Genomic DNA, 144,179 nt, shown 5'->3' on the forward strand with positions numbered 1-144,179 from the left:
AAATATTATCACTATTTTGACTGATGGGGGAGGGCATACTTTGACTTCTCCTTGTTGTATCCTAGTTGTGTCCCCCTTTTCCATAGGATGGGGGGGCACTCATGTTTGCAGTGTTCTTATATACTTTTTCTAGTCATAAATGCATTTCTATGCTTCCTGTTGAGACTGCTCACTTGCACCCTCAGGGGATAAGAAGAATTCCCCCCTTTACCCTTTATCTTTTTTTTCTCTCTTCCCCCAGTCCAGTTTCTACTCACTGATATCAAGCATACCATATTTCGATACCTAAAAGATGATACCAATTAGGCGTGCTACCCTAAAAACCCAGGGCCTATAGTATTCACTTTAAATGACATGCTGTGTACTCTGCTTAAACTCGTAATTCAAACAAAATGTCCTTTCTTTGCTCTCTCTTTTCAAAACACAAAAAGGTAAAGAGAGGGAACCTACCTGTAGAGGTTTAGTTAGTTTGGGATTCAAGTATGGATAAGAGAACCCCTATGAAAAGACCAGTTGAGCATAGCTTAACATCTCTTTCCAAAGCTTTCTGCAAGCTAGTTTTTCAATACAATTTATTTTATGTGTGTCTGTGCCTCTCGCCAATGGAGATGGACGTAACCTTCTTCTCTAGACCTCATAACTGCTCCATTACCTGTCCGCCTGCTCTGAGAATACGATCGGGTTGATTGACACCCCCTGTTAGTGGCCAATTGGCCGTGAATCTGCAGGGGGCGGCATTGCACCAGCAGTTCACAAGAACTGCTGGCGCAATGATAAATGCAGAGAGCGTATGCTGTCGGCATTTATCGATGTGCAGCAGACATGATCCGCAATATCGGATCATGTCTGCTCGCACAATGATAATTCGGCCCCATAGACTTTAGGTATATCAAATGATCCCAAGCACACCAGCAAATCTACAACAGAATGGCTGAAAAAGAAAATAATCAAGCTGTTGCAATGGCCCAGTCAAAGTCCAGACCTTAACCTGATTGAAATGCTGTGGTGGGACTTTAAGAGAGATGTGCTGAAGCAACGTTTTAAAAAAGACTGGGCAAAAATACCTCCACAATGATGTGAGAGACTGATAAAGTCATACAGAAAACGATTTCTTCAAGTTATTGCTGCTAAAGGTGGTTCTACAAGCTATTGAATCATAAGGTGTACTTAGTTTTTTACACATGACGTCTCCATTTAGGCTTTATTTTTGTTATATAAATCATGACATGGTATAATATGTCATGTTGTTGTTCATCTGAGGTTGTATTTACCTAATTTCAAGACCTGCTAAGGACCAGATGATTGTTATTATGCCCTGATACGTAAAACCATATAATTCAAAGAAGGTTTACTTTCTTTTTCACATAACTGTATATATACCGTGTATATATATATATAAATATATATATATACGTATATATATTTATATATATATAGTTCCAGGGTAAGGACCTGCACTCCTATCCTCCAGTTTGGGCAAACATCTACCAGGGTGCTAAATCAGGGATAAACACAGTCTTAATGTAAAGATAGCACTCACTGGATTTTTGTAAAACTTAGCTTTTATTACAAAATTTCCATAAAATGTCCCATGACATTTCAGTGCCTAACTGGCACCTTTTTCAAATGGATTCAACCAACATGCAGGCAGATTATGTGACCTGGCATCTGGGAGTCTGATTAAAATAATAGAAGCAGCCGTCTTATATACCCTTTCCCCAAAAGTCACCTTCAGTGTTTGATAGCCGTTTTCGGCTCCTGGCACGCGTGTGCATATAGCCACGCCCCTTCCGGGATACACCGCTTACTACCATTGGTGTGCGGCACAAGTAGCGTATCATGTCCGCTGAACATAGCGGCATCGATAAATGCCGACAGCATACGGTCAGAGCAGGCAGACAAGTTATGGAGCAGCGGTCTTTAAACTGCTGCTTCATACTTCTTCATAACTTCTGTTTCCAGCGGAGGTTGATAAATATGCCCCATATATATATATATATATATATATATATATATATATATATATATATATAATATATATAAATATATATATATATATATATATATATATATATATATATATATATATATATACATATATACATTGTAGCCCTTTCCAGTCAAATACCTTGTCATATATCATATACCTTTTAACCCTTAAAAAAAAATATTTATATTTATATTATGAATTTTTTAAATCAGAAAGTGTGTATTCGAGTGTAATAGTTTATTTTAAAGTATTTATGCGGTTTTTGGGGCAACTAGTTTTTTAAAACTCACACTTTATGCTGGGTCTTCATGCACTCTAACCTGATGAGTACAAATTTTGTTTGTGCTTGAGCGCAACTGTTTATGTTCAATTGATAATATTCCTGTAATTTAGCACAGTCATGATATTGCTTCTCGCGACCTGTGCTAACTTTAGCGTGCCACTTGTAATCTAGCACCAAATTGGTTAAAGACAAATAAACAAATTTATAAGAGGTGTTTTGAGTGCATTCTGGGGAATCTACACTGAGGAAAAAGACAAGCAGCCAATGGCAAATAGATGCATTATTCAAAATTTAAATTTTATTCAACCCTCTATAAGGCCATGTAAGCTACCATGGTTTTAGCTGTATTGCTAAAGGTGCAGCAAGAGAGACAGGTTAGCAGAGCACTGAAGGAACCTTCTGAGAGCTAAAAGTTTATTACATTCCAAACACATTTTTGCAAACATAACAGACATCTCCCCAAACAATACACTGACTTAAACCAGCAACACTTTACAATTGCACATTGCACACACATTACACAAACACTCACATTTTTTAAACACAAACACTTTTATTTACTTTTTATATATAAAGAGAATGTTTGCATGAATGGTAAAGTGATGGGAGAGGGGTTGGATGATGAGACAATGAAAGAGCACAAAAAAGGAGAGGCAAGTGAGAATTTCCGAGACCAGGATGAAATATGGTAAATATAGATAGACAGAAGATACATAGATATATAGTTATCATACATAGATAGACAGAGAGACAGACAGACAGCTAGAAGAATATAGATAGATATAGCATACATGTGGGTACATATATTTAATCATTTTTAATAACTTATGCTGTTAAATGTTATTACTAAATTATTCCTTGTTAAGTAAAACAATTCCAATTTGCTAACTCTGCAAGTGCAAGTAGCATCATTGTAAAGAAACGAAAGAAAAAAAATGATATGCACCATGATTTATTTTAAATACTGCTTTTCTCTTTCTTTAATGGAAATAGACACTTAGGGGCCAAATTATCAGCCCTTCTAAAGACCGCTGCTCTATAACTTGCCTGTCTGCTCTGAGGCTGCGGACATCAATCTGCCCGATCCTATACGATCGGGCTGATTGACACCCTCTGCTACCGGCCGATTGTCTGTGTATGTGCAGGGGGCGGCATTGCACAAGCAGTACACAAGAACTGCTTGTGCAATGATAAATGCGACAGGGTACGCTGTCGGCATTTATCAATGTGCGGCGGACATGATATGCTACATCGTATCATGTCCTTCCGCACTTTAATAAATCGGCCCCATTAACTCTGTACCTTACATAGACACTGCAAACTTTGCTTCTTTTTATTAGATTTACACCAAGAATATGGTAAATAGGAGTCTGGGTAATCAAAAACTTACATTATACATTTTTATACCAAATTATTTAATAAACAAATAAAACATTATTTTTTTTTACAAGTGGTCCATGAGTTTGAACCCAGTGCACTTGCTTTGTACTTTCTGGTCTCGATCACATACTTGGCGAAGTGCGCAAAAACCAGCATCGCCAAATTTTTCTCTAATCGAGCGATCACAAATGTGGTGCAGCAGACAAGTTACGTGCATAGATTTTACACGGCGTGCTCAGTTTTTCCTCGCATAGACTAACATTGAACTGGCGGCGTCAGTTGCCACACATAGGCAGACGCAGCAACGCTTGCGCACAGTAAAAAGCAGCGTAACTCCCTGGATGCACAATATTAACGAATGCACAATATTAACCCCTAAACCGCCAACCCCCACATCGCAATCACTAATAAAAGTAAGGTCATAATTTCTAAGCCCTTGAAGGCCGCCTCTTATCTCAGCACACAGTTTTTCACAACCAGAGGGGGTTAGTTCATGTGTTTCATATAAATAACATTGTACTTGTGCACGTGAAGTTATTTAAGAGTCAGCACTGACAGCCGGAAATCTGACAAAAGATCTGAGATAAGAAGGCAGTCAGCAGAGGCACATGGGTACATTTAACAAGCAGCAAATGCTACAGATAGCTGGAAACCTAAGTTAAGAAGCAGCGGTCGTAATGATTGACACCCCCGATTGGCTGGGAATCTGCAGGGGGCGGCATTGCACAAGCATTTTACTAGAAATGCTTGTGCAACGTTAAATGCCGACAGCGTATGCTGTTGGCATTTAGCGATATCGGGCGGACATGATCTGCTACAGCGGATCATGTCCACCGACATCATAAAAAATCGGCCTCTTAGATACAAAATAATAACAGAGGTAAAAAGTATCTTTCTATAACAGTGTTGGTTATGCAAAACTGGGGAAATTGATAATAAAAGGGATTATTTATATTTTTAAACAATAAAACATTTTGTGTTTACTATCCCTTTAATATATTTTTTAAAGTAATTATCAAAAATGTACTATTTTTCCCTGTCTGTATGTCACAATCTTCTCTGCCTGTGTCTTTGGTTAGTGTTTTTGTGTTCTAAAATGCAAATAATAGTCTATATTTATTTAAAACAACAATTACTATTCTGATTACAGTACTGTACTATCTTCCTGAGGGTTCTAGGTAGACAAAATTATTAACGATTATACAAAAACTACCTTTAGGTTAAAAGTATAAGCTGTATTATGTCAGATAAATATCGCCTAATGACATGAGATATTGTTTACACTTGGTTCCATCCCCTCTCCAAGCTCTCCCTTTGTAAAGATGCAAATATTTAAAAATCTAAACTATTCCGAAAACCAAAACTTTTCAAGTTTGGATAAAGGTTTTTTTTACATATATATATACTAAAGGATGGGGAGAGGAAAAGGTATTAGTAAATTCAAGAATTTTTATGTGGTGCAGACCCTGAAAAACACATTTTGGATTAAATAAAAGAGAGAAAGGAAGAGAATATATATATATATATATATATATATATATATATATATATATATATATATATATATATATATATCCTCTTAAATAGACAGGGATTTCAGCACTCAAGAATTATATATAAGAATAAAGGTATCACACCAAGTAGATTCAAACAATTATTAGTAATTTATTTTGGCTCTGTCCACATTAGTGCATAAATTCTGCAGACAACTCTCCCAACAGAGATGCATCCACTTATACTATATTTATTATTCCATAAATACAGTAGTAGTACATATGATGTGTGTAGTGCAATATGCAAGTAAACTAAAAAAGCATGGCCAGCTTATAACCAATAAACATGGATAAATATGCATATAATTAAATGCTAGATGCAACACCTCTACCAGAGGGTAGCCCTGTACTCCAACAGGAATCTGCTACCTTGGATTGAGGTAGGGAGACTTTCTGGAGGATCCAGCACTTTCTTTTTTCTTTACTCTTTTTTTTTTTTTTTTTTTAAAAACTCTTCCCTGTTCAAAATCTTTAATGTCCCTACTAAGTTTTGCACACTTTGTTTTAATAATATCCTTCTCTTTCCCATCCAACTCATCTCTTAAATTCTTGTAAGCTGTCTTAAAATTCTCCAAAGTTTCAAAGGCTTTAGGTTTATTGTTTATTTCTGAGATTTCTTTATTCAGTTCTTCTACAATTTCTGTCTCATAATCTGACAGAATAGCAACCAGGGTTTCTGAGCAGGAGATCAGAGCTTGTTCCCATCTTCCTCTATAGTTCTCTATATGAAAACTGAAAGTGGGGAAAAGTCTTACTCTAAGACCTCTTGGGATGATGTGTTTAGCTAGATACCGGTCATATGTGCTCTTGTTCCATATTGACCTTGTATGTTTTCTTAATAGCTCACCAAGAATTTTTAAGCCTGATTCCCAATCCTCAAAGTTATTTTTATTTATACCCTCTGACGTAAAATTGGCAAATGTTTTATCTATTTTTGCTTTCCTGTCTTTTTCCCGGTTAAGGAAGTCCTCCATCAAATTGATAGAGGCCATATGTATTTCCCACAAGAGAAGACTACCGAATAGTCAAAATATAATGTATATAAATCCCTAATATCCTTTTCGGGAAGGTGAGAAGGATGTAGGATGTAGAAAGTCTCCCTTGAAATAAGAGGAGGAAATATCGAGAATGCCCTCCTAAAAGCAGAAACAAAATGGATTTTCAGACTCCAAAGTATGAATCCATTAGGTCTTAATGAATTGATAACTTATAGTGCGTTCCTAGAATAGCAAGATGATGGAGCACTTACTTAAGACATTATACTTATACAATCTTTATGAAGGCAGAACACAATCAGTGTAGATACCCTATGCTAATTGGAGAATCTAATATTGGTAATCTATATAAAAGAGTATACGTGGGAGCACAACATGTACATATCCTTTGGGTTAAGAGGAAACTAACCCTCAAAATTAGCCATCTACTCTCCCTGTCCTATGGTCACTCGTATGTTTTGGATTACATGTTGCAACTAATCTGTAAATAATGTTTATGGGACAATGAGTGCTTGCTATAATATGGGTATTCCATGTTATCTGGATACTTTAAACAAACTAGCAACCAAAGATACATAAGGATACATTGCAAAAGCGCAAAAAGTGCACTGTTAACAAGACAGAAATATATTGTCCCTGAATCCTGGTTTCTATATACTATAATTGATATTATGGCTATTATGTATGTTACTACAATTCATGAAACATCTAATGTATGTGACTACAATTCATGAAACATTTATTGTTTGCTACAATGTGGGCAATGAGGCTCTATTAATCAGATCCCTTTGCTAGAAATACATCTGATATGGTATAGATACTAATGTGTGTTATTCCCATATTTTTTGATAAAATGTAAACAATGATTAAGTAATAAACAATCTTTATGGGATAATAAGTGACTATATGGGTATCTCAGTTATTTGAAGACTTTAAATAAACTATTGACTAAAGATATAAAATGATACATGTAAAAGTGCAATAATAGCACTATTAATAAGAGAGATAATGTGTTCTTTGATATTGGTTAATCTATACTATTTTTGATCTCTAACATATTCGATATCATGTTTATCATGTATGTATATACAATTCACGCTAAATTATTGTCTGTTATAATGTGGGCCACGAGATGCTGATATTTTTGCACAAAATACTTAACATTAAATAAGGTCTAGGCGTGAATATGTGTAATTCACATTTTTCTGACAGGATATAAACAAATAATACAGAATTTCAAACTCTTATGATTAGGGTGATATGATGTAAATATACATCTTTTAATTTACAAATGACGATACACATATGTACTAGATGGTAGGTTTCCATTCTGAGTAAATTGCCTCTTGCAATCACGATCAACCCAGCACTGTTTTTACTTCGGTAAACAATGTGCTATCTGACAGGTGGGCGTGCTAGTTACACATCATGAAAGCTCACACGCTATTGGGTTGAAGGTACACACCCTCTGCTTGTCCAATCGTGGGATAAGATATGCGATTGGCTGTAGTCTTGCTGACGTCATTTTTTATACACACATGATTGGTCTGTAGGCCTTTTTAAGGGAGCTCCGGTGGAGTATCGGGTTGCCTTTGAAAAAGCAGATGCGAAACGCGCGTTAGGCGTTAGCACTGCTTCTCTCCTTGTAATTTGTTGTTGGTTAAAAATAATAGTTGGTGACTTTCTAATTTCTAATTTATCAACCTCCTAGATATTAGCATAGAGAATACTAGCAAAGAAAATAAACACACGTAATTAAAACTGTAAATTGACAAATTGATTTACATCCTTAAATCTCAAAAATGATGTTACCTTTTCCTGAAAAATTCAACAGATATATTGTTACATGAAAAAATGCATCAGGCTTAAGAAAATGGGAACAGGGTTAGTTGAAAGAGCAACAATAAGTGCAGGTAACACTTTCAAATGCAGATAATCTGAGTCAAAACTAACAAATATTTTGATAACATGTCAGAGTTACATCTTTGTATAAAAGACAAATACTATCAAAGTGTTTAGACATACCTACATTCACTAAATAAACAGATTATATATTTTAACTCCTTACATTTGCATAATCAATAGAAGAAACATACAGGGAAAATTGCATCCTACTTAGGAATTATCTATAAATAATTTGAAATCACTAATTTTATTTATGCCCTTAGGGGCCCCTGTTTTTAAAGTATAAATCCAAAAGACCTCTTTTTTACATAAAGCTTGAAATCTGTCACCTCACCACCTCTTAATCCTATATGAACTTGTTCTATACCCTGGAAGATGAAAGCCTCACTTCCTATATTATGTGCAGCAAAATGTTTTGCCACTGGCGTTTTAGGGATATCAGCCTCCAGGGACAGAAGATGTTCCCTTATCTGTCTTTTAACATCCTTGAAGTGAGGCCAACGTACTGAAAATTTAAAATCCCATAGGTTATCAAATACACTACAAAGGTTGCTAGGCAATTTATACGTTGTCTAATACTAAACTCCTTTCTTGTATTCATAGATACAAAAGTGTCACCAATATAAGCATATTCGCAAAATTTACATGGAGACCCTCCACATCTGTAGAAACCTAGTTGTGGAGTCGGCCAATTGACACCTCTATTCAATTTGGAGTGATTGATACTAAAATCCTTACTAACTATATCCCTTATGGTCTTAGACCTACGCAAGATAAAGTTACAATTATTAGGGATCTTTTGGAGGTCCTTAACATTCTCTAAGAGAGGTAAGTGTTTCCTGATGATATTACAAATCTCATTGTACTGTTTACTATAGGTGGTTATAAAATTCACCTTTCCTTTTCTTTTATCGTCTTTGACCCTTTCAACCAGAAGTGTCTCTTTATCACAACTAGATATTTATTTAGACAAGTTCTCTAATGTCTCTTTGTCATAACCTCTATCAATGAGTTGTGTGGTCAGTGCATCAGCAAGTTGCCAGTAACTATGTAGTGTGCTACAATTGAGTCTAAGTCTTATTTATTGGCCTTTGGGTATGCCTTTTTTAGGTGATGTGGGTGTGAGGAATCTGCTCTTAGTATTGTGTTTCCTGCAATTTTTTTTACTAAAAACCTCTGTTAAGATTTTTCTATCATTATGACTAAGCAGGACAACTAAAAATGGCATATTAATTTCTGAGTGACTGTATGTAAATTTAAGATTATTGTTATTATTTAAATGTCTCAAAAAACACTCATAGAGTCCAAAATCTCTTTCCAGACAATTAACATATCGTCAATATACCGAGTATAGAATTTAATATTCTTTCTGAATTGATTACAATGCTTAAATAGAGTCAATTCCTAAAAATCTGCTAAATATAAGTTGGCATACGAGGGGGCAAATTTTGCCCCCATCGCAGTGCCCCTCAGTTGAACAAAAAAACTCACCATTAAAGATGAAATAATTATGGTTTAAAATAAAGGAAATGGACTTCAAAATAAAAAAAAAACAATGTTGGATCATAATCTGAGTATCTTTCAAGCATCCTCTTAATCGCAATGATTCCCAGGTTGTGAGGGATACATTAATGTAAAGAGACAACGTCTACTGGTACAAAAAGGTAACCTTCTTTCCATTCAAAGTTGTTAAATAAACGTAATAAGTGTTTAGTGTCTCTTAAAAAAACCTGGCAGAGACAACAGGTTGAAGTTGAGCATCAACCAATTGAGCTAATCTCTCCCCCAGTGACCCAATAGCTGATATGATTGGGTCGACCTGGGGGATTGATTAGGGATTTGTGTATTTTTTATAAAAATTTAAACAGTGGTATTCTTGAGGACTCTACAAAAAATGTATTCACTCATTTTTTTAGATAAAAATATTACTTTCCAGCCCTAAATCCAAAAAATGCCTAAGTTCATTCAAAAACTTTTTAGAAGTGTTATTTGTCAATTTTGTATATGTATCCTTGTCACTTAGCCTTTTAAGACAACTATAGCCCCACCCTTGTCAGAATCTAGCACTACCAGACCAGAGTTATTCTTTATTTTTTCCAATGCCTTCATTTCTTTTTTGTTCAAGTTATTATAGTTTCCATTTTTACTCTCACAAGTTCTTTGAGATAAACACAAGAGATCTTGTTCAAAAATAGAATGGAAAATTTAAATAGATTCATTGCGAGACTGAATGAGATAAAAAGAACAATGTCCCATCTCTTTAATACTTTGTTGTCGTGTCCCAGAGTTCTCTGTATCTCTCTGTAAGTCAGTGTTAAACAAATTAATGTCCTGTGAGGGTGAAAAATCCAGGCCCTTTGATAGAACAGACTGTTCATAATCCGTTAATATTGTGGACAATAGGTTAACAATTTTTAATTGTTGGCATTCTTTTTCTGATTTTGTTGTGGGTATTGGATCCTGTTGGCTCTCTCCCTCTTTCTCGTAATTCGCTCCCCCATTTTTTGGCCTCACTCCCAGCTCAATAACTGAACAGTCATGAGATCTAATAGGGGTTGATGTATTATTAGGGGTACTTGCAGAGACTTTTCTAGAGTCAGTATTTGATGTTGAAGCTGTGCTCTCAAAACTTGAAAAGGTGACTCTCTTAAATTTTTTATTTTTATTCTATTTATTATTTTGTCTGTTGCCTTGAACCCTTTCTGGCCGTGTTCCAGGTATAGGCTAGAGATAAATCATAGTCTTTGCAATCCCTTTCATATTTTTTATATTTATTCTGAGAGATCATTGCCAGCTGTTCGATAATATCCTCCAGTTGCTTTTGAAATATACTGAAGTTTGAATCCTCTTTAAACTCACTCAGTTGTTCATCCAGATTATTGATGTCTTTAAGTGCTGATTACCTCTGTTCCTTTTTAAATCGAATCAATTTCTCCATGAGAATAATAGAACAATCTGATAAGACCTGATTCCATTCAATCATAAATTCTGGGAATTCTTTGTGAAAAGCTGGGAACTTTTCATTATAAGTCCCCTTGGTATTTTCTGTTCCTTCACATATAATCCCAGAAATTCAACATCCCACCAGAGTTTAAGTTCTTTGACTTGTGCTTTTCCTTTGTTTGAGAACAAGGATGCCAAATCAACTTTATCTTTGACATTAACTTTAAAATCTAAGTCTGTTGCTGTGCCCTTAAATAGTTTTGTAAATCTCTCCTTTCTGTCTGTATCAAATTTTTCAGGAAAAGGTAACATTGTTTTTGAGATATAAGGATGTAAATCAATTTGTCTATTTACAGTTTTAATTATGTGTGTGTATTTTCTTTTGCCTAGATTACGAGTTTTGCGGTAACAGGGGTGCAGTGCTAACAAGCCTTTTTTTCCCACCTCTCCCTTAAGACAAAGCTGGTATTACAGGTTTTTTTAAACCTGGCATTAGCCGCAAAAAGGTGAGCGTAGAGTAAAATTTAGCTCCACATCTCACCTCAATACCAGCGTTGCTTAAGTCAGCAGTGAGCTGGCTAAACGTGCTCGTGCACGATTTCCCCATAGGAAACAATGGGGCTGAGCTGGCTGAAAAAAACCCTAACACCTGCAAAAAAGCAGCGTTCAGCTCCTAACGCAGCCCATTGTTTCATATGGGGAAATGAATTTTATGTCTGCACCTAACACCCTAACATGAACCCGAGTCTAAACACCCCTAATCTTATACTTATTAACCCCTAATCTGCCGCCACTGACATCGCCGCAACCTAAATTATATTATTAACCCCTAATCTGCCACCTTCATTATCCCTATGAAACCCTAATCTGCTGCCCCCAACATCGCCGACACCTACATTATATTTATTAAACCCTAATCTGCCCCCCCAACGTCGCCACAACTATATTAAATGTATTAACCCCTAATCTGCCACCGCAAACGTCGCCGCCACTATTATAAATTTATTAACCCCTAAACCTAAGTCTAACCCTAACCCTAACACCCCCCTAACTTAAATATAATTTAAATTAAATGAAATAAATAATCCTATTTAAAACTAAATACTTACCTATAAAATAAACCCTAAGATAGCTACAATATAACTAATAGTTACATTGTAGCTAGCTTAGGGTTTATTTTTATTTTACAGGCAACTTTGTATTTATTTTAACTAGATACAATAGTTATTAAATAGTTATTAACTATTTAATAACTACCTAGTTAAAATAAATACAAATATACCTGTAAAATAAATCCTAACCTAAGTTACAATTACACCTAACACTACACTATCATTAAATAAATTACCTAAACTACCTACAATTAATTACAATTAAATTAAATAAACTAAAATACGAAAAACAACAAACACTAAATTACAGAAAATAAAAAAATAGTTACAATTTTTTTAAACTAATTACACCTACTCTAATCCACCTAATAAAATAAAAAAGCCCCCCAAAATAATAAAATTCCCTACCCTATACTAAATTACAAATAGCCCTTAAAAGGGCCTTTTGTGGGGCATTGTCCCAAAGTAATCAGCTCTTTCACCTGTAAAAAAAAAATACAATACCCCCAACATTAAAACCCACCACCCACACACCCAACCCTACTCTAAAACCCACCCAATCCCCCCTTAATAAAACCTAACACTACCCCCTTGAAGATCTCCCTACCTTGAGACGTCTTCACCCAGCCGGGCACAAGTGGACCTCCAGAGGGGCAGAAGTCTTCATCCGATCCGGGCAGAAGAGGTTCTCCAAGCGGCAGAAGTCTTCCTCCAGGCGGCATCTTCTATCTTCATCCATCCGGAGCGGGTCAATCTTTAATCCAGCCGACGCAGAGCCATCCTCTTCAAACAAAGTCCAAGCGAAGAATGAAGGTTCCTTTAAATGACGTCATCCAAGATGGCGTCCCTAGAATTCTGATTGGCCAATCGGAATTAAGGTAGGAATAATCCTATTGGCTGATCCAATCAGCCAATAGGATTGAAGTTCAATCCTATTGGCTGATTGGATCAGCCAATAGGATTGAGCTCGCATTTTATTGGCTGTTCTAATCAGCTAATAGAATGCGAGCTCAATCCTATTGGCTGATTGGATCAGCCAATAGGATTTTTCCTACCTTAATTCTGATTGGCTGATAGAATCCTATCAGCCAATCGGAATTCAAGGGACGCCATCTTGGATGACATCATTTAAAGGAACCTTCATTCTTCGCTTGGACTTCATTTGAAGAGGATGGCTCCGTGTCGGCTGGATTGAAGATGGACCCGCTCCACTCCGGATGGATGAAGATAGAAGATGCCATCTGGATGAAGACTTCTGCTGCTTGGAGGACCGCTTCTGCCCAGATCGGATGAAGACTTCTGCCCCTCTGGAGGTCCACTTGTGCCCGGCTGGGTGAAGACGTCTCAAGATAGGGAGATCTTCAAGGAGTTAGTGTTAGGTTTTATTAAGGGGGGATTGGGTGGGTTTTAGAGTAGGGTTGGGTGTGTGGGTGGTGGGTTTTAATGTTGGGGGGTATTGTATTTTTTTTTACAGGTGAAAGAGCTGATTACTTTAGGGCAATGCTCCGCAAAAGGCCCTTTTAAGGGCTATTTGTAATTTATTATAGGGTAGGGAATTTTATTATTTGGGGGGCTTTTTTATTTTATTAGGGGGATTAGAGTAGGTGTAATTAGTTTAAAAAAATTGTAATTATTTTTTTATTTTCTGTAATTTAGTGTTTGTTGTTTTTCGTACTTTCGTTTATTTTATTAAATTGTAATTAATTGTAGGTAGTTTAGGTAATTTATTTAATGATAGTGTAGTGTTAGGTGTAATTGTAACTTAGGTTAGGTTTTATTTTACAGGTATATTTGTATTTATTTTAACTAGGTAGTTATTAAATAGTTAATAGCTATTTAATAACTATTGTACCTAGTTAAAATAAATACATAGTTGCCTGTAAAATAAATATAAACCATATACACGAGATTCAAGATCAGCGCCTCTATATATTCGATTCACTTTCTACTCACAGTCCGGTTGGGAGAGACTGTTAGAGAGCAGCGGTCATTTGAGAGGGGAGTATTGTACTCTATTCTAGTCACCCTGTACATTGTGTTGTTTAACATCTGACATATTTGTATAGTTTTAGATTATTTAAGTATTTAGTTTTAAATAGGATTAATTTATTTAATTGTAGTAATTTTATTTAGATTATTTTAAATTATATTTAAGTTAGGGGGGGGTTAGGGTTAGGTTTAGACTTAGGTTTAGGGGGTAATACCTTTAATATAGTAGCGGCGACGTTGGGGGTGGCAAATTAGGGGTTAATAAATGTAGGTAGGTGTTGGCGATGTTAGGGACGGCAGATTAGGGGTTAATAAAATGTAACTAGTGTTTGGGAGGTGGGAGTGCGGCGGTTTAGGGGTTAATATATTTATTAAAGTGGCGGCGATGTCCGGTCGGCAGATTAGGGGTTAATATATTTATTAAAGTGTTTCCGATGTGGGGGGGGGGCTCGGTTTAGGGGTTAATAGGTAGTTTATGGGTGTTAGTGTACTTTTTAGCACTTTAGTTAAGAGTTTTATGTTACAGCGTTAGCCCATAAAACTCTTAACTACTGACTTTTAAATGCGGTAGAAGTCTTGACAGGAGAGGGTGTACCGCTCACTTCTTCCAAGACTTCCAAGCATTAGGCAAATCCCATTGAAAAGATAGGATACGCAATTGACGTAAGGGGATTTGCGGTATGCTCGAGTCGCAGAAGAAAAGTGAGCGGTACACCTGTACCTGCCAGACTCGTAATACCAGCTGGCGTTAAAAAGCAGCGTTGGGACCTCTCAACGCTGCTTTTTAAGGCTAATGCAAGACTCGCAATCTAGCAGTTTGTTAGTATTTTCTATGCTAAAATCTAGGGGGTTGATAAATTAGCTAAATCTATCATGTTTGCTATTGGTTAATTTAGACACCTCCTTAGGCAATTTAAACTGTGAGTTTCACCTGTGTTTCAACTCTGATGAAGTGACGTTGAAGCAGGAAACACGTCAGCTGTTCAGGTCTGTTTTGCTGTGTCCTTTGTGCTTTTAACGTTTATACTAATAAATGGACTTTTAACCGTTCTCCTCCTTGCTTCTATTATCTGTCTGCCGTAATTGCTGATCTGCCTTTCTACATGTGTGTTTCAAGTTAAGGGTACTTTAGTGTCAGTATATAGCCGGTTATAATGCAATATATTTAATAATTATTCTTTAAAACAAACCCCCAATAAAATGCATATACAAAACAATTAAAATCAATATTTTATTCCTAAATTCTTTTTATTAGTTTAAGTTATAAACACATTGAATTACATTTATAGAAACCAGATATAAATCAAACTATACAAGCTTTAACTGTTACAATATTCTATACAAATATCATAAAAATATACCTTTACAATTTACCTTATCCTCAATGAATTGCATTAAAATACCACAATATGGACCACTAACTTTCACAGTGCCTAGTTAAACAATATAACAATATACTTTAAAAGCCAATTTCTGTGCCCAGTTATCTGAGATTAAATACATTCTTATTTATCTACAGTAAGGCAAATTCTAAAATATATTTATATAGTTGCAAAGATAAATTACTTGGCAAACAAAAGACTAGTTTTAAACTAAACAGGACTAGAAAACACAAGCTTAAAATACTAATTGTGCCCTTTTAAATTTACCAGCTGTAATCTACCTAGCTTTTGATATAAAATATTAAATATACGTAACAGTTTCTTATACTTTACCCAAATAAATCAATATTTCAGTTTCCAGGGTTCCTCTGATAAATCCAATTTCACCTCATAAATTAAAAGAGGTAATTTTTGCAAGATGGATAAAATTTAGGCCCAGATTGCTTTATATAGACTGGATCTCAAGGCAACAGTTTGTCAGTCAAAATTCAGCACAGAGTTTCTTTTTTTTTCTCTTGCCTGAGGTTATATCACGCGATATAACCCCACCCATTTTTATTCTAATCATCAGTGAAATTAGGATGATAGGCCCTTTGGAAGCTTGTCCCTGATTGGTTATTTGGGAGACGCCTCCCTGTTTGCCTACTGGGAAATTTCATTTTCAACAGCCAAATGCCTTTTGGCTGTAATACTGGATTTAGGCCATCGGGGGCAGCAAAGACAAACAATATCATTTTTAACATTGCTAACAGTAAACTATATCATGTAATATGTATATTTAGTATATTCGCTGTTATCTCATGATATTAATAAACTATGTGATCAGAATATATATCTAATTTAATACAATTGAAAATGTACAATTTGAGATCACACACCAGTATTATCAATTCTATGTTAAAGTAGAAAATATTTATATAGACTTCTTATACATTCTACTATTTTGAGATGTATTTAAAGTTATATAAATATTTAGTGTATAAACATATGATATGACTTAGGTCATCCCTTGCAGGCAATCCTGTATCAGCATATATTAGCCCCATCTGGAAGATAGAAAAAAACAAAAACATGTTATATATTTCAAAAATGGGATTATTACAATTGTAATTTAATCTATTACAAATCTGAATTGCATTTCCCATATCCATATATAGATATTTATACAGTCTGGGTATTAATTAAATTTTGAGAATTATACAGTTCATATAGATGAATTTCTAACTTCTCTTTTTAAAATCACAATTTTAATGTTTATATGCTCTCAGCACTCTAAAGGCCAGCCTTGTAAGGAAAGAGTCCAAGTGGTTATGCGGCTGTTAGACAAATTTCCATCTCTTATTCTCTCACTTTGCAGATATAGCAAAGGCTGGTGGGCCGTTTCTACAATAATTTTCTCGCCCTTTATATAGCTGCAGAAAGAGCCATATAGAAGATAAGAGTGCTTTTTCGTAATTACTAAGTTTTACTTCTACTGGGGATAGAGTTTTTCTCGCATAAGCAATGACTTTGCTTAAATTATCATGCTTTTGGTATAAAACAGCATTCTTGTTTATATTTGTGTAACCAGTTTCTAAGTGGAAAGGTTTACTACCTTCAGGGTATGCTAAGCAAGGTGCTTGAGTGAGTTTTCTCTTCAGCTCTCTGATGGCTGTCTCTTGAGTCTTACTCCAGTGCCATTTCACATCCTTCTTTAGAAGAAGTAGCAGTGGTTTAGCTAATTCTGCATAATTTTCAATAAATTTGCGAGAATAATTTGTCATACCCAGGAATGATCTCAATTCCTTTAGGTTAGTTGGGTTTTTAGAATTTATTATAGCTTCCACCTTTTTCTTCTGAGGATTTAACCCTTCAGAAGTAACTTCATGTCCTAAGAAGTTTACACGAGAGCGGCACCATTGAGCTTTTTGTAGGGATAATTTGACACCTGCCCTTTTAAGTTGGCTGAGGATGTGTTTAAGTTCTGTGATGTGTTTTTCAAAGTCTGTGCTTTTGATTAAAACATCATCAACATAAGATAAGGTCCCCCTTTCCAGTGCATCAGGCATTGCCTTATGCATGAATACAGCAAATTCATGTCCTGAATTTATGTATTCAAACGGGAGTCTTTGGAATGCATACTGGACCTTTTGGAATGAGAATGCAAGCCTATACTGGTCCTCTTCATGTACCTTTATGGTCCAATATCCCTGTGCACAATCAATGGCAGTGAATATTTTTGATCCCTGCATCTGTGCTAGGCACAGGTCAATATATGGCACAGGCCAGCCAGACATGTACACTTGTTTGTTTAGCTGTCTTAAATCAGCACACAAATGCCATTGTCCATTGGGCTTGAGAACACCTAGAATAGGATTGTTATAAGAGCTGTGCACCTGTCTGATAATACCTCTTTCTTCCAAGTTCCTTATGATTTCTGCAAGAGAATCATATGAGGCTAAAGGAAGTCTGTATTGTTTAACAAAGATAGGTGTTGCACAGTCATAAGAATAAGAATCCCTAGTAAAAATATCCTTGTACTCCTTAAGGAGTTCTCATAGCTTTTGGCATTCATCATCACTGGAACAGCCATTAGCTAAATATATTTGCTCTTTGACTATTTGCTGAAATCCTGGAAAGATTTCAGGCTGTCCTATTTCATAGACTTCTTCCAACCTACTAGTGAGATCCCCTTGATTATAATTTACATTGCCCCCATGACTTTGGGTATTGGGGTATTCTTGCTGTTTAATCGGCTGATCAAACACCAGGGTGGCTTCTTCAATTTTACAGATGCCTTCCTCTGAGCTGAAGGGATAAATAGACTGAATTGTAAATAATCCCTATGACATAGATGCAAAGGATTGTTCTATTAATTGTTCTTCAGTTAAGTATCCTTCAGGTATTAGCCCAATAACATTATTCTGGAATCCAAAAGTGTAATAACTTGATTCCAGTGCATATCCTATGGTAGTTCCCTTGGATAAGGTTATATCCTGGGGGGGGCATGTTATGCACAATAACATGTATTGGAATAGTTCCAATATTTACCATAGGAGTATGGGTCATTGTTATACCCAGATTTTGCTTTCTATGGGAGAGGCAATTTAGTGTTTCAGAAGTTTTTAATTTCTGACCTCTCTTTACCTGTAAGGATAAGAGGAATTTATCAGCCCCAGCAGGGATTACAATATCGTTAAACACCTGCATATTCACAGCATATGGTTGATTTGATTTCAGGGCCACATTTTCATCCTGAAATACTTCCAGGTCCCCCTTTAACCTGCTCAAGAGGCACGAGTTAATCAAATCTATTTGTATGACATATCTATGTAAGAGATCATTGCCAATGTATATTTGATTATGGGGAGTATTTAAAACTAAAAACAGGTTCTTTGCTGATTTATTACCTGTAAAGATAGATAATAAACATTTAGCTGTGACATTATAGCTTTCACACTTGTCATCCAGGTCGTGGACACAGTGGTCTTGGGAAGAAAGATATATAATCACTTTAGGTTCAGCTATCTGTACTAATAAGCTTTCACTTATATAGCTAGCTTCCTGTTTTAAGTTAAATTTAGCATATTTGGTTTTACCAAGGTCATGCACTTGCATAGGGATAAATAGATCATCCTTAACTCTCAATTCCTACGAGGTATTGAGTGAGGCCTCCCTCTTTAGGGATTTTACTATCCCCCTTGTGGAGAGATATGATTAATACATCGCTGTCTAAGGAAATATTTGCTATCTTTCCAGGCGAAATTTTAAAAGTATTACCATCAGAGCCACTTAAAGGAGTCTGGTCATCTATTTGTAGGATAGTGATTTCAGGTATTGAGTTATTCCTGAAATGAATCTCGACAGCATCTGGCTTCTCTTCCACCACGTGACAGTTATGTTAAGTGCGAGAAATACCGGATCGCTCATAATTAATAGGCCTTTTTCTTGTGACCAAATTACATTATTTATGCAATCAATTATGGTGCTTAACCATTTCAGGAGATCACTACCAATTATTACCCTGTTCCCCAGTTTCAATTTTAACTATGCCGTACCAAAGACTTTTAGATAGTTACCACCAACACCTATTAGAGAAACATCAAATTCTTTTATTTTAGGTTTGTGGGGTGTTAGCTCATTTAGCTGTGTGTAGTACCTGTGGGATAAAATAGTTGCCTGAGATCCAGTATCAATTAATCCCAAGATAGGGTTGGAGACTGAATTCTGGAGCTCAGCTATTACATAATATCTCCCTGCAGTTTCTACCATTTCACACATAAAATTGGCATGATTACACAATTGTGGGCTTCTCCATATGTTACCTGTATTCGCCATGTTACCTGATGCAGAAGAACTCTCATTCATACCGGTCCCCTCCTTTATAATAGGGCTAGCCAGATTCCTGTGTACTGCATCTGTGGAAATAAGGTTAAGAGAATACTGCAAGGGAAAATATTTGTTAGAGCTTTCAGGTTGAGTTTGCTCGTCATCACAGCTAAATAGTCTGTTTCTGGTCTGTAGGGAGAGAACATGATTAGTACCATTATTCTCATTTATCATTCCATTTGGTATATCTCTCCCCCCTCTCTCAGGTAATACTGCAGTATTTATGACTGTGCCTGTGGTCCACTGCTGGCCACTGGCTGTACCCCTAAAAAAGAATTATTAGGGTTCTGAGCCATCAAAACTTGACTCATATTAGTAAATAGTGTAAATAATTGACTAACTTGTGTACTGAGTTGGCCCACTTGAATGGACAAGCTATATTTACTCATGGACCAATTTTTTGATGTCCCAGGGTATTGATTCCTGGATCGTTGGGATCCCTCAGAATCATAGCTATTGTTCCTATTTTGACATGGTTGTCTTTGGGGTTCAACTTGTTCAGTGCTAATGTCTTGGAGAGCACTATTTACTTGGGGTGTCTGGTTACCCTGAGAGTATTTTCGTCACTTTTGGTAATTAAGGGGATACTGATTACCTTGTTAGTATTCATCTCTTTGGGGATAATTATTTACCTGGGTATGCCCCCCATTTTGAGTATATTCTCTCTGCACCTGTTTCCTCGGCCCACCTCCGCATAGGTTTTCTTGTTAGACTCCAAATTATGGTGGCTAGGTGACACCCTAGTTTCTGCCACAATTTTGGGGCTGGGTTTTTGTTCCCTTTGAACCCTCTGTTCACCGGACTGCTGAATAGAGTATAACTTTGTACTCTCTTTGATCAGCCAGTTCAATGAGCAGTGCTCATCAAAATCTCTAGCTAAATTAAGCTTGATGTGCGCGGGCAATGTTTCAAAAAATAAATTTACAAATTCTGAGCTTTCAAATATGGGGTAGTCTTCGGCCATGATTGTGCCACATTTTAAACCATATACAGCTATTTTCACTGTGGTTTTAGTGCAATATTTCCCAAATTCCTTTTTGCCTTGATTTTGCGTTTCATTCCAGGAAGGAATATTCATATCCTTTAGCGAAGCAAAGAATTTGTGATGTTTACCCTCAAATACCCAGAGCAGAAATTACATTTTTGACCACTCACTAGTAACATTCATTATGGATAAAGCATTCTCATAGTTCTCTAAACGGTCAATTATAGAAGTGGTTCAATTTTTGGAAAATGTTGGTACTGCATCCTTTAAGAAAGTAATTATTTTAGGGGTGTCATATACCTTATTAGACATATCTTGGGCTCTCCTAGGGACCCTATTTTTGGGGATGGAGTGCCCCCTATCTGCCCTATATTTGCTATGGGGAGACCCCCTATGTACATTAGTACTATGTGGGCTATTTGGGTAGCTAGCTCCACCCTCTTGATCACTACTAGAGATGCCCTTCCCTTCTTCATCTGAGGTATAGGAGTTCCCTGAATTTATAACATGAGGTGACTGTCTATTCGGGAAGCGTATTACTGACCCAATAGGGGTCCATTGTTTAAATTCTTCCCTAAATTTCTCCATTTTATTTCTGATGTATTCTTTAAAAGATTTAGAATTATCTGCATTATCCTCATTGCTAATAGAGGGGTTTTCATTATGACGATACAGCCTTTTTAAACCACTTAATTCTTTCTGCCTTTGTGCGAGTTCCTTATGCAAATTTTCTATCTGAGCTACTAAATTCTGGTTATATTTTTGTAAGGTGGCCATGTTTAGGGCCACCTCATCAATTTTATCCTGGATTTGTTCTGTCTCTTACTCATCTAACCTTAATGAATAATTTTCACCCCTCAGTTGCTCCAATTTTGAATTTTGTACTTCTATTTTATTGTACATTTCATCATTCAAATAGACAAGCAGGCCCTAAGTTTTGAAAATTATTTCATCGCGTTTTCCCCGCATTTGAGGTTGGCCCAATTTTGACAGCCCTTGAAATATTTCGCTTTCGCCACACCATATATTATCTGCAATATTTTTGGCCTTAGTCTTCAGCATCTTAATGTAAGCGCCTAATTCTCCCTTAATATTTAATTTATTTTTAAGGTGAGAAATGGCTTCTGTTTTAAGCGTTTCTGCCTGACTAACGGGCGATTTTGGGGAACCTATTTCAACACTATGTATAGAATTAATTGATTTACTTCTAGTAACAGACATTATATTATATTGGCTTAGTATTTGGTTAAATTAAAACGCTAATACAATTTTGAGAACAAGAAGAAAAAAAAATATTTTCAAAAATATTAATAATTTTGAAATAAGAAAAATTAATTTTTTTTTTTAAATCAATTTTTCAAAAAAATAATCGTAATATTATTATTATTTTTTTTAATAATCTCTATTTACTACAAATATATTATATCAATGTGATAAATATTAATGATATCTACTGCAGTGCCTCCAAATAATATTTCAGTATATAGCCAGGTTATAATGCAATATATTTAATAATTATTCTTTAAACCAAACCCCCAATAAAATGCATATACGAAACAAATAAGAACAATATTTTATTCCTAAATTCTTTATATTAGTTAAAGTTATAAACACATTGAATTATATTTATAGAAACCAGATATGAATCAAACTATACAAGCTTAAACTGTTACAATATTCTATACAAAGATCATAAAAATATACCTTTACAATTTACCTTATCCACAATGAAATGCATTAAAATACCACAATATGGACCTCTAACTTTCACAGTGCCTAGTTAAACAATATAACAATATACTTTAACAGCCAATTTATGTGCCAAGTTATCTGAGATTAAATAAATTCATATTTATTTACAGTAAGGCAAATTCTAAAATATATTTATATAGTTGCAAATATAAATTACTTGGCAAACAAAAGACTAGTTTTAAACTACACAGGACTATGAAACACAAGCTTAAAATACTAATTGTGCCCTTTTAAATTTACCAGCTGTAAACTAACTATAGCTTTTGATTTAAAATATTAAATATACTTAACAGTTTGTTATACTTTACACAAATAAATCAATATTTCAGCTTCCAGGGTTCCTCTGATAAATCCAATTTCACCTTATAAATTAAAAGAGGTAATTTTTGCAAGATGGATAAAATTTAGGCCCAGATTGCTTTATATAGACTGGATCCCAAGGTAACAGTTTTTCAGTCAAAATTCAGCACAGAGTTTCTTTTTTTTCTCTTGCCTGAGGTTACATCACGCGATATAATCCCACCCATTTTTATTCTAATCATCAGTGAAATTAGGATGATAGGCCCTTTGGAAGCTTGTCCCTGATTGGTTATTTGGGAGATGCCTCCCTGATTGGCTACTGGGAAATTTCATTTTCAACAGCCAAATGCCTTTTGGCTGTAATACTGGATTTAGGCCATCGGGGGCAGCAAAGACATACAGTTTCATTTTTAACATTGCTAACAGTAAACTATATCATGTAATATGTACATTTAGTATATTCACTGTTATCTAATTATATTAATAAACTATGTGATCAGCATATATATCCCATTTAATACAATTGAAACTGTACAATTTGAGATGACACACCAGTATTATCAATTCTATGTTAAAGTAGAAAATATTTATATAGACTTCTTATACATTCTACTTATAATATTTTGAGAGATGTATTTAAAGTTATATAAATATTTAGTGTATAACCATATGACTTAGGTCACCTCTTGCAGGCAAACCTGTATCAGCATATATTAGCCCCATCTGGAAGATAGAAAAACCCCCAAACATGTTATATATTTCAAAAATGGGATTATTACAATTGTAATTTAATCTATTACAAATCTGAATTACATTTCCCATATCCATATATAGATATTTATACCGTCTGAGTATCAATTAAATCTTTGAGAATTATACAGTTCATATAGATGAATTTCTATCTTCTCTTATTAAAATTTAAATTTTGATATGCTTTCAGCACTCATAGGGTTAAACATGTCTCTCTGTTTTTTTTTCTTCTGCTATTTCTTACGTGAAATGCCAGCTCATCTGGGAGATGTATATTGGGGCTTAGGATGGGACAATTTATCACCTATATGATAAGGGATATTTCCTGGGCCTTAGTGTTTGCTTATCTGATTTATTCAGACTCTTGTCTCCAAACCCCATGATGTATGCTGGCTAGGTTGATTTTCAGATCCATGTAATGATCTCATGTGGAGTGATGAGCTTCAAAGCTAAACATTTTTTTCCCTAGCTGAAGTATTGTAATCAGGAAACATGGGGGTTGGGGCTAGTCTGTTTTGAGACCAATTCACATCAAATTAGGTTTAGCTAAAAATGAAATATTTGATTATATGATACATCTGTAGTTTATTTAATGTTACTCACAGATACCCTGACATTAGAGAAGCCCTAAGCTATTCGGCCGGATATCGTATGCCATTTACACAGAGTGGCTATTAGGAGGCAGTGTGATTGGATTTCCTCTCCACATTTGTGAGTAGACTACTACTTGTTAGGAACATATATGTCTTTTTGCTCACATAATATACAATATCAGGAGAACGCCAAGTTGCTATTTACCTGGTCCTGGGAGGAGCTGATCTCGAGCCGGTGTCTGATGTGGTAAGAGCACGCACACTGCTTTACACAGAGTGTTGGGATACATTGTATAGCACCTGTAACATTGCAAATTGAGTCTATCAAGGTAGTTATTAGTCTGCTGTAAGGTGCAAATACTACATGGACTGTGATTTTTTGGAGTTTGAATCTTCCCCAAGTGTGTGTTTTACAAAGAAGAACAATAGTGTAATATGTTTTATCAAGGAAAAAAAACTTTGGGGACTTCACAATGTTATTGCTTCTTTTGAAATGTTTGAAAAGGTTGAAGTTGTCTAAAATATGTTAATTTATTTGGCAGATACTTGAATGAATCTGAAACCCAAACATGTTATTTTGTGATTCAGACAGAGCATACCTTTTAAAAAAATGTTTCCAATTTACTTCTATTATCAAATTTGCTTAGTTTCCATGGTACTCCTTGTTGAAGAATTACTTAGGTAGGTGTCTGGAGCACTACATAGCAGGAAATAGTGCTGCCATCTAGAGGTCTTGCAAATGGATAACAGTGCTCCAGAAATGGACTGGCTCTTGAGCCTATGTCCCTGCTTTTCAATAAAAGATACCAAGATGATGAAGAAAATTTGATAATAGAAGTAAATTAAAAAGTTGTTTAAAAATGCAATGCTCTATCTGAATCATGAAATATATTTTTGGGGTTTCACGTCCCTTTAAATAAGCATGCAGAGCTTGTAGAACAAATAGTTGCTACAAGGAATTTGCTTAAAGGGACACTGAACCCAATTCTTTTTCTTTCATGATTCAGATAGAGCATGGAATATTAAGCAACTTTCTAATTTACTCCAATTATCAATTTTTCTTTGTTCTCTTGCTATCTTTATTTTAAAAGCAGGAACGTAAATCTTAGTAGCCAGCCGATATTAGGTGCAGCATCATGGATAGCGCTTGCTTATTGGAGGCTTACATTTACCCACCAATAAGCAAGCATAACTCAGGTTCTCAACCAAAAATGGGCCGGTTCCTATGCATCATATTCCTGCTTTTTAAATAAAGATAGCAAGAGAACGAAGACGAGTAAATTAGAAAGTTGCTTAAAATTGCCTGCTCTATCTGAATCATGAAATAAAAAAATATGGGTTTAGTGTCCCTTTAACATTTGAATTATTTCTATTTTTCATAACTAAATATTCTTGTGCTTAAACATTGCACCAGGAAATCCATCTCTTCCAGGGCAGCACACAAGCTTCCTTTAATAGTTTGTTCATCTTTTTCCTTGTATGTTTTTTTGTCTTTGAGTTATGTTTGGCATTGTCTTTTTACTTTGTAAGAGGAATCAATCTCTTTGTGTATACAACTGGGAGACCAAAGGAAGTTCATTTTGTATTGGAGAAACAACTATTTGTCTTTTTTAAAAAACCTCATGTATGTTCAATGGTTCTTCAGCTGTCTCTTGTGTTTTCCTGATATATTGCAGCATAGTATATGTGATACAAATTGATGCATGATTTTGGGACTATGTTCTTTAATATCATCTTGGTTTCACCTATGCAAGCCTTACATTACGTTTTCCAATTGATTAACATAGCAGAGTATGAATGTTACTAGAACACCACTTTCCTTATTTTCAGTAGAAATAATTAAATAATAAACTGCAGATATGTGGCAGTGTTAGGCTTCTGAAGCTTGTCTTGCTTTTTCCACTTTTCAAGACTGAAAAATCCACAATTTCAGACTTAAAGGGACATGAAACCCACATTTTTTCTTAAATGATTCAGAAAGAGCATGTGATGTTAAACATCTTTCTATTTTATTTCTATTACCTAATTTGCTTAATTCTTTTAATATTATTTGTTGAAAAGCATATCGATAGGCTAAGTAGCTGCTTATTGGTGGCTGTACATAGATGTCTCTTGTGATTGGCTCACCCATGTGCATTGATATTTCTACAACAAAGGATATCTAAAGAATGAACCAAATTAGATAACAGAAGTAAATTGAAATGTTGTTTAAAATTGTATTCTCTACCTGAATCATGAAAGAACAATTTTGGGTTTAGTGTCCTTTTAAATTGAAGGTGAAAAAAGGCAAAATATATAATAAAATGTAACTGTTTTATTTAAGTATTTTATACTTAAAATCTCAACGTGTTTACTGTCCCTTTAACTGTTATTTGGCAACATATTAGAGAATTGTCTACATGTGCCCTTACATGAGCCACTCATTAGCATATGGTTCTGGGTAAAGTATATATATATATATATATATATATATGTATATCAAGAATAATTCTGTTTAGAAATAAACCTTCAAGTACAAAGAATATCTGTTTTTACTAGGTTTTAACAAAAACACTGATTTATTTTTGAGTGGTGGTTTCCCATTTATTTTAATAAAGATAATAATGCATTTCTAGACACAAGACATGTGTGCTTAGTAGATGAAGAGAGACATTCCTTTTTTATTTTGTTTTTAAATTTGGGTAGTATTATGATATTATGAGAACAGCCTACATTTTTGTTCCTTAGGCTTTCATCATTCCAGGCATTCCATCTACAGAAGCCTTGGAGGTAGTTTAAATTCAGCTGCCAAAATTAGTTATTTTGCATTAGAAACATGGCATGCTATGCTTCAAACCATCATTCTTCTTTTACCGTAAAAATGTGTAATTACCCAAAACTCTATTTTAGAGAAATCAGAGTCACTTCCTCAAGGTAAGGCAACTTATCAGAGACAACCGCTATAGCCATTAAAACTTTTTCAGATGTTCAGGACTTTGTAAGTTTGCAATTTCCTTTCTATCATATGCAGTTAAAATATAACTAAGTATTTCTCAGCAAAAAAAAAAAAAAATTACAGGATCAATAAAAACATTTTTTTTGTACATAGCATTCTCAGTTTATGATACAAGGTATAGAAAAGTGCAAAAATAAAATGTTATTATGTTCTCGGTTGCTGTAGGGTCAATCACAATCCCAAAGTGAAGTGATCTAATGAGTTTACCACAAAATTCATAATTGAAGGGATATGAAACCCACATTTTTTTATTTCATGATTTAGATAGTGCAGGCAATTTTAAGTAACTTTCTAATTTACTCTTATTATTAATTTTTCTTTGTTCTCTTGGTATCTTTATTTGAAAAGCAGGAATTTAAGTTTATAAGCCGGCCCATTTATGGTTAAGCACCTGGGTAGCACTTGCTGTCTGATTGGTGGCTAAATATAGCCACCAATCAGCAAGCGCTACTCAGGGGGCTGAACAAAAAATTGTCCGTCTCTTATGCATACATCCCTGATTTTTCAGATAAAGATACAAAGGGAACGAAGAAAAATTGATAATAAGAGTAAATTAGAAAATTGCTTAAAATTGCATATTCTATCTGAATCATGAAAGACAAAAAATAAGTTTAATATTCCTTTAAAGTCTATGTGGATTTTTGTAGATAAACCATTTAGTAAAGTTTTCTACAGGATTGTGATTGACTCCTATGTGTTTAACCCCTGCAAAGAGGTTAAACGCATAGTTAAAGTCAGCTCCAGAGCAGCAATGCACTATTGGGACCTACTTGAACACATCTGGTGAACCAATAACAAGAGGCATATGTGTATAGCCACCAATCACCAGCTAGCTCCCAGTAACGCATTGCAGCTTCTGAACATATCTAGCTATCAGCTAGATTACGAGTTTTTCGTTATGAGTTGTGCGGTGCTAACAAGCAGTTTTCTCTCACCGCTCACTTACATGCAGCGGTGGTATTACGGGTTTTTATCAACCCGGCGTTAAAAGGCAAGAAGTGAGCGTTGAGCAAAATTGAGCTCCTTACCGCACTTCAATACCAGCGCTGCTTAAGTCAGCAGTGAGCTTGTCATACGTTCTCGTACACGATTTCCCCATAGGAATCAATGGGGACAGCCGGCTGAGAAAAAGTCTAACACCTGCAAAAAAGCAGCGTAAAACTCAGTAATGCAGCACCATTGATTCATATGGGGAAATAAAATTTATGTTTACACCTAACACCCTAACATGAACCCTGAGTCTAAACACCCCTAATCTTACACTTATTAACCCCTAATCTGCTGCCCTTGATATCGCCGACACCTACATTATATTTCTTAACCCCTAATCTGCCGCCCCCAATGTTGCCGCAACCTACCTACACTTATTAACCCCTAATCTGCCGCCCCAACGTCGCCGCCACTATACTAAATGTATTAACACCTAAACCAAAGTCTAACCCTAACACCCCCTAAATTAAATATAATTACAATAAATATAAATAAAAATTAATATTATTACCTAAATAATTCCGATTTAAAACTAAATACTTATCTATAAAATAAACCCTAAGCTAGCTACAATATAACTAATAGTTACATTGTATCTAGCTTAGGGTTTATTTTTATTTTACAGGCAAGTTTGTATTTATTTTAACTAGGTAGAATAGTTATTAAATAGTTATTAACTATTTAATAACTACCTATCTAAAATAAATACAAAAGTACCTGTAAAATAAAACCTAACCTAAGTTACAATAACACCTAACACTACACTATAATTAAATAAATTAACTAAATTAAAAACAATTAAATAAATTAAATTAGCTAAAGTACAAAAAAAACCAAACACTAAATTACAGAAAATAATAAACAAATTACAAGATATTTAAACTAATTACACCTAATCTAACAGCCCTATCAAAATAAAACCCCCCCCCCAAAATAAAAAAAAAAGCCTAGCCTAAACTACCAATAGCCCTTAAAAGGGCCTTTTGCGGGGCATTGCCCCAAAGAAATCAGCTCTTTTACCTGTAAAAAAAAATTCAAACAACCCCCCAACAGTAAAACCCACCACCCACACATCCAACCTAAGCTCCCCATTGCTCTGAAAAGGGCATTTGGATGTGCATTGCCCTTAAGGGCAGTTAGCTCTTTTGCGGACCAAACCCTAATCTAAAAAATAAAACCCACTCAATACACCCTTAAAAAAACCTAACACTAACCCCCTGAAGATCGACTTACTGTTCTGAAGACCGGACATCCATCCACAAGGAAGCGGCAGTAGTCTTCATCCAACCGGGCCGAAGTCCTCAACGAAGCCGGGAGAAGTCTTCATCCAAGCCGGGCAAAGTGGTCCTCCAGACGGGCAGAAGTCTTCATCCAGACAGCATCTTCTATCTTCATCCATCCGACGTGGAGCGGCTCCATCTTCAAGACATCCGGCGCGGAGCATCCTCTTCAAATGACGGCTTCTTACTGAATGACGGTTTCTTTAAGTGACATCATCCAAGATGGCATCCCTTAGATTCCGATTGGCTGATAGAATTCTATCAGCCAATCGGAAATAAGGTAGAAAAATCCTATTGGCTGATTCAATCAGCCAATAGGATTAAAGTTCAATCCTATTGGCTGATCAAATCAGCCAAAAGCATTGAGCTCACATTCTATTGGCTGTTCCAATCAGCCAATAGAATGTGAGCTCAATCCTATTGGCTGATTGCATCAGCCAATAGGATTTTTTCTACCTTAATTCCGATTGGCTGATAGAATTCTATCAGCCAATCAGAATCTAAGGCACGCCATCTTGGATGACGTCACTTAATGGAACCGTCATTCAGTAAGAAGCCGTCGCTTGAAGAGGATGCTCCGCGCCGGATGTCTTGAAGATGGAGCCACTCCGGATGGATGAAGATAGAAGATGCCGTCTGGATGAAGACTTTTGCCCGTCTGGAGGACCACTTTGCCCAGCTTGGATGAAGACTTCTCCCGGCATCGTTGAGGACTTCGGCCCGGTTGGATGAAGACTTCTGCCGCTTCCTTGAGGATGGATGTCCGGTCTTCAGAACAGTAAGTCGATCTTCAGGGGGTTAGTGTTAGGTTTTTTAAGGGTGTATTTGCCCATCCAGATGCCCTTTTCAGGGCAATGGGGAGCTTAGGTTTTTTTAGATAGTATTTTATTTGGGGGGTTGGTTGTGTGGGTGGTAGGTTTTACTGTTTGGGGGGTTGTTTGTATTTCTTTTTTACAGGTAAAAGAGCTGATTTCTTTGCCCCGCAAAAGGCCCTTTTAAGGGCTATTGGTAGTTTAGTTTAGGCTAGGGTTTTTTTTTATTTTGGAGGGGGGGGCTTTTTTATTTTGATAGGGCTATTAGATTAGGTGTAATTAGTTTAAATATCTTGTAATTTGCTTATTATCTTCTGTAATTTAGTGGGGTTTTTTGTACTTTAGCTAATTTAATTTATTTAATTGTATTTAATTTAGTTAATTTATTTAATTATAGTGTAGTGTTAGGTGTTATTGTAACTTAGGTTAGGTTTTATTTTACAAGTTCTTTTGTATTTATTTTAGATAGATAGTTTTTAAATAGTTAATAACTATTTAATAACTATTCTACCTAGAATAAATACAAACTTGCCTGTAAAATAAAAATAAACCCTAAGCTAGCTACAATGTAACTATTAGTTATATTGTAGCTAGCTTAGGGTTTATTTTATAGGTAAGTATTTAGTTTTAAATAGGAATTATTTAGGTAATAATATACATTTTTATTAAGATTTATTGTAATTATATTTTAGTTAGGGGGTGTTAGGGTTAGGGTTAGACTTAGGTTTAGGGGTTAATACATTTAGTATAGTGGCGGCGACATTGGGGGCAGCAGAAGGGGTTAATAAATGTAGATAGGTGGCGGCAATGTAAGGGACGGCAGATTAGGGGTTAATAATATTTAACTAATGTTTGCAAGGCGGGAGTGCAGCGGTTTAGGGGTTAATATGTTTATTATAGTTGTGGCGATGTCCAGAGCGGCAGATTAGGGGTTAATAATTTTAATATAGTGTTTGCAATGCGAGAGGGCCTCGGTTTAGGGGTTAATAGGTAGTTTATGGGTGTTAGTGTACTTTTTAGCACTTTAGTTATGAGTTTTATGTTACGGCGTTGTACCATAAAACTCTTAACTACTGACTTTTAAATACGTTAGGACTCTTGACGGGGTAGGGTGTACCGCTCACTTTTTGGCCTCCCAGGACAGACTCGTAATACCTGCGCTATGGAAGTCCCATAGAAAAAAGACTTTATGAAGTTTACGTAAGTCGTTTTGCGTTAAGGCCAAAAAAGTGTGCGGTGACCCTAAACCTTCAAGACTCGTAATACCAGCGGGCATAAAAAAGCAGCGTTAGGACCTCTAACGCACAATCTAGCGTAATCTAGCCGTATGTCTTTTAACAAAGGATATCCAGAGAAAAAAAAGTACATTTGAGAGAACTAAATTAAAAAGTGTCTTAAAACTGCATGCTCTATTTGAACCATTAACTTTGAGTTGTATTTCCCTTTAGTAAAAAAAATAATAATACATTTAACATATTGTTCATCTTTTTATTGAATCAAGTAGATTTCACCCCCCTGATAGATGTATATAGCATTGAAATTCCTAGGGCACTTGTATGCTGGGGGGGAAATGATATGAAAAGATATATAGGAATTCTAGATTGTAAGCTCTTCAGTGGTCCTTCTCTTCCTCCACTATCTTTTGTATTGTCAGGTTTATTTGCTGTAGGTCCCAATGTTTGTATGTACAACACTGTGGAGTTCAGTGGTACTTTTCAAATAAATATTATTATTATCATTATTATTATTATTATTATTAATATAGTTAGAAATATATACACTTAGATTACAAGTTTTGTCGGTAATGGTGTGCGGTGCTAACGCGCAGTTTTCCCTCAAAGCTCACCTACAGACAACGCGGATATTACGGGTTTTTAGAAACCCGGCGTTAACCGCAGAAAAGTGAGCATAGAGCAAAATTTAGCTCCACATCTCACCTCAATTCCAGCGCTGCTTACGGTAGAGGTGAGCTGGCAAAACATGCTGGTGCACGATTTCCCCATAGGAATCAATGGGGCAGAGCCGGCTGAAAAAATAACCTAACACCTGCAAAAAAGCAGCGTAAAGCTCCTAACGCAGCCTCATTGATTCCTATGGGGAAATACTTTTAATGTCTACACCTAACACCCTGTAAGTGTAAGACCACTAATCTTACATTTATTAACCCCTAATCCACCGCCCCCGACATCGTCGACACCTGCATAATATTATTAACCACTAATCTGCCGCTCCGAACACCACCGCCACCTACATTATACTTATTAACCCCTAATCTGCTGCCCCCAACATCGCCGACACCTACATTTTATTTATTAACCCCTAATCTGCCGCCCCCAATGTTGCCGCCACCTACCTACACTTATTAACCCCTAATCTGCCGTCCCCAACGTTGCCACCACTATAATAAACATATTAACCCCTAAACCTAAGTCTAACCCTAACCCCCCTAACTAAAATATAATTTAAATAAATCTAAATAAATATTCCTATCATTAACTAAATAATTCCTATTTAAAACTAAATACTTACCTATAAAATAAACCCTAAGCTAGCTACAATATAACTAATAGTTACTTTGTAGCTAGCTTAGGGTTTATTTTAATTTTACAGGCAACTTTGTATTTATTTTAACTAGGTACAATAGTTATTAAATAGTTATTAACTATTTAATAGCTACCTAGTTAAAATAAATTCAAATTCACCTGTAAAATAAATCCTAACCTAAGTTACAATTACACCTAACACTACACTATAATTAAATGAATTACCTAAACTAAATACAATTAACTACAATTTAAATAAATTATCTAAAGTACAAAAACAAACAAACACTAAATTACAGAAAATAATAAAATAATTACAAGTTTTTTAAACTAATTACACCTAATCTAATCCCCCTAATAATATAAAAAAGCCCCCCAAAATAATAAAAAGCCCTATCCTATACTAAATTACCAATAGCCCTTAAAAGGGCCTTTTGCGGGGCATTGCCCCAAAGTAATCAGCTCTTTTACCTGTAACAAAAAGTACAATACCCCCCCAACATTAAAACCCACCACCCACACACCCAAGCTTACTCTAAAACCCACCCAATACCCCCTTAATAAAACACTAACCCCTTGAAGATCACCCTACCTTGAGAAGTCTTCACCCAATCGGGCGGAAGTCCTCAACGAAGCCGGGCGAAGTGGTCCTCCAGATGGGCAGAAGTCTTCATCGAAGCCGGGAGAGGTCCTCCAGACGGGCAGAAGTCTTCATCCAGACGGCATCTTCTATGTTCATCCATCCGGCGCGGAGCGGCTCCATCATCAAGACATCCGACGTGGAGCATTCTCTTCAAACGAAGTCCAACTGAAGAACGAAGGTTTCTTTAAATGACGTCATCCAAGATGGCTTCCCTTGAATTCCGATTGGCTGATAGAATTCTATCAGCCAATCGGAATTAAGGTAGAAAAAATCCTATTGGCTGATGCAATCAGCCAATAGGATTGAAGTTCAATCCTATTGGCTGATCCAATCAGCCAATAGGATTGAGCTGGCATTCTATTGGCTGATTGGATCAGCCAATAGAATGCAAGCTCAATCCTATTGGCTGATTGCATCAGCCAATAGGATTTTTTCTACCTTAATTCCGATTGGCCAATCAGCCAATCGGAATTGAAGGGACGCTATCTTGGATGACATCATTTAAAGGAACCTTCATTCTTCAGTTGGACTTCGTTTGAAGACGATGCTCTGCGTCGAATGTCTTGAAGATGGAGCCGCTCCGCACTGGATGGATGAACATAGAAGATGCCGTCTGGATGAAGACTTCTGCCCGTCTGGAGGACCTCTTCTTCCCGGCTTCGATGAAGACTTCTGCCCGTCTGGAGGACCACTTCGCCCCCGGCTTCGTTGAGGACTTCCGCCCGGTTGGGTGAAGACTTCTAAAGGTAGGGTGATATTCAAGGGGTTAGTGTTAGGTTTTATTAAGGGGGGATTGGGTGGGTTTTAGAGTAGGGTTGGGTGTGTGGGTGGTGGGTTTTAATGTTGGGGGGTATTGTACTTTTTTTTACAGGTAAAAGAGCCGATTACTTTGGGGCAATGCCCCGCAAAAGGCCCTTTAAAGGGCTATTTGTAATTTAGTATAGGGTAGGTAATTTTATTATTTTGGGGGCTTTTTTATTTTATTAGGGGGATTAGATTAGGTGTAGTTTAAAAATCTTGTAATTATTTTATTATTTTCTGTAATTTAGTGGGGGGTTTTTCATACTATTATTTTCTGTAATTTAGTGGGGGGTTTCGTACTTTAGAAAATTTATTTAAATTGTATTTAATTGTATTTAGTTTAGTTAATTAATTTAATTATAGTGTTAGGTGTAATTGTAACTTAGGTTAGGATTTATTTTACAGGTAAATTTGAATTTATTTTAACTAGGTAGCTATTAAATAGTTAATAACTATTTAATAACTATTGTACCTAGTTAAAATAAATACAAAGTTGCCTGTAAAATAAAAATAAACCCTAAACTAGCTACAATGTAACTTTTAGTTATATTGTAGATATTTTAGGGTTTATTTTATCGTTAAGAATTTAGTTTTAAATAGGAATTATTTAGTGAATTGTAGTAATTTTATTTAGATTTATTTTAATTATATTTAAGTTAGGGGGGGTTAGGGTTAGACTTAGATTTAGGGGTTAATACATTTAATATAGTTGCGGCAACGTTGTGGGCGGCAGATTAGGGGTTAATAAATGTAGGTAGGTGTCGGCGATGTTAGGGACGGCAGATTAGGGGTTAATACAATTTAACTAGTGTTTGGGATGTGGGAGGGCAGCGGTTTAGGGGTTAATATATTTATTATTGTGGCAGCGATGTCCGGTTCAGCAGATTAGGGGTTAAAATTTTTTATTTTAGTGTTTGCGATGTGGGAGGGCCTTTAGGGGTTAATAGGTAGTTTATGGGTGTTAGTGTACTTTTTTAGCACTTTAGTTAAGAGTTTTATACTACGGCGTTAGCCCATAAAACTCTTAACTACTGACTTTTAAATGCGGTATCAGTCTTGACAGGGGAGGCTGTACCGCTCACTTTTTGGAAGACTCGTAATACCGGCGTTATGCAAGTCCCATTGAAAATACAGGATACGCAATTGACGTAAGTGGATTTGTGGTATTTTCGAGTCTGACCAAAAAAGTGAGCGGTACACCTGTGCCTGCAAGACTCTTAATACCAGCGTTAGGAAAAAAGCAGTGTTGGGACCTCTCAACGCTGCTTTTTAAGGCTAACGCACAACTCATAATCTAGCCGATAGTTATTAAAGAGAAACACTGTGGAACTCATTCAAAGTATTATTGTCCGAGAAATTTTGAATCTTGTGATTGTCTTATTTAATATCCTATTGTGTCTGAAAATTGTCATGTCTGATAAATTCAAAATTAAATTTTCCTGATTCAGATAGGACATGCAATTTTAAACAACTTTCCCATGTACTTTTATCATCAAATTTGCTTTATTCTCTTGGTATTCTTTGTTGAAATATAAAACCTAGGTAGACTCATATGCTAATTTCTAAGCTCTTGAAGGCCTCCTCTTATCTCAGTGCATTTTATTTGCTTTTCACAGCTAGATAGTGCTAGTTCATGTGCCATATACATACCATTGTGCTAACGCCTGTATAGTTATGAATAATTCAGCACTGATAAGCTGAAATGCGAGTTTGTAAAAAGCACTGAGATAAGGGGGATGTCTGCAGAGGCTTATATACAAGGTAATCACAGAGGTAAAAAAGTGCATTAATATAATAGTGTTGGTTATGCAAAACTGGGTAATGGGTAATAAAGGGATTATCAATCTTTTAAAAAATTAAATTTAAAATATTCAAGTAGACGATATTGTGGATCATGTCCACTGCACATCGATAAATGCCGACAGCATACGCTCTCGGCATTTATCATTGCACCAGCAGTTCTTGTGAACTGCTGGTGCAATACCGCCCCTCGCAGATTCGCGGCGTCAATAAACACAATCGTATTTGATCAGGTTGATTTCTGTCAATTTCTGTCCGCTGCCACACAGCAGGCGGACAGGTTATGGAGCAGTGGTCTTTAGACCGCTGCTTCATAACTTGTGTTTCTGGCTCGCCAGAAACACGGGGCATCAAGCTCCGTACGGAGCTTGATAAATATGCCACTTGATCTATATTAGACTATTATCTAAGGTATCTACACTCTGACCTAAATCTGCACTGATTATTTTTTTTACTTTATATGCTTTTAGTCCTATAGGCTTGCACAATCAAGCATTGACTTAGCAAGGAGGTGGGAGACTAGAGGAGATTTAGACATTTTAACCACTTTAACTAAAGCTATTGGAGTTATAGTAAGTAGTATAGTATATGATTTGCTTATAATAATGATAAATATATCTACTTTCTGGATACTTTCTATACGTAGACATTTCCATCAAACTTTAGCATTGTGAAAATATTAATTACCATTTGAAATATGAGCAGCACATTTTAATTTCCGGATTCTTTTCAGATTAATACTAAAATTTCCACAATATTTTCTTTGATACTTTTCCTGCGTTTTCATCCAAACATAAAACAAAAATAAAATACAAATAAAATAAATTGGCATACAGTATATCCAAACTCCCAGATTCATATAAAGCAAGATAGTGAAATAAAACTAATAGATTGCGGTATAGGTATATACAGCTTGATACTTTAAGTAACGGCACTAAAATTAAAAAGCTCTATAGTGAGAGAAGAAAAAAGAAAAAAGAAGATAAATAAAAAAAAATGATAGCCAAGAAAAAAAAGGGAAAGAGATAGGGGAGAGAAAAAAATGCATATAGATAAAGTCAGCACAAAATTATTAAGAAATAGCTTATTTTTTAAATACAGACAAAATTGTCTTGAACCACACAAGACACAAAAGCACATGTTAGATTTATGCATTTTTATGTTAAAACTTACATTGCTTACTTATTAAAACGATTCTCTTCATTGGTTTATACTGTGGTTAAGATGAAGAAAAAAATCTAAGGGTTTTACCAAAGGAAAGTATCTGCTTCCTGCAGCATTAAACAACCCCTTTCTCAGTGTTTACTTTCTCCACACAATATTTAAAAAAAATCTTTAAAAAAAATTTAAAAGCAAAAAAGTGGATGCACATAGAAAAATAAATCAAGTTTACATGACAGTGTTATGAATTATATTGTCATCATGAAGACAAACGGTTTCTTGGAATTATTGTAAATTATAGCCAATTTATAAAAGAAGAAGTAAGGTATTATGTAGATGGTAAAGGTAAATTATCAAAAGATAAGAATTGCGCACAATCTAGTATTACAAGTGAATGGTAAAAAAACATAATTTATGTAAGAACCTACCTGATAAATTCATTTCTTTCATATTAGCAAGAGTCCATGAGCTAGTGACGTATGGGATATACATTCCTACCAGGAGGGGCAAAGTTTCCCAAACCTCAAAATGCCTATAAATACACCCCTCACCACACCCACAAATCAGTTTAACGAATAGCCAAGAAGTGGGGTGATAAGAAAAAAGTGCGAAAGCATAAAAAAATAAGGAATTGGAAATAATTGTGCTTTATACAAAAAAATCATAACCACCACAAAAAAAGGGGTGGGCCTCATGGACTCTTGCTAATATGAAAGAAATGAATTTATCAGGTAAGTTCTTACATAAATTATGTTTTCTTTCATGTAATTAGCAAGAGTCCATGAGCTAGTGACGTATGGGATAATGACTACCCAAGATGTGGATCTTTCCACGCAAGAGTCACTAGAGAGGGAGGGATAAAATAAAGACAGCCAATTCCTGCTGAAAATAATCAACACCCAAAATAAAGTTTAAATGAAAACATAAGCAGAAGATTCAAACTGAAACAGCTGCCTGAAGTACTTTTCTACCAAAAACTGCTTCAGAAGAAGAAAACACATCAAAATGGTAGAATTTAGTAAAAGTATGCAAAGAGGACCAAGTTGCTGCTTTGCAAACCTGATCAACCGAAGCCTCATTCCTAAACGCCCAGGAAGTAGAAACTGACCTAGTAGAATGAGCTGTGATCCTTTGAGGCGGAGTTTTACCCGACTCGACATAAGCATGATGAATTAAAGATTTCAACCAAGATGCCAAAGAAATGGCAGAGGCCTTCTGACCTTTCCTAGAACCGGAAAAGTTAACAAATAGACTAGAAGTCTTTCGGAAAGTCTTAGTAGCTTCAACATAATATTTCAAAGCTCTAACCACATCCAAAGAATGCAATGATTTCTCCTTAGAATTCTTAGGAGTAGGACATAATGAAGGAACCACAATCTCTCTACTAATGTTGTTGGAATTCACAACCTTAGGTAAAAATTCAAAAGAAGTTCGCAACACCGCCTTATCCTGATGAAAAATCAAAAAAGGAGACTCACAAGAAAGAGCAGATAATTCAGAAACTCTTCTGGCAGAAGAGATGGCCAAAAGGAACAAAACTTTCCAAGAAAGTAATTTAATGTCCAATGAATGCATAGGTTAAAACGGAGGAGCTTGAAGAGCCCCCAGAACCAAATTCAAACTCCAAGGAGGAGAAATTGACTTAATAACAGGTTTTATATGCACCAAAGCTTGTACAAAACAATGAATATCAGGAAGATTAGCAATCTTTCTGTGAAAAAGAACAGAAAGAGCAGAGATTTGTCCTTTCAAGGAACTTGCAGTCAAACCTTTATCCAAACCATCCTGAAGAAACTGTAAAATTCTTGGAATTCTAAAAGAATGCCAGGAAAACTGATGAGAAAGACACCAAGAAATATAAGTCTTCCAGACTCTATAATATATCTCCCTAGATACAGATTTACGAGCCTGTAACATAGTATTAATCACAGAGTCAGAGAAACCTCTTTGACTAAGAATCAAGCGTTCAATCTCCATACCTTTAAATTTAAGGATTTGAGATCCTGATGGAAAAAAGGACCTTGAGACAGAAGGTCTGGTCTTAACGGAAGAGTCCACGGTTGGCAAGAAGCCATCCGGACAAGATCCGCATACCAAAACCTGTGAGGCCATGCTGGAGCTACCAGCAGAACAAACGAGCATTCCTTCAGAATCTTGGAGATCACTCTTGGAAGAAGAACTAGAGGCGGAAAGATATAAGCAGGATGATACTTCCAAGGAAGTGAAAATGCATCCACTGCTTCCGCTTGAGGATCCCTGGATCTGGACAGATACCTGGGAAGTTTCTTGTTTAGATGAGAGGCCATCAGATCTATTTCTCATTTGAACAATCTGAAGAAATACCTCTGGGTGAAGAGACCATTCGCCCGGATGCAACGTTTGGCGACTGAGATAATCCACTTCCCAATTGTCTATACCTGGGATATGAACCGCAGAAACTAGACAGGAGCTGGATTCCGCCCAAACCAGAATTCGAGATACTTCTTTCATAGCTAGAGGACTGTGAGTCCCTCCTTGATGATTGATGTATGCTACAGTTGTGACATTGTCTGTCTGAAAACAAATGAACGATTCTCTCTTCAGAAGAGGCCAAGACTGAAGAGCTCTAAAAATTGCACGGAGTTCCAAAATATTGATCGGTAATCTCACCTCCTGAGATTCCCAAACCCCTTGTGCCGTCAGAGACCCCCACACAGCTCCCCAACCTGTAAGAATTGCATCTGTTGAAATTACAGTCCAGGTCGGAAGAACAAAAGAAACCCCCTGAATTAAACGATGGTGATCTGTCCACCACGTCAGAGAGTGTCGTACAATCGGTTTTAAAGATATTACCCTGGAAAGAAAGGGAAAGCAGAGTAGACTTAGAATACATATCAGCATTCCAAGTTTTAAGCCATAAAGCTCTTCTAGCTAAAATAGCTAGAGACATATACCTGACATCAACCCTAATGATATCAAAGATGGCATCACAAATAAAATTATTAGCATGTTGAAGAAGAATAATAATGCTATGAGAATTATGATCTGTGACTTGTTGCGCTAAAGCTTCCAACCAAAAAGTTGAAGCTGCAGCAAGAATCCGCCAAAGATATAGCAGGTCTAAGAAGATTACCTGAACACAAATAGGCTTTTCTTAGAAAGGATTCAATTTTCCTATCTAAAGGATCCTTAAAGGAAGTACCATCTGCCGTAGGAATCGTAGTACGCTTAGCAAGAGTAGAGACAGCCCCATCAACCTTAGGGATTTTGTCCCAAAACTCTAATCTGTCAGATGGCACAGGATATAATTGCTTAAAACGTTTAGAGGGAGTGAATGAATTACCCAAATTATTCCATTCCCTGGAAATTACTTCAGAAATAGCACTAGGAACAGGAAAAACTTCTGGAATAACTACAGGAGATTTAAAAACCTTATCTAAACGTTTAGATTTAGTATCAAGAGGACCAGAATCCTCAATTTCTAAAGCAATTAGAACTTCTTTAAGTAAAGAACGAATAAATTCCATTTTAAATAAATATGAAGATTTATCAGCATCAACCTCTGAGACAGAATCCTCTGAACCAGAAGAACCATTATCAGAATCAGAATGATGATGTTCATTTAAAAATTCATCTGAACAATGAGAAGTTTTAAAAGATTTTTTATGTTTACTAGAAGGAGGAATAACAGACAAAGCCTTCTTAATGGATTCAGAAACAAAATCTCTTATGTTATCAGGAACACTCTGAGTATTAGATGTTGACGGAACAGCAACAGGTAATGGAACTTTACTAAAGGAAATTTTATCTGCATTAACAAGTTTGTCATGACATTCAATACAAACAACAGCTGGAGGAACAGATACCAAAAGTTTACAGCAGATACACTTAGCTTTGGTAGCTCCAGCACCAGGCAGCGATTTTCCTGAAGTATCTTCGGACTCAGTTGCAACGTGGGACATCTTGCAATATGTAATAGAAAAAACAACATATAAAGCAAAATAGATCAAATTCCTTAAATGACAGTTTCAGGAATGGGAAAAAATGCCAGTGAACAAGCTTCTAGCAACCAGAAGCAATAAATAATGAGACTTAAATAATGTGGAGACAAAAGTGACGCCCATATTTTTTTAGCGCCAAATAAGACGCCCACATTATTTGGCGCCTAAATGCTTTTGGCGCCAAAAATGACGCCACATCCGGAACGCCGACACTTTTGACGCAAAAAAATGTCAAAAAAATTACGCAACTTCCGGCGACACGTATGACGCCAGAAACAGAAAAAAAAATTTGCGCCAAAAAAGTCCGCGCCAAGAATGACGCAATAAAATGAAGCATTTTCAGCCCCCGCGAGCCTAACAGCCCACAGGGAAAAGTCAAATTTTTAAGGTAAGAAAAAATTATTGAATCAAATGCATTATCCCAAATATGAAACTGACTGTCTGAAAATAAGGAATGTTGAACATCCTGAGTCAAGGCAAATAAATGTTTGAATACATATATTTAGAACTTTATTAAAAAAGTGCCCAACCATAGCTTAGAGTGTCACAGAAAATAAGACTTACTTACCCCAGGACACTCATCTACATGTTGTAGAAAGCCAAACCAGTACTGAAACGAAAATCAGCAGAGGTAATGGTATATATATAAGAGTATATCGTCGATCTGAAAAGGGAGGTAAGAGATGAATCTCTACGACCGATAACAGAGAACCTATGAAATAGACCCCGTAGAAGGAGATCATTGCATTCAAATAGGCAATACTCTCCTCACATCCCTCTGACATTCACTGCACGCTGAGAGGAAAACCGGGCTCCAACCTGCTGCGGAGCGCATATCAACGTAGAATCTAGCACAAACTTACTTCACCACCTCCATAGGAGGCAAAGTTTGTAAAACTGATTTGTGGGTGTGGTGAGGGGTGTATTTGTAGGCATTTTGAGGTTTGGGAAACTTTGCCCCTCCTGGTAGGAATGTATATCCCATACGTCACTAGCTCATGGACTCTTGCTAATTACATGAAAGAAATGGTTTATTAGAGAATGTTAGTGCAACCTTCATTTATTTTTAGAAAACCCTATACTATATGAATGGATAGTGCAGGGTGAATGTTGTGCTTGAGTGCAACACATTATAGTATTCAAAAAAATGTACCCACGTGGAGACCTGAAGTAAAGTGTTAAGGCTTGAATAAAAGAATAACTAAACATATGTATAATATGTTCAAATAAAGTCATTCACACACACACACATGTATATATAAATATATATAACTGAAAATTGCTCAGTGAGGATATATCATATCATTTGTTAAAAACTCACCTCCACAAATGCATTTTCAATCAAAAAAGCTCCTGAAAAAGGCTTGTTTTCAAAATGGAAACTATAAAGTCTCCCAAAACTGACATATACAATAACTTATGCACACTTCTTAAGGTTAAAGCAAATATCTATTTATGGTACGCCTCTGTTCACTCAGCAAGGAAAAAACGAATTTACATTTGTGACATTCAACCATTGTCATCACAAGACTCAACATCATCAGTATCCATATGAATACCATATGTATCTTGACAGGATGGACAGACTTCTAAAGGCACTTCAAGACAACAACATCTACAAATGGTGTGATTTTATATTTGGTATTTCCTATTTGATTGTATTGCTCACTCTCACTGGCATGATTGTCATTAACTGTACAGGCGTTATTAAAATCGGGTTTTTACTGGATATTGCATAATCGTGGCTTTCAAAGCTAACTATTGCAATCCTTTTCCATTTGCATCACTTCTAACCTATCTAAATACATCTATTAGGTTATGTAGATGGCCAGATTGTGCACTGTATTTCTAAGGCAATGTGGTGGTTTGATAACTTTCACAAGGATTGTTTTAAACAAGATTTATTTCTAGTGTTTGCTAAAAGTCCTGAGCCATTTTGGCATGAGCGGTATGCAAAATGACGACTGTAAGTTTCTATGTAAAACACTTAAAATTATATAAAATAACACAACGTAACAGCACTACTTATATGTATTAAATAGATCAATTCTTCTATATCAGGGGTGCACAAGTAAGGTATCGCCTACATACCCAAAACTCATCACATAACAAATACTCAGCACATCAAAAAGATTAAATTGAATAATATTTAATGATATCAAAATTCCAAACAGTGAATAAAGGTGGAAGGGACCCAGCCCATCCCCATTTAAACCTGCATACAGCACATACACACTCTATACAAATGCATAAATTCCCCTTAGACGTCCCTATGGGAAAGAAAAAAAGGGTCATCTCCAAACTGAGCACAGTTCATCAAAAGGAAGCACGGGGGTAAAAAGAACTTTTGTAATCCACTTGTAGTGAAACAGAACATGTGATTTTGATTGAAGTTGCAAAAAAATTATAACAATGTTCAATTCCCAGTTGCTACAGTGTCTCCTTTAATGTCATGCATTTACAACACTCCTCTCCTCCTGAACCTCACACTTCATCTGTTTAAATATACGTAACAGAGCAGTGTTAGTATGGAATATTCCCAAACCTGGGGTATGCGTTATATCCATAAAACTGTAATCTGTGTAGCAGTGTCCCAGAAGCATAACAACCTCTTTTATGACTCGTGTGGATGTGATGTATAGCTCCAATGTTCAGTGTGTCAGCTAGCATATTATACCAACCCTAAAGAGCCCAAACTTGCCATTTGAGTGATGTGGCCCCTATAGTGAGCAAGGGGGTATACAAATGATACTTGCGATTACCGTCCACTGATTAGCTGCACTGGTCAGTCCATTTCCTTAAACTGAAGATGTCACCATAGTGCTCCATGACCATATGCTCTATGAGTGTGATGCTATACATCAACAAACTACTCCACAGGTAGGTTTAGACGTCTGGATACTGAAACCTGGCACAGTAAACTTGAGATGGCTACCTCAGTAACACACTCCGATGCATGTTTTGTGGCTCCGCCCTTTTTCAAGGAGTATACTACAACTCACTGTCCACCCCTTCATATAGTGCATATGCGTGCTTTGATTGGGTGAAAAAAACACACCTCTCATACATGACAGCACTCCCCAACGCTCCTTCATCAAATTCCCAGTAAACACTGCAATTTTAACAAGGAAAGGAACCTTTCTTGTGTAGGGGGTATGCAGAACCGAAATCTGCCCTCAGGAATTCATCCCTGAAATTCCTGATTCTTTTATATGAAAAGAGTGGGGGATATTTAAATACTTCTGATATTTGGGGATCCTCTTTTAATAGGTACCAGTGCTTTTCTACCATGGATCTTAGTTTCCTACTGTGTAAGCAGTATTGAGTGACAAGGGGGACAGAAAATTTAGGGTCAGATTTCTGTCTGGGGATAACAAACTTTGTCTATCTATCTGTTGTACTCGTGCCAAATAATTTTTCACAACATTCTCGGGATAACCCCTGGCCTTAAATTTATTAGCCATCTGGTCTAGCCTGATTTGGGCTTCCATAGGGTCCAAAACAATCCTCATAGTTCTCAATAATTGGCTATAGGGTAGGCTTTTAATCATTGCTGGGGGATGAAAGCTATCAAACGTTAGTATCAGTAGCTTTACTAAATATATCACACTCTAGTCTGTCTCCTCTCTTAATGACCAAGGTGTCTAGAAAGCTAACATTTTCAGTGTTGGACTCCACTGTAAATTTCAGAAAATCAGTTTTGAGATTTAGTTTATTCACAAAGGAGTTCAAGGAATCTGAATCACCTGTCCATATGAACAATATGTCATCTATATATCAGTACCAACATAGTACATGCTCTATATACATATCCTCCATATAGACAAACTGCTCCTCAAATCATCCCATGAATAGATTTGCATATGTGGGAGTGACATTAGAGCCTATAGCTGTGTCCCAGGTCTGGACATAGAAGGTGTCCTCAAACATGAAGTAATTCTCATACAGGATGATAGGTCTCTGATCAATCCTCTTTCTGAAGGAGTATATAATCCCTCTTTATCAATGTAATGGAAGACACCCTCTATGCCCAGATTATGAGGGATACGAGAGTACAGACTGGAAATATCCATAGTAACCAATATGCTATTAGCCGGTATTTTTAAAGTTTTATTCAAGAAATCTGTTTTATCCTGAAGATATGAGGCTACACTACGAAGTAGAGGTCTAATGAGGTTATCTACAAATATTGCAATGGGTTGAAAGATGGAATATGTCCCTGCCACAATTGGCCGTCCTGGGGGATTTCTCACATTTTTATGAATTTTAGGCAAAGTGTAGAACACTGGAATTATGGGATATTGGTTAATTAAAAATGTTGCTTGTTGTGTTGTGATTATGTCTTTTTCCTTTACTAATTCTACTATTGCCATGATCTTTTTTTGTATTTTTTTGGTAGGATCTAAATGTATGACCTTATAGTTCTCTTCATCTTGCCATTGGCTTAATATTTCCATTCTGTACTTGTCCCTATCCATAATAACCATGGTACCGCCCTTATCCACTGGTTTCAAAATTATGTCTTTATCTGCCTGAACATCTCCAATACAGTAAGTGTTCTGTGACAATGTTAGGTTATGATATTGTCTATATTTACATTTTCTCCTTAATTTTTTAAAATCCCTCTTAACTGAGGTAATAAAGGCCTCCTCAGAGGAATTAGTAGGAGGTGGATGAAATGTACTATTGGGTTTAATACCTCTCAAATGCAATTGAAATGGAGAGTCTTCCATTGTGTCTTTAAATGTTTGTGATGGGTCATTTATGAAAAAACTTTTCAAACGTAATTCTCTATAAAACCTTTGCAAGTCCCATTCAATTTAAAAAAAGTTAGGTTTACTGGATGGAATGAATGATAGACCTTTCCGTAAATTCCTTAAAACATTGTTTTCAAATGTCTTACTGGAGATGTTCACAACCAGCTCTTCTTGGTGTGACTGTATAATTATCTCTTGTTTTGGCGTGTTGTCATTCGATAGTTGGAATGACCTGCCTCTCCTATGTTTACGCCCCCTCGTCTCTGCCTCTTCTTCTGAACCCTCTGGGGACTTAAAATGATATATTTTTTATTATTGAGCTTGTAATCTGAAACAAGCACTCATGACCGTGAGTTCAATGATATATGCACTGTTGTAAACGATTTTGGACTTAGCATACATGTAGGCTTGTCCACTATAAAAACCTGTTCCCGATTGCACAAAATAATTTAAGGATTGGTTAGAATGATAATAAGCAGCAAGGAAGCAGGGTTGAGATTTACATTTTTAAAAAGTTAAAATCCTGTAAAAAGTTTTTTACATAGAAACTCGCATTCACCATTTTGTGTACAGTTCACACCGAAATAGAACAGGGCCTTTAAGGAACCCATTTGAAAGTGCAAGAATCAGATGAAAGTGTGCTTTTGTGATCACAACAAATCTAAAAGTAGCCTTTTTGGGCCAAAAAACTGTGAAAATGCAGCTCCTGATAGATTGTGATCTGGGTTTTATAGTTTAATTGTGTGTGTGTGTGTGTGTGTGTGTGGGGGGGGGGGGGTGACCGTTATAATATGATAACTTCCAAAACAACATCAAAGTTTAGCAGCACTGTAATATTCATACATGATTAAGAGTGTTATACCCGAAACATTGTATATCATGTCTTTTAAGAATATTACAGTGCTGCTGAACTTTGCTGTTGTTGTAGTTGTCTATGGGGGGGCTTGGCAGTGAACCAATAACAGCATGCTTTTGGAAGGAAGGGCTAAACTTCGTTTGGTGTTTTTATATAATATGATTGTATGCTTGTATTTACATTTGTCTTAGCCTTTTTCATACCCATAAAAGGTAAACTCATGAGTGATTATCATCTAGTCCTGTTTCAACTCAATTGTCCTGAGTTTGTAGAGGTCTCAGCAAATAGCACCCATAGGGGATTCATATACAAAAAATGCATTGATATATTTGCCTCTTGTTTTCTTCATGGCATTGACCAATAAGAACACCTGGAGGAGTGGGGGGCACATAAATGCCCTTGCAATTAATTTGCAAGCTGTAAATGAGACCTTTCATTAATTTTACAATTGCAAAATGAATGCAATTATTATGCAATATTTACTAGCAGTTAATTGCACATTAAAATCTACACAGGAGGGAATCTGTGTAGAATTTTTTTTTTATTTTTTATAAATTTTCTTTTATTGAGATTCTTGAGTTAGGTACAACATAGAAAGATTCAATACATTCCAACTGCAATAAACAATCTACAGTATTCAGTATGGTGTTAACATCCGTATCGGTATTTGGTAGACAGAAATTTGAGTCCATATATGTTTGCAGATTTAAAACTGTAGAGTATAAAAAGTCTTTGTAAACATAGCGTTTGAACAATGGTTAATGAGATGATTCACAAAGGGAACCAATTGTTATAGGCAACATAAATAAAGAAATGATAACTGTTAAGATTACTGCAGCTTTAAGCTCAGCTCACCACACCCCCTGGGTGTGTCTGGGTCTCTGTGACATCATCAGAAGCCATGTTAGTTTTACTGATGGAACCTGCTAGAGAATAAGCCATGTGGCTGTAGCTGAATAAAAGTTATCTAAAGTTCCTGCTGCAGAGTCTTCATGATATGTGCAAGACACAAGGTAACAGCACACAACTGAATGTTCTAATCCTGACTACACACAGAACATAACAGCTGGCGACGAGGATCTGTGGTCTGACCCTATAATGGCACTTATTGGCACCTTACCTGTGTTTGCAGCAGACACAGACAGATAACACACATATAATGGCACTTATTGGCACCTTACCTGTGTTTGCAGCAGGCACAGACAGATGGGACACATGGGTTGAACAGTTTGAGCTATATTGTACAGCAAATAACATAGGAGCTGATAAGCAAGTGGCTGTGTTTCTGACAACTATAGGCTCAGCAGCTTACACTACATTAAGGGACATTCTCTCACCAGATAAACCTAATGCTAAACCTCTGTCTGACCTGATCTGCCTGTTATCTGACCACTACCTACCTAAGCCTCTAGAGATATCAGAACGCTTTAAGTTTTACACACGCAAGCAATTGCAGCATGAGGACATTAAAAGTTATGTGATCAGTTTAAAGAAACTAGCAAGTAGCTGCAGATTTGGTGATTATTTAAACACTGCTTTACGTGATATGTTTGTTATTGGACTCATGGACTGTACAGTACAAAAGAGACTATTAGCAGAGGATGATTTAACACTAAAGCGTGCTATAGAGATAGCTACAGTCATGGAACTTGCTACTAAAGATGCACAAATGCTCCAGGCCCCAGCACAGGCAGTTTGTGATAAGGAAATAGATGTTTTTCATACAAGTGTGCACCTAAATAAACAGTATCCAGCTAGACAAGGGTCACAGACAGCTTGTTACAGATGTGGTGACACAAATCACACAGCAAATGCCTGCAGGTTTAGGAACAGCACCTGCTATGGGTGTGGGAAGATTGGTCATACAAAGAGAGTGTGCAGAAGTTCCTTAGACAGAGATAAAAGTAAGAAAGGCAGCAAGTCACGTGCAGCTTTTCATGTGCAAGTAGATACACCACACACTGATTCAGAGGAAGACAAACCATTATACACATTACAGATCTACAGCCTTGAGAATAAAATTCCAGAACTGCAAGCAAAGGTGAATATAGATGGTAGACCTCTCATTATGGAAGTTGATACAGGAGCAGCAGTCTCTGTTATCACAGCTGCTGATTGGAACCGCCTGGGACTAAGGCAACCAATTGTTCCAACAGCTGTCACCATGCAAACATATTCAAATGAAATAATAAAGCCTATTGGGTGTGTATCACCTACAGTGACATTTAATGGTATAACTAAAAATCTACGCCTCTACATTTTACCTAAAGGAGGACCACCTTTGTTTGGTAGATCCTGGATCCAAGCATTGGGCATGCCAAAGTTACCACAACAGTTACCACTTAACAAACTGCTGGACCAAAGTGGGAATTCAAATTCTTCTTGGATTAATTCACTAAAGCACAAATATAAGACTGTATTTGATGGGAACCTAGGTTTAGTGAAAGACAAGCAGATTCAGCTTCACCTAAAAGAAAATGCTATTCCAAAATTTTGTAAACCAAGAGTTGTACCATTTGCACTTAAACCTAAAATTGAAGCAGAACTAGAAAGACTACGAAATCAGGGGATTATTGTTCCAGTGTCTAGCAGTGAATGGGCTTCCCCAATAGTTCCTGTCAGAAAAAAGAATGGGGACATTCGCATCTGTGGAGATTTCAGAGTGGGCCTTAACCCTCAATTACTTGTGGACCAGTATCCTTTACCACGGATTGAAGAATTGTTTAGTTCTCTGGCAGGGGGTGAAAAATTTACAAAAATTGACTTGCATCAAGCATACTTACAATTAGAGGTGCATCCAGACTCCAGACACCTGTTAACTATCAACACTCACAAAGGACTTTTTCAGTATACGCGGATGGTGTTTGGCATTGCCCCAGCACCTGCAGTGTGGCAACGGATAATGGATGAGATCTTGGCAGGTATTCCACATACCCACTGTATGTTAGATGACATGCTTATCACTGGTGAAAATGATGCTGCTCATAAAGCCAATGTTGAAGCTGTTTTACAACGCCTACAGGAATTCGGACTGAAAGTTAACATGGAAAAGTGTGAGTTCTTCTGCAAGAGTTTAGAATATTGTGCACATGTAGTGGACAAGACTGGTCTACACACAACTGCTGAAAAAGTGAAAGCGCTGGTTCATGCTCCCACCCCTGTTAATGTATCTCAGCTACGTTCTTATTTGGGGTTGCTCAATTACTATCACAGATTTTTACCAAATTTGGCTCATTTACTATATCCACTACACCGTCTTTTAGATAGTAAAAACCAGTGGGCCTGGACTGACTTATGTACACGAGCATTTGAACGCTCTAAGCAGCTTCTTCTGGAATCAAGACTCCTTGTCCACTATGACCTTAAGAAGCCTTTGGTACTAGCCTGTGATGCTTCACCATATGGTTTAGGCGCAGTACTTTCACACATTATGCCCGATGGGTCTGAACGTCCTGTGTCTTTTGCGTCCAGATCTTTAACTCCGTCGGAGAGAAATTATGCCCAGATTGATCGGGAAGCTTTAGCAATAATTTGGGCTGTGAAGAAATTCCACATTTATATATATGGCAGACCTTTTACTCTGATCACGGATCATAAACCACTTTTGTCCATTCTGCACCCTCAGAAGGGTATCTCCAACACAACAGCTGCTCGACTTCAGCGCTATGCACTTCAGCTGGCGGCTTACAACTACTCCATTAAATATCGATGCCACAGTGATCATACGAATGTGGATATGTTTTCTAGATTACCAATGGTACATCACATGACAACATCTTCTAAAATCATAGAAACCCCTCCACAGCCTGTAAATCTAAATTCCAAAGTGATTGCTACTTATACATGCTCTGATTCTACCTTACAGGAAATCAAGTCTTTTGTTCAACATGGGTGGCCTAAAGTGGTTCGCTCTGACCTTCAGCCATATTTTACAAGGAAGAAGGAAATTGTGCATGACTCAGGCTGTCTGTTATGGGGGTCACGAGGGATAATTCCGAACTTACTGCAAACATTAGCATTAAAGTTACTACACAGCTCACATCAGGGTGTAGTAAAAATGAAGCAAAGAGCACGAGAATATTTTTGGTGGCCTAAATTGGATACAGATATTGCTTCTTATGTAGCTGCTTGCAATGCATGTGCACAGACACAGCGGAATCCCAGCAGGGACACCTCAAAAACTTGGCCATGGCCAAATGAACCTTGGACAAGAATCCATGTTGATTTTGCGGGGCCAGTGGATGGACGAATGTATTTGGTGGCTGTGGATGCTCATTCCAAGTGGCCAGAAGTAGTTCAAATGTCAAGTACTACAACACAACAAACCATTGTCGTTCTTTCCAGTATGTTTGCAAGATTTGGACTGCCACAAACTTTAGTCTCAGACAATGGTCCACAGTTCATATCACATGAATTTGAAACCTTTCTAGATACAAATAACATCAAACACTGTAAGACAGCTCCATATTTTCCAGCCTCTAATGGACAGGCTGAAAGATTTGTACAAACTTTAAAACGCCACTTAGCTGTCTCTCAGAAATCAAAATTTAATCCAAACTCCCTTTCTAATTTTTTGTTTAACTATCGAAACACACCCCATGCCACTACTGGGCTATCACCTGCAATGTTAATGTTTGGAAGACGCCTGAGAACTCCACTGGATAAAGTTAGACCAGAACATCCCACACAAGAGTTGAACACTTCTAGCGTTTCAGAATTTGTTCTTCATGACAGAGTATGGGTTAGAAACTACCGTGGCCCAAATAAATGGATTCCAGCTGTCATAATACAAGGCATGGGCAACGTAATGTTTAAAGTTCAACTACAAGCTGGTGGTACAGTTTCCCGCCATGTAGAACAAATGAGACATAGATCTCAACCAGCTACACAAATATCAAATGATTCAGATGGTGAGGATATCTGGCATGGAGTGTGGTGCCCACCTGAGTCTTCTGAGGATGAAAATGCAATGAACACAACTGAAACAGATCAACCTCAGAATGATTCTGTCCAACAACAAAATATCACAGGTGATCAACAACCATTGGGTACTCCTCCACAGACAATTTCTCCTGAACCAAATACTCTATGGCCCTCTAGAAACAGAAGGCCACCTTCTAGATGGCAATGTGAGGATTCAGTGAGAGATTATTCAGCAAGGAATGACCTAATCCGAAGGCGGACTTATCGCAGAAAACATAACTGTGACTAAATTCTAGCCTGCGACCTAGGTCTTGTGCACATAGACTATAGAGATAAACTGTTCTAAGTTCAAGTGTATGGTTTAGTTACTTGTTGTATGTTACAATATTATCCACTGTCTGTTCTTTTTTTTTTTTATTGTTTATTTATATATATATATATATATATATATATATTTATTTATTTATTTTTGGAGAAAAAAGGGGATGTTAAGATTACTGCAGCTTTAAGCTCAGCTCACCACACATATACAGAACTATAATAACATTGTTCTAATACACAAAACAGTCTATGAATTCTTGACACCTTCATCTCAAACATTTGAGTGCACTTCGAGGAGGAGAATGATAAAGAGATGTTACTGTCCTTATCTTTTATAATAAGGTATCCCAGTTTGACCAGCATCAGCGGGTAAACACCGCTTATTAGTAGTCAAAAAGAGAGAGAAAAAAGAAAGGAGATGTCAAGGCTCTAATATAACAATGTTTCACACGCACAATAAACTATATGGGGGGGGGGGTATTAATAATAAGATATGTATATAGAAATATGAGCCCAGGCCTAAGCCTGGGTTTGGTAATGGAGATGGGAGGACGGAGCCAGCGAAAATATAATATAAGTGAATACTCGAGGGCCTCAGGGATTTAGTATATAATGATGATATTATAATGTGGCAGTTCCTATGAAACTGTGGTATAAATTAATGGGAGATGTGAAAGGTAAAATTTGCATATCTTTGTCCTATTATATCCTGAGTGCATCTGGTGCAATACATTTTTGAGGGAAATGAGGTAGGGCGAAGGTAAAGCAAGGGAGTAGTTAAATTAATTAGAAAGAATAATGGGCCCAAACAGAACTCCTATATAAACTAAGTTAAAGCTTCTAAGTGATACTGAGTTGAGATCATAAGCATATTAATACAGACATAAGTATATTGGTAAAACATCTACATTTTGGCCCATAATATGAAGCTCATTTTACAAGCTTATGGTATTTATGTTAAAACCACTATGAGTAAGGGATGTAATTTGAATCTCCCCTCAGGGATTGTTGTCCCCACTGGACACAGACAGAAAAGGGATATTGGGTATGACCCACCCTGATACACAGAGTGGGAAAGGGTGAGGGGAGATACCTTCCCTATCTTTTCTATTTTAGTAGGGTTTTTAGTCATACATAGTATAAAGATAGGGTATTGTATTTAAATTATCAGAATGATTATAAGCATATGCCTATGCATCCTATACACTACAACTTGAACAATATAGATGCTTATCAATAATATTCCCTAGCTAAGATTACTAACAATAAAACATAAGAACTACTCATGTAATGTGACAATGTAATAAGAATCAGTCGGATCCAGTTTAAGAAGCATAAAAAGTTCTATGAATGATCAGTTGGGTTAGTATCCTAAGTTTTTAAAGGAACATATGGGGATACTATAAAAAAGGAAAAAGTAATTGGATTCTATTCCATGGCTATATTATTCAATCCAATAGAATATGGGGCTCTGGCCCGGCAACTAGCATCTCCCTTAATATAGATAGATAAGCGACACCTGGAGATATATGTACGAATATCTATGATGAGAGAGAGGATGAAATAAAAATAAGGAGGCACATGGATATTTACTAATATGAAGCCTAGAATTGTTCTGTCTAGTTTTGTTAACTTGAGCACAAACAAGTAAAACATGAAAAATATACATAAGGCAAACCATGCGCACCTCTAATGTTAATTATACGTAATCTGCTATCACTAGTATATCATGTGAAGCACCTACTACAGTCAGGAAAAAAAAAACAGAGACATATCATATCTTCATAAGCATTAACAGTGAAAATATGTGACATAGAAATTGTTCTGGTGTTTGAAAAAATAGCAATGTGGTAATTGAATTGACTATTAAGCAATTGCGCACGGAGAGTGCAAACTTTCCTATAGTGGATATGAGCTTTAACCATCTGGATCTAAAGGGTCCTGTGAAACATCAGTGTGAGGTATAGCGTCTCTCCTGTAAAACTTAAACGCATCTGTAGATTTAATACCACTTCTAAGATATTAAACACTGCATAAGTTATATTGAACATAATAATAATGCCCATCAGTTTGGGCTAAATACAGGAGAATATAAATACCAGAAAATAAGATTTTACAAACATGATAGCTCCTTTGCATGTAATTTTAAGAGGTTGATGTCGTAATGTCCATATTTTCTAGAATAAAAGTGTGGGGTAGAATGTCCATAAAGAAAATAAAACCTAAGATTAATTACCAATTTTGGCCACCATATGCCGAAGGCAAAAATATTAGAGTGAGAGCCCAGCACCCCATGAACAGATAAGGGTAGCTGAAATAATAAATGTAAGGTGGCTTATAAGGCTTTTTATTTAGAAATAAAACTGTCACCCAATGCCAACGGCTGTGTGTACTCTTTGACAAGGAGCTATCATTACTGGCTTAGTCATCCTCAGGAACAATCTTCTGACGGATGTGTCTCCTACGAATCCACATACCCCTCCACTCAAGATAATATATTTAATGTGTTGCCATAAAATGGTGCATTGCCCCTTAAAATCGCTACCAATAGCCAGCGTTGAATCTCCATCTTGGGCGCACATATCTTTCACTACGCTGTACAGTGCTAGCATCGGAGGTTCGGCCTCATCTCCCCGAACGATATCCATATGCCGACTATAGGGATTTTCCCTATCGCTTGGTAAGTGAGGCACATGCTGGGTTTCTACAGCGGTCTGGTCACAGGGTACAGGTAAGTGCATACTACCCGCTGGCGTCGTAGTGAAGGTCTCCATAGCCTGATCCGAGAGATCGTGCTGCGTCATAGTAGCCCTCAGAGCTCGAGACAAATGTTCAAATGCGCTATCCAATTTGGCTTCAAGCTCCTTTAAGCAGGCCAGAATAGTTAGAGGAGCAGCCTCCTGGTATATCGCCATTTCAGTGCTGAATGATCCAAGTTCTTGCAATGAAGTGTACAGGGCCAAGTAAATGGACCCGTAATCCGGTTTATCAGAGGAAAAGGGTATCCTACTGTGGTCCAGGCCTTAGGTGGCATATCATTCTGAAGAATAAGGGATGTCTGATCCGCGAAATTGTGGCCCTTACCGCATGGCTGCACTGAGGTGTTTAGGTCCTTAGTTCTAAAGCCAAATTAACGCTGCTGCTCCGTAATCGATCTTATGTAATATTTGGGAAGTATCAGGCAACTTTGGGATCTTAAATTATGAAATAAACCTTAATATTAATTCTAATAGTAGTGAGCTCCTTGGAAACACGTCTGGTTGCTTCAAGAGTTGGCTCCGCACCCTATCTGTGTAGATTTTAATGTGCAATGAGCTGCTGGTAAATCTGCTTAACACGAACCAACACTGATAATAATATTCTAAGTAGACACGCTGTGAATGTATGCGCGTGCCCACTGTTAACTTATAACTAGGTGTGTTGGAATGTGTAGCATTTTATATCTATAGATGTCCATGTTTGTAAGCAGAGGTGATTAAGCTAGTCTCATGAGCAGTATTTCAATGAGAGCAGTTACGCAGGGAGCCAGCGAATGCAGCATATAATATTCTGATGATTACATTTGTCTCTTCAATGGTAACAGTGAATATAACCAAACGTATGTAAACAGTTTGCATTTAAAGAGCCTAATTATGATATTGCGGACAGATAAGCTTTGCAGCCAATACAATAAGGTTATAACTTAACTCTGCTTTTCTGGGATATGAGATATTCTACCTCCATGCTGGACTGCTGGACAGATAGCTCAGCCTCAATCCCCGGCGAGGTCCACTCAACCTTTCATCCTTCCGAGGTCGATAAAATGAGCAGCGCCTTGAGACCCTTACGGGTGATTAGCCACGCTTTACAAGTACCCAATACATACATTTAGCAACATAATTATTGCACTCATGTGTATTTCACTAACGAGCACACTTGCTTAGAACCATGGTTTAAAATCCACAGCCTTGGTCTGTATTGATTTGTGTATTTTTCAAAATCACCCTAGTTAAACTTACTGACGATTAACACATGATTTACAGCTTTAACTCATTTGTGTTTTTAAGTGTGTGTGTTTTACATTTTTTAATCATCTTAATAAAGGTTATATTTTAAACAGCATATCTCTGGCACAATCTCATTGCTCTATACTTAATATAGCCTATAAGGAATATGAGTGCTCCATAAGTGTACATACCATCAGTCCAGGACTGATAAAATAAAATTTGGTATCAGCAATATCCCTGACTCCAAGGCACGGTCAACAATTACATTTATGTCCAACCTCATAAAACTTGTGGACCACTGATCAATAGTTTACAATAGCCTTATGCCCCACATACAAATTTATGGCTATTAAACACACAAATAATACTATATTTTGTAAAAATGTCCATTGGCACAGGGTCAGATTTAGGTATGATTGCAGGATATCTTCTTTCTGCTGTTACTCTCTAGCAGGCCCCTTTGTTTGTCCCCCACAAGAAGTCTGTGAGGGGGTTAGGGTGTGTAAAATTTAGAATGCAGGAACAGATACAAAGAACAATGAAAGTGTTTTTGAAAGTTTTACTGATTGATAAACAAAAAGAACAGTTGGTGGTTCAGATTGAAGATCACAGAAACAGCAAGTTTGAACATAGGCTTTATGCAAAACACTACAGAGTTCAGAATAATTTAAGTAGATTGCAGTAATTAAGACCAATAGATACTGGTGTTTAAATTAAACAGTAAAGGGTGAGGTTGTCACAGAATACCTGGTAGGTACAATAGACACAGCTAGTGAGAGGAAAGCAGACACAGGTTTCTCAGCAGGCACAGTGGGTACTGTTGGTGAGACGGTCACAGGATAACAGATGGGTGCAGCAGGTTCGAATAAGACTGTCACTGGTAAGGTAGACGCAGGTTTCTCAGCAGGCACAGGATACCCAGGGGCTACTGTTGGTGAGACGGTCACAGGATAACAGATAGATGCAGCAGGTTTGAAGAAGACTGTCACTGGTAAGGTAGACGCAGGTTTCTCAGCAGGCACAGGATACCCAGGGGATACTGTTGGTGAGATGGTCACAGGATAATAGATAGGTGCAGCAGGTTCGAATAAGACTGTTACTGGTAAGGTAGATGCAGGTTTCTCAGCAGGCACAGGATACCCAGGGGATACTATTGGTGAGACGGTCACAGGATAATAGATAGGTGCAGCAGGTTCGAATAAGACTGTCACTGGTAAGGTAGACGCAGGTTTCTCAGCAGGCCCAGGATACCCAGGGGATACTGTTGGTGAGACGGTCACAGGATAATAGATAGGTGCAGCAGGTTCGAATAAGACTGTCACTGGTAAGGTAGACGCAGGTTTCTCAGCAGGCACAGGATACCCAGGGGCTACTGTTGGTGAGACAGTCACAGGATAACAGATAGATGCAGCAGGTTTGAAGAAGACTGTCATTGGTAAGGTAGATAAATGTAAGAAAAGGAAACCCAGAATATGATAGGCAGTCTGTATTGTATTAACAACAAAAAGGTATCAAATAAAGTGCAAGGTGCTAAAAGAAACTCTCAAGTTCCTTGGTATATCACTCATTCACTCGCTCCAGCGTGGGCAATGGAGATCTCACTCACCCAATCCAATGGAGAAGGCGGGTATCGCCATTCGCGGCTGTAGATTCAATCCGGACGCCTCTAAGGGGGCTCGGCCCAATTCCGGCCAATGGAACACACTCTGGAACGAGGCAGAGATCCCTTGCTCCGCCTCAACTTATTCCAGACACTTGTTCCTCCGATAGAATACAGTATCCCTCCGCCAGTGACGTAGTGAAAAACAGTTCCTGCTTGCAATAGGGAACTGCCAAATGTAGAAAAGCACACAATGCAATCCTCTTTGAAGAGTATAAGCTCGTAATGCACAGCAGGAAACAGCCAAACTCCGGACAATAATAGCTTGAAAAGAGAAAGTCGAGGCTGTTTCCTTAAAATTAATTCCTTTATTCATTCAGTTTAAAACCGGCAAACACAGCAAGGATAGGGTATGGTGTAGAAGGCGCAGCACAGTCTGGCTTACGCGTTTCGGATGAAATCCGTAGTCATAGCCTACTGTGCTGTGCTCCACACCTGCTTAAAACTAGTTAAAACAAATGTGATTGGTGCACACATAAAAAACAACGCCTTCAAGTTTAACCAATACCAACAGTGTATAAAATTAACCCACTGGTGTCAGAACCGCACAATCTAATACATTGCCTGGCCCATACAACCGTAATATACACACTACAATAATTTTGTCAATAACCAACATAGTGGTATACATTGTAGACAAAATGTCAAATACTAAGGGTTAGTAAATAATAAATGTTATTAAAAATTCTAATGCCCAGATAGTGCGTATAGGAGTCTCTGTTAATATATCCTCGATATGTGAGAGTTAAATCATTACTCTTATCCTATCTAATGCACTAATGGGCAACAGAATCCAAACAATACCCTAAGTAAAGAATACCACATTAGATGCTATCATGTGTCAATAATAAATAAATGTATAAACAAATTATAAAAATATTATAAACATGCAATAAGCAAATAATTCTAAATGAGGAGTAACCTGTCAAATACTGTATGAATTAAAGATATCTAAACAAATTGTCATCATAATGATATATGGTAGAAAATAACAAGCTAACAAATAGCGCCTCCCCATAAAGTAATCCAATGTGATATGATACAGATTGAGCACACTTGACCATCCGATGAGTCTTAAATTATAATATACAAGGAGATCTATAGGTAAATGTATAGCGAAATACCATAATATTTATTCCCACAGGTTCATTACGTCATATCTTGAATTTAGACCATCAGGCACCCGAGTGCCTAAGGTAAAAATCCAAAAGGCTTCGCGTCTGGCGAGCAATTGGTCCAGATTACCCCCCCTAGCAGGTCTAGAAACTTTCTCAATAGCACACCATGTGAATCCTTTAAGGTTGTTATCATGGTAGACTCCAAAGTGTTGTACTATTGGAGTTGTGGATCTCTTAGTGGAGAAAGAGGAAAGATGTTCCCTAATTCTAGAGTTCAGGTCTCTGGAGGTGAGTCCCACATACTGAATCTGGCACAATGTGCATTCAATCATATAGACTACCGATTCCGTTTTACAATTCATACAGGAATTGATTTTATAACTTTTCCCCGTTCTTACACTCACAAATTCCTTAGTCACCTTGGCATAATCACAGGGCTTGCACTTCCTGTGACCGCATCTGTACATCCCAGTATGTACCAACCATGATCCCCTCTCATCTTTGTCAGTTTTTAGCAGGGTGGGCGAAAGAATAGAACCCAATGTAGGGCTTTTCCTGTAGGCACATCTGAGTCCTTGTCGGACTGTGTCAACCAATTTATCCTCAGCCTTCAATATTGGTAAGTGTTTCCTGATAATCTCACATACCTGAGGATATTGGGTACTGTGTGTTGTAACAAAAGTAATTCCCTGTTTGGTTGTACTGTGCTTATTTTTAGTTTTCAGTAAGCTCTCTCTCGGTATTACTTGTACAGATTCTCTAGCCCTTTTGATCACTTTTTTGGGATACTTTCTCTCTTTTAATCTCATCTCCAATCTTTCTGCCTCCCTGCAAAAGTCCTCATTGGAGGTACAGTTCCTTTTAATCCGTGTATATTCACCTTTTGCAATAGCATAGGGAACATGTCTGGGATGACAGCTTGTTCCTAAGAGTAAGGAGTTCCCTGAGATGGATTTTCTGAAAATCCTGGAAAGTATTTTGCCATCGGAACTGCCCTCCAATGTAATATCCAAGTAGTTAATTGAACTCTGACTTGCTTCAAAAGTGAAGCTTAGTCCAATGTCATTATGATTAAGATAGTCAATGAATCCCTGAATGTCAGACTGATTACCCGACCAGATAAAGAGAAGATCATCTATGTATCTCCTATAAAAGGAGATACATTTCCTGTAAGGGTTTCTATCTCCAAAGATGTGGTAAAACTCCCACCAGCCCAAAAAAAAACGCGTAAGCCAGACTGTGCTGCGCCTTCTACACCATACCCTATCCTTGCTGTGTTTGCCGGTTTTAAACTGAATGAATAAAGGAATTAATTTATTGGTAAGGTAGACACAGGTTTCTCAGTAGGCACAGGATACCCAGGGGCTACTTTTGGTGAGACTGTCACAGGATACCAAATATGTACAGCTTCCGGAACAAGGTGAGCATACACAGGTATCAGGCAAATTTGCTTGGCTTTCAGGAACCAGGTGAGCATTTGCAGATGTAAGGTAAGTATGCTTTGTCTCTGGAACAAGTTGAGCATACAAAGGTATCAAACAAGTCTGCTTAACTTTCAGGAGTTCATGTAGGTAGGATGTGGCCTCTTTAAATCTAGGCTGAAGCAGCAGTTGCAAGAAGGCCAGTGTCTCGACGTCCCCTATGAAAACAGTCATTCTCAGCGTTTCCTGAGACCGGCAGCTCCGGTAAGTACCCTCGCAAAGTCCCAAAAGCATTTTTAGTTATGGTTATTCCTAGGGCCACAAAAAGCTTTTTTTTCCCAAGAGGTCAAAGAGACTAGTACAGAGGGCTGCATGTGGCAAATGATTCACAAATTGTCCATTCCTGAATTACATTATTTATTGCACTTAAAGGGATGTTTGATTGAAACTTACTCTAAGGTTATCACACAGCTTACAAAGATAAACTCCCCTAGGGTATCTGGAGAGCTGTCATACCTCAAAGTTTTACTACGAACATTATAATTTTACTCTTTGTTTATCTTATTTGCTTTGTAAGATATAGCGGATCATGTCCGCTGCACATCGATAAATTCTGACCACATACGCTCTCTGCATTTATCATTGCACCAGCAGTTCTTGTGAACTGCAGGTGAAATGCCTCCCCCTGCATATTCACGGCCAATCGGGTTCGTATTCGATTGGGTTGATTTCTGTCCGCTGCCTCAAAGCAGACAGACAGGTTATAGAGCAGTGGTCTTTAAAACGCTGCTTCATAACTTCGCCATAAACACAGGGCACCAAGCTCCGTACGGAGCTTGATAAAAGTGCCCCCTTGTCTCAAATTCTGTTGCTGAACCTGTATGTTACTGCCCACTCTCTTGTTGGCATGCCTGTACCAGGGTTTGAACCAGCTCTCCGTGTTCTGTGGCTTTCCTCTGAGCCACTGGAGGGCTTTGGCTCAGTTTAATATATTCAGAGTCCTGCTTCATGCAGTGGCTGGCTCTTTGGCTTTACCTGCCTGCCAACCACAGGCAGTTATCTAATCATGTACGACTAATTAATGCTGCTGAGCTAAGTATTCCTTGCCCTGACATAAAGTCATTTCATGTTTGTGCTTCTAAATTTGTCTGTGCCTGCTGACTGACCTACTGGCTATTGATCTTGATTTCTCTCATTTATGCCTTTGGATTTCCATTTTCTGAAGTTTTAAAATCTCATGTCCCAGACCACTTACAGGGACAAGAGAACTACCATTTAAAAAAAAGATGAGTCTGCCGTTCATATTTAGTGTGTAGGATGCAGGCTATTGCCATAAAAAAGTAAACAACCAGTGGCAGCACTTAAAGTGCTATTTACCTTGAGGAGAGGGGGTCTCTAACAGAGCCAATATCTCCTACTGTGCTAGAGCGATGTGACCCATCATTAAAAAGGCAAACTCCCCTCTTTCCAATTTTCCACAAAGATGCAAATGATCAAAACGTCTCTCAGAAAAACAAGTAATCGGGGTGTGTCAGTGAAGAAACTTACCAAAATCAGATTATTTTCCACTCTCTCTGTGTGTATGCTTACTTAATGCCTTTCATCTCAACCCCACAGGAGAAGCGGCATGTCCTATTCTGCTACAATTAATAGTCAGTTTTTAAGAATTATTGATGAGGCAAAAAGTTAAAATTTTAATAACATTAGCATTATTCTTAATTTCAGAGTTTACAGAATATTGGAATGTTTCTTTTTCAAACATAAGATTTAATATCTATTACACAATTTGATTAAATGACTTTTTTTTGTCCAAATTATGCATTTTTCCATCACAGAATAGTCTTTATCCCTATCTACTGGAAGGCTTTTCCATTACTTTAGTTAATATAATCTCAAGTATTCCCTTAAGGTTTGAAATTATGAGCATGATGACAAGCTTTGGCATTCCTCATTCCTTAAATTCTGGTTTCCTCCAATACTTTCGTATTCTCTAATGTGTTAGTAAATTACTGTCATTCCCCTGTTTTAAACTTTTAAAGTTATTATAAATTGAATATATGCTGCTTTAGGATTATAAAAGACTTTTACAAGTCATTTTTTGTTATCAAGCCAGGGTGTTGAACAAACATATATCCTATTTCAAAATGGAATCTCAAACATTTCAGGCAATTAATTTGTATATAGATACCACTGCGCCTAAGTATTAAGGTTCAGAGATATTCAATCAACCACAAAAAATGTTTAATGGTCTCCAAAAAATGTTAAATTTAAATGAACTTTGCTAACATATTTGGAACACAGTTTATCAAATCTACAAATTCTAGAAGGGGATATAATCCCTTTAGGATTGTTTTTGTAACTTCATGGAATGTTTTACAAATCCCCCAAACAGAAAGGAGACTGTAGAAGAAAAAGAAAAAAACCTGTATGCAGAGCAAATCATGATTCAAGAAACAATATTAATGAAAACAATCAGATGTAAAATTGAGTACCTCGCAAAGAATTTCAAGAATAGAGCATGCCAGGGTGAGAATAATGATCTAGTTAATAAAAATAATGGAAAATATAACTTTTATTACACTAGAATATATTGCTAAATTCTGAATAGTGCATTGTGTTCTTTTTTATTATTCCATTTAACATAATTGTTGATAATCTATGAGCATAATGAGGGCTAACCTAGGACTTCTCTTGTAAGGCTGAAGAAAAAAATGTACATTACATTATGTTCAAATTTACATTGTGGAGCTGTCCAACACAAGCTCCCCCTCCTCATCAAACCCCCAAAAAGAAAAAATACTTATATAGTTTAAAAAGAGAGGGGCAACTATTCTATGAAATGCTAAGCATGTATTCCACTTCAGAATAATGCAATACTTTCATTGTCTCCAAAGACAAAGGGGTCAATTTATTAAACCACGGGTGGACATGATTCGCTATAGCCCTGCATCGCTTTTGGCATTTACCATTGCACAAGCATTTCACAAAAAAAAGGCTTTTGCAATGCCGCCCCCTGCACATTTGCGGCCAATCAGCCACTAGCAGTGAGTGTTAATTATCCTGATCGTATCTGATCTGGATGATTGCAGTCCGCTACCTAAAAGGTGGTGAAGTTAAGGAGCAGTGGTCTAACAACCTCTGCTTCTTAACTTCTGTTTTTCCGGTGACCCGGAAATTACGGGGTAGATAGCAGCATCCGCTGCTTATTAAATCTACTCCAATATATTAAGCTGCCATAAATATCATGATGTTTCTGATTACTTCTTAAAAATGTATTAATATTCTAAATGTATCACCATAGTACAAAAACTTACCAACACATGGTATTTATTGCACCTTCTGGCAGCTTAGTAAGGGCTAGATTACAAGTGGAGCGCTAATTAATTGTACACTTGTAAATGGACAAATTCGCCTGTTGCGCACAATAAATAACCAGACATTACAAGTGGCTGGTTAATGTTACTGCAAGCTCATGGTAGCAATTAGCACTCCAAAAATTAACCAGACACCAGATCTCTGGTTAATTTTAAAAATGTCCCCCAATTGCCCCCAAAATTAAGTGGGGTGTAGATTTTTTTTTAAATTAAACAAATGCACATTTTCTTTTTAAATAACTGCAAGAAGCAGTTTTTAGGGTATAGTGAGTGGGTGTGTGGTCTTTGGGGACTATGATATTCCTGTAAATATATATGTAAATGCTTATATACATATATATATTAATATGTTGATATGTGTATATACACATATAAACACATAAATATATATGTATATATTCATATCCATATATATTTACACTTTGCTGCTAATCACTGCGTGACTTACCCCCTTCGATGTGCTAGGTTCTCTACAGTGTCTGATGGCATGAGAACAAGGCTCCCATTGGAGCCTATGGAAGTGTGCTCTTGTGAGTGCAATGCTTCCAGGCAATGAGCATGTGAGGTCACGTTCACATTGCGCTTAACTTGTAATACTAGCACACATTTGCATGCGCTGGTATTACTGAGTGGAGTGCAAATATATCTTGCATAAGCTCTATTTTGCGCTCCATTCATAATCTGACCCTAAGGGGCATATGTATCAAGCTCCGTGAAACAGCAGTTATGAAGCAGCGGTCAAAAAGACAGCTGCTCCATAACCTGTCCGTCTGCTCTGAGCAGGCGGACAGACATCGCCGGAAATCAACCCAATCGAGTACGATCGGGTTGATTGACACCCCCTGCTGACGGCCTATTGGCCGCGAGTCTGCAGGGGGCGGCGTTGCACCAGCAGCTCTTGTGAGCTGCTGGTGCAATGATGAATACAGCGAGCGTATTGCTGGCCGTATTCAGCGAAGTCTCGCGGACCTGATCCGCACTGGCGGATCAGGTCCACCATACTTTCATAACTAGAGGCCTAAGAGTACTCAGATAGACAGTATACCTCTTGTATTTGTTTTTGTCAGTTAACAAAAATAAATCTTCACAGTTCATTTTTCTGTATTGGGAAATTGTGTTCATAATGCAGCATTGAGTGTTTTACAAAATGTGCTTATTGCCTTTGACAGAAGGGGGCTGATTTATTAAAGTGTGGACAGACATGATACAATGTAATGTATCATGTCCGCCGCACATTGAAAAATGCTGACATCATACGCTGTCAGCATTTATCATTGCACAAGCAGTTCTTGTGAACTGCTTGTGCAATGATAAATGCCGACAGCGTATGATCGGCCGCTAGCAGGGGGTGTCAATCAGCCCGATCGTATAGTATCGGACAGATTGATGTCCTCAGTCTCAGAGCAGGCGAACAAGTTATGGAACAGCGGTCTTTAGACCACTGCTTCATAACTGCTATTTCCGGCGAGCCTGAAGGCTCACGTGGGAACAGGGGCATCAAGTTCCATTCGGAGCTTGATAATTTGGCCCCAAGGTCTCTTAGGCATTTGCCTATAAAGCGTAATAAAAATTAAAAGGCTCTTATGAACAATATAAGGAGTGTGGTGCACAGGTTTTCAAGGTAACAGACAGGTCTGCAAGATACAAAAAGCAGGAACAGGTGGCGCAGCTGCAGCGCAGAGTTCTTTGGTACTAGACTGCTACTGCACAGAGGTGTCTTTGGCAAAACCGAGGTTTTGGAATTGGTTCAAAGGAGTTTTGGGGACTAGCACAGGATATGGCACACAGGAGTCTCTGGAGCTGGTACAGATGATTTTCTGGAACTAGTAAAGAAGAATCTCTGGAACTTCTACACATGTGTTACAAGATCTGCAACAAAAAGGTGACTTTTGAATTGGCAGTGAGGTCATTCTGGAATTAATACACAAAGGCATTGCTGGAACTGGTACACATGAATTTCTGAAAGACTGGGTGATGATTAGTACATCTGAAAGCCAGATTGTTTGGTATCTCTGGAGCATAGTATGGGGATTGGTATTCAGTCTCTAACTTTTATTCTCAAGCTTTCAGGGTTTGAATTATGAAAGACACAAAAGTGCTCAGATACACTGGGGCTCATTTAACAAGCTCCGAATGGAGCTTGTGGGCCCGTGTTTCTGGCGAGTCTGACCGCTGCTCCATAACCCTGTCCGCCTGCTATGAGCAGGCGGACAGGAATCGCCGGAAATCAACCCGATCGAGTACGATCGGGTTGATTGACACCTCCCTGCTGGCGGCCCATTGGCCGCGAGTCTGCAGGGGGCGGCGTTGCACCAGCAGCTCTTGTGAGCTGCTGGTGCAATGCTGAATACGGAGATCTATTGCTCTCCGCATTCAGCGATGTCTTGCGGACCTGATCCGCACTGTCGGATCAGGTCCGCAAGACATTTGATAAATAGGCCCCACGGTGTGTTGTGAGCCCTTTTGAAATATTATTAGCATGTTCATTAAAACGGGTACGCATGTATCTTTTGGTTCTGCCTACATAGATCAAGTTACAGCTACAGGTTAGAAGATAAACTACATATATTAAACTGCTAATGAACATGCTTATAATATTTCAAAATTGCTCACAACACACAGTGTATCTGAACACTTTCGTGTCGTTTTTCATAATTCAAACCCTCAAAGCTTGAGAATAAAAGTTATAGACTGGATACCACCAAATACATTTACTAAAAGATTACTCGCACAAAGACGTAGGGAGACTTTCTGGATACACCAGTTAGACTGCAGGCACCCACAAGGGTTAAATATGGAATTAGATCTTCAAGCATTTATGTAATTCAGACCTATTAGAGCAACTTACTATTCATATTATCCCTTAGAATATATATTTCTATCTCTTATGGCTTAGTGCTAGAGTTCATGCCTATTTCATATATAGGAGTATCTATACACAGGAGATTCTTTACATACGAGATGATCTATTATTCTTATATAGATTGTTATATTATGTGTTTTTTGTTATTGTGCCTAAAAACTCTTTTTTATGTACATATTTACAGTTTTTATTGCATTTATTAGAAGTTTATATTTCAATATGAAGGACTTTAAAATTTATTGGTTGATGTTCCAATTATTTATATTGTATACAACTAACTTGTGACATATAGGTTGTATTTTATATATGATACAGTTGTATTGGTTATGTACACTCCTCTGTTTTTAACAAGTTCTCTGCAATGGTCTTCACAAAAGCCCCCTTTTGTACATCTAATATTAACTTTTGCTACATTAACGTTTGCTACATTCCTAATGCAATACCTGTGACTGATCCCCATTACTCTTTTATTCAGCACGGAGAGGGGGCTTAACCAGGTATATAGGTAGAGCAATTACATATTGGCACTTTTAAAAAGCCGGTAGGGCACCTTCTGAATACCTATCTCTTGAGAAAGTCAGATTGTATACTGATGAAACGCGTAGAGAACTTTGCTTAACTCTAATGGACTTGCTGAATAAGATCTCTAGTGCCCCTTCACTCACATTTGTTTTTTTTTGCAGCTATGATGGAGAAGGATCACAAAGGAACTTAATAACCCAGCACAGACTGGAGGCGACATATGATTTTGTGCATACTTTGTTTTTACATCTCGTAAGTGACCATTTGTTACTTTGCGCACTTAAGCTTAATAAATGATCTGCACCTAATTGGGTTGCGCTTGTCTTTTGTTTCATTTCAGCTTCCTGTCATCGAGTGGACTGGAAAAATATTCACTCATACTTCCGGCAGCAACCTATCTTACAGGGCGCACAACAAAGGCAACGGAGACTACACATTGGAATGGTGGATCTCTTAACTCTAACACTTTGAATTCAGTCTATCTGAGAATTACTGGCTTCACATACCACCTAGAAACAGCCTCTTTTAGCCATATTATGCTTTTAACTATAGGATACACAGTTGCATGAGTGGTACAAGATTTTTGTTTAGACTATCTCTACAGCCTGATTTTTAACTTCAGCAGTGTAGTGTACAATTTCCCACATTATTTCTAGCTAGTATTTATTTTCAGATAGGTTAGTTTGTCCTTCATTTGTTCTTGATATGTTTGTTTCCACTGTAGGTGAGAGATGCAATCTGTTATAGAGTTTGGTTAGCTTTTATTTCTGTGTTGAGCTTTGTTTTTTCACACATTGCGTTGGCTGACATTAAATTATTACTTGCTAGTTCCCTCTCTTTGTCTATCTCTCTGTTTCTATCCCTCTGTCTCTCTATGTCCTGTTTCTATCTTTATCTTTATCTTTGTCTCTCTCTGCTCCTCCCACTCTCTTTCTCTGTGTATAATGCATTCTCTCTCCTTTTTATTGAATATGGATTTCTATTCTAGAGGATGTCCCACGTGTAATTTTAATTTCCTTTTTTTTTTGTACTTAGTTCTCTTGGTATCCCTTGGTGAAAAGCATATCTAGGTAGGTTTGGCAGAAGTAATGCACTACTGGTAGCTAACTGCTGATTGGTGGCTGCATATATATGCCTCTTGTCATTGGCTCACCCAATGTACTCAGCTAACTCACAGTAGTGCAAATGATTTAACACATTTGATTATTTTATTTTCCCCCTTCTAGATATGTGCATGGCGAAAAAATTCGGTTCGGAACGATTCAGATTTTTTTTAATTTCGGTTCGGATCGATTCTAATTCGGAAAAAATTGAATCAATTAGTTTCGGATTCGTTTCGGATTTATTCGGATTAGAATAAATTCGGCCGGATTCGGTTTGATTCGGTTCGGAAATTCGGAATTTCGGTAAGTTTTAGGTGGGATATGCTGTGTATTAGACTAGTATTATGTACTGTATATTAGGTGTAACCCATAGCAGAGTGATATAACCTAATATACTGTACAATACTAATGTAATCCATGGCCATCTGAATCTACCGAATAAATCCGAATAAATCCGAACTAATTCGGATTTATTCGTTAGATTCAACACTATTTTAATTCGGAAATTCGAATCGATCCGAATCCCGAATTTTATGAATTCGGCCGAATTTCCGAAACGATCCGAACCGAATCGCACATGTCTATCTTTAACCATAGTTAATGCATACAAATTAATTTATTGGTTTGTGTTACGTTTTGTTCCTTGCAATAAGAGGGTCTAGTATTATTTAATTCGCAATTTAGGATTAACGAGGTCGGATTAGCACACATGAAGAATTGTTATCTTCAATGCTCATTATTGGAATATTAAATAGAATTTTTTTTAAAATATTAGTAAAAAATATTTAAAATTATTATACATACTGTAAAATATTCTAAATAATCCATAGAATAAATATATATTTTTACAGTATGTATAATAATTTTTAATAACATTTGTAAATAGTTTATATTTAATATTTCAATATATTTCTATATATATATCTGATACTGTTAATATAAAATATATATCTTTACCTAAATATCTATAGAGATAGATATATAATTATAGGTATATTTATATATATACTGTATAGAAATATGTATTTACAATTAAAAGTACATTCTTCTGTATGTGAAAATATATATGAGAAATATTCTTAATTCATTTTCGGTTTAGCGCTCTTAAATAAACGGGGTTGATTTAGCATGCAAGTACGGGTTTTTGGATTTTTACGTTTGCGTGCTCCATAGAAGTCTATGGGGGAATACATTAACTAGATCACATCTTTATGAAGTCTATGTTTTTGGCCATGTCGAGTTTCACTTGTGTGTAATACGAGTGCAACTTGACGTGCGCAAAAAGCCTCCATTTGGTGAAGTTAACGCACCAGTGGAAGAACAAAATAGCACTCCACTCGTAATCTAGCCAATGCTGTGTCACATACTGCAAAGTGGGGAACAGAGCTTACATAGGGCTAGATTAGGAATGGAGCCCTATTTTTAATTCCTGCTCGCGCTTTAACAGTGCTCGACTTCGACTTTTTACACGCATCACAAGTTTATAGTATAAACGATTTTGCTTATGGGTTAACCCGACGAGCGCAAAAAGCTGAGTTTACAATATCTCGACCTCGTTAACGTATTCCCCTATAGACTTCAATGGTGCGCTAACAGAAATCACAATAAACTCCCTACTCTAATAACCCTTAAACAGCCACATAACCCACCGGAAAGTACCCCACTACATTATTAACCCCTAAACAGTCACACCCCCACTTTGCAAACTTCCCCACTACACTATTAACCCATAAAGCACCACACTCCCACATCGCAAACTACCCTGCTACACATTAACCTCTAAACCTCCACAACCCCATTGTAAAGTACCCACTAACCTCCTAACAGCTAACAAACCTTATGTTACCAAAAAAACAACAACCTAACATTACAAAAAAAACCTAAAAGAAATACAACCCCATTCTACAAAAAAACTACCTTTTTTTTATTCAGAATCTTTTATCGCTGATGTCCTCTTCATGCAGTCACCCGGCTTGAAGTTTGAATGCAAGGTTCATCTATTGGTTTATTTTAATTTCCAAATTCAAATTAGCTAATAGAATAACAACTTTTTCTATTGGCTGATTTGAATTTGGATTTGAAAATAAGCCAATAGGAATTCTCAGGTACCCCTATATATGGGCGCACCTTGCATTCAAGCTTTAAGATGATAAGATAAGATGAAAAATTAAGAAGACACATAGGTTGGAAGACGGATTAAGACTTCCTTAGTCAAGTGGTGGTAGATCGATGAAAATGAACCACTGCCATCGGGATAAAGATAGAAGAGGGCCGCTGCCTCCATAAGATGGGTCACCGGCAGGATGAAGATGGACCCCGCCATGAAGACGAGCACTGTAGTTGGCGATCACATAGAAACCCAATTTGAGTTCCATCTTTGGGGTTTAGCTGTAGGTTACGACCTTTTCAGGACAATCTTTTTTTTAGAATATGTATTTTTTAGATTTTGTTTGTTTTTATTTTTGGTAATTTATTTATTTTCTGTAATGCTAGTTTTTCTGAAATGGTAGGTTTCTTATTTTTATGTAATGTTAGGCTTTTTTATGTGATGGTAGGTTTTTTATTTCAGTAACTTAGAGGTTGTTAGGTTAGGGGTGTTAGAGGTTAAGCTGTTAGGAGCTTAGTGGGTACATTGGGATGGGGGTTGTGGCAGTTTACGGATTAATAATGTAGCGGGGTAGTTAGTGATGTTGTGGTGACATGTTAGAGTTTAATAGTGTAGCAGAGAAGTTAGTGATGTAGGTGTGTGGCTATTTAGTGGTTAATAGTATTGCAGAGTAGTTTGTGATGTGGGTGTGTGACTGTTTAGGGTTAATAGTGTAGCAGAGTAGTTTGCGATGTGGGGGTGTGAAGGTTTAGGGGTTAATAATGCAGTGTGGTAGTTTGCGATGTGGGGGTGTGGCGGTTTAGGGGTTAATATTATAGTTTAGTGCAACATTTTCCTCTGGTCAAACTCTTTACATAAACTTTCAAGATGAGTATAAAGTTTGAGCCTAAAATGCGATTGTGTTCGAGCGATTACATTTACTTTTAACTTTAATATGAGCGCACATTGCTGCTCCATGCGACCCATAGAAAATATGAGGAACATAAATCACTATGAGTTTGTCCAAACGAATTTGTGATAATTTAAACACTGAGCTGTGGCTGAGCTCTGTAGAAACCTGAGGGTTGCGGGTTCAATCCTCTGCACTGCAAGGTCCACTCATCCTTTCATCCTTCCGAGATCGATAAAATGAGCAGCGCCTTGAGACCCTTATGGGTGATTAGCCGCGCTTTACAAGTACCCAATACATACATACATGGATTCAAGCACAAAAAACACTGCCATCTCGCAATTACGTTTGTGCACCTTGCGCTAACGATAGTTCTCCACTCGTAATCTGGCCCATAGTGTGTTACATACTGTAATGTGGGGAACACAACTCACATAGGAATAGATTATGAGTGGAGTGAAATATTTACAGTAAATACATAGTTAAACACTTTATTAAATATAAATATTATTTCTCATGTTTTCAGCTATTTGAATGCAAAGGGCTCCAGTGCACGCATATATATATATATATATATATATATATATATATATATATATATATATATATATATATATATATACATAGGTATTTATGTATTTATATGTGTATAAATGTCTGTAAATACATATATACACATATAAATACATATGTACACAAATATATATATATATATATATATATATATATATATATATATATACCCCTGTTATGGTTAAATTCAATTGCGCTCAAGGGATAGTGTTTACTTTAAAATTGTAATACGCTAACTACTTTCAACGTGAGCAAACTGCAGCAATAGACCGCTTATCACTTGTGTGCAACAGTTAGCACGCCAATCGTAATTTAGCCCAGTATATCACATTTATTTAATTAAAACAAATATTAGACAGCATCAGGGACAAGATCTGATCAGAGGGGGTTTATATATTTGGCACAGGATTGGTGAGAATGCTGTCAGATGACCTAAATTCTAGCACTGTTATTGATTATTGGAAAATTTGAATATGAACGAATATGAATGTTGAAATGAATTAATTTCATCCCTTGCATCATTCATTTCTTCGTTCCCGTTCCAATTTGTTATTTGTTGTAGAGCAAATGTAACGAAAACAGTAAATTTTGTCATTTTTAAAATCTGTTTAATAATGAATGCATGTCTAATTTTTTCATATTTTATTTCCATTATCTGAAGTATCTTCCATATTTAATTTTCAATTTATATGTATCTGGAATTTACATACATTTTGCAAGTTAAGCTGACCTCTACTTTTATTCTATTTTAGTTTATTTCACAAAATTATATTTGCATACAGAGCATTTATGATCAACTAAGATATAACAATGAAATAAAAAAAGAGATATCCTTATTGCAGAGGTTTGAGAACTTTGCTGTTATACAGGATATCCCAGACCTATGTCCATTTCAAGGCAGTTTTTTGTTTTACTTTAATAATTATATAGCCAAAGTTATACAAAAATTGTGCACTATTTAAGTATAAATATGATTTACACAAGACTTTGCTTAAAGGACCAGTCCACACAGTAGATTTGCATAATCAACAAATGCAAGATAACAAGACAACGTAATAGCACTTAGGGCTCGATGATATAATCTTCGCCAGCTCAAATCTTCTTTTTCTCGCGGACTCTCGCAGTGGCGAGATGGCTCCTATTAAAAGTAATGAAGCTCGCTGGATAGGGACCTTAGTTCGAAGTTAGCAGGGAGCAGGGGGAGCACTTCAAAATTAAAATCCTGCAGCAAATATAACCCACATTATGCTGCTTTATGCATAGAATATCTTACATTCACCTATATTTTAGTATGCATTTGTTTTTTTATTGGGGGTTATAAGGGTTCGTATTGTTTTGAGAAAAGCTCGCTACCTTTTAGTTGGCGAAAAAAAACTGTGACCACAAATAAAGTCCATCAAAGATGGTCCCTCAGGACAAAGACGCCCTCTAGAGGCTTCCGTTGATGGTTAAGGAGAGATACACCAGGATCAGCTCTTCTTGGAACAAAGTGGAGACACTGCAAATATGAAAAGACAGAAAAAGGCGCTCTAATGGTGCAGAAGATCACAACAATTGTTGAAAATGTTATAAATACATCACTCTACAGCAGTGCTTTCCAAACTGTGTGTCGGGACACACTAGTGTGTCGGCAGCAGTGTGTAGGTGTGTCCCTGCTTCAGCACACATTTTTTAAAATTTTTATTTTTTTGGTTTCCGACTTTCTGCCTGCCTGCTACATATATCACATGGTTGACACGTGATTGATACCTAGTGGGTCACAGATCATCTTAACCAATTGGCGCAGCTCAGTGGGAACTGAAAGAAACTATTCCCATTGGCGGCTTTGGCGGGACATTGGCTCCTGACTGCACGTGAAGTCTCCTTAATTGGCTCGTGACTGCATGTGTAGTCAGTGAGTGGGACAGTAGTGTGTTTGCAGCGCAGACAGTAGTCAATCGGACTCACGGAGCTCTGAGGGCGGCAGCTTAAATGCTGAGCTTAAGTCAGAAGTCACAGTGGGGTATTTTTGCAGCTAGCTCCCAGTAGTGCACTGCTGCTCCTGCTCTTGATATATGGATAGGAAGTGGAAGCTTAAAAATGCTTGATGATGAAATGCGAGTATCTTTATCTAATATTACACCAAATATTCAGAAACTGTGTTCATCCCATCAACCTCATACACCCCATTAAAATAGTAAGTAGCTATTGGTGTTATTAAACTTATTTTTAATTCTTGCACATACATACTGTTACTGTTCATTATTATATAATTTATGTATGTGTCCGTATCTCTTAAAACAAGTTAATTTAACCTCCTTTTTGCTAGTACAACTGAATTAATTACTGTGTCGCGAAATGATGTAGGTCTAAAAAGTGTGTCACCAACATGAAAAGTTTGGAAAGCTCTGCTCTACAGAATGATACTCACTATGTGGCAGTGCAAGTCAGGCAGGCTGGATAGATCAGAGCCCACCAGCTGGCTCACTCCAGATCGTGGATAAACCAATGGTTGCTGCAAAATAAAATGCAAGGAGGGAGGGGGAAGAGTACTCCTATAGTGCATGAAATCACTACAAAATAGAGAAAAATCCCAAAGACCCTCCAAAGAATATACTCACAAAAGTGGCGCACTATATTGCAGTGCAAGTCAAACAAGCTGGGTTATGAGCCCACCAGCTACCTCACTCAGGCAAACAGGTACCAGATCCACAGTTGAAATGAAAGTAAAAAAAACACTCACAGTTTAGGATAAAAAACAAAATAACCTCTATGCATAGAGGACTATTTATTGGAGCAAAAAATATATATTTAAAACTTGAATATAATCTGCAATGCGTTTCAAAGTGCTTATGGCACTCTTTCCTCAGGAACGCCCATGTTCAGCCCATTTTACGAAAAAACAACAATTACGCTTTGCATTTTGTATTTACAAGTTCAAAATCCTGTGTGATTTTTGCACATCCAGTGTCCAGTGTACTACAATTACTATTTACACTGTACATATTTAATTTTATTTATTCCTGTGTAAATTACATACTAATTTTACTTTTTTGTTAAAATACGATTTGTGGTGAAGAATTTCGTTACGATTTTTGATGCACCTTAACAATACAATTGTTCCCTGATTATTTTTGTGTGAATGGTTCAAATATTTGTTTTGTATGATGTTTAAAATACAAATTTTTGTTGTGCACATTTCATATGCAAAGCAGTATACGCCCCTTATACACCCTGTTTTCAGGGTAACAAGTGGCTTTAGATCATTCCACTAGGGAAATAGAAGTACTGGTGAGCATTCTTTAATAATCTCACCAGCCAAGAGAGCTTTCAATCATCGAGCCCTTAGTCTGAAATTTAAATGAGTAGTAGATTTTTTTCTGACAATTTTAAAAGTTATGTCTATATTAAACCCCCTGTACCATGTGACAGCCATCAGCCAATCCCAAATGCATACATGTACCATGTGACAGCCTTCAGCCAATCACAAATGCAAACACGTATATGTTGTGAATTCTTGCACATGCTCAGTAGGACCTGGTGACTCAAAAAGTTTAAATATAAATTGACTGTGCAAATTTTGTTAATGGAAGTAAATTAGAAAGTTGTCTAAAATTACATGCTCTAACTGAATAATGAAAGTTTAATTTTGACTTGAGTATCCCTTTAAGCTATGTCTGTGATGGACTACTTCTGTATTTGAAATCATAATGAATTATAAAAGCCTGCATCTTATTTACTTGTCCACATAGAAAATAAAACATATCTTGTGACTTTGAAGTATTGTTATTTTTCTGTGGCTTTCCAAAAAATGTGTAAGCCTGGAACACATCACCAACTTTACTTTTACTTTGATAGTGACCTACAAATGCTCAGAATAGTTTAATTTTACTGCAACCACCAATATGCACAACGTGGAATTCATTAAAGGCCGGGACATGATACCCAAATGTTGAAGCACTAGAAAATATCACCTGAATATCTCTATGTACATAATGAAGATATTTACCTAAAGATTTCCCAAGTATTCACGCCCCACTGTAAAGAGTCTTTAGTCTCAGGATTTCCAAGGGAGTGTGCATCTAGCATATGCCGGCACTCTCATGCTATTTTCGTATTCAGTTTAAGGAAGTTGTAAGAGATTTGCTGGGACACAGGTGACAAAATCAAGACATACATAAAGTGATAAATAAAAAGGTGTTATATTGTGTACAGAACTACAGAAATTAAAGCACTGTTACATGAGTTGTGTAGAAAAAACCCAACATACAAACATACAGTACATCAAGTGCAAAATAACAAATAATAACACTATACTAAAAGTAATATATCTTGAGGTCTCCCTCTCTTATGGACCAGTGTTCCCTGACTTCCAGCTTGTGGGTCTCTTATCTTTAGGGACTCCTTCAGGACTGATCTCTGGTCAAAAGTTCACTCAGTGTCTTCAGACTGCTTGGCTCCCAAACTTTAACTCATGGCAGGCCCAGAACTTGGTACTTCCACTCTCAGCAGTCTATATACAATTAGTTTTAGCTGTATATGTATATATTAACACAACTAGTTAGACCAGTCCCTCCTCCAGCCATCTCAGGATGCCTTTTTGAGGGTAGGGAGTTCCTGGCACCTCACTGTCTAACAGCTGGCCATATAACTTTTGGATTTGAATGCTTACACGATTGAGACCAACTGTCCATTAACCTATCTTGAGTAAGGAAGCACCTATTATATTGCTTCCTTTCTGGCATATAAGTACATTAAATAAACACGTGATCAAAACCTATGTGAATATAGAACTTTAGAGAGCAATACAAATAAATGACGATAATAATTATAATAATATTTTTTATAAATTGTAAACCTTTTCTTACAGAACTATGCCTTTCAGAAACAAGCAGTGGACGCAGCTTCGGAGCCCCATTGTTTCAGGCTCGTCTGAAATGGAGGTTAAGAAGCAGCAGTCATAAGACTGCTGCTACTTAACTTGTCCGCCAACTTTTGAAATCAATCTGATCCGATCAGGATGATTGACAGCCAGTGAGCAGGGGCGGCATCGCACAAGCATTTCACCAGAAATGCTTGTGCAATGTTAAATGCCGACAGCATATGTTTTCTGCATTTAGCGAGGTTAAGCGGACATGAATCGCTACAGTGGATCTTGTCCGCTCGACTTTTAATAAATCGACCCCAATGCCTCAATCACAATCTATTGACCCTTTTTTTTCCATGCAATAAATGCACTTTTTTTGCTTTTGGTGGCAATCACAATCTTGCGTTTTTGGATGTTTTTCAGAGCCAAAAGCCCTATTTTTAACATAGAGGCAACATTTTCTCTCCAATAACAATCAATTTTCTCAATACTTTTCTATAGGTTTTCAAGATCCTTTTTTACTTTTCAAGATCTAAAGACCCTCAAGTTCCAAATTTGAAGATATTTTTGAGTATTTCCAAACAATTTGAGATAAATATATATATATATATTAAATACAATATGTAATATCCCATACTGCTGACGAGATCTGCAGGAAAGGCGAAACCACAACTGTTAAATCTAGAAACGTTATGTAGCAACCATATTTTTAAAATGTTTTAATTTAAATTCATGCTTGCATATTCGTGATTTCCAGTTATAGTACTGTCATTTTTTGTGATTTTGTGACTGTAATTTAACTCTTTGCTTCATTTTTTCTTTACTTTTAAATTGAGAAGTCCCATAAATTGGCCTAGATTTGGAGTTCGGCGGTAGCCGTCAAAACCAGCGTTAGAGGCTCCTAACGCTGGTTTTGGCCGCCCGCTGGTATTTGGAGTCAGTGATTAAAGGGTCTAACGCTCACTTTTCAGCCGCGACTTTTCCATACCGCAGATCCCCTTACGTCAATTGCGTATCCTATCTTTTCAATGGGATCTTTCTAATGCTGGTATTTAGAGTCGTTTCTGAAGTGAGCGTTAGAGCTCTAACGACATAATTCCAGCCGCCTGAAAATAGCAGGAGTTAAGAGCTTTCTGGCTAACGCCGGTTCATAAAGCTCTTAACTACTGTACCCTAAAGTACACTAACACCCATAAACTACCTATGTACCCCTAAACCGAGCTCCCCCCACATCGCCGCCACTCGATTAAAATTTTTAACCCCTAATCTGCCGACCGCCACCTACATTATACTTATGTACCCCTAATCTGCTGCCCCTAACCCCGCCGACCCCTGTATTACATTTATTAACCCCTAACCTGCCCCCCACAACGTCGCCGCCAGCTACTTAAAATAATTAACCCCTAATCTTCCGACCGCAAAGCGCCGCCACCTACGTTATCCCTATGTACCCCTAATCTGCTACCCCTAACACCGCCGACCCCTATATTATATTTATTAACCCCTAATCTGCCCCCCTCAACGTCGCTGACACCTGCCTACACTTATTAACCCCTAATCTGCCGAGCGGACCTGAGCGCTACTATAATAAAGTTATTAACCCCTAACCCGCCTCACTAACCCTATCATAAATAGTATTAACCCCTAATCTGCCCTCCCTAACATCGCCGACACCTACCTTCAATTATTAACCCCTAATCTGACGACCGGAGCTCACCGCTATTCTAATAAATGTATTAACCCCTAACGCTAAGTCTAACCCTAACACTAACACCCCCATAACTTAAATATAATTTACATCTAACGAAATTAATTAACTCTTATTAAATAAATGATTCCTATTTAAAGCTAAATACTTACCTGTAAAATAAATCCTAATATAGCTACAATATAAATTATAATTATATTATAGCTATTTTAGGATTAATATTTATTTTACAGGCAACTTGGTATTTATTTTAACCAGGTAAAATAGCTATTAAATAGTTAAGAACTATTTAATAGCTACCTAGTTAAAATAATAACAAATTTACCTGTAAAATAAATCCTAACCTAAGATATAATTAAACCTAACACTACCCTATCAATAAAATAATTAAATAAACTACCTACAATTACCTACAATTAACCTAACACTACACTATCAATAAATTAATTAAACACAATTGCTAAAAAAAAATACAATTAAATAAACTAGCTAAAGTACAAAAAATAAAAAAGAACTAAGTTACAAAAAATAAAAAAATATTTACAAACATAAGAAAAATATTACAACAATTTTAAACTAATTACACCTACTCTAAGCCCCCTAATAAAATAACAAAGCCCCCCAAAATAAAAAATTCCCTACCCTATTCTAAATTTAAAAAGTTACAAGCTCTTTTACCTTACCAGCCCTGAACAGGGCCCTTTGCGGGGCATGCCCCAAGAATTTCAGCTCTTTTGCCTGTAAAAGAATAAATACAATACCCCCCCCCCAACATTACAACCCACCACCCACATACCCCTAATCTAACCCAAACCCCCCTTAAATAAACCTAACACTAAGCCCCTGAAGATCTTCCTACCTTGTCTTCACCATACCAGGTTCACCGATCCGTCCTGGCTCCAACATCTTCATCCAACCCAAGCGGGGGTTGGCGATCCATCATCCGGTGCTGAAGAGGTCCAGAAGAGGCTCCAAAGTCTTCCTCCTATCCGGCAAGAAGAGGACATCCGGACCGGCAAACATCTTCTCCAAGCGGCATCTTCGATCTTCTTCCATCCGGTGCGGAGCGGGTCCATCTTGAAGCAGGCGACGCGGATCCATCCTCTTCTTCCGTTGTCTCCCGACTAATGACGGTTCCTTTAAGGGACGTCATCCAAGATGGCGTCCCTCGAATTCCGATTGGCTGATAGGATTCTATCAGCCAATCGGAATTAAGGTAGGAATTTTCTGATTGGCTGATGGAATCAGCCAATCAGAATCAAGTTCAATCCGATTGGCTGATCCAATCAGCCAATCAGATTGAGCTCGCATTCTATTGGCTGATCGGAACAGCCAATAGAATGCAAGCTCAATCTGATTGGCTGATTGGATCAGCCAATCGGATTGAACTTGATTCTGATTGGCTGATTCCATCAGCCAATCAGAAAATTCCTACCTTAATTCCGATTGGCTGATAGAATCCTATCAGCCAATCGGAATTCGAGGGACGCCATCTTGGATGACGTCCCTTAAAGGAACCGTCATTAGTCGGGAGACAACGGAAGAAGAGGATGGATCCGCGTCGCCTGCTTCAAGATGGACCCGCTCCGCACCGGATGGAAGAAGATCGAAGATGCCGCTTGGAGAAGATGTTTGCCGGTCCGGATGTCCTCTTCTTGCCGGATAGGAGGAAGACTTTGGAGCCTCTTCTGGACCTCTTCAGCACCGGATGATGGATCGCCAACCCCCGCTTGGGTTGGATGAAGATGTTGGAGCCAGGACGGATCGGTGAATCTGGTATGGTGAAGACAAGGTAGGAAGATCTTCAGGGGCTTAGTGTTAGGTTTATTTAAGGGGGGTTTGGGTTAGATTAGGGGTATGTGGGTGGTGGGTTGTAATGTTGGCGGGGGGGTATTGTATTTATTCTTTTACAGGCAAAAGAGCTGAAATTCTTGGGGCATGCCCCGCAAAGGGCCCTGTTCAGGGCTGGTAAGGTAAAAGAGCTTGTAACTTTTTTAATTTAGAATAGGGTAGGGAATTTTTTATTTTGGGGGGCTTTGTTATTTTATTAGGGGGCTTAGAGTAGGTGTAATTAGTTTAAAATTGTTGTAATATTTTTCTTATGTTTGTAAATATTTTTTTATTTTTTGTAACTTAGTTCTTTTTTATTTTTTGTACTTTAGCTAGTTTATTTAATTGTATTTTTTTTTAGCAATTGTGTTTAATTAATTTATTGATAGTGTAGTGTTAGGTTAATTGTAGGTAATTGTAGGTAGTTTATTTAATTATTTTATTGATAGGATAGTGTTAGGTTTAATTATATCTTAGGTTAGGATTTATTTTACAGGTAAATTTGTTATTATTTTAACTAGGTAGCTATTAAATAGTTCTTAACTATTTAATAGCTATTGTACCTAGTTAAAATAATTACAAAGTTGCCTGTAAAATAAATATTAATCCTAAAATAGCTACAATGTAATTATAATTTATATTGTAGCTATATTAGGATTTATTTTACAGGTAAGTATTTAGCTTTAAATAGGAATCATTTATTTAATAAGAGTTAATTAATTTCGTTAGATGTAAATTATATTTAAGTTATGGGGGTGTTAGTGTTAGGGTTAGACTTAGCGTTAGGGGTTAATACATTTATTAGAATAGCGGTGAGCTCCGGTCGTCAGATTAGGGGTTAATAATTGAAGGTAGGTGTCGGCGATGTTAGGGAGGGCAGATTAGGGGTTAATACTATTTATGATAGGGTTAGTGAGGCGGATTAGGGGTTAATAACTTTATTATAGTAGCGCTCAGGTCCGCTCGGCAGATTAGGGGTTAATAAGTGTAGGCAGGTGTCGGCGACGTTGAGGGGGACAGATTAGGGGTTAATAAATATAATATAGGGGTCGGCGATGTTAGGGCAGCAGATTAGGGGTACATAGGGATAACGTAGGTTGCGGCGGTTTACGGAGCGGCAGATTAGGGGTTAAAAAAAATATGCAGGTGTCAGCGATAGCGGGGGCGGCAGATTAGGGGTTAATAAGTGTAAGGTTAGGGGTGTTTAGACTCGGGGTACATGTTAGAGTGTTAGGTGCAGACGTAGGAAGTGTTTCCCCATAGGAAACAATGGGGCTGCGTTAGGAGCTGAACGCGGCTTTTTTGCAGGTGTTAGGTTTTTTTTCAGCTCAAACAGTCCCATTGTTTCCTATGGGGGAATCGTGCACGAGCACGTTTTTGAGGCTGGCCGCGTCCGTAAGCACCGCTGGTATCGAGAGTTGCATTTGCGGTAAAAATGCTCTACGCTCCTTTTTTGGAGCCTAACGCAGCATTTGTTTGAACTCTCGATACCAGAGTTAATTTTATGGTGCGGCCAGAAAAAAGCCCGCGGAGCGTTAACAGCCCTTTTACCGCCAAACTCCAAATCTAGGCCTAAGTGTTTTAAATCATCATGTTTTACAATATGCAGAACCTCGTGTCACCATCTTCTTACAGTAATAGATATTAGATAAAGACAAACCTTGCTCTCTATAGTAAGGTTTTAAGTTTGGGCAACTTTTTGGGGGCTGAATTATTGCAATGGAGCAATGCTTGTATCTTATTAGTTTCACAATTTACAGTATGAGAACTTTTAAAATCTACTACGGTCAAAACAAAACTTTCATGATTTAAATAGAGCATGACATTTTATAAACTTTCCAATTTACTTCCATTACCAAATTGTGCACAATCATTTTCTATGCACACATTCTGAGGCACCAGCCCCTGCTGCAAAACAAGATTCCATCAGAGTAGCTGATAAAACATAGCTTTTATTTACACATAACGGGGCCGATTTATCAAAGTGTCAATCTTGGTGCATTCCCTGGAGTCAGACATCGCCAGACATCCCTGCCACGAATCCACATACGACGCCCTTATTTAATAAAAAGTCTGTAAAAAACACGCAAGTCAAGTACGGAGTGATGAGCATCGGACTGCTGAGAAATAAGAGTCATCGATGTCGTGGATATTCTGTTTTTTCCAAGTTTATTTATACCATATCATTACTGTGCATGAACAAGCACATTTCTCTAAAGCTTATCTTTTATTTTTCATCTGTTAATGTCCAAGAAATAGCTAGATTTATACCTAAAGAAACAATAATATCTCATAGAAAGTTAATTTTTTTATTTATTTGTTATACAAAAAAACTGATATATGATATTTTCACATAAATTAATGTGTATTTGTATTTCTAGAAATAATGATATGACTATTATTAATGCTATAATTTGTTCATATATCTTTGCACATACTTGTATACATATATATATATACAGTATATACTGTATATACTGTATATATATATATATATATATATATATATATATATATATATATATATACAGTATATGTGTGTGTGTTATGTCAGAAATCTTTTGCAAACATATTTACATGTCCCTAAATGTTATTTTGTTCTAAACAATATTGTCTTTCATATCTCTGTGTTTATTTATAAAACTATACGTATATAGTGTAAATATATTTTATTCTGAAGAAGAATAATTGCGAATATAACATGTAATCAGGGTATCATAGGTATTTATTTGCAAACAATGGATATTTTAAGAGCTGGGCCAGTTTGCTCTTTGCACCTGTGTAACCTTACCTGATTGCAATGCAGTTTTAAACACCACCCCTACACAGATGTTAAAAATTTGGCTGGTGTCAGGGTTTTTTCCCAGTTTTGTTTGCCATGTGCTGCTGGCAGGCATTTTACTTACCTCTCTTGCTGACTATGGTGCATTGTGGGGGATGCTGCTCATTTCCTGCACTTCCTTTTATGGCTAGACTGGTGTGCATCATCTGTCTGAGACAGGATGCAGTCTCAGAATTGTGATGTCATCACTTATTATTTAAAGGGCCTCTGTTCAGTATGCTTTGCCTTTGCGTTGTCTCAGATCTGTTTGTGAGAGTTCCTGTGTATTACCTGACTGTCTGACGTCCTTCCTGGTTCCTGATCCCTGGCTTGTTCCTGACTCTGCTGTTTTCCTTGTTCCTGATTCCATCTCGTCTGACTATTCGCTTTGGCTCCTGAATCGACTCGTCTGACTACCAGCTCTGGTTTTGACTCCTGGCTTGTTATTTGACTTGTGGACTTTTTATTATTTTTTTTGTTATTAATAAAGGTGTGATTATTTTTGCACTTCTCGTCTCAGTCTTATTCCTGGCACCCTGACATTACGCAAAGGCCATGAATCCTGATGGTGCTAATAATCCACCTTTACCTGCCATCATTTCCAGGATGGATAAACAGGATCACCGCTTGGATCAGTTTGCACTAGCCCTGCAAACCCTGCTGACTCGCACTGCACATTTGGACCAAAGTGTCCCACAAGTTATGGCTGCTCCTGTTTCCACTGCTGTACCTAGTCCTACCAGGAGCATGTCCGGTTCTGCACCTCTACCTCAGCGATATGGAGGCGATCATATTCAGTGCAGAGGGTTTTTGAACCAGGTGGGCATTTACTTTGAGATGTTACCTCAGGCGTTTCCCTCTGACAGAGCTAAGGTGGGATTTCTCATCTCGTTACTCTCTGACACAGCTCTTATCTGGGCTAATCCCTTGTGGGAGACTAATAAACCTGTGATTTCAAATTACCCTGAATTTGTGGCCTCCTTTCGAATGGTATTTGATGTTCAGGCTCGCTCCTCCTCTGCTGCTAAACGACTCATGTCCATTCAGCAAGGTACAAGATCTGTATGCTGTTGAGTTCCGTACGCTTGCCGCAGAGGTTGGTTGGAACAATGAAGCCCCTGTTGCCGCCTTCTTTCATGGGCTCTCTGATGCGATTAAAGACAAAGTTGCTGCCAGAGATTTACCAGAGGATCTCAAGGCATTGGTGTCTTTTTTTATCCTAATTGACATTAGACTCAGAGAGAGGCCCTCTTTCAAGGAGCGCTTGAGGAAGCCTCCTGTTCTGTTGTCTCCTACATGTTCGTTCCCACCCATGCCTCCCTCTCCTCCCATGCCTCCTGGTCCCGAGTCATCAGGTCCTGCAGAGCCGATGCAGTTGGGATTCATGCATCTCTCCTCGGCGGAGAGGGCCTTTAGGAGGAGGGAGGGGCTCTGCCTCTATTGTGGGTTACAGGGCCACCTTTTGAAGTCTCTTCCTACACGGCCGGGAAACGCTCACACCTAAGGTCCTGTCGGGGCAGACCTTGGGTGGTTTATCCTCGTCCCTGGAACCGCTTATGGAGAAACCTTTGGTCACGGTTGTCCTTTCCTGGGTGGACTCCTCCATAGTCACCCAGGCTCTTGTTGACTCCGGTGCTGCGGGCTATTTCATTGACAGTGCTTTTGTATCAAAGCACTCCATTCCTGTTTTGCCTCGGTCCATTCCGCTTGCTATTGAGGCTATTGATTGCCCCTTCAGACCGCAATTGTTACTCACAAAACTGCTCCATTGTCCATGGCTTTTGGGGCTCTCCATTTTGAAACCCTCCAGTTCCAGGTGATAAACTCTCCACATTTTCCGGTTGTTCTGGGTTATCCCTGGCTCCAAAAGCACAATCCCAGTCTCGACTGGCGCAGGTCCGAAATTTTGTCGTGGTCCCCGCAATGTATTTCCACTTGTCCTCGGAAAACAGTTAAAATCTTGTGCACTTCTTCAGTATCTCAATTGCCAGAGGAGTACCGAGAGTTCCTAGACATTTTTGACAAGGTGCGTGCTGGTACGTTGCCTCCTTACCGGTCTTACGATTGTGCCATAGACCTGCAACCTGGAGCCATTCCTCCTCGGGGCTGGGTTTACCCTCTGCCAGTTGCAGAGAATTGTGCTATGGAGGAGTATGTTGCCGATGCTCTGTCATGAGGGATCATCCGCAAATCCTGCTCTCCTGCAGGGGCTGGCTTCTTCTTTGTGAAGAAAAAGGGTGGCAAGTTAAGACCATGCATCGATTATAGGGGTCCTAATCGTCTTACCATTAAGAATGCTTACCCTATTCCGCTCATTACGGAATGCTCAAGGGAGCTACGGTCTTTACTAAACTTTATTTGAGAGGGGCGTACAATCTCGTTAGGATCAAGGAGTGCCACGAATAGAAAACAGCATTTAACACCAGGAGCGGGCATTATGAGTATCTTGTAATGCCCTTTGGCCTATGTAATGCTCCTGCTGTTTTCCAGGAATTTATTAATGATGTCCTATGAGATATGTTGCAACAGTGTGTTGTGGTGTACTTAGACGACATCCTCATACGCTCACCCACACTTGAGGCTCATCGTTCTGATTTTACACGGGTTCTTCAGAGACTACGTGAGAATGGCCTGTTTTGTAAACTCGAGAAATGTGAGTTCCATCAGACTCAAGTAACCTTCCTAGGTTATGTTATCTCCATTGCAGGGTTCTCCATGGATCCTGACAAGTTATCTGCAGTTCTGCAGTGGCCTCGCCCAGTTGGTCTTTGGTCTATTCAACGTTTTTTGGGGTTCGTCAATTACTATAGAAAGTTTATTAAAAACTTTTCTTCCTTGGTCAAGCCTATCACAGACATGACCCGTAAAGAGAATGATTCACTCCATTGGTCACCTACTGCCATTAAGGCCTTTGATAGTCTTAAGACTGCCTTTGATGCCGCTCCAGTTCTGGCTCATCCTAACCCTGTCCTGCCTTTCGTTCTTGAGGTCGATGCATCTGAGGCTGGAGTAGGTGCCCTCTTGTCTCAACATCCTACGCCTGACGGTTCCTTGCATCCATGTGGTTTCTTCTCTAAGAAATTGTCTCCAGCGGAGTGCAATTATGAAATTGGCGACAGGGAATTACTGGCCATAATTTTGGCACTCAAGGAATGGAGGCATCTTCTCGAGGGTACTAGCGTGTCAGTGCTCATTCTTACTGACCACAAGAATTTAATTTATCTATCTGAAGCAAAACGTTTGTCGCCCCGACAGGCCAGATGGGCGCTATTTTTGTCTCGGTTTAATTATGTGGTCTCCTACCTGCCTGATAGTAAGAATGTTAGGGCTGATGCCCTCTCTCGACAATTTTCGCCTCTGTCCAAGGAGGAGTCTGTACCTACTCCTGTTATACCTCCTGACCATATTTTAGCTACCATACATACTAATTTGACTTCTCCCTTGGGGGAGGAGATCCTGGCTGCACAAACCAATGCACCTCCTGAGAAACCTAGTGGTAAGTGTTTTGTTCCTGAGAATCTTCGAACTAAACTTTGGCACACTTACCACTATCCTAAAGCCGCAGGTCACCCAGTCAAGAAACAAATGATTTGGTCTGTCACTCGACAATTCTGGTGGACAGGTCTTCGTTCTGATGTTGCTGCGTATGTTGCCTCCTGCTCAGTTTGTGCACAGAATAAGACTCCTCGACGTCTTCCTGTGGGTCTTCTTTAACCTATGGTTGACCGGTTTTCTAAAATGTCACATTGCATTCCCTTGATGAAGTTGCCTACCGCTCAGGAGCTTGCTTCAATTTTTGCCTGGGAGGTCTTCCGTTTATATGGGTTACCCATGGAGATAGTGTCGGACCGGGGTAGCCAGTTTGTCTCCAGATTTTGGCATTCCTTTTGTGCTCAAATGGGGATCCAGCTTTCCTTCTCCTCGGCATATCACCCTCAATCCAATGGGGCTGCAGAACGGTCTAATCAAGCTCTAGAACAGTTCCTCCGTTGCTATGTCTCAAATCACCACAATAATTGGTCTGAACTGTTACCTTGGGCAGAGTTTGCTCATAATAGTGCTATTAATGCTTCCTCTAATTTATCCCCAGTTCATGGTGAATTATGGGTTTCAACCATCCTTCTTGCCTGATTCATTCATGTCTCAGTGTATTCCGGTTTTGGAGGAGCATCTCTGGCAACTACGTTCAACGTGGGTGCAGATTCAGTATTGCCTTTATCATTCTATGCAGCGCCAAAAGTTCCAGGCTGATCGTAGGCGTCTGCCCGCGCCTTCCTACCAGGTTGGTGAGAGAGTTTGGCTGTCCTCCCGCAACTTGAACCTTCGTATGCCTTCCAATAAACTGGCTCCCCGTTATGTTGGTACTTTTCGAATACTCCGACGAGTCAATCCTGTGGCCTACGCTCTTGACCTCCCTCCTGCAATGCGCATCTCCAATGTTTTTCATGTCTCCCTCTTGAAACCATTGGTTTGTAATCAGTTTACCACTGTGTTGCCTTGTCCCCATCCTATCTTTGTTGACAACCATGATGAGTATGAGGTCAGCAGCATTATTGACTCTCATATGTCCAGGGGCTGTGTACAGTATTTGGTTCACTGGAGGGGCTACGGTCCGGAGGAGCATTCTTCGGTTCCCTCCCCTGATGTTCATGCTCCTGCCCTCCTCTGTGCCTTCCATGCCCGTTTCCCTAGTAAGCCTTTTGTCCTCCCGTGGGGGAGGGGTCGTTGAGGGGAGGGTACTGTCAGGGTTTTTTCCCTGTTTTGTTTGCCATGTGCTGCTGGCAGCCATTTTACTCACCTCTCTTGCTGACTATGGTGCATTGTGGGGGATGCTGCTCATTTACTGCACTTCCTTTTATGGCCAGACTGGTGTGCATCATCTGTGTGAGACAGGATGCAGTCTCAGAATTGTAATGTCATCACTTATTATTTAAAGGGTCTCTGTTCAGTATGCTTTGCCTTTGCATTGTCTCAGACCTGTTTGTGAGAGTTTCTGTGTATTACCTGGCTGTCTGATGTCCATCCTGGTTCCTGATTCCTGGCTTGTTCCTGACTCTGCTGTTTTCCTTGTTCCTGATTCCAGCTCGTCTGACTATTCGCTTTGGCTCCTGACTTGGCTCATCTGACTACCAGCTCTGGTTTTGACTCCTAGCTTGTTATTTGACTTGTGGACTTTTTATTATTTTTTTGTTATTACTAAAGGTGTGATTATTTTTGCACTTCTCGTCTCAGTCTGATTCCTGGTACTCTGAAAGCTGGCATATAAGATGACATTTCTTAATGAAAATGAAATTCAGGAGTAGGAAGAAAAACACTGAAAATATCATGACAGTAAAGTGGTGACTTTATTTTCTGCTGTATCTGATTCATGACAGTTTAATGTTAGGTGGACTGTCCCTTTGAGCTATCATCTAAAGATTATATTGAATCAAACACCATTCCATTTTTAAAATCATTGTCAAAAATATTACACTGTGTGTCCTAATGTCATCATCAAAGTTTAACTTTAATAATAATTTCACATATACAAACTTTCAAAGTATAATACACAAAGTAACAAATGGCACTTACAAGTTGATGAGTGATCAATGACACAAGTATAAAATGTATATTTAGATCAGATTGGCTGATGTCATAAATCATGTCATTATGCATTTCCCAATCAAAAGTGGTGGAAAATTTCACTAGTTTGTGGGTTGTTTAGGAGTTTGAGTATTGCGTCCAATTTGGTGCAAAGTATTGCATAAAATTTGGTGCGAAATGCAGTGTGACTTGTATTACATGCATTAAACATGGTGAAATTAGATTGATCAAAAAAAGGAAGTTAGCTATAGTATGTAATGTATGTATTTCATCTTTATCCCTGTATCTACTAGTCCTGCTGCCAGACAGACATTACCTGTCATTAAAACTAATTTTGAAATTAATCTGTCCCTTGAAATTACATGTGATAATAATATTCATCTAGGTTACAAGTTGAGCATTTGTGTTTTAATGCTGAAAAAATGGTAATTTCAGAATTAAAACAGCACCGCAGCCATTACGAGTCTTGTCGGTATAGCTGTACTGCAAGCCTTTTAGCCTGTAACGTAACGTCAGTCCCGCACTCATAAAAATTATGTTTTTTCATTTGACTTTCATAGCGCAACCATTACGAGTTTTGCTGTGAGGCTAAAAAGCTTGCGTTCCAGCCTATACCGACATGATCCATTTTGCAATCTAAAAGCAGTAGTTATGAGGTTTACGCTACAAACTGTTACATAAAACTCATAACTAAAGTGTTACAAGTGCACTAAACACCCATAAACTACCTATTAACCCCTAAACTGAGGCCCTCCCGCATCGTAAACCCTATATTAAAGTTATTAACCCCTAATCTGCCGCCACTAATAAAAATATTTTTTTCCTATTCCGCCGCTTCCCGACATCGTCACCACTATACTAAAGTTATTAACCCCTAAACTGCCACCCTCCCGCATCACAAAAACTATTTAATTACAATTAACCGCTAATCTGCCGTCCGCTCACATCGCCCCCACTATAATAAAGTTATTAAGCCCTACACCGCTGCCACTATAATAAACCTATTAACCCCTACAGCAAAAGCCACCCACAACGAAATATACTAAATTAAACTATTAACCCCCTATACCGAAAGCCTCCCACATCGCAATAAACTAATTTAAATTAGTAACCCCTAAACCTAATGCCCCCCTACCTTTAGATTAAAATTACAATTTCCCTATCTTAAATTAAATTAAAACTTACCTGTCAAATTAAAAAAACTAAGTTTAAACTAACAATTAAACTAATATAACTATTAAACTAAAATTAAACTAACTACCAATTAAATAAACTATATTACACATTAAAAAAAACTGACTACTCTAAAAATTACAAAGTATCTAATTACAAAAAATAAAAAGACTAAATTACAAAAAATAACAAACACTAAATTATGAAAAATAACAAACGAAATTATCAAAAATAAAAAAGAATTACACCTAATCTAATAGCCCTATAAAAATAAAAAAAACATTCAAAATAAAAAAAACCCTAGCCTACAATAAACTACCAATAGCCCTTAAATTGGCCTTTTGCAGGGCATTGCCCTAAGTTAAACAGCTCTTTTACCTGAAAAAAAAAATACGAAAACCCACTAACATTACAAACCCGCAACCCCCAAACCCACAAAATAAAAAAAGTATCTAAACAACCTAAGCTACCCATTGCCCTGAAAAGGACATTTGTATGGGCATTGCCCTGAAAAAGGCATTTAGCTTGTTTACGAAAAGCCCAAACCCTAAAATAAAAAGAAACCCACCCAAAAAACCTTAAAAAATCCTAATACTAACCCCCGAAGATCAACTTACAGTTGCTGAAGTCCCACTTGAAGGATCTTCATCCCGCCAGCTCCATCTTCATCTAGGCGGCAAATGGCTCCATCTTCATCCAGGCAGCTCCATCTTCATCCAGACGACATCTTCTATCTTTATCCCGGCGGCGTCTTCTATCTTCATCCTGGTGGCGCGGAGCAGATCCATTCTGAAGACATCAGGCACAAGCATCCTCTTCATACAGTCACTGTCATACACTGAATCTTCAATGCAAGGTACGCGATTCAAAATGGCATCCTTGCATTCCTATTGGCTGATTCGATTTTGGAAAATCAAATCAGCCAATAGGATGAGAGCTACTGAAATTCTATTGGCTATTCAAATTAGCCAATAGAATTTCAGTAGCTCTCATACTATTGGCTGATTTGAAAAGTCAATACGATTTCAGTAGCTCATAACTTTTATTATTTTTGACCATTAGTATGTTATTTTGTGTAATGTATTTTTTTCGTTTTGGGGTGGGTTTTTATTTTTAGATTAGGGCTTGGGCATTTCGTAAACAAGCTAAATGCCCTTTTAAGGACTATGCCCATACAAAATGCCCCTTTCAAGGCAATGGGTAGATTAGATTTTACTTTATTTTTATTTTGTGGGTTTGGCGGGTTGTATACTGTTAGGGGGTGTTTGTTTTGTTTTGTAGCAAAAGAGCTGTTAACTTTAGGACAATTCCCTACAAAAGGCCCTTTTAAGGGCCCACAGTAGTTTATTCTAGATTTGGCTTTTTTATTTTGGGGTGTTTTTTTTTTTTTTTTTTTTTTTTTTAAAGGGTATTAAAATAGGAATAATTTGTAATGTTAGGTTTTAGTGTAAGGCAGCTTAGGTTATATTTCACAGGTAAGTTTGTATTTATTTTAACTAGGTAGTTAGTAAATAGTTAATAACTATTTACTAACTAGTCTACCTAGTTAAAATAAATACAAATTTATCAGTGAAATGCAAATAAAACCTAAGCTAGCTACAATATAACTATTAGTTATATTGTAGCTAGCTTAGGTTTTATTTCACAGGTATGTATTTAGTTTTAAATTGATATTATTTAGTTAATAATTGTAATTTTATTTTAGCTCTATTTTAATTATGTTAAAGTTAGGGGGTGTTAGGGTTACGTTTAGGGTTAGGTTTAGGGGTTAATAGTTTAATTTAGGTTGTTGCGATGTGGGGGGCTGTTGGTTTAGGGGTTAATAGGTTTATTTAGGGGTAGTGATGTGGGAGGCCAGAGGTTTAGGGGTTAATAACTTTATTTAGTGGCGGCGATGTCGGGGAGCAGTGGAATAGGGGTTAATAGATTTTTTATAGTGTGGGCGATGTTGGGGTGCAGGGGAATAGGGGTTAATAACTTTAGTATAGTGGCGGCGATATCGGGAGCAGCAGATTAGGGGTTAATAAGGGGTTAATAGATTTATTTAGGTGGCGGCAATATCGGGAGCAGCAGATTAGGGTTTAATAAGTTTATGTAGGTGTCGGCGATGTCAGGGGCATCAGATTAGTGGTGTTTAGACTTAGGGTTTATGTCAGGGTGTTAGGTTTAAATGTATTTTTTTCCCCCATAGACATCAATGGAGCTGCGTTACGGAGCTTTTCATTCCGCTCTTCAGGTGTTAGGTTTTTTTCTGACACCTTCTCCCCATTGATGTCTATGAAAAAAGCATGCACAAGCACGTCAAAACAGCACTTGAATTGTGTGCGGTATGGAGCTTAAAACCACTATGTCGGCCACACAAGCTGGCTGTTTCAAAACTTGTAATGGCAGCACTATAGAGGGTTAAATAATGCAACTTTTGTTGCGTTAGTTAATTTCCCTATAGCGCGCATAACTCGTAATCTAGGTGATTGTTTTTTAACATATTATTTAGATACTGAACATGCGTCTTTGTTGTCTGTGTGATTTAGAAAAAATATACAATTGTAATCAACTTTCTAATCTACATCAATATTTAATAAGCTTCATTATCTTGCAGCTTCTAACATAACCTTTCTGGGTTTTCAGCCTCACATTGATTTCTATGGCCTCAAGGGTGGCGGTTTGAACAATAGGTACGCTGCGGCAGAAAAGATGCAAGCATACCTGTTGAATGTTTGATAAATTGGGAAGAGGGTCAAATAGAATCGAATGTGAATTCAAAACATCTAGAATGATGCAAGAATCGATCTATGTCGGATTGAGATCGTGGGAACGTATATTACGTCACATATTTCAACATTTCACGATCTTGATGCTTTGTTAACTACAGCGGATCAATTTTGCATCTAATTTGATGCGAGATTCTAGCGTAGTATCAGTTGAAGCTTAAAATCGGCCCTATCGTGTCAACATAAAAAGTTCAGGCAGGTCCATAAATTCCAGTACAAAGCATCACGGCAATGAAAACTAACATGTTTCTTATTCATAGCTGATACATTAACAGGAAGAAAGAACAACCAGAGTTGCTAAAATATTATTATTTTAACTACATAATTGAAAATTAAAAATAAAACTGGTTTACATAATAACAAAAGATAAAATCAGTAAAGACATGCCAGGCATTGTTATTATGTGAGCCTTTTTCTTTTTTTCTTTCAATTATGAAGTTTTTGAATAAAGTAATAATATTTTAGCAGCTCTGGCTTTCCCTTAGGATTAAATTCAGAGTACGATTTAATTCATTATTGGCAGTAAATAAACTTTTTCACCTCATTTTGTATTGATGTATGTACATTTACAAACATACCTTATATCAGTGTTTCTCAACAGCCGGGCCGCGGCCCACTACCGGGCCGCGACGGCCCTGCTGGTGGGCCGCGACCCGACATAGCCTCCAGACACTCACTCTGACAGGCCCGTCTTTACACATGTCCAAAATTTCGGACGGGCCTGTTAGAGTGCCACAGCGCATGTTTGTATGCGCCACTGCGCATGTCTGTATGGGCAGTGTGAACGGCTAGCGGCGCACTGTGAGGAGTGGTGGGCGGCGTGCAGAGCGGATCGGCTCCTAGGTAGGGAACTCCACTGTCACCAATGTCAAATAATTATGGCCACTGACACTAACATGTATATTTAGGGCGGCCACTGGACACCAATGTGTATGTGTACACTATATATATATATATATATATATATATATATATAACCCACTGACACCAATGTGTATGTGTATATATATTTATATATTTATATATATACCCACTCCCGGTGCTTACCGGGCCCTGGACAGGTCCGGTTAAAACTTACCGGGCCTTGAGGTCACTTAGGTTGAGAACCACTGCCTTATATGATAAGGCAAAATAGTGGATTTGAAGTGCACCGGAGGGGATAAACATGCACCAACAAATATGAACACTCAAGTTTGAGACTTTACCAGCTGTTTCTCTAAATTCTCTAAATCTCTTCTCTTCAGAAAGTACTATCAAGGTAGGAAGTCCACAGCACTCCAAAAAATATCTTATAAGCAATTTATTAGTGGAAAACAGCAACGTTTCGGAGTCACAGCCCCTTTATGCTTGAATAAGGGGCTATGACCCCAAAAACGTTGCTGTTTTCCACTAATACATTGCTTATAAGATATTTTTGGAGTGCTGTGGACTTCCTACCTTGATTGTATACCTTTGGGGGACTGGGCAGTGTCTTCTGTCTTCCCGAACACCCTCCTTTACATCTGTGCTGTACGCCACCCACTCTACATTAACTACTATAGGCAACCTGGTTAATCTTGACACAGAAGTGCGCAAGTATACTATTAACACTACACCTTCCATATAAGTGTATTACCTATTTGTGTTCCCTCCCCCACTCTCCTTGTTTTTGCTGTCATTTACGAACATACACACATTTATTTAAACATGTATATATATATATATATATATATATATATAAAATAATATTAATAATTTTACTCTGAATAAATTTGATCTCTGATTTGTTGAATTTACTGTATTTAGATCAAATAGATTGTGAAGTGATTGTATAAATCAAGAATTCCAGTTATGTCCTTTAGATTTAAATGTAAATAGATATGTATTATCATTTGTGTCAAATTTTGCAAGTACATGTATTTCTCTGCCCCTTTAAACAGAAACATTTCCTTTAATACAGCCTAACAGGTGTGACTAGTTACACGTCATCCAGCACACTACCCAATCAAATTAATGTGGGGATTTTAAAAGGTTTGTATTGCTTTTATCAGCTGTGAATACGGCTACAGCCAAAACAAGTTTAGCTTTCATTGCTGTGAGGTTTTGTACTAGTATTTATGAACTCGCTTGAAGTTTTTATTTTAACACAATATGTGTAAATAAAAGCTATGTTTTATTAGCTCCTTGGATGGAATCTTGCTTTGTGATAGCTGGCTGTTTACACTGTGTAGAGCTTTTTCCTCATTGGCTGCTTATGCCACAGGTGACCAGCACAGAGTTGTGACATGCACAGAGGAGGTGGATATAGTGGGACAAAGTTTTCCTTGGATGAGTGAGTCCAGTATCTCCAGGAGAAAACCCGGATGCAAGACTACCTTTAAAAGACCTAGGACTCCGGTTCCCGTAAAGATGGTCCACCACCCTGGGGCTGCGTGACGCTTAATAATTTACAAGTACTAACTGCCTTGTGACTTTGTCACTGACATAAGCGCACTACTGCACATTGCATACACTGGATTTTTTACTTCTGTAATGTTTACCCGCTCCTACTGAGCATGTGCAAGAGTTTACAGTATATATGAATATGAGTCTGTGATTGGCTAAGGGCTGTGACATGAAAAAGGAGTAAGGAAATTAAAGGAAATTGGAATTTGTCAGTAAAAATCTACAGCTCAACAAAAAGAAAATAAAAAAAATTGGGAGAATGGATTTATGTGAATATGTGAAGAACTCATTATAAATGGAGGGAACCTTGGATGTTAACAAAGAGCTGCAAGGAACCTGGAATAATGAGCTTCTTTTAGAAAAATGCATATTGATACAGTTAATATTAAAAGGTTTATATATTGCTAAAATAAAATGTGTACTCTTAATACATTGTTATCTCAATTGATCTTCTGTTATTTTATATGCACTTTTTCAAATACCACTTACTTAGCATTTCCCTCTTTTGCTGCTAAAACCAAAAATTCACATAAAAAAAAATCTATAACAAAATAACCAAAAGATTATTTGCTATGTTAGCATCTGGAGTCTGCAGCTGTCGAGTATATCCCATGCTATGTGGCAATGTGCTAAGAGATTAGAGAAGAGGAAATCCCAAACTATCAAGAAGGAACAGTGCCAAGTGGGTATTAAACATATATTTGTGCCAAAAGACAGTACAACAGAGCAATAGCTGTTGATGTAAGAGTTTGGCATTATCAACTGTAATTAATGTATTCATCTTGTAGGTATTTAGTTGGACTTGGAGCCGCAAATCAGTTTCCAATTTGAAAAAAGTTTAATATTGTTTAAATTAAGATGTAGACTGTGGAAACAGTTCCACAAAATTGATTAAGTGTCAAGAAAACTGAATGAAATGATAAAATCCTTCATATCTCTCCAACCACTCACCTTCCACAATAACATAAACTCTTAAGTATATTATGGGCTACGTTACGAGTGGAGCAGTAGTTTGTGCTCACGTTTAATCGTAAAAAACTATACTAAAAAGTATTTTTATTTGAGCTCGGGGATTCACACTCGTATTATGAGTTGAAAGTAAAAAGTTTCCACTCTCACGTTTTTAACGTCACCGTCACAAATAGACTTTGAGAAGTCGCTCAATGGAGCCAAAAAAGTTGAAAAACAAACCTAATACCTATAAGTCGTTCAAACACAGTTATTTTAAAGAGCAACATAAGATAAAATTGCATATTTCATAATCCAATTCTACATATTGCAGAATATTTTCTATTTATCCTTAAAGAGATATTTAAATATATATCTAATGGATTTTTGCACAAATATGTACAGTACCAATCAAAAGTTTTAGAACACCCACATTTTTCATGTTTTTATTGAAATTTAAGAAGTTCAAGTCCAATGAATAACCTGAAATGGTACAAAGTGGGAAACTGCCAGAGGTGAAAAAAAAAGTTTAGGTTAACAAAAACTGAAAAATAATGTACATTTCAGAGTTTTACAAAAAGGCCTATTTCATGTAAGAATTAATGGGTTAACAACAGCAATGCAAGTAAATTAAGCCTTGAAAGTTTATGCTAACAATTCCTACAGGTGTTCCAAATTTTTGTTGATTAGTTGCAAGCTCTCTGTTTATATAAAAGCAGTGTTGGAACAGACTGTGGTTACTACACCTTCGTAAGCAATATTTGGACAGCATTGTATTGCAGAATGTAGTATATTGCTCTGAAAATTGTGAGAAAATGGTAATTAACAAAGGAAGACAGACAGACCATTATAACCCTTAAAAGTTTAGGTATTTTCTTTAGATAAATTGCAAAGAAAGCCAAGGTGTCAAAGAGTACAGTTTCCTACACCATCAAAAGTTACTTGGAAAATGGAGGAAACTCTGTCAGGAGGTCTGGCAGACCCAAAGCCACAACAGAATCAGAAGACAAGTTTTTGAGAGTCAACAGCTTGTGTGGCAGGCGGCTCACAGGACAAATGCTTCAAGCACTGCTTAACACTGATCAAAATAAGTAAGTCTCAGTTTCAACTATAACGAGAAGACTTCCAGCTGCATGTTTGACAGGTCCAGTGGCAGTAAGAAAGCCATTGTTAAGATGGCAAAATAAGAAAAAGAGGCTTGCCTGGGCCATGAAGCGATGCCAGTGGACTACTGAAGATTGGAAGAAGGTCTTATAGACCGATGAATCAGAATTTGAGATCTTCGGTTCATCACACAGGATTTTTGTACGCTGTAAAGTAGGCGAAAGGATGGTTCCGCAGTGTGTGACACCAACTGTCAAACATGGAGGAGGAAGCGTGATGGGCTGGGGCTCTTTTGCTGGATCCAGAATCAGTAAATTGCAGAGAGTGATTGGCACCGTGAACCAAAATTTCTACTACCACAGCATTTTGCAGTGCCATGCATTACTTTCCAGTTTACACCTAGTTGGCCAGGGGTTCATCCTACAGCAAGATAACAACCAAAAACAAGCCTCCAGGCTGTGTTAGAACTACCTTAGAAGAAAAGAACAAGATGGTAGGCTTCAAATCATGGAATGGCCAGCATAGTCTCCATATTTAAACCCCATCGAGCTGGTTTGGGATGAACTGGAGAGAAGGGTGAAAGCAAAGCAACCTACAAGTGCAACACATTTGTGGGAACTTCTGCAACAGTGTTGGGAACAACTTTCCGAATAATATTTTGCCACAAGTGTATTCGGCTGTTATATCTGAAAAAGGTGGCTACTTTGATGAGTCAAAAATTTAAAGTACATTTTGTTAAAGAAAACGAATCCATGATTTATTTTTTATGTCCAATTGTTTATTTGTTCTATGCTTTATTTTCAGAGTACATTGAGACATTAAACTGTGTAAATTTCAATACAAACTGGAAAAACGGAGGTGTTCTAAAACTTTTAACTGGTAGTTTCTCTCTAACAACACAACACTACTCAGCGCTAGGTATAGATATTGAGCCTCAAGTGTTAAAGGACAAATAAATACTAAATCAGATATGTGTATTATAACTATTATATAGATGAGCAAGTAGCTTTCATAAATTCTGCAACAATAGTCCTCCTTGAAAAAAGTTTGTAATCAAAGTTCCATTAGCCAGACAGTACCTTTAGCTCACAAAATTGAGTAATTTGGCATTGCTTCTTTTGGTGAAAACGTTTCCAATTCTATTGTCAGCTTCCAAGCAGATCCTTGACCTTTTCTTTTTCTTTTCTTTTCCTCCTCTCTGCAGCTCCTTTTAAATCCCTTCTTTCTCAAGGGATTGTGGGATCCAGGATCCAGAATAGATTAGACAGGAAAAACAAAAACGCAAGAGAGAGAGGATTCAAGTGCAGTTATAACACAAAAGTAGCGCAATAAGTGATAAAACTACTCACCAGATATATATTAAAAATTGCCTTTATTTGTTGCAAAGATAAAAACACTTTGTTTCCGTGCACAGCACCCACCGACCACAGATCACTGGTAACTGGAAGTTCTTAAAATAGCAAGTCAAAACTTGCGGCAGGGTTTTCCGGACAGCCCGCCCTCAGTATAACAGTTCTGTTTTCTGGTGCTCCTGACGGATGTGAACCCCAACGCGTTTCCCCCGGTGTTCGCCGGGCTTTATCAAGGGGATATTCTCCAAAAAGTTAATAGCGGGTTGTAGCAAACATTGGCTCCTTAAATACCCGTATGCGTTGAAAACTCTCCTCCCTAGAGAGGGGCCTGTCTTCCATCTGATTAGTGATTGGCTTATATAAACCAATGAGAAACATAATACATATACTGAAAAATTCATTCATAAAAAATTGTTATGCACGGCATTTAAACAAGATAAAAAATTGTATACAAAAAGTTCATATACTTTATCTACACACACACATATATCGTGCCTAATTTATTTCAGGGAACTGTTCATGGGCATACATACTGTTTGTAATTGTTTACTCGTAGCAGCGCTATTTTATATGGGTTTGTAGTATACCCCTCCCCCTACAGAGGCTCGACATTTGTTTCTCTCTGAGGATAGGTGGTTTGTATAACCTCTAGTTCTGTTCATTCTATGACAGGGCTGAGTGATGCAGTCATTTGATTGGGGAGTTCCCCCATGTGATACGCTCCTTAGATACAAATAGTATTTAATTGTACGCACTGCAACATCACATCATAACATAAAAGTTTGAGCGCTGAAAAGTGATGTTATGGTAGTTTCTCTCTCTCTCTCTCTATATATATATATGCAAATAATTATAACTAGGTATAGATATATATAGGAATATCTATTTAAAAATACATAAAATATATTCTGCTATGTGCAGAACATAGAAATGTATAATATTTACAGTAAATACATACTATATTTATATATATATTATTTTTATATTGACGAGGCTCCAATGCATGGATGGATTGCCAAACTTCAGTAATGGTGAGTACCTATTTTGGGCTTAGTGTTATTTTTTTAGGTGTTTTTTTTTTTTATATTTGGGCTTTTTTTATTTTTATGGTCAGTAAAAGAGCTGATTGCCATTTTAAGGGTAAATTAGGTTTTTTTTAGTTTGGGGGTTGTGTGGGTGGTTCTAATTTTAGGGGGGATTTTTTTTTATTTTTTTTAAAGAGCGGATATTTTTAGGGCAATGCTTTGCAAAAGGCCCTTTTAAGGGCTATTTAAGGGCTATTGTTAGTTTATTGTTAGATGAGGGGGGGGGTATTTGATTAGGAATAACTTTTTTTATTTTGGATTATTTTGTTTGTTATTTTCTGTAATGTTAGGTTTTTTATTTTTTTGTAATCTTAGCTATTTTTTTGTAATGTTACTTTTTTAATGTAAAGTTAGTCTTTTTTCTGTAATGTTAGATTTTTTTTTATTTTGTTTAATCTTAGATTTTAATATTTTCTGTAATAATAGTTTTTTTTTCTAGTTTAAGCTTAGATTTTATTTTTTTTCACAGGTAAGTTTTTATTTATTTTAAGGTAGTTAGTATATTGTAACTTTAATTTAAAGTTAGAGGGTGTTAGGTTTAGGGGTTAATAGGTTTAATTTAGGTAGTTGCGATGTGGGGGGATGGCGGTTTAGAGGTTAATTAATTTATTTAATGTTAGTGATGTGGGGGGATGGCGGTTTAGGGGTTAATAGGTTTATTTTAGTAGTAGCGATGTGGGGGGACAGCAGTTTAGAGGTTAATCAGTTTAGTGTTGGGGATGGCGGTTTAGGGAATAATAGGTTTATTTTAGTAGTAGCGATGTGGGGGGTGGCGGTTTAGGGGTTATTAGACTAGGGGTTTATGTTAGGGTGTTAGGTTATTGTAAAACTTTCTTTTCTCCATACACTTCAATGGAGAATGAGAAAATGCGGTAGCGATTTTGCAATCACAGGTGTTTTTTTCCTACATTTTTTCTCCATTTATCTCTATGGGGGAATACGTGCACAAGCACGTCAAGTTGGAACTTAGATTTTGTGCGGTATGCAGCTTACCGCACCATACCACACAACAGAAGAAAGTTTTATGGTGACTTGTAATGCCGGCACTATGGAAATAGCAGTAAGGCCCCATTTCAGGAAACAGAGAATTGAATAAAAGTTCAAAGGCAGTCATGTGTCTAAACAAACTTCTCCTTTCAGGATGTTTCTGTATGTATGAATGGCATTGGTGTTTAGAAACCGGTTATTAAATAGATCAAATCCAATGTCTACTAGCTCATATTATGGAAAAAGTTTATCTTAATTTCCTAGCTCGGGGTTAACTTTTATCAATTTACCAATGGATTCTAATCCTGGTACAAATTCCTCATTATCCGTCAGTGGTGTCAAAGGACAAAATTTAGAAGATAGGTGTGGGTACTCTACTAACATTCTGTCCCATACTATAAATGTTTCCGAGATAATGGCATTAAGTTTGATATTATGTGGCAGCTTGCATGATTTTTGCCAACAAAATGCACCTAAGTGTGTCACCCCAGAGATATCATGTTCTAAAGCTACCCATGACTTGTGGTGAAAATTGATAAACCAGTCTATAATTCTTTGTATAAATACTGCTTGTATTTATTTCATTAGGTTTGGTACACCTAACCCTCCTGCTTTTAAATGCATGCATATAAACTTTTTGTTAATTCTTGAACGTCTCCTCTCCAATATAAATTAAATCAATTTGTTCTGTAGTGTTGAGAGAAATCCTGGTGGGAGGGGAATGCTTGAAGCAGGTACAATAATCGTTGAATAATAATAATCGAGTGTTCATTTTGATAATATAATTCTTCCCTAGCAAAGAGATATTCTTTGATCTCCAGGCTAAAAAGTTCTGTTATCAACGTCTTCTGAAGAGTCACTTGTGGATAGATTACGAGTTGTGCGTTAGGCTGAAAAGGCAGCGTTAACAGGTCCTAACACTGCTTTTTCACTACCGCTGCTATTACGAGTCTTGCAGGTTTAGGGGCACCGCACACTTCTTTGACCTTACCGCAAAACGACTTACGTAAACTTTGTAAACCCTTTTTTCTATAGGACTTCCATAGCGCCGGTCTTACGAGTCTGTCCTGGGAGGCCCAAAAGAGCGGTACACCCTCTACCTCCAAGATCCCTAACGCATTTAAAAGTCAGTAGTTAAGAGTTTTATGGTACAACGCTGTAGCATAAAACTCATAACTAAAGTGCTAAAAAGTACACTAACACCCATAAACTACCTGTTAACCCCTAAACCGAGGCCCTCTCGCATCGCAAATACTAAAATACAATTTTTAACCCCTAATCTGCCGCTCCGGACATCACCGCCACTATAATAAACATATTAACCCCTAAACCACCGCACTCCCGCCTCGCAAACACTAGTTAAATAATATTAACCCCTAATCTGCCATCCCTAACATCGCCGCCACCTACCTACATTTATTAACCCCTAATCTGCCGCCCCAACGTCGCCGCCACTATACTAAATGTATTAACCTCTAAAGCTGAGTCTAACCCTAACACCCCCTAACTTAAATATAATTACAATAAATCTAAATAAAAATTAATATTATGGGGCGGAGCTTGACCGCTTAGAGAGATGGTCGTGTGATTGTGTAGCTCCTAGGCCCACACCTGTGATTCCCGATAAAAATAGCCATATACAACCTATTTTAACGCTTCTGGCAGGGGGCATAACTTGCAAGAAGCTGCGGAGCGAAATATCGAGAGGAAAAAGAGAGCCGACACGGAACATTTGCACACCGGATCCCCTCCCGGTTCAGCCATACACGCGCGCTGCAGTAGAGGAGTAGCGCCATATCAGTGACCTCTCTACACCCTTGACTCAGGGGCATATCAGAAGGACAGAGGAGCGTGCAACAGGAGCGGTAAGCCTGAAATAGCACAAGGCACTAAATATACAGCCATATAGAGACCGCAGGATCTTGGCAGCGCACACTTCTCACTGCTTTGCCTGACACTACCTCGTGGGCACACGCTGGGGGAGACAGACGCCATACCATATCGGTATACCTGCAATACAAGCATTGCACCCCACTTATAGAAGTGTTTGCCTAAAACATATAGCCAGAAAGACTTTTAATTTCAGCACAGTAAGCTCATACAAGGGGCAATAAGAAATACACACGCAGCTATATGAAACCAAAGTACCGCTCAAAGGCCCGCACGTTTGTGCACTGTTTCTATACAGCCAAAAGAGAGCATAGCACCACATCAGACAGAGCTCCGGCAGGAGCAATTTACACAGGCTTCCTTTGGTGCCCAAATGAACATTTACAACATTTACTATATCACAAGTGGATGTCTTACAGAAGAGTAACACGCAAATAAAAATCGGAGAACAGAGGCCTTTTTATTGGAACTACAGTAGCAGAAACATTTGCAAGAAAGTGAGAGATCAGCCAACCATTATATGAAGCATTTGACCACCCTATATTACTAAAGAGGGGGAACACCTCAGATACATACACGGGTCATGCCAGGGAAAAAATCGCATAAGACAGATAACCTACCTAACACTAGAACAATGCAAAACTACCTAAAGCAAAATGAGTCAAATCAGAACTCAGGAGAACTTCATCAACAAAGCGCCCACAAAGCTGAAATGCAGCATAAACCCAGCCAAACTATGAATACTGCTGACATTACTAGAGAAGATTTGAGATCTCTTTGCACTAAAGACGATGTGAAGGAAATGATGCATGAGGTCAAAAATTGGTATGGGGAACTAAAGAAAGACCTTACAAGGGTAGCACAAAGAGTCACAAACTTGGAAGAGAACCACAATACCACCTTCAATGACATTCAACATGTATCCCGCCTGGCATACGAACAAGAAGAAACAATCCACCACCTGCTTGAAAAAGTAGAGGACCTTGACAACCGGGGCAGAAGGAATAATCTCCGCATTAGAGGAATTCCAGAAAGTATACAACCAACAGCTCTGGAGGGATGCCTGCAAAGCCTTTTTAAGACCCTCAAAGGAAATGAAGGAGCCCCAGATATCAACATTGAAAGGGCGCACAGAGCTCTGCGTGCTAAACCTCCACCAAAGGCCCCCCCAAGAGATGTCATCTTGAAACTTTTACACTTTAAAGACAAAGAGGAAATAATGAAATATGCCAGGCAGAAAAAAGACTTCACACATGCGGGATGCAGAATACAGATATTTGCAGACCTCAGCCCCACTACCTTACAGAAGAGGAGAGACCTTAGTCATATTACTACATCACTACGAGATCAAAACATCCAATACAGATGGGGATTTCCGGTGAGCATTATCGCCTCTAAAGGAGACACAACGGCTGTATACAGATCCAAGGAAGACTTATCAAATTTTTGTGAGGCTTTACAGATTGACATCAGAACTATGGAGTCACAAACCCGCAACACAGCGGTAGATCACTCGCCTATTAGGAGGAGTCATTCACTGTCAAGAGAAGGCCGCAGGGACATTGACACTTCCACTACAGTCCCTACCAGCAGCGACCCAGGCATCAGCAAGGATACCAGATAATCCATAACTGCCCCCTGCTGGGTTATTAAACCCCTATATCTTTGAACTTGGCTACAGGTTGTAAGTTTTTACTTGTTTATATATGTTTATAATTCTGTGTGGGAACACAGTTGTGGGATATTACCCACCTTATTACTGTTAAAACTTTTTTGACTTGCTTTAAGAATTGTTGTGTTCTATCTATTTTATCAAAAATAATCTAACAATCTTCTTCTTTCAGACTAAACTCTGAATTGTATATCTACTAACTGCATGCAGTTCTGAATTGTGTGACATTTCCAACATCTTCAACACACTTGCTGGGGGTCCCAGTGCTTGGTAAGCATTTTTACACTCTACCTGCACACTCTCATTCGATAAGAATTGTACAAAATAACACGTGACACTGCTCACTCTCTATAGCAAACATATAGACAAATAAGCAACAGACTAAACATGGCAGACATCCCTGGCAATGGCGCTAGGCCTATTACATTAATCACTATTAACGCAAAAGGACTGAATAGCCCAGAGAAAAGATCAGTAGCTTTCAATCAACTCAATCATGCATTAGGGGATATAATCTTTATTCAGGAGACACATTTTCAAATAGGAAAGGAACCCACAACCCTCCACCATAGGTATAAATCAGCCTACTTGGCATCAGGCAGGGAGAAAAAGGGAGGAGTAGGAATTCTATTCAGAAACAATATCAACTTCCAGCCCAAACACACGATCAAAGACCCCAACGGCAGATACATAATTATCTCGGGCCTCCTTTACAATAACCCTGTGACATTTGCAAACATATATCTCCCAAATACTGGACAATCTATTATCTTTAAACAAATATCCCAGTTACTGCTTGAGCACACAAAAGGTACACTTTTTTTGGGAGGGGACTTCAATCTTCCACTAGACCCTACAATAGACACCTCCACCGGCATATCATGCACACCAAAACGAACTATTAAAGCGGTTAACACACAGATTCAACTCTTGAAAATGCACGACATATGGAGAACTATTAACCCAAGTACAAGAGACTACACCTTTTATTCCCACCCACACGGCTCATATTCTAGAATAGACTATATTCTCAGCGACCAAATGGGCTTATCCATGATCGATAACTCTACGATACTACCTCTCACTTGGTCTGATCACGCCCCGGTGCAATGTAAAGTTCTTTGGCCATCTGCACCGGTAATACCCTTTATATGGAGACTAGATGAAACTATGCTGGAAAATCAGATAACTAGGTCAGACATTGACGCAGCCCTGGGACACTATTTTAGGGAAAACACAACAGACGACATCTCCCACACAACAGTATGGGAGGCCCACAAATGCGTAGTAAGAGGGGAGTTTATTAAAATTAAAGCTAAAGACAATAGAAATAACAGACAATTCTTAAACCCCACCCTAGCTCAGATCAGATATTGGGAACAAGAACATAAGCGACATCCTGACGCCTCTTCTACACTGCTATCCCTCACACAAGCTAGGAAAGACCTACATAGCCATCTTACCAAAATGTACCAGAGAAAGGCTGCCTTTTTGAAACAGAAATATTATGATCTTAACAATAAAGCAGGTTCATCACTGGCGAAAGCCATTAAAAGGAAACAGCTGAACACACATGTACACACCATAAAAGATAGAGGAGGAACAGTGCTCAAAGACAGCAAAAAGATAGCTGAGACCTTCAGACTATACTACGAAACACTATACAACTTGGATAACAACAGCAGCCAGGGGGACATAGACCACTATCTAGCTACCCTTCAACTTAATAAGCTGACAGAGGGGGATGTGGAATTTCTAGATGCACCAATCACCATGGAGGAAACCAAATTAGCCATAAAGAGTATGCCCAACGGAAAAAGCCCAGGCCCCGACGGACTGAGTATAAAATACTACAAGACATACCTACACCACATATTACAACCACTGACCTCCCTATTCAACTCAACCTTGAAAGAGGGAGGTTTTACAGAAAGTCTGCTGGAAGCACACATCACTGTCCTCCCTAAAGCAGGCAAATCCCCAGACAGCCCCGAAAATTTTAGGCCCATCTCACTACTGAATTCGGACGTCAAAATATACGCCAAAATCTTAGCTACTAGGATAAATAAAATCCTTCCCGCCCTGATCCATCCTGACCAAGTGGGCTTTGTACCCGGAAGAGAAGCCAGAGACAATACTTTAAAGATTCTACAACTCATGTCACACGCACAGGCCCAACAAATCCCATTAGCGCTAATTTCTACAGACGCGGAGAAGGCGTTTGACAGGGTGCGCTGGCAGTTTCTGGAAGCGACCCTGTCCAAGATGAATTTTAGCAAACACTTTATAGCCCTAATTTTCTCGCTATATAGCAAACCAACTGCGCGAGTCAAAGTAAATGGCATCCTCTCCGATAAATTTAGTATCCAAAACGGTACGAGACAGGGCTGCCCACTCTCACCTGTATTATTTGCCATTACAATCGAGGCTCTGGCGCAAACTATTAGATCAAATAAGCAGATTAAGGGTATACACACTACCACACATGAACACAAACTGGCGCTATACGCCGACGATGTCATACTTACCCTCACTGACATAGGCTTATCAATACCCAAGGCGCTTGAAACATTCGCAGACTTTGGCAGGGTCTCCAACTTCCACCTTAATCTTAGCAAATCCGAGTTTTTAAACATCACGTACAAACCTGACGAGCTACCCAAGCTCCTTTTAAATTGCCCCCTGAAAAAACAACAGACAAAAATGAAGTACCTGGGGATCTACTTGTCCCCAGACCCACAGGTGATGTTTCAGGCTAATTACAAACAGCTGGAGCACAACCTGGTTGCTGACCTGTCCAGCTGGAGAAATAAATCTATCTCCTGGCTGGGACGCATCAATGTGGTGAAGATGAATATCTTGCCCAGGCTACTCTATCTGCTTCAAACAACCCCTATATCCCTCCCAGCACACTATCTGGACAGGATACAAGGACTCATCGATCAGTACATTTGGAGAGAAATTAAACCAAGGGTAGCAAGATGCACATTATACTTACCCAGAGATAAGGGAGGGCTAGGGGTACCACACATAGCCACATACAAACAAGCAATAGTGTTACACAGACTACTGGACTGGTGCCAAAATGACCCAAACAAAAATTGGGTTCAATTAGACTGCGACATCATGAATACAAACAACGTAGGCTTGACAGCTTGGGTTAACAAGAAATATAGGCCAAAGATGGTGGTGGACTACCCTCTCCTGGTGGAGTTTTATCAGGCATGGGACAGGATTATTAACACTTCAACACACGTATCCGGGATAACATCACCTCTCACCCCTATCTGCAATAATCCAGACCTGCCTTGGGACTTCAGGGAAACTAGATCGAACCAAATAGCGAGTCTAGACAAGAGAGTGTTCTCCGCACTAATAGAGAAGCACAAACTCAAGGAAATTGGGGACATTAAGGAGCAAATACCTGAACTACCTATGAATTGGTTCACACATGCTAAAATATCTCACTACCTGACTACACATCAGCATAGGCAACAACTCATAAGATCACACACCCCCTTTGAATCACTATGCTTGCAAAAAACAAAAACACGACACGCAATCTCGAGACTGTATAAAATCCTCCTCTTGGGAGAACCAGAAACACTACCCTCCTTTGTTAAGACGTGGGAAAAAGAGCTGAACACAGCCATAACATACCAAGAATGGCAGTCAGCCTTTCAAGCTACTAAAAAATCATCAATCTCGGCCAGAATTCAAGAGTCAAACTACAAGTTTCTCTCGAGATGGTACCTCACCCCAATTAGAATACAGCATATATATAGGTCATCTTCTGGGAAATGCTGGAGAAACTGTGGGGGAGAGGGTTCTTTGCTACACATCTGGTGGGAATGCCCCAGACTAGATACATACTGGGTGGAAGTCCTCTCTCACATTAAAAACGTATTAGGCTGTACCCTGCCTAATGACCCCAAAATTCTTCTGTATCTCTCGCTGCCAAGGATTGAGGGCAAAGATTACAGGGCATTAATGATGATCATGTTGAATAGTGCTAAAATATTAATCCCTAAGAACTGGAAAACACACACTGTCCCGACACTGTCAGATTGGAAAGCGCAGGTCACCTTGTTACTCCAACTCGAAAGGTACCACCACTTAGTGCAGGACACCACTGATATACACGAGCTTATGCTATCAGCCTGGGCAAATGGAGAAACACGCCCCACAGAATAAGACACTAGGCGACTATAGAGACGCATACACTCAAGCTTGCCGCTGGGACTCCCCTCTCCGCTCTTCTTTTCTTTCTTTTTCTTACCTTCTTCTTACATACAATTCTTATCAGGGAATAAGCAATGTACATACTCCTGGAACTTGTTGAACGCACTTTTGTATCCTAGACTATTGCTTGCATAGCATTTCAATACTGAGACAATGACATGGAACTAACTAAGCACCTCAGGAGATGATGATTGGATACTGGACACTACAGACATTTAATAGATACCTTTTGTGAAATCATCAGATCATATTGAAACACTTGCCATGATTGTTATGTTTATATTTTCAATAAAGCTTTTGAAACTAAAAAAAAAAAAAAAAAAAAAAAAAATTAATATTATTACCTAAATAATTCCTATTTAAAACTAAATACTTACCTATAAAATAAACCCTAAGCTAGCTACAATATAAGTAATAGTTACATTGTATCTAGTTTAGGGTTTATTTTTATTTTACAGGCAAGTTTGTATTTATTTTAACTAGGTAGCATAGTTATTAAATAGTTATTAACTATTGAATAACTACCTAGCTAAAATAAATACAAAAGTACCTGTAAAATAAATCCTAACCTAAGTTGCAATAACACCTAACCTAACCCTAAAATTAAATAAATTAACTAAATTAAAAACAATTAAATTAGCTAAAGTACAACCCCCCCCACTAAATTACAGAAAATAATAAACAAATTACAAGATATTTAAACTAATTACACCTAATCTAATAGCCCTATCAAAATTAAAAAAGCCCCCCCAAATTAAAAAAACCTACTAGCCTAAACTAAACTATCAATAGCCCTTAAAAGGGCCTTTTGCGGAGCATTGCCCCAAAGTAATCAGCTCTTTTACCTGTAAAACAAAAATACAAACAACCCCCCAACAGTAAAACCCACCACCCACACAATCAAACCCCCAAATAAAATACTATCTAAAAAAACCTAAGCTCCCCATTGCCCTGAAAAGGGCATTTGGATGGGCATTGCCCTTAAAAGGGCAGTTAGCTCTTTTGCAGCCCAAACACTAATCTAAAAAATAAAACCCACCCAATACACCCTTGAAAAAACCTAACACTAACCCCCTGAAGATCGACTTACTGTTCTGAAAACCGGACATCCATCCTCAAGGAAGTGATTGGAACAGCCAATAGAATGCAAGCTCAATCCTATTGGCTGATTGGATCAGCCAATAGGTTTGAACTTCAATCCTATTGGCTGATTGCATCAGCCAATAGGTTTGAACTTAAATCCTATTGGCTGATTGCATCAGCCAATAGGATTTTTTCTACCTTAATTCCGATTGGCTGATAAAATTCTATCAGCCAATCGGAATCTAAGGGACACCATCTTGGATGACGTCACTTAAAGGAACCGTCATTCAGTAAGAAGACTTCGTTTGAAGAGGATGCTCCACGTCGGATGTCTTGAAGATGGACCCGCTCCGCGTCGGATGCATGAAGATAGAAGATGCCGTCTGGATGAAGACTTCTGCCCGTCTGGAGGACCACTTTGCCCGGCTTGGATGAAGACTTCTCCTGGCTTCGTTGAGGACTTTGGCCCGGTTGGATAAAGACTTCTGCCGCTTCCTTGAGGATGGATGTCCGGTCTTCAGAATAGTAAGTCGATCTTCAGGGGGTTAGTGTTAGGTTTTTTAAGGGTTTATTGGGTGGGTTTTATTTTTTAGATTAGGGTTTGGGCCAAAAAAGAGCTAACTGCTCTTTTAAGGTCAATGCCCATCCAAATGCCCTTTTCAGGGCAATGGGGAGCTTAGGTTTTTTTTAGATAGTATTTTATTTGGAGGGTTGGTTGTGTGGGTGGTGGGTTTTACTGTTGGGTGGGTTGTTTGTATTTTTTTTTTTACAGGTAAAAGAGCTGATTACTTTGGGGCAATGCCCCTGCAAAAGGCCCTTTTAAGGGCTATTGATAGTTTAGTTTAGGCTAGGTTTTTTTTTATTTTGGGGGGGCTTTTTTATTTTGATAGGGCTATTAGATTAGGTGTAATTAGTTTAAATATCTTGTAATTTGTTTATTATTTTCTGTAATTTAGTGTTTTTTTATTTTTTGTACTTTAGCTAATTTAATTTAATTTATTTAATTGTTGTTAGTTTAGTTAATTTATTTAATTATAGGGTTAGGTTAGGTGTTATTGTAACTTAGGTTAGGTTTTATTTTACATGTACTTTTGTATTTATTTTAGGTAGGTAGTTATTAAATAGTTAATAACTATTTAATAACTATTCTACCTAGTTAAAATAAATACAAACTTGCTTGTAAAATAAAAATAAACCCTAAGCTAGATACAATGTAACTATTAGTTATATTGTAGCTATCTTAGAGTTTATTTTACAGGTAAGTATTTTGTTTTAAATAGGAATTATTTAGGTAATGATATAAATTTTTATTTAGATTTATTGTAATTATATTTAAGTTAGGGGGTGTTAGGGTTAGGGTTATACTTAGGTTTAGGGGTTAATACATGGGTTAGTATAGTGGCTGTGATGTTGGGTGCCGCAGATTAGGGGTTAATAAATGTAGGTAGGTGGCGGCGATGTTAGGGATGGCAGATTTGGGCTTAATAATATTTAACTAATGTTTGCAAGGCGGGAGTGTTGCAGTTTAGGAGTTAATATGTTTATTATAGTGGCAACGACGTTGGGGGCGGCAGATTAGGGGTTAATAAGTGTAGGTAGGTTGCGGCGACATTGGGGGTGGCAGATTAGAGGTTAATAAATATAATGTAGGTGTTGGCAATGTTGGGGGCAGAAGATTAGGGGTTCATAAGTATAATGTAGGTGGCGGCGGTGTCCGGAGTGGCAGATTAGGGGTTAATATGTATAATGCAGGTGTCGGCAATGTCGTGGGCGGCAGATTAGGGGTTAATAAGTGTAAGATTAGGGGTGTTTAGACTCAGGGTTTATGTTAGGGTGTTAGGTGTAAATAAGTCCAAAGTCTTGAAAAAGTCCTCACAGGTAGGACGAAAAGCGTAGACATGGTGGACAAGAGTTTAGACACCATACAAAGACATTTACATTGCAGTTACAGTCAAAGAGACATATTGCCGAAATTGCCGTTACCACAGGTTAAACCTACACACAAGTTTGGAACGCAGCCAGAAATAACATCAGCTGTGAGGAGACCGGGCCACGGAGATTGTATACTGTCAAAGGCGTCATTTTTACTATGATCCTGTAAGTGCAACTTGGAATTTATGCACTGAGCAAATCATTAAACACCTTACCTTGAGTCGCGGTTGTGCTCTCTTTTCTTCTACTTCCAGTGTTAGGTGTAAACATAACATTTACTTCCCCTAGGAATCAATGGGGATGCATTACTGAGTTTTACGCTGCTTTTTTGCAAGTGTTAGACTTTTTCTCAGCCGGCTCTCCCCGTTGATTCCTATGGGGAAAACGTGCACGAGCACGTACGACCAGCTCACCGCTGACTTAAGCAGCGCTGGTATTGGAGTGTGGTAAGGAGCAAAATTTTGCTCTACGCTCACTTCTTGCCTTTTAACGCCGGGTTTGTAAAAACTTGTAATACCAGCGCTGCAGGTAAGTGAGCAGTGAGAAAAAACTGCTAGTTAGCACCGCATCGCTCCTAACGCAAAACTTGTCATCTAGCCGATAGTTAGGAATAAACATCTCAGGGCAGATAAAACAAGGTTGTCTTATGCGACATTCTTCAAAATTATGAGATAGCATTTCAGATTTAGATTTGTTAATAATAAAATTAGAAAATTGGTGAAATCTATCCAGCTCTAATAGTAGAGAAAGTATGAAGAAGTTTATGGGCATTATTCTGGATTAACAGACGTTTAATGGATGTTTGTTATCTAATAGTAGTAAACAAAGCCTCTACTTTGCACACAAATAGAAGCGGGGACAAGGGGCACTCATGTCTAGTTCCATTTGAAATCTGAAATGAATTGAATAGTAATCCGTTCACTCAGACTCTAGCAGAAGTTAAAGGGTATAGGGCCATACATTTAGAAATAAACAAGTCTCCTAGTTAGAATTTATGAAGGGTAGCTCTTAGAAAGTGCCAACAGATGCAATTAAACGGACAACAATTGACACCCCTTGCTAGCGGCTGATTAGCCGAGAATGAGAAGGGGTCAGCATTGCACAAGCATTTCACTAGAAATGCTTGTGCAATGTTAAATGTTAGTTAAATACGCTGTCAGCATTTAGCGATGTCGGACAGACATGATCCGCTACAACAGATCATGTCTGTCCGACATTTAATAAATCTACCACTATGATTGATGGTAGATGATGTAATTGGACATGGTTTATGAGGTGTAGGGCTCTAGCTGTATTGTCTGTTACTTCCATAGAGTAAATGAAACCGTTTAAAAAGGTTTGGAAGTACTGAACTGAGTCTATCTGCAAGGATTTTCACATATATTTTAAAATCAGAGATGAGTAGGGAAATTGGTCTAAAATTCTCTACTTTACTGGGTGATTTTCCAGGTTTTGGTAAGACTATAATATGTGCCTCTAAAGCCAATTGGTAAAGGGGTTATTTTCAGCTATCAATAAGATATGGAACCAGTAGGTACTTGTATTTTTTATAATAATAATTGGTGTCCCCATCTGGTCTGGGAGCTTTTCTTAATGGATGGTTATTAATAACCTCCAATATTTCTTCATGTTTAAGGGGGCTATTAAGAATGTATTTTTGTTCTGTTGTTAGTGAAGGAAAGGATATTTTATTGAGGTATTTAATAAAAAGTTTGGATTTGAGAGCTATATCAACTGTATGGGGCTAAGAGTGTGAATTTAAATTATATAATTTTTCATTATAGGATGTCCGCTATTTTCATAGATATATAAAGATCTATATAATTTGTATCTTTTATGGTGAGCACATAGTTCCTGTGTATTTTGCATTTTAGTTTTTGTAGTGAAAAGAGTACTACTCTTATTATCCTTATCCCCTTCATAGGATGTTTGCTGTAATCTCATGGCTCTTTTCTTACATTGCTCATTTAAGAAGGAGTTAGTTTGAGATTTACAGCTATCTATCACCTAGATAACAAGTTTTGCGCTATAGAGGGAGCGAAACGAACCCAACAAAAGTTGCGTTATTTCACCCTCCATGTCGCTGCAATTACGATTTTTTTAAAAGTTTCCTTGTGCATGCAATATGATTGCGTTAAGCTCCATACCGCACAAAATACAAGCGCTGCTTTGACGTGCTCGTGCACGCTTTCCCCATAGACATCAATAGGGAGAGAGTGTTAGAAAAAAAACTGCTTTCCCCATAGACATCAATAGGGAGAGAGTGTTAGAAAAAAAACTAACATCTGCGATCGCGGAATGAAAAGATCCATAACGCAGCCCCATTGATGTCTATGGGGAAAAATAATTTACATTTAAAAAACTAACTCCCTAACATAAACCCCACGTCTAAACACTCCTAATCTGCTGCCCCCGACATCGCCGACACCTACATAATGTTATTACCCCTAATCTGCCGCTCCCAATATCGGCGCCACCGAAATAAATATATTAACCCCTATTCTGCCGCTCCCCGACATCGCCGCCACTAGATAAAGTTATTAACCCCTAAACCTCTGGCCTCAAACTAAATAAACCTATTAACCCCTAAACCGTTGGCCCCCACATTGCAACAACCTAAAATAAACTATATTAACCTCTAACCCTAAACCTAACCCCCCAAACCCACAAATTAAAAATAAAGTTTAACCTAATCTGCCCATTGCCCTGAAAAGGGCATTTGTATGGGCATTGCCCTTCAAAGGGCATTTAGCTCTTTTGCTGCCTATAACAAATAAAAAAATGGCTATTCTAAAAACATACGGCTAGATTACGAGTTGTGCGTTAGGGTAAAAAAGCAGCGTTAAGAGGTCCTAACGCTGCTTTTTTACGCCCGCTGGTATTACGAGTCTTGCAGGTTTAGGGTGACCGCACACTTCTTTGGCCTTACCGCAAAACGACTTACGTAAACTTTGTAAAGTATTTTTTCTATGGGACTTCCATAGCGCCGATATTACGAGTCTGTCCTGGGAGGCCAAAAAGAGAGCGGTACACCCTCTCCTGTCAAGATCCCTAACGCATTTAAAAGTCAGTAGTTATGAGTTTTACACTACAACGCTGTAGCATAAAACTCATAACTAAAGTGCTGCAAAGTACACTAACACCCATAAACTACCTAATAACCCCTAAACCGAGGCCCTCCCGCATCGCAAATACTACAATAAAATTTTTAACCCCTAATCTGTCGCTCTGGACACCGCCGCCACCAACATTATATTTATGAACCCCTAATCTGCTGCCACCAACATCGCCAACACCTACCTATGCTTATTAACCCGTAATCTACTGCCCCCAACGTCGCCGCCACTATAATAAACATATTAAACCCTAAACCGCCGCACTCCCGCCACGCAAACATTAGTTAAATAGTATTAACCCTTAATCTGCCGGCCCTAACATCGCCGCCACCTACCTACATTTATTAACCCCTAATCTGCCTCCCCCAACGTCGCCGCCACTATATTAAAGTTATTAACCCCGAAACCTAAGTCTAACCCTAAACCTAACACCCACTAACTTAAATATAATTTAAATAAGTCTAAATAAAATTACTATCATTAACTAAATTATTCCTATTTAAAAGTAAATACTTACCTGTAAAATAAACCCTAAAATAGCTACAATATAACTAATAGTTACATTGTAGCTAATTTAGGATTTATTTTTATTTTACAGGAAAGTTTGTATTTATTTTAACTAGGTAGAATAGTTATTAAATAGTTATTAACTATTTAATAACTACCTAGCTAAAATAAATACAAATTGACCTGTAAAATAAAACCTAACCTAAGTTACACTAACACCTAACACTACACTATAATTAAATAAATTAACTAAATTAAATAAAATTACCTAAATTAAATTAAATTAGCTAAAGTACAAAAACAAACAAACACTAAATTACAGAAAATAATAAATAAATTACAGAAATTTAAACTAAATACACCTAATTTAATAGCCCTATTAAAATAAAAAAAGCCCCCCCAAAATAAAAAAAAAATAGCCTAAACTAAACTACCAATAGCCCTTAAAAGGGCCTTTTGCGGGGCATCGCCCTAAAGTAATCAGCTCTTTTACCTGTAAAAAAAAAATACAAACAACCCCCCCAACAGTAAAACCCACCACCCACACAACTAACCCCCCAAATAAAATACTATCTAAAAAATACCTAAGCTCCCCATTGCCCTGAAAAGGGCATTTGGATGGGCATTGCCCTTAAAATGGCAGTTAGCTTTTTTGCCGCCCAAACCCTAATCTAAAAAATAAAACCCACCCAATACACCCTTAAAAAAAACCTAACACTAACCCCCTGAAGATCGACTTACCGGGAGACGTCTTCATCCAAGCCGGGCGAAGTGGCCCTCCAGATGGGCAGAAGTCTTCATCCAAGCCAGGTAGAAATGGTCCTCCAGACGGGCAGAAGTCTTCATCCAGACGGCATCTTCTATCTTCATCCAGACGGCATCTTCTATCTTCATCCAGACGGCATCTTCTATCTTCATCCATCCGGCGTGGAGCGGGTCCATCTTCAAGACATCTGACGCGGAGCATCCTCTTCTGGTGACGACAAAAACCAAATGAAGGTACCTTTAAGTGATGTCATCCAAGATGGCATCCCTTAGATTCCGATTGGCTGATAGAATTCTATCAGCCAATCGGAATTAAGGTAGAAAAAATCCTATTGGCTGATGCAATCAGCCAATCGGAATTAAGGTAGAAAAAATCCTATTGGCTGATGCAATCAGCCAATAGGATTGGGCTCGCATTCTATTGGCTGATTGGAACAGCCAATAGAATGCAAGCTCAAACCTATTGGCTGATCTTTTCTACCTTAAATCCGATTGGCTGATAGAATTCTATCAGCCAATTGGAATCTAAGGGACGCCATCTTGGATGATGTCACTTAAAGGTACCTTCATTCGGTTTTAGTCGTCGCCAAAAGAGGATGCTCCGCGTCGGATGTCTTGCTCTGTGCCGGATGGATGAAGATAGAAGATGCCATCTGGATGAAGACTTCTGCCCTTCTGGAGGACCACTTCTGCCCGGCTTGGATGAAGACTTCTGCCCATCTGGAGGACCACTTTGCCTGCTTGGATGAAGACGTCTCCCGGTAAGTCGATCTTCAGGGGGTTAGTGTTAGGTTTTTTTAAGGGTGTATTGGGTGGGTTTTATTTTTTAGATTAGGATTTGGGCGGCAAAAGAACTAACTGCCATTTTAAGGGCAATGCCCATCCAAATGCCCTTTTCAGGGCAATGGGGAGCTTAGGTTTTTTTAGATAGTATTTTATTTGGGGGGTTGGTTGTGTGGGTGGTGGGTTTTACTGTTGGGGGGAGTTGTTTGTATTTTGTTTTACAGCTATATAAAGGGAGAGTACACTGAGTGCCTGCCTAAGGAAGGACCTTTAGCTCTGGAAATTTACTCCTAGTAGTCAAAATAAGAAAATATGGATATATTAATTGAATACCAAAGCGCCAATAAAGGCTGGGTCTGAATAAATTTGGAAGCACCCAATATGTATAAAATACAATTAGAATTTATTATTAATACATATAGACAAACATCGATCCATGTGATATACAAACACAAACCATAAAATGGTTAAAAATACAATACAATGTATTACAAGTTTAAAAATTACAATACAGTTTAAAACAATGGATGTCCTTTGAAGTGGGCGTTTGAGATACTCAGATTGTGTAGTGAATGCAACTAGATGTAGTACTGCAACTCTGTGTTTAATAACAAATGTTTTATATAAAAATAGTTAATAACTATTTGCGATAGATAAGTAAGGTGAAATAGACGTTTGAGATACTCCAATTGTGTAGTGACTGCTACTAGATGTAGTAATGCAACTATGTGTTTAATAACAAATGTTTTATAAAAAATAATTATTACAATAAATAAGTGAGTTGGAGTAGTTAACTAACAAATCATAAAGATGATAATTCACTTGTGTGACGCTGTATAAAGTGATAAACTACAAATTAGAAATCAATAACAATTCATTCCAAATAAAAACTCAGGTAAGTGGTGATGGTGTGAAAAACAATTGATGATTACAAATCCTAACTAAATAATGGTGATCCAAATGAACCAATAGTGTGTATTCCAAATAAAAAATCAAAATCCATCAATAATATACTGAATCTGTGAACACTGTGTTAAAAAATGGCAAAAAGTGAGATCAAATTGCAGAAAGTCAAACTCACAGCACACACTGACTCCTAAGGTGTGACAGTCTCTTAGCCGAAGGTTAGAGGTGTCAGCATCCAAACCAAGGGGGTGGCGTGCTTTTCTTAAATACCAGATAATCCCAGTTTATTCCTATCGTAATACAGAAACATACAATAGTGCAGATAGTTTTAAAAAGTAGATAATAATAGTAATTAGGCTTACCAGTTGACGCATTACGGTCTATTCTAGACCTTTATCAAGACTGGTTTGAATATTATATGGTAGCCTTTTATACCGGACTCTATGCCGGTCTAAACATTTCCGAACCGGAAGTGTTTGTATGGTACTTCCGGTATGGAGAAATTTTTATTTATTTCTTTGTTTAGTGCTTACATCTAATATAGTGCATATTCCATATATCTGAATATAGCATACTTCATAGATGTAACTTAAATTCTTTATGCATGTATATAATATTAGCATTCTATAAAACTTCTTGCCGATCGTAAAATCGTGAACCGGAATTACTTCCGGTTTGTCCGTTATGTACTATCTAATCTGTGTTAATCTTTGTTCACAAACCTTTTATTTACATATAGACATTTGTACATCCAATTCATTTACTTCTTATGTAGTCTCCTTATAAGAGAGTTTTGTGTATTGTTTATTCAGACCCGGCCCTTCAGAGATCGCTTTCTGAGATTGATTTTCATAAAAAGACATCTTTTTCTTTACTTAAGGGCTCAGGTATTGTACTCAGGTGTTAACTAATTATAAGGTTACTTCTCGTTGAAAACATATATTATTCTTTGCTTCGGGCTCCGGTTTTTAACTAGTTATTTAGAGATCATTAGTCAAGAATTTGGTTACCGGTGCCAGTTTTATATATTTTAGGAGACAGGATTCGTTGGTGTTATTATGGTTAATTTAGGAATAGCGAGAGTTATATATATAGGGATCTTACTTATTGGATTATTTCATCTTATTACAGCTTAGTTTTCGCTGTCAGTCTTTGCTGTCAGTTGATGTATACTTATTTTTTTGGGGGGTGTGAAAGGCAGCTTTTCTTAGTGGTTCATTTTTAGCTGTCAATGAAGGATAGTGGGTGTGTTTAAACAGAAGCCACTTCTATTTGCGTTTACGTAATTTTATCAATTAGCATATAGTTATTTCTTGAGTGACAGGAAAGGTATATATAGACGAGTCTTTCTTATTGATTTTTGTTTTAGATAGTTGTCATAGACACAGTGGCGTAGCGTGGCTTCTCAGCGCCCAGGGCAAGGCAAGAATTGCGCCCCCCTAATCCATTAGCACTGACTGAGTTTCTTCCACCAGTACGGTAGGGATTGGCAAATTTGCTTTGAATCTAGGAGACAGCTCAACAACTTAGGAGACAGGTTTTTGTTTTAAAACAAAGCTTTATTTTAACAACAAAAATATATACTATATATATATATATACTATATATATAATTCTAAACTCTACATTCATCCTTAAAAATTAGGATTCAATATGGTTGCAGGCAGCCATTACTTTATTATATACATTAATTAAGTACATTATATAACTTAACAATTACATTTTTTATGGTTTAATATTTAAACATGGGATTTCATTTTTAAAATACATGTGAGCCAGCATGCCAGAGTGTGAGAGTGATCTATGCTGCTTTAAAGTGAAAGCCAGTTATTATTTTTTTTTAAATTAATTTTTAACCTGGGTAAAACATACATCTTGTATGTTTTATTTTACCCAGGTTAAAAATTAATTTTAAATAAAATAACCAGCTTTCACTTTAAAGCAGCATAGATCACTCTCACACTCTGGCATGCTGGCTGGCTCAGACTCTGGGTCCTTTGGAAGTTGGAATTTGGCTGGCTGGCTCAGAGTGACTCTGGGTCCTTTGGAACTTGGCTGACTTGCTGGCTGGCTGGCTGGCCCTGCGACGTCACGTGGGTAACGGTAGAAGCTAAGCTGCATTTTGCGTGCGTTGCCATTTCCAATCCCTATTCCCCAGGGCCCAGGCAAAAACAGGGGCTATAATAATTTAATTATAATTCTGGCTGGCAGTGGCACTGGTGGTCTGGTTCTGATACGGACCTGGTGATGAGTTTGGTAATTTCTGTTGACACTACTTACCTTATCATTGCGGGCGCGGCGTGCTAGTCAGTCTGACTCCACTCTGGCTCTGCTGCTCTGACTTTTTCCTCCCTCCTGACATGTGCGCTGGGAGTGGGAGTGGACCGTGCTAACTAGTGGCGTAAACACTAGTCTAGCAGCAGGTAACGGTCGGATAGGATAACACTCATAAAATTATGATAATTAAATCATTACACAGCACGGCTGGGCGCAGGCGCCTGTCAGATTTTTTAGCCTCCCTGTAGCGCCGCTGGGAGTGGGACTGTGACTGTCTACTGTCTTGAGATGGTGGGGACTGGGGAGGCTGGGAGCCAAGCATTTTGCGCCCCTCAGAATTTTGCGCCCGGGGCAACCGCTCCTGTGGCCCCCCCCCACGCTACGCCACTGCATAGACACGTTTCCGTGCTTTCGTCATTAAATCCATTTACTGGATTTACAAGAAAGGAATTTTTCTTATTAGTTTTTGTTTCTAAACTTATTTAGTATTGTTGTCAAATATTATGATTTTATCGCTCAGATTAGTCAGTACGCCCGCCTAAGCTCGCCTCACATGGCTGCCGCGGACCTGAATACATTCGCCAAAGTTATCAAAAAAGCTGTCAAAAAGCCACGCACCAAGTACGGGGTGATGAGCAGCGGACTGTGATAGTTATCACTCATCCGTTCCAGGACCCCGCCACCACCTACATAATACCTATTAACCCCTATCCTGCCCCCTATACCACAGCCACCTATAATAAATGTATTAACCCCTATCCTGCCGATCCCGTACCCCGTCTCAACTAAATAAATTGTTTAACCCCTAAACCGCCGCTCCCAGACCCCGCGCCACCTATATTAAACTTATTAACCCCTAATCTGCCCCCCTACACAGTCGCCACCTTTAATAAATTTATTAACCCCTATCCTGCCCCCCTATACTGCCGCCATCTATATTAAACTAATTAACCCCTAAACATATGTCTAACACTAACCCTAACACCCCCCTAACTTAAATATTATTATTATTTATTTTTTTTTTCTTTTTAAACAGGCTTTATTGAAGTGTAAAGGTTACAATAACAAAGTCGTGTATAATGACAAATTGGCATAATGTATAATACAAGAATAAAGCAATAAGGAATCTATACAATTTGAATCAATGCCCATAAAGATTGTACACTTCAAAATAATGTGAACATCATGCTCCTTGACACACAGCAGGAGCATGAGAAATCAGATGAGAGCTTTTTCTGTTTTTGATCAGTTAGAGATATATAGAGGGAGAGAGAGGACAGAGAGGAATAAAAAGGGAGGGGTATGGTGGGAAGGGGGGGCGGAAGTGGAGAAAGAAAAAAATAAATAAAAAATAAATAAATTTATAAGTACTACTCAGAATATTCTTTTTCTTTTGTGGTTAGCATGCGCTAACAGTGGGATATTTAACTATATAGTGCCCTGCCACAGTGCTCGCATGAGCTCATATTCATCTATCTTATGGTTTTTAAGGTAAAAGTATCTTTCCATTAGTAAGACTTCCTCGACTTGCGAGTGCCACTCTTCTAGTGTAGGAGGGTTTTGTTTCTTCCATTTTTTAGGAATCAATTTTTTCGCACTAGTGAGCATAATTAGCAGTAAGGCGAGGTGTGTTCTGCTTTGCGTTTTAGGGAGCTCTAAAAACAGTAGAGCCTCGGGAGTTTGTAGAAGAGGGATATTAAGGATTTCAGCCATTTTATCGAAAATTTCTGACCAAAAGGGCGTTATAATTGGGCAAGACCACCATATGTGGAGCAAGGAGCCGTTTCCTCCGCACCCTCTCCAGCACATGTGGCTAGCTGTTGGAAATATCTTATGAAGTCTGACTGGGGTCAAGTACCATCTGCTCAAGAGCTTGATGTGAAGCTCCTGAATGGTAGACGATACAGACGATTTTTTAGTTAAGCTAAAAGCTTTTAGCCATAGTTGCTCATCAATATCTATTCCCAATTCGGTGTTCCATTGTGTGACATAGGACGGTAGCGTGTCTGTGTTCTGAGAGGAGACTAATTGGTATAGGAGAGATATTAGATGTTTTGGTAGGGAATCCCCTAAACAAAGCTTCTCAAAAGGGGTAAGTGACCTGCCCAGGTCCTGTTTCTGTCTGTGGCCGGATATAAAATGTACTAGCTGGTTGTAATGTAGCCAGGAGGAGAAGACCTTGGGGTGAGCGTCCCTAAGCGTATCATGTGGGATTATTTTCCCGTTCTCGACTACTCCATGAACCGTGCCCCCCCTGAGTTTATATGGTGCGGATCTGAAAAATCCTATTTTGTGATAAGGAATTTCAGGGTTTTCAAGGATTGGTGTTAAGGGGGAATGTTTTGAGGAAATGTGAGTGGAGGTTGCTACGGTTGAGTCCCAGATGTTAAATATTTCTGTTAGAAGATGGTAATTCTTAATTATGTTAGGCCGTTGGGAAGGGGAAAGCCACGCTAAAGTGCTTACATTATTTGTTTTGAGGATTTGTCTGTCTAGATCTATCCAGGCTTTATGCTTTTCGTTTTGTGCCCATTCTACTATCTTTTGAAGACTAATCACTTTTTTGTATAGGGAGATGTCAGGTAGCCCGAGCCCGCCTTTGTCTCTTGGTAGGTACATAGTGAGTCTAGGGATTCTAGGCTTGGTGTCTGCCCATATGTACTGTTCTATGATTTTTTATAATTGAGGAATATATCCCTTAGGAAGAGTGATAGGCAGGGTCTGGAGGAGATAGAGGATACGGGGAAGGATATTCATTTTAATGACCCCTATTCTGCCAAGCCAAGATGTGTATTTGCTTTTCCAAGAGGAGAGATCCGCTGAGATCGCGTTCCTAAGGGTGATGTAATTGTATTTAAATAAATCGGAAGGGTCTGAGGTTAAGTAAATGCCTAGGTATTTTAATTTAGATTTAGCTAAAGGAATCTGGTGTGTCAGTTGTAGAGAATGTATGATCTTGGGGCAAGTGTTGATGTTCAGTAATTCAGACTTATGTAAATTTAGGGAGAAGCAGGAGGCTTTGCCATATTCCTTAAGGACGTCAAGGAGTGCGGGGAGGGATTCAGAGGCGTTTGTTAAGGTGTAAAGGACGTCATCAGCATAGAGTGCTTGTTTGTATTCTGTGTCTCATACTTTAATACCTGTGATATGGGGGGAGGCCCTGACGATACTGGCTAGGACTTCTATGGAAAGGGCGAATAGTAAAGGGGATAGAGGGCAGCCTTGTCTGGTACCATTTTTAATATCAAAAGAGTCTGACAACGTGCCATTGATCCTAATTTTAGCGTTAGGGTTAGAATAAAGGGAAAAAACTAAGTTTAGAAAGGATCTACCAAATCCCATTCGTTCCATTACCTGACGCAGGAAGGCCCAGTTCACTCTGTCAAAGGCCTTCTCTGCGTCTGTGGAGAAAAGCACTAAGGGAAGACCTGAGACCTTAGCGTGATTAATTAGCTGTGTGACTTTGATAGTGTTGTCCCTGGCCTCACGTCCAGGGACAAAGCCCACCTGGTCATTGCCTATTAGATTAGGCAAGTATTTATTTAGTCTGGTCGCTAGGATCTTCGCGAAAAGCTTCATGTCAGAATTAATGAGTGAGATAGGTCGAAAGTGGCTGGGGCGGTCTGGGGTCTTTCCCGGCTTGGGAATAACCGTTATGTGTGCCTCCAGGAGGATCCGGGACAAACAAGGGTCCTCTCTAAGGTCGTTAAATAAATCTAGGAGTGGGCCTGCTAAGATCTCTTTAAATTTTTTGTAATAAGCTGACGTGAATCCGTCTGGGCCGGGGCGTTTACCGTTCGGGCAGTTTTTAATGGCTAAAAAAAGTTCTTCAGCGGTTATCGGAGAATCTAGGAATTTGGAGTCCTCAGTGGATAGAGAAGGGAGGTCTACTTTATTTAAGTATGCATTTATAAACTTTTCGTGTTGGGGACCTTCTATCAGGTGGTTTGGGTCTGAGGGATAGTTATGTATATTGTATAGGGAATGATAATATCCGCGGAATTCTGAGGCTATTTGGTCGCTGCTATACAGCAAGCGGTCGTTAGTAGCTTTTACTGAGTGAATGTATGAGCTGAGCTGTCTTTTTTTAAGGGTTCTGGCGAGGATGCGACCTGGTTTGTTTCCTCCTTCATAATATTGTTGTTTTAAGTGGAGAGCAATTTTTTGATGCGATTCTGATAAATGTTTATGAAATGCGGTTCTTGTTTCTTTTAAGAGAGTGCAAGTAGATAAACATGAGGGGTCCGCTTTGTGCTTAATTTCTAGTGTATTGATTTTAGTTTGTAAGTCATTATATGTGGTTCTATATTGTCTGTTAAGGAAGGCCTTATGTTTGATCATAGCACCTCTAATAACACTTTTGTGGGCTTCCCAAATAATGGCGCGTGATGAGGAAGCGTTAACATTAATCTCAAAGTACTCTGACATTGTTTTAAGTATGTCTTTATAAATTAGAGGGTTGTCTAAGATAGAGTCATCCATTCTCCATGTTTTTTGCATGAATGGGATGTCTGGCCACAGTATTGAGCAAGAGACCGGGGCATGGTCTGACCAGGTGATATGATCAATGTTAGAGTGGTGGGTGAGAGAGAGTCCACAGGAGTCTGTGTAAATGTAGTCAATCCTGGAGTAACTATTGTGTGGGGCAGAGTAAAAAGAGTAATCTTTGGAAGTTGGGTGTAGGGTTCGCCAGATGTCATGTAGTGTTAATTTTTGGAGTGCGTCGTTTACTTGTGTGATTGTAGAGAGAGGAGTGCAGGAAACCCCACGTGATGTGTCAACTGCGGGGTCTGCGACAATATTGAAGTCTCCACCTAAATAGGTGATACCTCTAGAAAGTTCCATGAGGAGGTCTAAGGTCTTTTTGAAAAATATATCCTGGCCGTGGTTAGGAGAGTATATTGAAGCTAAGGTGATTTGATGACCATATAATGTGCCTACAAGGATAAGGTATCTGCCGTTTGGGTCTTTTTCAATATGTGACATTTTGAAAGGAACTGTTTTGTGAAAAATGATACCCACTCCTCCTTTCTTGGTTTGGCCAGAGGCAAAAAAAGCCAATGGAAATTGGGAGTTGTACCATTTGGGTTCTTTACCTTTTTTAAAATGTGTTTCCTGCAACAGGATTATGTGGCTTTGAATCTTGTTTAGTTCTCTAAGCGCAATAGAGCGCTTACCCGGGTTATTCAATCCTTTAGCATTTATGGTAGTGAGATTGATCGAGTGATCAAAAAACCTTTTAGATTTTTGGCTCGTAGCCATGATAGTAGTGATAAAAAAAAAAAAAAAAAAAAAAAAAAAAGGGGGGGGGGGGAAGTTAGGATAGGGGAAGGTTACTAGAAGGGGGATATGAGAGAGCAGGGGAAAGTGAAGGTGGTGGGAGTAGAAGAATAAGTGTTAAGGGAAAAGTATAGTATTAGAAGTCAGAGTAAACACAGAAATTGGGTCACTCTGAGGGATAATTCTATATACAAAAAACTGTGCAACAAGCTTGGGTTAGGGGAAAAGCCCCTTTACTGATGTAAGTTGTAGTAAGAAAAAAGTATACTTATAGCATAACATTATGTTAGAGCTGTCCAGTTAGAATGTAGAGATGTAGTCTATCAGAAAGCGAAGTCTTATACCCTAGGTCTGTCAACTAGTCAGCTGAATCAAATGTAGTGGTTGTCATTTCGTAAAACTCCTATATATAAGGGGAAAAATCACGGTCATAAGGGAGCCAGATATTTCAGGACCATTTTTGGCATTTGCATAAGAAATGAGTCTATTTAAGGGGGGTCTCGTTATCAAGGTGACTGTCTGACAAAGCAGGTTTTAAGTAGGTGTGCAGTTGGTTAAGATATAGAATCGTTTAGGAAGGGACTATATGGGTTTACTGTTTGGTACCTTATTTGCATACTGTGTGGATAATAGTGTGTGTACATCAAGGGTGTTGCCCTATATAGTGTTCTAGTAATATGTACTTATTTGATGGTTGGTAACTGGTGTGTTTACGTGTATCAGCTGTAAAGACTGTTTTTAATTAGGAAGGCAAGCTGCATTCTGGTTAAGATAAGTTATTAAGTCGTAGATCTAAAAAAAATGGCTTCCCGTACAATGGTAATGTGCAACTTTAGGTCTACTAATAGAATTTATGTTGTTTTTTGTGCATGGGAGTAGCCTGTCTGTGTCGAAGGAGAAAGAGTGTCTAGAACAGTCCTATGCAGATTAGACATTTAATTTTAAAGACAATACATACAATTATGCAAAGTTCTTAAATGTAAACATTTCAGCTCGTGGGGGAGCATATGCAGCGGTATATGCATACATTTACAGAGAAAGTGGGATAGGGAAACAACTGGGGGAACAAGCTGCTGTAAACTGCGATATTTAGAACAGTATAGGTGATAGAATCCGCCCAAATGGATCAAATATAAAGTGTCCAACATCAGTTCAATGATAAAAGTCTTTGATTTACGGATTGAAGAGCTAGTCACAACACCTATAAATTGTATATTAAATCTTAAAGGGCGGGGGAAAACTTGCATCTTAACGCAAATAAAGAGTATAAAAACATATTCAACGTTTATGAAGTCATGTTAACAATCACAACATTTTCATGAGTTCAGAAAGGATATTTTTCAATAAAGTAATGAGAAAAAACAAAGAACAATAAACCTGAGCTTAGAGAGTCCAGCAGTACTTTACCCTCATAAGTCACTTTCAGGGCGATCAATTGAAGGACGGGTGAGCTGAGGTTGTCTTCCTAGTTGAGGTTCTCTGGTGGTAGGAGCCGGAATGGCCAGGTTTTCAAAAAACTCAGTGTGGTCCATCTCTGGCCTGAAGATGAAAGTTTTGTTATTGTTGGTAGCGATAATTGAGACTGGGAAGCCCCATCTGTATGGGATTCTGTGGTTTTGTAAAACAGATGTGATATGGTTTAAGTCCCTTCTTTTTTGAAGAGTCGCTGGAGACAGGTCAGAGAAAACCTGGATTTCTTCGCCTGCATGTGTGAGTGGTGATTTCTTACGGGCTCCTTGAAGAAGGTCTTCCTTATCTTTATAGCTCAAGAATCTGACTATTATATCTCTCGGGGGTGCTTTATTTGGTGGTTTAGGCCTGAGGGCCCTGTGAGCCCTTTCTATGGGAATGTCAGGTGATGAAGGAGAGTCTTTGATGATGCGAAATAAGGCTTGTAAATAACCTTCAATGCTCTGTGTATGGACTGTTTCAGATACCCCGCGGAACCGTAAGTTGTTCCTGCGGCCCCGGTTATCCAAATCTTCCAGTTTATCATTCAAAAATTGTAGGTTGTCAGCATGGTTTTGGAGATCAACAGCATGCTGCGCCCCCAGTTTTGCGTTGTCTTGAGAGGTCTTTTCAATCTTCAGGACTCTAGTTTCTAGTGCGGAAAAGTCCTTTCTGAGATCACCAAAGAGGCTCCTCATTTCTGTCATTACCCCCTGGATGTCCTCCTTAGAAGACAAATGATTAATGTCGTCTTTAGTAACGAATTGGGGATTAGAATCAGCGTGGTATGGAATAGAGGGTGCTGGAGGGTCTTGAGGGTTGTCCATGTTAATGTCAGGGGCCTCTTTTGTGTGGTCTAGGGGTCTCAGGTAATGGCTCATAGACTTGGGGGCAGTTATCTTTTCTGCTTTATTGTTCTTCTTGAGAGGCATACCCCTGCAAGTAAATGTCTATATAAGCAGTGCCTTAGCAAAAGTTCTCCTTTTTAGATTTAATGCGCAGGCCTTGTTAAATGACCTGCTATTCATGCATTTATTCCTTATTTGTGCCCTGTGATAATTTTTTGGAGGCAGGAAAAAAAAAAGAAATGTGGTGTGCCATGGGCCGCAAAGTAATAGGAAAATAAGGGGTGGTCCCCTTAACGATGTGCAGGCCGTAAGGGCAGTGTTACCTTTCTTTATGAATCTTGCTTAGGCCTCGCTCTGCTTTAGTGGTGTATAGATGGCATGTAATCTTTGGCAGAGCGCCTAAATATAGACAGCTTACCCGTTCCGGTTCTCCCTTCGTGAGGCCTTGCAGGCTATCTGGAGTGTTACGGAGACAGCTGTGCTAGGGCCTCTGTCTTGTACTCGCTTCTCTGCCGGACCTGTTGAGAGGAAAGATCCGGAGGTTTGAGTTGCCGGAGTCGGCACTATGTGTTTTCGGGACCCGAATGGCGTAGCTGCGTCAGTTCCACAGCCCGGTCAGTGCTGTATCTCCGGTTCAGGTCGATGCTTTGCGCTTGTGCTTACGGGTCTAGGGTTGTGCCTGAGTTCGCCGGGAAGCTTCTTTGAGATGTAAGAGAGGTCCGGTAAAGTCTTATGGGAGCGATGAGCGGTTTGAAGGGGTATTCTCTCAAATAGGCGCCATTTGTAGGCAGGCTAAGGAGCGGTGGGGTAAATATAATAAGCTCAAAGTTCCTAGGGCTAAAAGTATTCAGCTGTGAAGATGTTCTGTTAAGCTGGATCAGTCATCTCAAAATAAGGGGTTTTATAAAGTGCTTTTGAGCTATTTAGAGCTTATTTATCAGTATAAGAAGCAGGAGCCTTTCTAGTGTGTGACCATCTTCCAGCGTGGTCAAGCTCCGCCCTCAACTTAAATATTATTTTAATAAATCTAAATAAAAATTACTCTTACAGGGAGTGCAGAATTATTAGGCAAGTTGTATTTTTGAGGATTAATTTTATTATTGAACAACAACCATGTTCTCAATGAACCCAAAAAACTCATTAATATTAAAGCTGAATAGTTTTGGAAGTAGTTTTTAGTTTGTTTTTAGTTATAGCTATTTTAGGGGGATATCTGTGTGTGCAGGTGACTATTACTGTGCATAATTATTAGGCAACTTAACAAAAAACAAATATATACCCATTTCAATTATTTATTTTTACCAGTGAAACCAATATAACATCTCAACATTCACAAATATACATTTCTGATATTCAAAAACAAAACAAAAACAAATCAGTGACCAATATAGCCACCTTTCTTTGCAAGGACACTCAAAGCCTGCCATCCATGGATTCTGTCAGTGTTTTGATCTGTTCACCATCAACATTGTGTGCAGCAGCAACCACAGCCTTCCAGACACTGTTCAGAGAGGTGTACTGTTTTCCCTCCTTGTAAATCTCACATTTGATGATGGACCACAGGTTCTCAATGGGGTTCAGATCAGGTGAACAAGGAGGCCATGTCATTAGATTTTCTTCTTTTATACCCTTTCTTGCCAGCCACGCTGTGGAGTACTTGGACGCGTGTGATGGAGCATTGTCCTGCATGAAAATCATGTTTTTCTTGAAGGATGCAGACTTCTTCCTGTACCACTGCTTGAAGAAGGTGTCTTCCAGAAACTGGCAGTAGGACTGGGAGTTGAGCTTGACTCCATCCTCAACCCGAAAAGGCCCCACAAGCTCATCTTTGATGATACCAGCCCAAACCAGTACTCCACCTCCACCTTGCTGGCGTCTGAGTCGGACTGGAGCTCTCTGCCCTTTACCAATCCAGCCACGGGCCCATCCATCTGGCCCATCAAGACTCACTCTCATTTCATCAGTCCATAAAACCTTAGAAAAATCAGTCTTAAGATATTTCTTGGCCCAGTCTTGACGTTTCAGCTTGTGTGTCTTGTTCAGTGGTGGTCGTCTTTCAGCCTTTCTTACCTTGGCCATGTCTCTGAGTATTGCACACCTTATGCTTTTGGGCACTCCAGTGATGTTGCAGCTCTGAAATATGGCCAAACTGGTGGCAAGTGGTATCTTGGCAGCTGCACGCTTGACTTTTCTCAGTTCATGGGCAGTTATTTTGCGCCTTGGTTTTTCCACACGCTTCTTGCGACCCTGTTGACTATTTTGAATGAAACGCTTGATTGTTCGATGATCACGCTTCAGAAGCTTTGCAATTTTAAGAGAGCTGCATCCCTCTGCAAGATATCTCACTATTTTTGACTTTTCTGAGCCTGTCAAGTCCTTCTTTTGACCCATTTTGCCAAAGGAAAGGAAGTTGCCTAATAATTATGCACACCTGATATAGGGTGTTGATGTCATTAGACCACACCCCTTCTCATTACAGAGATGCACATCACCTAATATGCTTAATTGGTAGTAGGCTTTCGAGCCTATACAGCTTGGAGTAAGACAACATGCATAAAGAGGATGATGTGGTCAAAATACTCATTTGCCTAATAATTCTGCACTCTCTGTATTAACTAAATTAATCCTATTTAAAACTAAATACTTACCTATAAAATAATCCTAATCTAGCTACAATATAACTAATAATTATATTGTAGCTATTTTAGGATTTATTTTTATTTTACAGGCAAATTTAAATTTATTTTAACTAGGTACAATAGCTATTAGTTATTAACTATTTAATAGCTACCTAGATAAAATAAAGACAAATTTACCTGTAAAATAAAAACTAACCTAAGTTTCAATTACACCTAACACTACACTATCAATAAATAAATTATTCCTATTTAAAACTAAATACTTACCTGTAAAATAAACCCTAAGATAGCTACAATGTAATTAATAATTACATTGTATCTATCTTAGGATTTATATTTATTTTACAGGCAACTTTGTATTTATTTTAACTAGGTAGAATAGTTATTAAATAGTTATTAACTATTTAATAACTACCTAGCTAAAAGAAATACAAAATTACCTGTAAAATAAATCCTAACCTAAGTTACAATTAAACCTAACACTACACTATCATTAAATTAATTGACGCCTAGATTTAGAGTTCTGCGTTAGCCATCAAAACCAGCGTTAAGGGGTCCTAACGCTGCTTTTTACCGCCCGCTGGTATTTAGAGTCAGCCAGGAAAGGGTCTAACGCTCACTTTCCAGCTGCGACTTTTCCATACCGCAGATCCCCTTACGCCAATTGCGTATCCTATCTTTTCAATGGGATCTTCCTAACGCTGGTATTTAGAGTCTTGGCTGAAGTGAGCGTTACACCTCTACCGACAAGACTCCAGCCGCAGAAAAAAGTCAGGAGTTAAGAGCTTTCTGGGCTAACGCCGGTTCATAAACCTCTTAACTACTGTGCTCTAAAGTACACTAACACCAATAAACTACCTATGTACCCCTAAACCGAGGTCCCCCCACATCGCCGCCACTCTGATAATTTTTTTAACCCCTAATCTGCCGACCGCACACCGCCGCCACCTACATTATACCTATGTACCCATAATCTGCTGCCCCTAACATCGCCGACCCCTACATAATATTTATTAACCCCTAATCTGGCCCCCCAACTTCGCCGCTACCTTACCTACACTTATTAACCCCTAATCTACCGACCCGGACCTCGCCGCCACTATAATAAATGTATTAACCCCTAAACTGCCGCACTCCCGCCTCGCAAACCCTATAATAAATAGTATTAACCCCTAATCTGCCCTCCCTTACATCGGCGACACCTAACTTCAAGTATTAACCCCTAATCTGCCGACCGGACCTCGCCGCTACTCTAATAAATGTATTAACCCCTAAAGCTAAGTCTAACCCTAACCCTAACACCCCCCTAAGTTAAATATAATTTTTATCTAACGAAATTAATTAAATATTATTAACTAAAGTCTTCCTATTTAAAACTAAATACTTACCTGTAATATAAACCCTAATATAGCTACAATATAATGAATAATTATATTGTAGCTATTTTAGGATTTATGTTTATTTTACAGGCAACTTTGTATTTAATTTAACTAGGTACAATAGCTATTAAATAGGTATTTACAATTTAATAGCTACCTAGTTAAAATAATTACAAAATTACCTGTAAAATAAATCCTAACCTAAGTTACAATTAAACCTAACACTACACTATCAATAAATAAATTAAATCAATTAACTACAAGTACCTACAATTAAATAAACTAAACTAAATTACAAAAACAAACAAACACTAAATTACAAAAAATAAAAAAAGATCACAAGAATTTTAAGCTAAGTACACCTACTCTAAGCCCCCTAATAAAATAACAAAGCCCCCCAAAATAAAAAAATTCCAGCTCTATTACCTTACCAGCCCTTAAAAGGGCTTTTTGCGGGGCATGCTCCAAAGAAATCAGCTCTTTTGCCTGTAAAAAAAACACAATACCACCCCCCAACATTACAACCCACCATCCACATACCCCTACTCTAACCCAAACCCCCTTTAAATAAACCTAACACTACCCCCCTGAAGATCTCCCTACCTTGAGTCGTCTTCACTCAGCTGAGCAGCGATGGACCAAAAGAAGATCCGGAACGGCAGAAGTCTTCATCCTATCCAGGCAGAAGAGGACATCCGGACCGGCAAACATCTTCATCCAAGCGGCTTCTTCTATCTTCATCCATCTGACGAGGAGCGGCTCCATCTTCAAGACCTCCGGCGCGGAACATCCTCTTCTCCCGGCGACTAGACGATGAATGAAGGTTCCTTTAAGTGACGTCATCCAAGATGGCGTCCCTCGAATTCCGATTGGCTGATAGGATTCTATCAGCCAATCGGAATTAAGGTAGGAAAAATCTGATTGGCTGATTGAATCAGCCAATCAGATTCAAGTTCAATCGGATTGGCTGATCCAATCAGCCAATCAGATTGAGCTCGCATTCTATTGGCTGTTCCGATCAAAAAGCCCTTTTAAGGGCTGGTAAGGTAATAGAGCTGTTAACTATTTTAATTTAGATTAGGGTAGGGAATTTTTTTATTTTGGGGGGCCTTGTTATTTTATTAGGGGGCTTAGAGTAGGTGTAATTAGCTTAAAATTCTTGTAATCTTTTTTTATTTTTTGTAATTTAGTGTTTATTTTTTTGTCATTTAGTTTAGTTTATTTAATTGTAGGTACTTGTAGTTAATTGATTTAATTTATTTATTGATAGTGTAGTGTTAGGTTTAATTGTAACTTAGGTTAGGATTTATTTTACAGGTAATTTTGTAATTATTTTAACTAGGTAGCTATTAAATAGTAAGTAACTATTTAATAGCTATTGTACCTAGTTAAAATAAATACAAAGTTGCCTGTAAAATAAATATAAATCCTAAAATAGCTACAATATAATTATTCGTTATATTGTAGCTATTTTAGGGTTTATTTTACAGGTAAGTATTTAGTTTTAAATAGGAAGACTTTAGTTAATAATATTTAATTTATTTCGTTAGATAAAAATTATATTTAACTTAGGGGGGTGTTAGGGTTAGGGTTAGACTTAGCTTTAGGGGTTAATACATTTATTAGAGTAGCGGCGAAGTCCGGTCGGCAGATTAGGGGTTAATACTTGAAGTTAGGTGTCGCCGATGTTAGGGCGGGCAGATTAGGGGTTAATACTATTTATTATAGGGTTTGCGAGGCGGGAGTGCGGCGGTTTAGGGGTTAATACATTTATTATAGTGGCGGCGAGGTCCGGTTGGCAGATTAGGGGTTAATACTTGAAGTTAGGTGTCGCCGATGTTAGGGAGGGCAGATTAGGGGTTAATACTATTTATTATAGGGTTTGCGAGGCGGGAGTGCGGCGGTTTAGGGGTTAATACATTTATTATAGTGGCGGCAAGGTCCGGTCGGCAGATTAGGGGTTAATAAGTGTATGTAAGGTAGTGGCGACGTTGGGGGGCAGATTAGGGGTTAATAAATATAATATAGGAGTCGGCGGTGTTGTGGGCAGCAGATTAGGGGTACATAGGTACAATGTAGGTTGCGGCGGTGTCCGGAGCGGCAGATTAGGGGTTAATAATAAAATGCAGGGGTCAGCGATAGCGGGGGCGGCAGATTAGGGGTTAATAAGTGTAAGATTAGGGGTGTTTAGACTCGGGGTACATGTTAGGGTGTTAGGTGCAGACTTAGAAAGTGTTTCCCCATAGGAAACAATGGGGCTGCGTTGGGAGCTTAACGCTGCTTTTTTGTTTTTTTATCATCCCAAACTGCCCCATTGTTTCCTATGGGGGAATCGTGCACAAGCACGTTTTTCCAGCTAGCCGCTACCGTAAGCAACGCTGGTATTGAGAGTTGAAGTGGCGGTAAATATGCCTCTACGCTCCCTTTTTGGAGCCTAACGCAGCCCTTCAGAGAACTCTACATACCAGCGTTATTTAAAAGGTGCGCGGGGGGGGGGGGAACACGCGTAGCTAACCCACCCCTTTGGCCGCAAAACTCTAAATCTAGGCCTGAATTAATTAACTACAAGTAGCTACAATTAAATACAATTAAATAAACTAACTAAAGTACAAAAAATAAAAAAAATAAGTTACAAAAAATAAAAAAATATTACAAGATTTTTAATCTAATTACACCTAATCTAAGCCCCCTAATAAAATAGCAAAGCCCCCCAAAATAAAAAAAATCCCTACCCTATTCTAAATTACAAAAGTTAACAGCTCTATTACCTTACCAGCCCTTAAAAGGGCCTTTTGCGGGGCATGCCCCAAAGTAAACAGCTCTTTACAGCATGTAAAAAAAAATACAACCCCCCCAACATTAAAACCCACCACCCTCATACCCCTTCTCTAACCCAAACCCCCCTTAAATAAACCTAACACTACCCCCCTGAAGATCACCCTACCTTGAGACGTCTTCACCCAGCCGGGCACCAGTGGTCATCCGATCCGTCCAGTAGTCTTCATCCGATGGGCCAGAAGAGGACATCCAGACCGGCAGAAGTCTTCATCCTATCCGGGCAGAAGAGGACATCCGGACCAGCAGACATCTTCATCCAAGCGGCATCTTCTATCTTCATCCATCCGACGAGGAGCGGCTTCATCTTCAAGACCTCCGGCGCGGAGCATCCTTCCAGACCGACGACTAACGACGAATGAAGGTTCCTTTAAGGGACGTCATCCAAGATGATGTCCCTCGAATTCTGATTGGCTGATAGGATTCTATCAGCCAATCAGAATTAAGGTAGGAAAAATCTGATTGGCTGATTGAATCAGCCAATCAGATTCAAGTTCAATCGGATTGGCTGATCCAATCAGCCAATCAGATTGAGCTCGCATTCTATTGGCTGATCGGAACAGGGGGGTAGTGTTAGGTTTATTTAAGGCGGGTTTGGGTTAGAGTAGGGGTATGTGGGTGGTGGGTTTTAATGTGGGTTTTTTTTACATGCAAAAGAGCTGTTTACTTTGGGGCATGCCCCGCAAAAAGCCCTTTTAAGCCCTTTTAAGGGCTGTTAATAGAGCTGTTAACTTTTGTAATTTAGAATAGGGTAGGGCATTTTTTTATTTTGGGGGGCTTTGTTATTTTATTAGGGGGCTTAGATTAGGTGTAATTAGATTAAAAATCTTGTAATATTTTTTTATTTTTTGTAACAGAGGCCTAGATTTGGAGTTTGGCGGTAGATGGGCTGTTAACGCTACGCGGGCTTTTTTCTGGCCGCACCATAAAATTAACTCTGGTATCGAGAGACCCAAAAAATGCTGCGTTAGGCTCCAAAAAAGGAGCGTAGAGCATTTTTACCGCAAATGCAACTCTCGATACCAGAGTTGCTTACGGACGCGGCCAGCCTCAAAAACGTGCTCGTGCACGATTCCCCCATAGGAAACAATGGGGCTGTTTGAGCTGAAAAAAAACCTAACACCTGCAAAAAAGCAGCGTTCAGCTCCTAACGCAGCCCCATTGTTTCCTATGGGGAAACACTTCCTACGTCTGCACCTAACACTCTAACATGAACCCCTGAGTCTAAACACCCCTACCCTTACACTTATTAACCCCTAATCTGCCGCCCCCACTTTCGCTGACCCCTGCATTATATTATTAACCCCTAATCTTCCGCTCCGTAAACCGCCGCAACTTACATTATCCCTATGTACCCCTAATCTGCTGCCCCTAACACCGCCGACCCCTGTATTATATTTATTAACCCCTAACCTGCCCCCCACAACGTCGCCGCCAGCTACCTACAATAATTAACCCCTAATCTGCCGACCGCAAAGCGCCGTCACCTACGTTATCCTTATGTACCCCTAATCTGCTGCCCCTAACATCCGCCGACCCCTATATTATATTTATTAACCCCTAATCTGCCCCCCTCAACGTCGCCTCCACCTGCCTACACTTATTAACCCCTAATCTGCCGAGCGGACCTGAGCGCTACTATAATAAAGTTATTAACCCCTAATCCGCCTCACTAACCCGATCATAAATAGTATTAACCCCTAATCTGCCCTCCCTAACATCGCCGACACCTAACTTCAATTATTAACCCCTAATCTGACGACCGGAGCTCACCGCTACTATAATAAATGGATTAACCCCTAAAGCTAAGTCTAACCCTAACACTAACACCCCCCTAAGTTAAATATAATTTAAATCTAACAAAATTAATTAAATCTTATTAAATAAATTATTCCTATTTAAAGCTAAATACTTACCTGTAAAATACATCCTAATATAGCTACAATATAAATTATAATTACATTGTAGCTATTTTAGGATTAATATTTATTTTACAGGCAACTTTGTAATTATTTTAACCAGGTACAATAGCTATTAAATAGTTAAGAACTATTTAATAGTTACCTAGTTAAAATAATTACAAAATTACCTGTAAAATAAGTCCTAACCTAAGTTATAATTAAACCTAACACTATACTATCAATAAATTAATTAAATAAAATACCTACAATTACCTACAATAAAACCTAACACTACACTATCAATAAATAAATTAAATACAATTCCTACAAATAACTACAATTACATAAACTAGCTAAAGTACAAAAAATAAAAAAGAACTAAGTTACAAAAAATAAAAAAATATTTACAAACATAAGAAAAATATTACAACAATTTTAAACTAATTACACCTACTCTAAGTCCCCTAATAAAATAACAAAGACCCCCAAAATAAAAAAATGCCCTACCCTATTCTAAATTAATAGAGTTAAAAGCTCTTTTACCTTACCAGCCCTGAACAGGGCCCTTTGCGGGGCATGCCCCAAGAAAATCAGCTCTTTTGCCTGTAAAAAAAAACATACAATACCCCCCCCCAACATTACAACCCACCACCCACATACCCCTAATCTAACCCAAACCCCCCTTAAATAAACCTAACACTAAGCCCCTGAAGATCTTCCTACCTTGTCTTCACCTCAACAGGTATCACCGATCCGTCCTGGCATCCGGTGCTGAAGAGGTCCAGAAGAGGCTCCAAAGTCTTCCTCCTATCCGGCAAGAAGAGGACATCCGGACCGGCAAACATCTTCATCCAAGCGGCATCTTCGATCTTCTTCCATCCGGTGCGGAGCGGGTCCATGTTGAAGCAGCCGACGCGGATCCATCCTCTTCTTCCGGCGTCTCCCGACGAATGACGGTTCCTTTAAGGGACGTCATCCAAGATGACGTCCCTCGAATTCCGATTGGCTGATAGGATTCTATCAGCCAATCGGAATTAAGGTAGGAATATTCTGATTGGCTGATGGAATCAGCCAATCAGAATCAAGTTCAATCCGATTGGCTGATCCAATCAGCCAATCAGATTGAGCTCGCATTCTATTGGCTGTTCCGATCAGCCAATAGAATACGAGCACAATCTGATTGGCTGATTGGATCAGCCAATCGGATTGAACTTGATTCTGATTGGCTGATTCCATCAGCCAATCAGAATATTCCTACCTTAATTCCGATTGGCTGATAGAATCCTATCAGCCAATCGGAATTCGAGGGACGCCATCTTGGATGACGTCCCTTAAAGGAACCGTCATTCGTCGGGAGACGCCGGAAGAAGAGGATGGATCCGCGTCGGCTGCTTCAACATGGACCCGCTCCGCACCGGATGGAAGAAGATCGAAGATGCCGCTTGGATGAAGATGTTTGCCGGTCCGGATGAACTCTTCTTGCCGGATAGGAGGAAGACTTTGGAGCCTCTTCTGGACCTCTTCAGCACCGGATGCCAGGACGGATCGGTGATACCTGTTGAGGTGAAGACAAGGTAGGAAGATCTTCAGGGGCTTAGTGTTAGGTTTATTTAAGGGGGGTTTGGGTTAGATTAGGGGTATGTGGGTGGTGGGTTGTAATGTTGGGGGGGGGGTATTGTATGTTTTTTTTTACAGGCAAAAGAGCTGATTTTCTTGGGGCATGCCCCGCAAAGGGCCCTGTTCAGGGCTGGTAAGGTAAAAGAGCTTTTAACTCTATTAATTTAGAATAGGGTAGGGCATTTTTTTATTTTGGGGGTCTTTGTTATTTTATTAGGGGGCTTAGAGTAGGTGTAATTAGTTTAAAATTGTTGTAATATTTTTCTTATGTTTGTAAATATTTTTTTATTTTTTGTAACTTAGTTCTTTTTTATTTTTTGTACTTTAGGTAGTTTATGTAATTGTAGTTATTTGTAGGAATTGAATTTAATTTATTTATTGATAGTGTAGTGTTAGGTTTTATTGTAGGTAATTGTAGGTATTTTATTTAATTAATTTATTGATAGTATAGTGTTAGGTTTAATTATAACTTAGGTTAGGACTTATTTTACAGGTAATTTTGTAATTATTTTAACTAGGTAACTATTAAATAGTTCTTAACTATTTAATAGCTATTGTACCTGGTTAAAATAATTACAAAGTTGCCTGTAAAATAAATATTAATCCTAAAATAGCTATAATATAATTATAATTTATATTGTAGCTATATTAGGATGTATTTTACAGGTAAGTATTTAGCTTTAAATAGGAATAATTTATTTAATAAGAGTTAATTAATTTTGTTAGATTTAAATTATATTTAACTTAGGGGGGTGTTAGTGTTAGGGTTAGACTTAGCTTTAGGGGTTAATCCATTTATTATAGTAGCGGTGAGCTCCGGTCATCAGATTAGGGGTTAATAATTGAAGTTAGGTGTCGGCGATGTTAGGGAGGGCAGATTAGGGGTTAATACTATTTATGATAGGGTTAGTGAGGCGGATTAGGGGTTAATAACTTTATTATAGTAGCGCTCAGGTCCGGTCGGCAGATTAGGGGTTAATAAGTGTAGGCAGGTGGAGGCGACGTTGAGGGGGGCAGATTAGGGGTTAATAAATATAATATAGGGGTCGGCGGTGTTAGGGGCAGCAGATTAGGGGTACATAAGGATAACGTAGGTGGCGGCGCTTTGCGGTCCGCAGATTAGGGGTTAATTATTGTAAGTAGCTGGCGGCGACGTTGTGGGGGGCAGATTAGGGGTTAATAAATATAATATAGGGGTCGGCGGTGTTAGGGGCAGCAGATTAGGGGTACATAAGGATAACGTAGGTGGCGGCGCTTTGCGGTCGGCAGATTAGGGGTTAATTATTGTAGGTAGCTGGCTGCAATAAACTGATTAACCCCTAAACCGCCGCTCCCGGACCCCGCCGCCACCTACATAATACCTATTAACCCCTATACTGCCCCCCCCACACCGCCGCCACCTATAATAAAGTTATCAACCACTATCCTGCGGATCCCGGACCCCGCTGCAACTAAATAAATTGTTTAACCCCTAAACCGCCGCTCCTGGACCCCGCCGCCACCTATATTAAACTTATTAACCCCTATCCTGCCCCCCTACAACGCCGCCACCTATATTAAAATTATTAACCCCTATCCTGCCCCCCTACAACGCCGCAACCTATAATAAAATTATTAACCCCTAAACCTAAGTCTAACACTTACCCTAACACCCCCCTATCTTAAATATTAATTAAATAAATCTAAATAAATATTACTCTTATTAAATTAGTTATTCCTATTTAAAACTAAATACTTACTTGTAAAATAAACCCTAAAATAGCTACAATGTAATTAATAATTACATTGTAGCTATTTTAGGATTTATATTTATTTTACAGGTAACTTTGTATTTATTTTAACTAGGTAGAATAGCTATTAAATAGTTATTAACTATTTAATAACTACCTAGCTAAAAGAAATACAAAATTACATGTAAAATAAATCCTAACCTAAGTTAAAATTAAACCTAACACTACACTATCAATAAATAAATTAAATTAATTAACTACAAATACCTACAATTAAATACAATTAAATAAACTAACTAAGTTACAAAAAATAAAAAAAACTAAGGCCTAGATTTGGAGTTTGGCGTTAGCCGTGAAAACCAGCGTTAGAGGCTCCTAACGCTGGTTTTAGGCTACCGCCGGTATTTGGAGTCAGTGATTAAAGGGTCTTACGCTCACTTTTCAGCCGCGACTTTTCCATACCGCAGATCCCCTTACGTCAATTGCGTATCCTATCTTTTCAATGGGATCTTCCTAACGCCGGTATTTAAAGTCGTTTCTGAAGTGAGCGTTAGAGCTCTAACGACAAAACTCCAGCCGCCGAAAAAAAGCAGGAGTTAAGAGCTTTCTGGTCTAACGCCGGTTCATAAAGCTCTTAACTACTGTACCCTAAAGTACACTAACACCCATAAACTACCTATGTACCCCTAAACTGAGGTCCCCCCACATCGCCGCAACTCGATTAAATTTTTTTAACCCCTAATCTGCCGACCGCCACCTACGTTATACTTATGTACCCCATATTTTGAGACTAAATCTGTCTCATTAAAATAGAGAGAGGTAGACCAAGAAGCAATATTTTTAAAAAGGACCAAAGCCTTTTGGCATGTGGTGTTCATATCCTTCCCAGAAGTGTTTAGAGGGAATTTTCTTTGACGATCATTTCAAATGTAATATTTATTATTTTTAAATCTTTAGTCTATATCCAAGAGGTCTTAATAATAAAGAAGATCTATCCCACCTGTTAAATCTTTAAATCTTTAGTTTTTAATATTAAATTTGAAATGATATATTAGATGTAAGCACTAAACAAAGAAATAAATAAAAATTTCTCCATACCGGAAGTACCATACAAACACTTCCGGTTCAGAAATGTTTAGACCGGCATAGAGTCCGGTATTAAAGGCTACCATATAATATTCAAACCAGTCTTGATAACGGTCTAGAATAGACCGAAACGCGTCGACTGGTAAGCCTAATTCCTATTATTATCTACTTTTTAAAACTATCTGCACTATTGCATGTTTCTGTATTACGATAGGAATAACCTGGGATTGTCTGGTATTTAAGAAAAGCACGCCACCCCCTTGGTTTGGATGCTGACACCTCTAACTTTCGGCTAAGAGACTTTCACACCTTAGGAGTCAGTGTGTGCTGTGAGTTTGACTTTCTGCAATTTGATCTCACTTTTTGCCATTTTTTAACACAGTGTTCACAGATTCAGTATAATATTGTTGGATTTTGATTTTTTATTTGGAATACACACTATTGGTTTGTTTGGATCACCATTATTGAGTTAGGATTTGTAATCATCAATTGTTTTTCACACCATCACCACTTAACTGAGTTTTTATTTGAAATGAATTGTTATTTATTTCTAATTTGTAGTTTATCACTTTATACAGTGTCACACAAGTGAATTATCATCTTTATGAATTGTTAGTTAACTACTCCAACTCACTTATTTATTGTAATAATTATTTTTTATAAAACATTTGTTATTAAAAACATAGTTGCATTACTACATCTAGTAGCAGTCACTACACAATTGGAGTATCTCAAACGTCTATTTCACCTTACTTATCTATCGCAAATAGTTATTAACTATTTTTATCTAAAACATTTGTTATTAAACACAGAGTTGCAGTACTACATCTAGTTGCATTTACTACACAATCGGAGTATCTCAAACGCCCACTTCAAAGGACATCCATTGTTTTTAAACTGTATTGTAATTTTTAAACTTGTAATACATTGTATTGTATTTTTAACCATTTTATAGTTTGTGTTTGTATATCACATGGATCCATGTTTGTCTATATGTATTAATAATAAATTCTAATTGTATTTTATACATATTGGGTAGTTCCAAATTTATTCAGACACAGCCTTTATTGGCGCTTTGGTATTCAATTAATATATCTGTATTTTGTTTTACAGGTATTTTTATTAGACAGTGGTATTATGAGTGTAACTGTACTGGTAAATGTATTTTTATTAGACAGTGTTATTATGAGTGTAACTGTACTGGTAAATGTATTTATATTAGACAGTGCTATTATGGCTGTAACTGTACTGTTAAATGTATTTTTATTAGACAGTGTTATTATGAGTGTAACTGTACTGATAAATGTATTTTTATTAGACAGTGTTATTATGAGTGTAATTGTACTGTTTAATGTATTTTTATTAGACAGTGTTATTATAAGTGTAACTGTACTGTTTAATGTATTTTTATTAGACAGTGTTATTATGAGTGTAACTGTACTGGTTAATGTATTTTTATAAGACAGTGTTATTATGACTGTAACTGTACTGGTAAATGTATTTTTATTAGACAGTGTTATTATGAGTGTAACTGTACTGGTAAATGTATTTTTATTAGACAGTGTTATTATGAGTGTAACTTTACTGGTAAATGTATTTTTATTAGACAGTGGTATTATGAGTGTAACTGTACTAGTAAATGTATTTTTTATTAGACAGTGTTATTATGAGTGTAACTGTACTGGTAAATGTATTTTTATTAGACAGTGTTATTATGAGTGTAACTGTACTGGTAAATGTATTTTTATTAGACAGTGTTATTATGGCTGTAACTGTACTGTTAAATGTATTTTTATTAGACAGTGTTATTATGAGTGTAACTGTACTGGTAAATGTATTTTTATTAGACAGTGTTATTATGAGTGTAACTGTACTGTTTAATGTATTTTTATTAGACAGTGTTATTGTGAGTGTAACTGTACTGGTTAATGTATTTTTATAAGACAGTGTTATTATGAGTGTAACTGTACTGGTAAATGTATTTTTATTAGACAGTGTTATTATGAGTGTAACTGTACTGGTAAATGTATTTTTATTAGACAGTGGTATAATGAGTGTAACTGTACTGGTAAATGTATTTTTTATTAGACAGTGTTATTATGGTTGTAACTACTGTTAAATGTATTTTTTTTAGACAGTGTAATTTATGCGTGTAACTGTACTGGTAAATGTATTTTCATTAGACAGTGTTATTATGGCTGTAACTGTACTGTTAAATGTATTTTTATAAGACAGTGTTATGAGTGTAACTGTACTGGTAAATGTATTTTTATTAGACAGTGTTATTATGAGTGTAACTGTACTGGTAAATGTAATTGTTATTTGACAGTGTTATTATGAGTGTAACTGTACTGTTTGTTAAATGTATTTTTATTAGACAGTGTTATTATGAGTGTAACTGTACAGTTAAATGTATTTTTATTAGACAGTGTTATTATGAGTGTAACTGTACTGGTAAATGTATTTTTATTAGACAGTGTTATTATGAGTGTAACTGTACTGGTAAATGTATTTTTTATTAGACAGTGTTATTATGAGTGTAACTGTACTGTTAAATGTATTTTTATTAGACAGTGTTATTATGAGTGTAACTGTACTGTTAAATGTATTTTTTTGACAGTTATTATGAGTGTAACTGTACTGTTAAATGTATTTTTATTAGACAGTGTTATTATGAGTGTAACTCTACTGGTAAATGTATTTTTATTAGACAGTGTTATAAGTGTAACTGTACTGTTAAAAGTATTTTTATTAGACAGTGTTATTATGAGTGTAACTGTACTGTTTATTCAATGAATTTTTATTAGACAGTGTTAATATGGGTGTAACTGTACTGTTAAATGTATTTTTATTAGACAGTGTAATTATGAGTGTAACTGTACTGTTAAATGTTTTTTATTAGACAGTGTTATTATGAGTGTAACTGTACCGTTTGTTAAATGTATTTTTGATGTGTTTTGTGCAACTTTATATTCAAAGATAACAGTTAACCAGAGCCCTAAGGCCACTGTATTTATTCTAGCTTAAATCGCAATTGTGCTCACGCATATTGGGGGCTAGTTATCAAGCCGTCTACTTTTCTGGCTTCGCCGGCCCAATACGTCCGCCTAAGCTCGCCTACCTTCGCCGCCGCGGACCTGAAAAAATACGCCTAAGTTATCAAATAAAGCTGTCAAAAAGCCGCGGGGCGATGAGCAGCGGACTGTGACAGTTATCACTCATCCGATCTCGCTGCCCTTCGGCTTTTTCCCAGCTTTATTGCTAGCCTGTCACTAAGCACCCACACTAAACTGCACTGTTCTACCCCCTATACCGGTGCCCCCGGAGCCCCCCGCAACTCAATAAAGTTACTAACCCCTAAACCGCCGCTCCTAGACCCTGCCGCAACTCTGATAAATGTATTAACCCCTAAACCGCCGCTCCCGGACACCGCTGCCACCTACATTATACCTAGTAACCCCTATCCTGCCCCCCCTATACCGTCGCCCTCTATTATAAAATTATTAACCCCTATCCTGCTGATCCCGCACCTCTCCGCAACTAAATAAATAGTTTAACCCCTAAACCGCCGCTCCATGAACCCGCCACAACCTATAATAAATTTATTAACCCCTATCCTGCCCCCCACTACGCCGCCGCCACTGTAATAAAATGATTAACCCCTAAACCTAAGTCTAACCCTAACCATAACGCCCCCCTAACTTAAATATTAATTAAATAAATCTAAATAAATTAACTCTTATTAACTAAATGAATCCTATTTAAAACTAAATACTTACCTTTAAAATAAACCCTAATATAGCTACAATATAAATAATAATTATATTCTAGCTATCTTAGGATTTATTTTTAT

General features: G+C 38.0%; 1 protein-coding gene across 1 annotated transcript; it reads right to left on the reverse strand.

Moving 5' to 3' along the window:
- Nucleotides 1–56,764: 56,764 nt before the first annotated feature.
- LOC128646862 (uncharacterized) lies at nucleotides 56,765–57,561 on the reverse strand. The gene is made up of 2 exons (XM_053699665.1): nucleotides 56,947–57,561; nucleotides 56,765–56,776 (listed from the first exon to the last, which is right to left on the reverse strand). The coding sequence occupies exons 1-2, from the start codon at nucleotides 57,559–57,561 to the stop codon at nucleotides 56,765–56,767; spliced, it is 627 nt and encodes a 208-aa protein (XP_053555640.1).
- Nucleotides 57,562–144,179: the final 86,618 nt, after the last annotated feature.

The sequence above is a fragment of the Bombina bombina genome, chromosome 2, assembly GCF_027579735.1.
Source record: "Bombina bombina isolate aBomBom1 chromosome 2, aBomBom1.pri, whole genome shotgun sequence".
Lineage (NCBI taxonomy): Eukaryota > Metazoa > Chordata > Amphibia > Anura > Bombinatoridae > Bombina > Bombina bombina.

What these genes read in the sequence shown, in the direction of transcription:
- LOC128646862 (XM_053699665.1), bottom strand. Translation starts at nt 57,561, where the DNA reads ATGACAGTCTTCTTCAAACCTGCTGCATCTATCTGTTATCCTGTGACT.